At 38.3% G+C, this 106,046-nt stretch overlaps 1 protein-coding gene and 1 non-coding gene across 6 annotated transcripts; both read left to right on the top strand.

Annotated features, from left to right (window-relative positions):
• The first annotated feature begins 20,696 nt into the window (after positions 1–20,696).
• On the top strand, positions 20,697–20,769 carry TRNAE-UUC (transfer RNA glutamic acid (anticodon UUC)). Its single transcript has one exon. It is a non-coding gene; the product is annotated as a tRNA-Glu (tRNA).
• Positions 20,770–30,940: 10,171 nt separating this feature from the next.
• Positions 30,941–104,074, top strand: ZYG11B (zyg-11 family member B, cell cycle regulator). Of its 5 annotated transcripts, XM_081485279.1 has the most exons (16): positions 31,013–31,173; positions 55,174–55,261; positions 56,088–56,203; positions 56,470–56,635; positions 61,344–62,098; positions 69,168–69,308; positions 71,879–72,055; positions 72,991–73,055; positions 75,889–75,988; positions 76,203–76,253; positions 78,446–78,607; positions 78,718–78,765; positions 86,861–87,058; positions 87,184–87,236; positions 88,328–88,425; positions 99,171–104,074. In XM_081485279.1, the coding sequence occupies exons 4-16, from the start codon at positions 56,623–56,625 to the stop codon at positions 99,359–99,361; spliced, it is 2,052 nt and encodes a 683-aa protein (XP_081341405.1). In that variant the 5' UTR covers positions 31,013–31,173; positions 55,174–55,261; positions 56,088–56,203; positions 56,470–56,622; the 3' UTR covers positions 99,362–104,074. The 5 variants fall into 5 exon arrangements, with proteins under 5 accessions (XP_081341401.1, XP_081341403.1, XP_081341405.1 ...); XM_081485278.1 differs by lacking the exon at positions 56,088–56,203; XM_081485276.1 differs by lacking the exons at positions 55,174–55,261; positions 56,088–56,203.
• The last annotated feature ends 1,972 nt before the right edge of the window (positions 104,075–106,046 follow it).

Raw genomic sequence — 106,046 nt, 5'->3', positions numbered from 1 at the left:
GCCTGCGGTCATTTATCACATTCGTTAATTCGGTATTCCGTAAGCGTGCGTCACCAAGTGCTTGGTTTTAGTATTAACAGCAGCTAAGGGAGTATCGTTACTGCCTTTAAAGAACTTGCGGGTTAGTAGGAAGACCTTTGTATTTTGAGCACCTACTATGTTCTAGGTGTAGCTGGAGAAACTAGTATTCATAAGTCTGTACAAACACAATGAAAGGACTGATACATCGCTATTTTCCTCCCAGACCTACCCACTGCCCCCAACATGAATGACCGAATGACCTAAGGAATGAATGGCTATGGAAGGTGATAACTAGAACACTGTAGCTGTACTGGTTGTAGTAATAAGACTGTTGTAATAAGGCTGTTGCAGTAGTTATAATAAGACTGTTAATGCTTAAACAGTGCTGAACTTTGCTCCAGATTCTATTCTAAGGGCTTGATAATAATTCTCTTTTAATCCTCATGGCACTCACTGTGACCTTGTGGTCACATTATTATCCTCATTTCGCCAATTAAGAAGTGGAAGCGTTAGAGAGGTTAAGCAACTTGTCCAAGGTCACATAGGAAGTGAGCGTTGCTGTGCCATAAATTTTTTTTAAATAAAAGAATGAGATACAAGAGGGGCATGTCAAAGATAACGGGAAAGAGGAGAGGAACTTCAGCTGGTTTTTTATTTTTCTCCTGCTCAGAATCGTTGGTTTCATAAAGCCTAGACTGTAAGCTGTCCAAACATAGTTCCTATTCATCTTTGAGTCCCAGCCAGTCGCTGTCTAGAGCCTTCAGTGGAGTTCAAGCTGAGGTTTCCCATCACCTGTAGCTATTAATCTATCCCTAAAGCCATCAGAGAGACCACTTCCTTATTGAAGAGCAGCTTACTGCACACGGGAAATGTCTTTGAAATCCCAGTTTTGTTTTAAAAATTCATAGGACTTTTTTTTTTTAATTTGGCCACACCAGGCAGAGTGTGGACTCTTAGTTTCCCAACCAGAGATCAGACTTGTGCTGCATACACTGGGAGTGCAAAGTCTTAACCATTGGACTACCAAGGAAGTCTCAATATGATTTTATATTCAATTCCATAATACATCATTCATAGCATAGCATATCTAGTTGCTGTGCCACATTTACTAGTGGTTTCTCAAACCCCTGATCACCTTCAAAGATCTCTCGAGATAGACATGTACTGACCTTTGATTATGCGTTCACCTTCCTTCACCTGTCCTCCAAGGCCCTGCATAATCTGACTATAGCCTCATCTCCTGCCTCCCTTCCCCTATACCACACCCAGCTTTCTGTTCTCTGGATCCGTCCCAGGTTTGTGTCCCTGTTTACTATTGCTCTTAATGCTTTGACTACCCTTCTCAAATCAGAGAACTTCTCCTCTGTAGTCTCTGATGCAACAACCATACATTCCCAAAGTAGATTTAGATGCTCCCACTTCAGTTTTCCATCCTACTTGATTTATTCTGATTTAATGTAATAGGAGATGACTGGTATTGAGGGGCAGACAGATCTCAGTCAGAATCTATGTCCTATGTATACAAAATTTTGTCCTAGAGCTAATTATATTTGCGAGCCTGATTCCTTGTCTCTAAATGCAGATTCCCTGTATGACTGTCAGTAGGACTAAAATTTCATGTATGCAGTATGCTTAGCACAGTGCTTACCTCAGAATCGTTCCTATTCTAGAAATGTTTGTTAAGTCCAAAAAGACATGAAAGTCTGTGTCTCCCCATGTAATGTGAGCTCTATGTCCCTTGGGCTGGTCACAGGACCAAGAATAGAGCAGAGCTTGGTGAGGGTGATGTAGATAACCAAAGTCAGGGACTGGGTCACAAATATGTAATGTGCTGTGCTGTGCTTAGTTGCCCAGTCGTGTCCGCCTCTTTGCAACCCAATGACCATAGCCCTCCAGGCTCTTCTGTCCATGGTATTCTCCAGGCAAAAATACTGGAGTGGTTTGCCATGCCCTCCTCCAAGGGATCTTCCCAACCCAGGGACTGAACCCAGGTCTCCCACATTGCAGGTGGATTCTTTAATGTCTGAGCCACCAGGGAAGCCCAAACATGTAATACTTTTCCCTTAATCTTATTTGCGGAGTTGAACTGTATTGCAATGAGACAACCTGAGCAGCAGAGGGCGATAGACATTTGGGTAAAAGATGGAAGAGAGGCTGGGCCAAGTACAAAGACATATTTTTAAAAGACTTTTAAGGTCATCAAAAGAGCAACTAGCTTCCTTTTTTCAGTCCTGTCCTTATGTATGTAGTTTTATTCCTCTCTATTCTTATAAATGTTTGCATTTACTTTGAAAAATTATTTATTTTAATTATTCAAGTGATTCATGAATATGTGCTTACTGCACGTTAATCTCATGTTTTCCACCTAAAAACCCTTTTTGATTAGCATGATATAGCTTGTAGACTGTTGCAGAGAAATTGAAGGCCTAAGAAGTTAAGTGATTTACCTTAAAACACACAGTGAGAGGACCAAGAGAAACCAGGCCACTTGGAATCCTAGAAACCATCTCAGACCCTGTAGGAAAGAATTCAAGAGCATTATAGTGCTCACTTCCTGACTCTAAATTTAAATTCAATTAATAATATTAATTTTGAGTTTAGTTCTTTAGAGATGCTATCTCTAAAGTATCATTTATTCTTTTTATTATATTATTTTTTATTATAATTAACATTTATCACATGCTTATAATATCCCTGGTGGCTCAGACAGTAAAGAATCTGCCTGCAGTGTGGGAGACCTGAATTCGATTCCTGGGTCAGGAGAAGGAAATGGCAACCCACTCCAGTATTCTTGCCTGGAGAATCCCATGGACAGAGGAGCCTGGTGGGCTACAGTCCATGGGGTTGCAAAGAGTTGGACACGACTGAGCAATTAACACAACATGTTAGGCACTTCACACATCCTATCTTATTTTTTTAATGTTCACAGATTCCTTTTTTTAAAGTTAATTTTTATTGGAGTATAGTTGCTTTACAATGTATGAATTTCTACTGTATAGCAAAGTGAATCAGCTATACATATACATATATCCCCTCTTTTTTGAGTTTCCTTCCCATTTAGGTCACCACAGAGCACTGAGTAGAGTTCCCTGTGCTATATAATAGGTTCTCATTAGTTATCTATTTTATACATAGTATCAATAGCATATGTATATATCAATCCCAATCTCCCAAATTTCCCACCACCCTCCTTTTCCCCTTGATATCCATACATTTGTTCTCTACATCAGTGTCTCTACTTTTGCTTTACAAATAAGATCACCTATACCATTTTTGTAGAATCCACGTATTTGTGTTAATATATGGTATATGTCTTTCTCTTTCTGTCTTATTTCATTCTGTATGACAGTCTCTAGGTCCATCCGCGTCTCTGCAAATAATCCAATTTCCTCCCTTTTTATAGCTGAGTATCTAATTTATTCATTACAAAATTACACTTCATTTGTTCAACAAACATTCCCTGGATGTTTAAAAATGACTAGAGCCTAAGGGGTGCAGAATTGAAGAAAGCAAGATTTCAACAAGAGCATACGACTTTAAGAAGATGAAAAGCGCTTGTTAATAATTATATGGTGAAATGCTCCTCCTAATGATTAAAGGAAGGCAAAGTTAAAACAGTGGTATTTTTTAATCTTTAGATCAACAGAAATTGGCATTCTATATTTGTGAGGGTGCTGAGAAACCAGCATTCCCATACACTGCTGTTGGAAATAATAGATTGATACCTCCTCCTTAGAGACTAATTTGGTAATATCTATTAACATTTAAAGTGTGCTTCGATATTTTTGGACGGTGGGAGAAAATATTTGCAAACTGTCTAACAGCTGAGTGACTAAGCACACAGCACATCCCACAATAGACTTGTATCCAGAACATAGAGAGAGCACTCACAGCTCAACAATAAAAAGATAATTATTAAGAAATGGGCAATAGAAACTTCCATGGTAGTCCAGTGGCTTAGAGTTCAGTTTCCTAATTCAGGGGGCCCAGTTTCAACCCCTGTTCGGGGAACTATTAATAGATCCCACATGCCGAAACTAAGCATTCCCATGCCAAATCTGGAAGATACCACATGCCGCAACTAAGACCCAGGGCAGACAAATAACTAAATACATTTTTTTGAAGAAAGAAAATAGGCAATATCTTCGAGTACACATTTCACCAAAGACATTGGATGGGTAATGAGCACACAAAAAAACACCCAGCACAGAGAAATGCAAATAAAAATCTACAATGACATAACGCTATAAAATTACTAGAATGGCTATAATCAACAAGACAAATATACCAAGTGTTTACGAGGATATGAAAAAATACTAGAACTCTTATACATTTCTGGTCAGAATGTAAAATGCTGCAGTCACTTTGTATTTGTGTTTATTTGAATTTTATCTTGTAGTTCAGTTCAGTCGCTCAGTCGTGTCCGACTCTTTGCAAACCCATGCATTGCAGCACGCCAGGCCTCCCTGTCCATCACCAACTCCCGGAGTTTACCCAAACCCATATCCATCGAGTCAGTGATGCCATCAGCCATGTCATCCTCTGTCGTCTCCTTCTCCTCCTGCCTCCAATCCTTTCCAGCATCAGGGTCTTTTCCAATGAGTCAACTCTTTGCATGAGGTGGCCAAAGTATTGAAGTTTCAGCTTCAACATCAGTCCTTCCAATGAACACCCAGGTAAGGACACTTAAAATGAGATCTACCCTCTTAGCAAATTTTTGTATACAAATACGTTATCATTGACTATAGGTACAATGTACAGTGTTGTATAGAAGATTTCCAAGAGCTTGTTAACCTTGCTTAAGTCAAACTTTGTCCCCTTGGTTAGTAGCTCCCAGTTTCCCCTTCTTCCTAGCCCCTGGCAACCATCATTCTTCTGTTTGAGTCTATGAATTTGACAATTTTAGATAGGTCATGTAAGTGGAAATATGCAATATTTGTCTTTCTATAACTAGTTCATTTCACTTAGCATGATGTCCTGAAGTGTCATCCATGTCGTAGCATATAGCAGAATTTCCTTCTTTATTAAGGCTGAGTAGTATCCCGTGTATATTTATTTGTTGTTGTTGTTGTTTGGTCACTAAGCTGTGTCCGACTCTTTGCAACCCCATGGACTGTAGCCCGCCAGGCTCCTCTGTCCATGGGGTTTCCCAGGCAAGGATATTGGAGTGGGTTGCCATTTCCTTCTCCAGGGGATCTTATATATTATATATATATCCACTTACCTGTCAATGACATTTAGTTGTTTCTACATCTTAGTTACTTACTGTTGTGAAACGAAACTAAAATGAATCACTTATGTCAGGGAAAAAGTGGAGATGGTCAATGCAAGCACATAAGGAAAACTTAACCTTATAGAAATTTACAGCTCTCAGAAGTCAGCAGAATACGCCACCCAATCTTCAAACACCAAGTCTGTTCACACTATTTCTAGACTTTTTCCCCCTGACTCAGCTACCTTGATCCAAATAAGGAAGACCACCAGACAACCAATTAGTTGAAAAAACCAAATAAGTTCCATATTTATTCCATAAAAATTCCTTAGTCTGTGAGCAACTCAGAACTCATTGCTCCTTGTAGCCTTGAGTTTCCTGGCTTGCATGTTGAAAGCCTTGCTATAAACTCATCTTTCTGCTGTTTTGTTTTCAGTATGCGGGGTTTGAATTTGTCAAAAACCAAATTCTGTGAATAGTGAAGCAATGAACATGGGGATGCTAATATTTCTTCAAGAGTCGATTTCAGCTCTTTTGGATAAATGCCCAGGAGTGGGGACACTGGGTTAAATGGTAATTTAATGTTTAAATTTTTGAGGAATCTCCATACTGTTTTCCATAGTAGCTGCACCATTTTGCATTCCCATCAACAGTGTGCAAGGAAAAAAAAAGTGTGCAAGGATTCCAATTTCTCCATATCTTTGATATTACTTGTTGTCCTTATATATATATATATATATATATATATATATAGCTGTCCTGTCAGGTGTAAGGTAATATCTCATTGTGGTTCTTATTTGCATTTTCCTAATGATTAGAACTTTGAAACATCTTTTCATATGCCTGTCAAACATTTGCACATCTTATTTGGAGAAATGTCCATTCAAGTCCCTAGGTCATTTTTAGATCATGCTATTAGTTTTCTGCTATTGAGATATAGGATTTCCCACATATCTGGAAGGTTAGCTCTTTATCAGATATCTGGTCTGCAAACATTCTCTCCCATTCCATAGATTGCTTTTTCATTAAGCTGATTGTTTTCTTTGCTGTGCAGATGTTGTTTATTTTGATGTAGTTCTACATGTTTATTTCTGTTTTTGTTGCCTGTACTTTTGGTGTTATTAAAATGTGCTTGCAGGAAATTCCCTGATGGTCCAGTACTTAGGACTCAGTGCTTTCTCTGCCTGGCCCAGGAACTAAGAGCCCCCAAGCCATGTGGCTGGAAAAAAAAAATTATGTTACATTTTTAACCTGGAAATTTAACTTCCAAAATGTATCCTACAGCAATTCTCACATAAACAAATAAATATTTACTGCAGTTTTTGTTGTTGCTGCTGCTGTTTTTGTAATAGCAGCAACACATATCCAAGAATAAGAGCTTTAACTACAAGGTAGACATTTAAAAAAAATGAAATAGGTCTTTTCACACCAACTTTGAAAGTGTTCAAATATATTGTTAAGTGAAAAAGAAAGTTATGTGAATGACTTAATTTTTGTTTAAAAAATAACCTTCTGTATATTCATAGAAAAAAAAATACTTGAGAGAAAATACAGTGAACTGTTAATAGTTAACTATGGACTGGGAAGAAGAGACGGAGTAGTGCATAAGAAATGTCCAGTATTTATATTACATTTTAATTTTTGTAATAGTCCTATATTACTTTTGTAAGCAGGCAACAATACAAGAAAATTTTAAGGGGATGATGTCTTTACTAGACATGTTCACTTTTATGGGTCGTTTCAGAGGTTTCATACCGGTTTTATAAACGAGGTTCTGAGAAATAAAGTGATTTCAAGGTCACAGAGCCCGCCAATTCTCCCCCAGAGGTCGCTTGACAGTGAGCTGACAGGACCCACCCGAGCAGAGAGACGGGACCAATCACGTTTGCTGTGAGGTCACTTTGAAGGCCTGGGATTGGTGCTAGTGTCTTAAGCGGAGCCGGCGGTCAGCAACCCCGGCAGCTGCGCCTGGCAGAAAGCTCGTGAGGGTGGCGGGAGGCCTGGGGGTTGGTCTGGGGGTACCAGTACTCCGTGCCTCAGCATCGGATGGGCTAGTCGTAGAGATATCCTGCCCTTCTGGCTGTGGCCAGTCAGTCCCCCAAGCCCGTGCCCGCATAGTCTGCAGCCGTTCTCCCTGCATCTCTCCCACCGAGCACAGGGAAAGGCAGGTCTCAGCCCCGCTCAGACTCCTTTTCAGCAGCGGTGATCACAGTCCCCGTATGACCTGCCGGATTTGGAGCCAGCACAAGCGATCAGAGACAGGCTTCAGAAGGCAACCTCTGCTTCCCTGCCTATCCTTGAACTTCCCGCGGCTATGCTGCTGAGCTGGAAAGATCCCTGCTTTATACAGACAAAGAGGGAGGGAGGTCCAGAGAGAGGAAGGGGTTTGGCCCAGAGCACACAGTGAGTTAATGACAGAACCATGGACCCTTCCTTCAGGACAGCAAATTCGATGGTAACCTTTCCAACTTTATCTTCACCTCCTCCTAACAAACACCCTCATTCTTCTCTGTCTCTGACTTCCTCTGTGTCTCAAGCCCATAAAACATCTGAAGCAGCAAGGTTTATCAAGAATGATAAAGACTTTAGAATCCCACACTTACTGTAAGACCTTGGGCTTATCTGCCCTCATTTTCCTCCCTGCTGTGGGTATTGTTCTCTACTCTACCTTATGAGAATAAATGAGAAATTGGGAGGCAGTTTGCTGCCATCTATGGGGTCGCACAGAGTCGGACACGACTGAAGCCACTTAGCAGCAGCAGTGGTTTTCAAAGTATGATCCCTGGACCATCACCACTGGAATCACCCAGGAATTTGATAGAAATGAATACTTTCCAACCCTACAACAGATCTCCTGAATCAGAAACTTCAGGGCCCAGCAATCTGTGTCTTAACAAATTCTCCAAGTGATTTTGATGCATGCTGAAGTTTGAGAACCACTAGTATACAAAGGGTAAAACTACCCCTTGGGTTTGGAGTCGATTATCAGTTCTAAAAGTGTCTTCATTCTGCCCAGTACTATTTGGGAGTCTTCAAGCAAAGCATGTCACCTACATGCTCTTTAGTTCACTTACCTGTGAAATGGAGGTAATGGTTCTATCTACATAACAGTGTTGTTTATTCATTTGTTCAACACATTTTTTTTGAGTGACTATTATATGACAATCACTCTTCTAGGTTCTACAGATACAACAGTGGACAAAACAGAGAAAAATCTCTGACCTCACGTAATGTACATTCTAATGAGACTTTTGAGAATTAATTAATATAATTATGATCATGTATAAGGCTTAGTATAACATGGGGACATATTAAGCATTCAGCAAGTGGAAGCTATTATAAATGATGGAAAAAGCACTTGGAAGTAGTGAAATGTTCTATTAGACTAAGTTGTGAACTAAGAAATATATGATTCATGCCCATGTCATCAAAATCTTACACAGGACTTGGTGCTGAGTAGGGCTTGGTAAATATTTGATGAATATATATACAAAAGTCAGGGATTAATGATCTCTCTCTTGTCTGAATGGCTTTCCTTTATAATCCTTTAGAGTTGACAGCTCACCAATAAGTCACACCCTCCATAAACCTTCCTCTCTTCCTACATTTATTTCACTCGGTCCAGTTATTGAAGGGTAATTTTCTCCACCTTAACATGTGTTATGAGTCTGAAATGTAGTTGTTGTATGATAAATCTATATAGAGTGAGTGAATGGATGCCAGAGAAGCATAGAAATATACTGGAAATAGCACTGAAATAGGAATCAGAAGGCTTCAATTCTAATTCCTATTCTGCCTCTTCTATAGTGTTTGGTCTTAACTTAAATCTGTTTTCTTTTCAGATCCCCAGTCTCTTCGTCTGTAATATGGAACTTACAATCCCAGCTCTACCACAATGCTGAGAGGAAACAGACTAACTTTGATACCTTAGTTTTAAGAATGTCTCACACAACCATGAATGTGTGGTCTCCTTATCTTACTCCTCAAGAAGAATTGCTAAAAGCAGTAAAGGAGATAATGTATATCTCTTTGCAAACCTTAAAAACTGTAAAAATAAGATACTATTTCAAATCAAATAGTCTACAACCTATAGAATTTATAGTTTGGAAAGATTTCCTTATCCTTGCAACTGAAAGGGTGATCTGCAGCCTTGGCACCACTTTAGATCTTCGTAGGAATGCAGACTCTTGAGCCCCACCCAAACCAACTAAACCAGAATCTTCATTTTAACAACACCTGCTGCTGGCTCAGTGGTAAAGAATCTGCCTGCAATGCAGGAGACTGGGGTTTGATCGCTGTGTCGGGAGGATCCCTTGGAGGAGGAAATGGCAACCCACTCTAGTATTCTTCCTGGCATAGTCCCATGGACAGAGGAGCCTGGCAGGTTTCAAGAGTCAGACACAGTTTATCGACCAAACCACCACCACCACCATCTGGTGATTCAAATGCACAGTGATGTTTGAGAAGCACTGCTGTAAATCAGGGGCTTCCCAGTTGGCTCAGTGGTAAAGAATCTGCCTGCCAATGCAAGAAGCTCAAGAGATGCAGGTTAGATCCCTGGGTCGGGAAGATCCCCTGGAGGAGGAAATGGCACCCTAATTCAGTATTCTTGCCTGGAAAATCCTATGAACAGGGATTGTAGGGTTTGTAGGGCTATAGTCCACAGGGTCGCAAAGAGTCAGACATGACTGAGCATGCACACGTGCTGTCAATCAGACTTATAGGACATAAGCATTGAAACGATTTGAAGATCATCTTCAACTCTTTCATTTTACAGATGAGTACACTGGAGCCCTGCAATGAAAGGGACTTGTCTATCTAAAAGGCAGATCTAACTGTGTCACCCACACCTCACGTTGCAAACCAGTGGTTTCACATTGCCCACATTATTAGCTCGGCATCATCTGGCTGCTGCTGACTACTCAGCTGATACCTCCCCATACAGACTAGACAAACCAATCACTCTGACCCCTACTCCTCTGCTCTAAACTCTTTGGGCTATTTTCTCTATATGGGCTCCCCTTTCCACTTCACTCCAGGCTCTTGACACCAGCTCAGACTATGACAGCCCCCAGCTCTCATTTAGGACATTTATCTAACCTTTAGGGTTGACAATGGGCATGGTTAGCCAGCTGAGGTCTCCTCTGCCTCCTAAAGCACTGTGGTCATTATCTGTTCTTACATTACTTATTTTACCAGACGGTGAGCTCCTTAAGGATTGAAACCAGGGTTCAGGTCCCAACACAGAGTCAGGCACCTTGTAAGAGCTCAATTTATCCCAGTGTGACTAATGTTCTCTAGCATGTCTTCCAGGTCCAACTTTCTACATTTTTCCACTGTGAAACCCCAGGGAGCAGGGACTTGATATTCCTTCTCTTTCCATCTCACTCATGAGGCTGCATGTATCTGAGCACAGTAGGCACTGACTCACCACCCGGGCTGACTTGTTCAGCTGTTGGTGACAGAAGACATTCCCATGATGTGCCCCTCAGAGTGATTCACTGCAGCATGTTCAGGGAAGTCCAAGTGACACAACGGGTTGCAACACCAAGGGTAGGGAAGGGATTAGCTTTCAGAATAAATCATTTCAACTCTGGGCTGAGATCTAGTGCCTTTTAAAAATGCTCACAAGAAAAGGGAACCCTCCTACTGTGGTGAGAATGTAAGTTGGTGCAGCCACTATGGAAAACAGAATAGAATTTCCTTAGAAAACTAAAAATAAAGTTGCCATATGACGCAGCAATCCCACTCTTAGGCATGTATCTGGTGAAAACTATAATTTAAAAAGATACATGCACCCAAAACTTCATAATAGCACTATGTACAATATCCAAGACCGGGAAGCAACCTTAATGTCCATCTACAGATAAATGGATTAAGAGGATGTAGTATATTTACACAATGGAATATTACTCAATCATTAAAAAAGAATGAAATCTTGCCATTCGCAGCAACATGGATGCACTTGGAGATTGTCATACTAAATGAAGTCAGTCAGAAAGAGAGACAAATACCATATGATGTAACTTATATATGTAATCTAAAATACTATGTAAATTAACATATTTTTGAGACAGAAACAGACTGACAGACATAGAAAAACTTACAGTTACTAAAGGGGACAGGGGATGATAAAAGGATAAATTGGGAGTTTGAGATTAGCAGATACAAGCTATTATATATAAAATAGATAAACGACAAGGTCCTATTGTTTGGCACAGGGAACTATATTCAATATCTTCTAATAAACCATAATGGAAAAATATACAAAAAAAATATGTACATGTATGTATAACTGAATCACTCTTCTGTATACTAGAAACTAATAAAACATTATAAATAAACTATACTTCAATTTAAAAACTAAAATAAAAATTTAAATGTACAGAATAAAATTATGTACTTTGCAAAATTTTTTAAAAAGTGCTCACAAGATTTCAAGTTATGTCCCAAAAGTCAATTCCCGAGGCCTCCTATCTCCATATAAGAACTGATACATGGAGAAGGAAATGGCAACCCACTTTAGTATTCTTGCCTGGAGAATCCCAGGGACGGGGGACCTGGTGGGCTGCCGTCTATGGGGTTGCACAGAGTCGGACACGACTGAAGCAACTTAGCAGCAGCAGCAGCAGCAGCAAACATCCTGGCCTTCAGCTTCCCAAGTCTCCTGCCCTGCCACCAGAAGGGTGTCCATCTCACTGTGGTCATTGTGAGCCTGGTGCCACAGGCTTACAAACGGCTGACATTGTGGTTAAGTTGATGCCCCCTGGGGAGCACTGAGGATCCTACATCTGCAGTGTTAGCAGCATTTAGCAGATGGACAGGCCTCCTTTAAGAAACAGTTCCATAGTTGTGATTACTCTTTCCCCAAAGATTAAGTTCTTTCCTATTTCAGTGAATTCATGTTTTTAAAAGGCAGTACATTCATGAGGTCCAAAAAATAAGGAAAGGCTGTTGAGCCAAACTCCCACTCAGTTCCCCCAAGCCACCGAGCACCTCCCACCCCAATCGCTGGTAGCAACAAGTGTTTCCAATTTAAAAGATTAGGAAACAAAAGCCTCTGGAGTTTTATTACCAAAACAGAGTGTACTTTCCTGAATTCTGTTCCCTTTGAACTTAGTGGTTGACCCCAGCCCTCTATACCCAGCCATCCTCTGTAGGGAGGCAGGGCCTCCCAGACCACCCGATTTTCCATGGGACTCTGATGTCCTGTGTGTTAGAGTTGTTTATTTTCACCTCCCCTACTAGAATGTACACCCCTCAAAGGTGGGCCCTTGTCTCTCCTGCTGAGTTCTGTGTCCCAGGTGCTATGAACAGTGTGCGTGGTTCAGTTCAGTTCAGTCGCTCAGTCGTGTCTGACTCTCTGCGACCCCATGAATTGCAGCACGCCAGGCATCTCTGTCCATCACCAACTCCTGGAGTCTACCCAAACCCATGTTCATCGAGTCGGTGATGCCATCCAACCATCTCATCCTCTGCCGTCCCCTTCTCCTCCTGCCCCCAATCCTACCCAGCATTAGGGTCTTTTCCAATGAGTCAACCCTTCGCATGAGGTGGCCAAAGTATTGGAGTTTCAGCTTCAACATCAGACCTTCCAATGAACACCCAGGATTGATCTCCTTTAGGATGGATTGATTGGATCTCCTTGCAGTCCAAGGGACTCTCAAGAGTCTTCTCCAACACCACAGTTCAAAAGCATCAATTCTGCGGCGCTCAGCTTTCTTCACCGTCCAACTCTCACATCCATACATGACCACTGGAAAAGCCATAGCCTTGACTAGACGGACTTTTGTTGGCAAAGTAATGTCTCTGCTTTTAAATATGCTATCTAGGTTGGCCATAACCTTCCTTCCAAGGAGTAAGCGTCTTTTAATTTCATGGCTGCAGTCACCATCAGCAGTGATTCTGGAGCCCAAAAAAGTAAAGTCTGACCCTGTTTCCACTGTTTCCCCATCTATTTCCCATGGAGTGATGGGACCAGATGCCATGATCTTAGTTTTCTGAACGTTGAGCTTTAAGCCAACTTTTTCACTCTCCTCCTTCACCTTCATCAAGAGGCTCTTTAGTTCTTCTCACTTTCTGCCATAAGGGTGGTGTCATCTGCATGTCTGAGGTTATTGATATTTCTCCCGGCAATCTTGATTCCAGCTTGTGTTTCTTCCAGCCCAGCGTTTCTCATGATGTACTCTGCATATAAGTTAAATAAGCAGGGTGACAATATACAGCCTTAACGTACTCCTTTTCCTATTTGCAACCAGTCTGTTGTTCCATGTCCAGTTCTAACTGTTTCTTCCTGACCTGCATACAGGTTTCTCAAGAGACAGGTCAGATGGTCTGGTATTCCCATATCTTTCAGAATTTTCCACAGTTTATTGTGATCCGTGGTATGTATCAGTAAATAACAATGGAATGAGTGAAAAAAAAAAAAGAACTGATACAAGTAGGTGCTCAGTACATGTTGATGAATGAAAAAATGATTGAATGGGTAAATTGTTCTGGATTTCTAAAGGTAACCAAATGCTTTCAAAAAAAGCAGTTGTGGGAATTCTCTGGTGGTCCAGTGGTTAGGAGTCTGCACTTTCACTTCTGAGGGCTTGCGTTCAATCCCTGATAGGGGAACTAAGATACCACAAGCCACACGGCTCCACCAAAAAAAAGAAAGAGAAAGAAGCAATTGTGCAGGGAGAGAGTTATAACCAAATGTCACATAGCGTTAACAATGAAGTGTTTAAGTTCTTTACCTTTGCCCACAAGCCCTGTGCAATCTGACCCAGCCTGCCTTGCCAGCTTTGTCTCTTCCCCTCCCACACATACAATTTTTGCCTCATCTCAAAAGATCTGTAGCCCCTAAACATGTCATCTGCTTTCATGCTCCAGTGCCTTCACACACATGTTTTCCTATACCTAGAGTCCTTTATCTTCCTCTCTTAATTTAGGTAATTCTTATTTGTCTTTCAAAGACCTGATTAAGTGGTCCCTCTCCTGGGAAGCTTGCTCTGACTGCACAACTGGGCTAGATGCCTCTTCCATGCTCTGGTAGGTGCCTAGCTCCTTTTCATGAGTACTGATCATATTCTTTTGCTATTGTCTACCTTTTCCCCCCAAAGATTTGAGCACCCTGAGGACAGAGACTAGGTCTTATTTATTTCTGTGTCCTCAGTGTCCAGTATATGACATGACAGAAAGGAGAGACATTTATTGGGCACATTATCCAGTGGTAAGAATGGAGAGTAAGAGTTATCATTAGTCAGGACTTTGTCACCCATAGAATTCCAGGCTTAAGAAGAGCTTTGCAGGGACTTCCCTTTGTAGCGACTTCCCTCGTGGTCCAGTGGTTAAGAATCTGCCTTGCAGTGCGAGGGACACAGGTTGGATCCCTGGTTGGGGAACTTAGATCCCATATGCCATGGGGCAACTACACCAGCATGCTGCAACTACTGAAGCCAGTGTGACGCAGAACCCATGTACCACAACTAGAGAGTCCACACACCACAATGAAAGATCCTGCATGACACAACGAAAATCCTGCATGTGGCAGCTACACCCAACTTTGCCAAATAAACAAATATTAAAGAAAAAAAACAACAGGCAAACAAAAGACCCGAAGAGACCTCAACCTTAACTCCAAGTTTGTAAGTTAATTTAAGAGTACTTGTTTTAATGTTAATGTTTGGCAGAAACCAACAAAACACTGTAAAGCAACTATTTTTCAATTAAACATAAATTAAATTTAAAAAAATGAGTACTTGTTTTAAAAAAAGAAAGAAGAGCTTTGCAAAGCCTCATTTAATATTTGTTGATGAATAAATTATTTACGCACATACGAAAAGGGCTGGGACAGTGAATCGTAAATGACAGGCAAGGACGCCTGGGGAAGCAGAATTTTACCACCACCACTACCACTACCAACCCCACCCCGCCCATAAGTCCATAGTAGATGAATGAGCAGGAGGACATTGACAGATGACCCCCTACAGAAGGGCACACTGATGACAGGACCCCAACAGTCTGATTGGAATGACTATTCCAAACTAGCTGCCACTTTTTCCTTTCTCCTACCCCACCCTGACAGAGAGTTACAGAGGAGTTAATGACAAGAAAATATCATCAGGATCAGTTACCAGACCTGAGAATCAAGTTAGTTTTACAACCTAGGGAAATTCACTCCTTTAAGCTTCAGTTTCCTCATTGTAAGAAGAAATAGTAATATCTAGCTTGCAGAATTGGCAGGAGGATTTTATAATAACAGTTAATACTTATATAACATATATCATTGCAAGTCCTATTATAATACATATATATTGTTGCATATTATATATGTATGTATACATATATGAATAGTAACTCAATTAATCCTCACTAGAACTCTATAAGGTAAGCATAATTTTCATGTCAATTTTATAAATAAAGAAACTGAGACACAGAAATATTACATAACTTTGGGACTTCCCTCGTGATCCAGGGGCCAAGACTTCGCGTTCCCAATGTAGGAGGCTCAGATTCAAACTCTGGTCAGGGAATCAGATCTCACATGCCACAGCGAAGACTGAAGATCCTGTATGCTGTGCAACTAAGACCTGGCACAACCAAATAAATAAATACTTTTCTAAAAAAGAAAGAAATGTCACATAAATTTTCCAAGATCATACAGCTGGAAAGTGTGGAGCAGGGAGTGAAACCCAAGCATATTGGTTTGCTCCAGAGCTTTTAATCTTAGCAATATCTTAACAAGTACTATTCTCTGCCTCTTAAGATAATTATGTGAGAGTGAAGATGTCTGGCTCATAATAGTACTTAAGAAACATTGACAGTAAGTAAAGTAACCCACGACCTGAGATGGCATAAAATGGATTAATATTAAGAGGTACAATATTACCTGATTACTCTTTAAAAGTGTCTTATCTTTAAACTATTACATGCTCCTGTGATTGGAAGACTGTTTTCTGCTTGAACAATCTGGGCTATTTTAAGATGCCCTAAAGGTAAGCTGGCTTTGCCTTCTCCTGAGGAACTGAAACAAGTTCTTAGCACTTCAGCCAGAGAACTTTTGAAGGGCTTGAAGATCTCATGAAATTAATTCCTCCAGTCAGGCCCTGAAGGCAGAGACAAATTGAATCCAGTCAATGCTCTCAAGGAACTCACAACTAAACTGGGGAGACAAACAAAAGAGATCACCTCAATATAACACTGTTATATTGGAGGGAAGCTCGTAAAGGACATCTAACTTAATTATGGACAGAATGATCAGGGAAGACCTTTCAAGAGAAGGAGATACATGAAGTCTAGTATCAAAGGGCAAGTGAGACATTTGAAGACATCAAGAAGGGGTTTCTTGGTAGAGGGAATGCTATGAACAAATGAATGGGGGCTTGAAATAGCACTGTATATTCCAAGAACCACAGTACTGTAGTTCACTATGGCTAGAACAGAGCAGGAGTCATGGAATGGTAGTGCCAGAGAGAGGCAGAAGCCAGTTGGGGAAATGCCTCAGTTGTCAAATTAAGGGGTTTGGCCCTAATCTTACAGGTGATGTAGAGCCATTGACTCAAGTCCCAAACAAAAATATAATATGGTGTAAAAGATAATCTTGGTAGCAAAGGTGGGTTAAATTAGAGGTTTAAAACTAGAGATAGCTTTTAAGCACATGAAAAGATACTCAATATCATTAGTCATTAGAGAAATGCAAATTAAAGCCATAATGGATATCATCTCACACCCACTGGGATGCCCATAATAAGAAAAGATGAACAACAACAAGTGTTGGCAAGGATGTGGAGAATTTGGAACCCTCACACATTGCTGGTAGGATTTTAAAATGGTGCAGCTGCTTTGGAAAACAGTTTGGCATGCCATCAAAAGTTAAATATAGAGTTCCATATGACCCAGTAATTCTACTTCTAGTTATATACTCAAGAGAAATGAAGACATACATTCACATAAAAACATTTACATGCAGTTTTATAGCAGCATTATTTATAATAGCCAAAAAATGTAAACAATCCAAATATTCATCAGCTGATGAATAAACAGAATATGGTACATCCATATGGAATACATAATGGAATATTGTTCAGCCATAAAAGGGTATAAAGTCCTGATACATGCTACAATATAGATAAACCTTGAAAACATAATTCTAAGAGGGAAAAGCCAAACACAAAGGGCCACATAGCATGTAATTCCATTTATATGAAATGTTTGGGAGAAAGAAATGGCAACCCACTCCAGTACTCTTGCCTGGAAAATTCCATGGATGGAGGAGCCTGGTAAGCTACAGTTCATGGGGTCACAGAGTCGGACACAACTGAGCGACTTCACTTTCTTTCTTTCTAGAGATACTTTTGGAGAAGGACATGGCAACCCACTCCAGTATTCTTGCCTGGAGAATCCCGTGGACAGAGGGGCCTGGTGGGCTATGGGGTTGCAGGGAGTCAGACACGACTAAGCAACTAACATACACATATGAAATGTCCAGAATAACCAAGTTCATAGAGATACAGATTAATGGTTGCCAGGGGCTGTGGGTAGGAAGGAATGAGAAGTGAAAAAAAAAAAAAAAGGAATGAGAAGCGACTACTATTGAGTACACCTGTATGTGTCGCTTCAGTTGTGTCCGACTCTCTGTGACTCTATGGACTATATAGCCTGCTAGGTTCCTCTGTCCATGGGGTTCTCCAGGCAACCATACTGAAGTGGGATGCCATGTCCTCCTCCAGGGAATCTTCCCAACCCAGGGATCTAACCTGTGTCTCTTACATCTCCTGAATTGGCAGGAGGATTCTTTATCACTAGTGCCACCCTGGAAGCCCTCCTATTGAGTACAGGCCTCTGGAATTAGTGGTGATGGTGGTATAAGATTTTGAGTATACTAAAAACCACTGATTTGTATTAAAAAAGTGTAAGTTTTATGACATGTGAATTATATATATGTATAAAGACTGGTGGCAGAGTGACAAGTGAGGTTACTGAAGTGGCCTAAGCAGCAGACTTCAAATAGGGGAATCCACACCCTTGGAGGTTCATGAAGAATTTCCGGTGGCCACACAGGCATAAATAATTTCCATATCTCTAACTTTTATGTGTCCATTCTTTTCTAAAACTAATCTGCCTGATAATGTGCTTTTTATTTCTCCTCTTTCACAGAAATTTTTCTCTCATCTTCAAAGGAAAGATATGCCACTGATGAATCTTGACTATCACTATGAAAATATTGAAGCAAAGTGAAAGTCACTCAGTCATGTCTGACTCTTTGTGACCCCAAGGACTATATAGTCCATGAAACTCTCCAGGCCAGAATATTGGAGTGGGTAGCCTTTCCCTTCTCCAGGAGATCTTCCCAACCCAGGGATCGAACCCAGGTCTCCCGCATTGCAAGCAGATTCTTTACCGCCTGAGCCACAAGGGAAGCCTAAGAATACTGGAGTGGATAGCCTATCCCTTCTCCAGTGGATCTTCCTGACCCAGGAATTGAACCTGGGTCTCCTGCATTGCAGGTGGATTCTTTACCAACTGAGCTAACAGGGAAATCACAATGAAGATATCGCCCTGGGCTAAAAATGTCTGGACCATCACTGAAAGGAAAATTTGAATGTTCTGGACTTCTGATGGACAGCAAAGCAAGAGTGTTCAGTAAGCAATGATTAAACTGATAATAAAAATGTAGATGTCAAATTAAAAATGTATGAGGAGGGCCATGGTGTCTCAAAATTCTTCTAAAAGGTACCAAAAGATAAACTCTAGAATTAGCTTTACCTTAGGATCACCAGGTTGCTTAATGTTCAAAACTCCAGTTTTGTGGTACCTTCAGATAATGGAACATTATTTAGCACTAAAGAAATGAGTCAGTAAGTAAAAAGAGATGGAGGAAATGTAAATACTTAGCACTTCTATCAAGTAAAAGAAACCAACCTAAAAATGCTACATATGCTGTATGATTCTAACTATACAACATTCTGGAAAAGGCAAAACTGTGGAGACCGTAAAAAGTTAAGTGGTAGTCAGAGTTAGAGAGAGAGGGATAAATAGAGCACAGAGGATTTTTAGGGCAGTGAAACTTCATACATCTAATTATATATTTGTCCAGGTCTTTAAAAATAAACTCATTTTTGGGCATCTGCTCCTGAGATAGAGAAAACAAAAAGGGGAATAAGTTTTAGGAAAGATAGGGAGTTAATCTTTGAGCCTGAGGTTATGAGGTATCAGTGGGATATCCAAGTGAAGTCTGGATTTGACGTTAGATGTACAGGCCTGGAGCTTGGGAGGAAGATTTAGAAGAAAAATTTTGGACTCATCAGAACAGAGGGCTGGCCTCTCTCCTTGCCTGCATGAATCCATTGGAGAGTTTGTCACCATTCAATAAATAGTGTACTCTCATAGAGAGTACAAAGATAAAGAGACTATGATTCATGGATAGGACGTTTTTAGACTTCACACATGAAGGATTATGAGTTTGACAAGGTTCAGGGTGCAGCCATAGGGTACAGGGTGCAGTCAGTCTAATGACTGATATGGAAAAGGGAGTCATTAGAACCGAGGAAGTCAAGGAATAAAGAGGCCAGAGAGCAGGATGGGTCATTAAGGTGAATGTTGAAGTCACCCAAGTTACTGTAGGATTGCACCAGCCTAGTGGCTCTTTAACTTTAGTGTGGATCAGAATCAATTGGAAGCCTTGATAAAACATAGATTTCTGGGCCCCATAAGCAGAATTTCTGATTTAGTTTGTCTTGGTGGCCCAAGAATTTTCATTTATAATAAGTTCCCAGATGAGGCTGATACTGGTGGCCTGAGGACCACACTTGGACAATTACTGCAGTAGAATGAGGACTGAGGACTGAGGACTGAGTCAGGTGTCAAGGTTTTCTCTGAATGTGTTTAGTTGGTGAGAGTAATGAAGAGGGAGCGATACCAATCATAAACAGTTGCTTTAGAAATTGGCCCTGACAGTTGGACACTTCACCTGCTGGTCAGTTCTTTGTTCATCTTAGGCACATACTTCTCACTACCATCTATACCAGAAATTTAGGCGGCCTTCATCTCCCCTCTCTGGTTTAAACCTCTACCTCCTAGCACTTTGATTTCTTGTTGGACTAAAACAAGGGCATGGAATACATTTCACCTTGATGTTTGAATCAGAAATAGCTAGAAGCACCTTTACTCTGAAACCATCAACTTCAAGGGAAGAAAGAAGACTGAATTGTCAAACTGCTTTCTAACCCAGGCATTTCACTCTGCATTGGGAAGTTAAGAAAAGGAAAAGAAAACACTGCAGAGGCCATGTGTAGATTAAGTGAGTAACAGCTGGCATATTTCTCAGACTAATGCTCGTTCTCACAAAAAATGTTTTGTGCTTTCATGCAATTCTCTGAAACATATTATAAGCCTTAGAAGTTAATTGTATATATTCCATTAAAGATCAGGAAAATACAGGATGGACTCATAACTTCTAATAAGAGAGAAAGGTAGGTCCCTGGTGGTCCAGTGGTTAGGACTCTGCACTTTCACTGCCAAGGGCCAGGGTTCAATCCCTGGTTGGGGAACTAAAATCCCACAAGTCTGGCGGAGAGGCTGAAAAAAAAAAAAAAGAGAGAGAGAGAGAAAATGTAATCTTACTGATTAGTCACATAAGAAAATTCACTTTGACTTATGTACCACGATATGTGTTGGAGCACTGTTTACAATAGCCAGGACCTGGAATTTCCATCAACAGATAAATGGAAAAAGAATATGTGGTATATATAAATCGATAATGGAATATTACTCAGCCATATAAAGGAATTAAATTGGGTCATTTGTAGTGATGTGGATGGACCTAGAGTCTGTCATACTGAGTAAGTCAAAAAGAGAAAAGTAAATACTGTATACTAACCCATATATATGGAATCTGGAGAAATGGTACAGATAAACCTATCTGGAAGGCAGGAATAGAGACGCAGATGTAGAGAATGGATGTGTGGATACAGGGCAGGAAGCGGAGTGTGGGATGAATTGAGAGAGTAGTATTAACATATGCACATCACCATGTGTAAAATAGGTAGCTAGTGGGAAGCTGCTGTTTTGCAGAGGGAGCTCAGCTCCGTGCTCTGTGAGGGGTGGGTTAGGGAGGGTGAGAGGGAGGCTCAAGAGGGAGAGGGTGTATGTATACACATAGCTGATTCACTTCGTCGTTCAGCAGAAACTAACACAACATTGTAAAGCAATTATAGTCCAATTAAAAAAAAAAAAGCTCACTTTACATCATTGTACCTCTAGGACCAAGGAATTTGTTTCCTTTCTGAACAAAACCCTCTGTTCATTGTTCCTTTTTAATTAAGACAAGACAAGAGGATACTTAACTGGTTTTTAATCCACATTTCTCTTCTCTGGAGATGTATTTCTGATTCCACAGTCAGAAGTGCCGGAGTCCTGCTCCAGCTGGTCCAGGGGTTCCCTCAGGATGGACGGCGTCAGCGAAGAGAAGAGAAGACACAGCGAGACTAGGCAGGTGTGGAAGCAGCGTCCGCGTCTCTTTATTTTTCAAAGGGAGCTTTTATATCTTGAGTTGTAGAGTCATGCCAAATCAGCTTAACGGGCCGGCAGTTTTTGACCCTTATCGAAATCAGGATATTTTTGTATATATCTTATTTATAAAGGTCTTAAGTTGTTTACATTATCTTCTGGCCTGGAGGCCTGCTAACATCTTTACGACTCTTTAGTGATAAGGGTTGATTAGCCAAAACACTTGTTTTTTAAAGAATACAGGCACAGTGGATTATGACAAAGAAAGGATTCATTAACTCAAAGGTTTAAAGTAAAACCTGCTGTTTGTAATCTATCTTTTGCCTTGAGCTTAACAGAAAAGAATGCGGTCCCATCACGTCATGGTACAGCAAGCTGAAACAATGTAGCACAAAAGTCAGTTCTTTAACAAAAATCACCAGCTAAATTAACAACTGTCTTATTATTTTTATATTAAGGCTAAACCTTTATTTATATAAGTCTCTAACTATTATACCTTTATTATACAGGCTCAGGACGTTAATAGCAAAAACATAGCAAGTAAATATATACCGAATAAAAGTTTTATAGAGTAATATTTCTTATGTTTTCCAATAGGCTTTTTCCCCCTTGAAGGGTTCTGTGCCCATTGGGACCTTTTGTGCGTACAGGCTCTCAATGCTGTTTTACTGTTGAGGAGCAGTCATGCACATTAGCTCTAAAGGCACAGGCACATTTATCAAGCAAACTAAGATGTTAACAAGAGGAGTTTAGATTAAAATACTCTCTTTTATGGATAATCTTATAGAGTGCTGCTGTTCGGGGGGCATGTCGATTAGAGTTTTAGATTGATTGACCTGGTTAGGAAAGGATCAGGGAAGGCCTTCTGCCTAAGTCACAGAAATTAGGGAGCAGTCTATTATAGCAAGCATCAGAAAGATATCATCTTTAAGGTGAGCGCCGAGGCAGCTTATCGAAATCCCTGAGGCCTGAGTTGCCTTGCTCTTCAGGTCTTCTCCTCATGACCTTGTCATGGGTGGGATCTCGTGTGCTGGCTCCTGGCACAGAAGTTCTCACCAATTTCTCCACGAGTGCTTGGAGCCACCATGTAAAGAGGATTTCTCATATATTAATACACTCTAATTTTTCAGAGTGCCCTGGCCGATTAAATATCACCTACTCCTTGTCTACCCTGGAGGCATAGATATCTAGGGAAATCAAGACTCTTGCTAGGTAAGTTCTGAGCTACAATGTTAGAACTGGTAGAGGGGACTTGGGGACCACCCTTCCAGGCCATTTAACCCTTAGGACATTTTATAGATGATCATACTGAGCCCCAGAGAGAGGAAAGATTTGCCCAAGGCCTCAGCATCTCAGGGTTCCAAGGTTCCTTAAAAGTATCAAATCCCACCTCCCCAGTGTCTGGAAAGCAGGCCTTCTGACTCCTGGCACAGTGCTCCTCAGTCTCATCCTGAGGTATACTTGTGTCTCAGCAGTGCAGAAAACTATAAAATCCTGCTGTTTTTCTATTCGAATCACTCTTATTTGCCTTCTGGCATCTTACAGAAGATACTAAGAAGGAGAGGGTTCCCTGGTGGCTCAGCAGTAAAGAATCCACCTGCAATGCAGGAGACACAGGAGATGCAGTTCCGATCCCTGGGTAGGGAAGATCCCCTGGAGGAGGAAATGGCAACCCACTCTAGTATTCTTGCCTGGAGAATCCCATGGACAGAGGAGCCTTGGTGGGCTACAGTCCATAGGGTCCCAAAGAGTTGGACACTACTGAAGAGACTTCATATGCACGAACACAATATGAAGGAAGGATAGAGTGGGAGAGTGATATTCTCAGTGCCTTCCTGGACTAGTATCACCAGCATCTCCTGGGAATATGCTAGTGGCACAAAATCTTGAACCCTCACCCAGACCTAATGGATCAGAAATTCTGGGGGAGACACCTACCAATCTGCTTTAACAGGTGCTTCAATTTATTCTGATAGACACTAATATTTACAATGGATTATAGTCAAAAAAACAATTTCACATTAGAAAGACCTCCTGTTCACCAGGTCCTTCTTATCCTAGAGAGAAATTCCTATTGTCTCCAAGGCAATGAGGTAGTGGAATTGATTGTGGGGTCAGCATTAGTTCTTACACGACTGACTTGAGGGGTTTCCTATCTCTGAGCCTGTGTTTTCTCATCAATCAAATGGAACAGTCACCTTTTTTACCAGCCCCAGGGGATTGTTGGGAGGCTTGAATGTGAAGCTTGCTGATAAACTGCTTTCTAAAACACTGCTGTGACTTTGTAAGAGATTGCTAGAGTTAATATTTGGATTGCTACTTTCAGCCTGAAAAAAAAAAGCCCTTTGATACTGCCTAGCTCTACGCAGAGTAGCCAACCCACTGACTAGGGTGGACTTCTCTTAACAGAGAATGCTTATCGGAAACTTCTGCTCTAAGTCTTGGGTTCTGATGAGTGATTGGAATGGAGTTCAGCACCTCACGCTCAAGAGAAACCAGCTAAAATTTCATCATACTAAGTTTGTTTTCTCTCATATTAAATTGGTAAGGAGGAGCCTGTGCTTATTTCTAACTGGGAGTCTTTTTCATTATCCAACAGAGTAGTACAAAAGACAGTAGACCTTTAGAATGGTCCCCTCCCTTAAAGCTTCAGGGCACTGACTAGTAAAAAACAACACGAAATCCTGGTTGGGAAAAATAAGTGAGTTGTATTGAAATTCCTATTCCTCTGTTTTTGTCTTTTCCCATTTAGCTTTCTTGAACTGCTAACTTTCAGAATTAGGAGAAAATTGAACAATCATCAAATCCGTTTTAAAACTCATTATTAGAATTCCCATCTATTATATCACCAACATTTTGTCTATCAGCCCCTTTCTCTGGTGACCAAGAGTTTACTATGTCACAAATAAACAGCCCATTCCATGTGAGACAGTGCTTGCTCTTAGAATGTTCTCTTCTTTTTTGAGCTAAAAATCTACCTTGTAAAAGTTTCCTATTCTCTCTTTGCCTCCAGCTTTGCCTTCTAGAGCAAAACGGAACAAATCGATATTCTCCTCATAATAATAATAATAATAATAATAATAACAGATATTTAAAAATAAGAGAATCTTCCAAATTCTGTAAACAATTGATTTTCTAGAGAAATAAATTATCATAAACCTTGAATATCTTAGATTCAACCTTGACTATAGTAAGAGACCAAAGGCCACAAACTTCAATAGCAGGAATTTTTAAAGTATACAAGTGTTTTTGAGAGGATGAAGCACTCACTGAATTAACCATTAACTTCTGTTTACATAGATAAGAGGAAAGAATAGTCTATAATTATATGCCATTTATCATTGAATTTAAGTTAAATTTAAGTTGAATTTAGTCTGAATCTTTTCTCATGAAGTTGAATTTCTGTGTTTATAAAAGGAGTAGACTTTCCCAATAATATCAAAAGGTTTATTTTCATAGTTCCAAAGACTCTATAAATCACTCTTTATCATCCTGAGATTATGAGTTACTATAGGAAACTATTTCTGTTGTAAAGTATTATATTTGTTCACTTTAAGTCATAAACTCTGTTTGCCAAAGGAGGTTGATTATATTCGCTAAACATGATGAGTAACTATTAATCTAGTTCTGACTAAATCAACAATAATGAGAGTATACAGAATCTCTTATAATAGGGACATTATAAAGTAATTCCTTGTGGTAAAAAACTGTTTTAATTGTAAAATGAATAAGCAGCTCTAAATCAATTTTATTTATTTACTTTTAGAATAGGTAACACATTCTCATGATTAAAAAGTCAAAAGGCTAGTCTGTGAAAAGTCTTCTACCTGTCTCCTGCCATCTAGTTGTTTTCCCTAGCAGCAATCAGACAATTGATGATGTCTATTTCTGTAAAATTCTTCCAGGGATATTTTCTGCAAATATAAGCAATCATGAATACATGTTACTACCCTCACTTCTTACAGCAACACTAGTATACAATATACATTTTTAACACCTTGCTTTTTCACTTAACAGTAGATCTTGAAGATTATTTGAAGAACTTTCTTGTTCTTTTTTACGGCTGCCAGGTAAGCTTTGTAGGAATATACTACTACTGTGTTTAACCAGTATATTAAAAAACTGTGCATTAATGTTTATGAAAAAATATTTGTTTCCACTCTTTCGCTATTACAAACAAAACTTGTACATATGCTTGAGTGTATGTGTAGATTAAATTTTTAAAAGTAGAAGGAATTCCCTGGCAGTCCAGTGATTAAGGGACTTTCCCAGTGGCTCAGCAGTAAAGAATCTGCCTGCAGTGCAGGAGACATGGGTTCGATCCCTGGGTGGAGAAGATCCCCTGCAGGAAGCCATGGCAACTCACTCCAGTATTCTTGCCTGGAGAATCCCATGGACAGAAGAGCCTGGAGGGCTATGGTCATTGGGTTGCAAAGAAGCGGACAGGACTATAGCGACTGAGCACGCACGCACACACCAGTGATTAGGACTCCGCACTTCCACTGCAGGTGTCATAGGTTGGGTCCCTGGTGGGGGAAGTAAGATCCTGTATGTGGTGTCATCAAAAATAAATAATTAAAAATTTAAAAAAATTAATAATAAAAACGTCCTTGTGACTTAAACATTCTCAACAATTTTTTTTAGAGGTAGAATCGCTGGGTCCAAGGGAATAGTAATTTAAAAATTTGATAAATACCGCCACCGAGGGACTTGCCTGGTGGACCAGTGGCTAACACTCCATGCTCTCAATGAAGGGGGCCCTGGTTCGATCCCTGGTTGAAGGAACTGGGTTCCACATGTCGCAACTAAAGATTCTGCATCTGCAACTGAGACCTGGAGTTGCCAAATAAATAAATAAATATTAAAAAAAATACCACTATTGAACTGTCCTCTATAAAAGTTGTTTGAATATACACTTCTACCAGGAAAATATGAGAGTACCTGTTAAAACCACCACTACCACCACCACCTAGTCTTATGAGTCTTATAGATCCTTGTCAATATGATAGGTGAAAAATAATATTTCAAGAAAATTCTAATTTACATTTATCTTGGGCAAGAGTGAGCATTTAAGAGCCATTGCTATTAATATTTCTTTTTCTGTGACTGTTAGTTCATGTCTTTGCACTTTTTCCTCTTGGATTTTGGTTCTTATAGATTTAATCTTTTTATATAAATATAACAATCACCCATTTTCTTATGATACAAACTGAAAATACATATATATATATATATATAGTCATTTTCATCTCACTCTTCTTATGGTGGCTTTTGCATTACAGATAACTTTTTATTTCCACATAGTTGTATTTATCCATCTTTTATAGCATCTACATTTTCTTTTGTACTTTAAAAGATCTTCCTCACTTTGAGATTATAAAAACTGCCACAGTCCCTTCAAAAACTTTTTGGTTTCTTTCCCTTCCTTTTTAAAATCGTTGATATATTTTAAATTTCTCTTGGTGAATAGTGTGAGGTGTAGGTCTCAGTGAAATTTTTCTAAATGTCTGTCCAGTTATTGTAACACCAAAAATAGTGCCACTTTTTGTTTTTTACTGACTTGAAATTTTACCTTTATCATGCAAAATTATCAAGTATATTTCGATGTACTTTTGGACTTTCTGTTCTATTTCGTTGAATAGAGGTCAGTTGTGGCTCCATTCTTTGCTGATGGCAGAGTCCTGATTTTTCTATGGTGATTTTCCACCACTACCATTGGGTCCTCAGGGAAGGTGACCCTCAGATCGAACACAGACAATAAATCATTATCAGTCTAAGCTAGTACTAGTGGCCCTATTCCTTTTTAAAAATTTTATTTATTTACTTGGCTACTCTGGGTCTTAGTTTCAGCATGCGGGATCTAGTTCCCCGCCTAGGTATCGAATCCAGGCCCTCTGCATTGGGAGCTCCGAGCCTTATCCACTGGACCACCACGGAAGTCCCTCCCTTTTCTAGTTGTTGGTTTATGCATGGCCAGTAGACTTGAGAGGAACCATACTGAATGGCTACTAGGAATAATAAAAATCTATTAGACATACAAAGGGGGATGTTTACAAGTTGGCAGTTGGATATGTAAGTCTGAAATTCAGAAAAGAGGTCTGGAAATGGAGCTGTCTTTTGGGGGATTATCACTACTTAGATTGTATTTAAAGAAATGTGATAGGATAAGATTATCAAGGAGTGAGTATAAATGGAAAAGGCAAGAGGTCAAAGTATTGAGCCCTGGGGCACAGCAGTATTTAGAGGTCAGAGAAATGTGGAGAAATCAAGAGCAGCCAGTAAGGCAGAAGAAGAATCAAGGCAGTGGAGTGTCATATGGGCAAGGAGGAGGAATTGATTAGCTATGTCTACTGCTCTGGTACGTCAAGTAACAATGACCATTGATCTTTATGAGTAAATAGATGTCACTGGTGTCTCTTGACAAGAGCATTTCAGTGGAGTACTAGAGGTGAAAGCTCAGCTGGACAGGGTCCCATAGGAAATGGGAGAAAGGAAGTGAAGACAGTATAGTACCAGCCACCTTTGTGAGACATTTTGCTGTGAAAAAGAGCAGAGAAATGGGGTAATAGCTGGAGAGTCAAGCCCAGTCAAGAGGGTTTTTGTTTTGTTTTAAGATGGAGGAAATAAATTTATTTTGGTATGTCAAGGGGAAAGAAAAACCATGATGTAGAAGAGGAGAACTGCTGGATAGATGACTCAAAGGAAGTGAAACAGCAGCACAGTCGCACTGTCCTACTCAAAGTGTGATCTGTATACTAGTGATGGCCCACAAAAGTTTGTCACCAGTTTGTGACAGAAATTAAGAGTAAATATTTAGAAACTTTTATGACAATTTGAGAGAAACATTTTATGTCTATCGGATCTAATAACAGCAACAAAAGAATCTGACCTGGACTAGTCAAATTAACAACAACAGAAAAATCTGACCTGGAGCAATCAAATTCGTAGAGATGGAAAGTAACATGGTGGTTGTTATGATCCGAGGTGAGGAGGAAATGAGGAGTTACTGTTTAAAGAGTACAGAGTGTTGGTTTTGCAGGATGACAAGAACTCTGGAGCTGGATGATGGTTATGGTAGCACAATAATGTGAACGTATTTAATGCCACTGAACTGTATACTTAAGAATGGTTAGGAGGGTTAAAAAAACTATATCTGGGCTTGTATTTTCGTATGTCTGTTTTTAAAATTTGATTTTTCTAGTAATTAACTTTAATTGCATTTTATAAAAATATAGGTTTATGGCTAATTGGGGGGAGAAAACAAGCCTTTTTGCACAGATAGTATGAGAAGAATTGAGGAGGGTTTGCCCTTGGCTAAAAGGTAAATAGTTCCTTTGTAGTAAGCAAAGGAAGGCAGAGTACAAAGCAGTCAGGAGCATAGCAGAGGTATAAGTAGGTTGGAGGTCATGGCGGTGTTGGCAACCTAGAGGTGTTTTCTTTTGCTTGTTTCATTTTCACAGTAAATTGGAAATGAAACCATCAGGTATGTAAGAAGCTTTGGAAGTCTGAAGAGAGAGCTTTGAAATAGTCACCCAGTGGTGCGGGGGAGTAATGGAACTGGAGAAGTGTAGTAGGAGAGCCAAGCATTAAGGGCTTATTTGACAATAATGATATTGAGTTGTAGGTGGAGGTCAGTCAGTATGAGTTCAGATTTTTCTCCACTCTACCCCATTTTGCTGCAGGTTTAGGATAAAAGTTTCCTCAGGTGAGTACAGGGAACAGGAAGAATTAGAGAAATGAAGATGAATACCTAGGAAAGATTTTCATAACGGACGTAGAAGCTAAGCTGTTCATGAAAGGAAATGAGGATACAGGATAGTGTGAAGAACAGTGAAAAATGTATTAGATCAGTGGATTCTGAGTCTTGGTGGACTTGATCAATTTTGGAGTTGGGTATTAGAGGAAGTGAGCTAGAAAGGAAGGAGGTTTAGGTGGGAGAGTTGGTGATTAACACTGAGATTATATTAATAGATTTCAGCACAAGCTGGAATCAAGATTGCAGGGAGAAATATCAATAATCTCAGATATGCAGATGACACCACCCTTATTGCAGAAAGCAAAGAAGAACTAAAGAGTCTCTTGATGAAAGTGAAAGAGGAGAGTGAAAAAGTTGGCTTAAAACTCAACATTCAGAAAACTAAGAGCATGGCATCTGGTCCCATCACTTCATGGCAAACAGATGGGGAAGCAATGGTAACAGTGACAGGCTTTATTTTCTTGGGCTCCAAAATCACTGCAGAGGGTGACCGCAGCCATGAAATTAGAAGACGCTTGCTCCTTGGAAGAAAAGCTATGACCAACCTAGAGAGCGTATTAAAAAGCAGAGACATTACTTTGCTAACAAACGTCCCTGTAGTCAAAGCTATGGTTTTTCTAGTAGTCATGTGTGGATGTGAGAGCTGGACTATAAAGAGAGCTGAGCACTGAAGAATTGATGCTTTTGAACTGTGGTGTTGGAGAAGACTCTTGAGAGTCCCTTGGACTGCAAGGAGATCCAACCAGTCCATCCTAATAGAACTCAGTCCTGAATTTTCATTGGAAGGACTGATGCTGAAGCCGGAACTCCAAGATTTTGGCCACCTGATGGGGAAAACTGAGTCGTTTGAAAAGACCCTGATGCTGGGAAAGATTGAAGGCGGGAGGAGAAGGGGGGAGGATGAGATGGTTGGATGGCATCATCGACTCAATGGACATGCGTTTGAGTAAACTTCAGGAGTTGGTGATGGACAGGGAGGCCTGGCGTGCTGCAGTCCATGGGGTCGCAAAGAGTCGGACACGACTCGGTGACTGAACTGAACTGAACTACAGTTATTGGAAATAAGATCAAAAGTATGAGCTGGGAAATGAAAAGCTGAGGCAAGGGTGGTCCGTAGTGGAGAGGACCATGAGAAGTTAGCACATTGGAGGTTATCATCTAAAAGAACTGAAATGATCAAGAATTACGATAATGGTAATGAATAAAATGACAATGAACCAGAAGCACAGTGTTCTGTAGGTGACCGAAACGAGTGACTGCTCTAGTCTCCTGTTATGACGTATATTTAAAGGTCTTATTTTTAAAGCTCTGCTTATTTGAGGAAGCGCAGCTCCTTTAAGAGCCTGGGAGAGCGAAAAGCCACAGAACCGAAGCTGTGCGGTAGCTTTTGTCGGGACTCCTCCGCCGAGACTGCGCAGTGAGAGCGGAGGCGGGGCCAATCGTGGGCTCGCGGGCGAGGGCGGGGCCATGGAGGCGGAGTCTGAGCTCCGGGTTGGGCTGCGGCTGCGGCTGCTGCACTTCCAGCTTCTGAGGCCAGGAGGCCGAGTCCTGGGCGAAGCCCAGAGCCGCCGCTCGTCGGAGCCTCCTGGAGCCCCCGCGCAGGCTCAGCCTGGGGGCGGGCTCAGGCCCGGCCCGCCGCGGAACCCAGGACAGAGGCTGCATGCCCGAGGACCAGGCCGGCGCAGCCATGGTGAGGGAGCGAGGCCTGCCTGAGCCGCGGCCGCCCGCCAACCTGGCCCCCGCGGGCCTGCCCTCCCCAACTCTGATGCCCTGTCTGCTCCTGCCTTTACCTCCCTTCCTTGTTACCTACCCCTGACTGATCCGCTCCTTCTTCCCCGGCCACCTGCTGGGGTAACCCCCCCCCACCCCGCATCTCTCTCCACTCGGTGACACCCCCTTTTTTTTTAATCACCCCCCAGTGACAACCTCTTTCGCGTTCCCCTTTGCCTCCCCCTCCTCGTCCTTTAATCCGACCTTCCTTTTCTCCTCTGTGGTTTTGCCTTGTTCTCTCTTTTGGGATCTCTACACCTTCCTTCTGTTTCCTCCCTCCTTTTTGCTCCTGCTTTTTGCTCTCGCTACTTGCCCCCCTTTCACCATTTTATCTCCTCTCCGTATCCTTTCTCCCCTTCGTCCTCCACCATCCACATTTCCTCTCCCCCTTATTGGATGTCCTCTCTTCCGCGCTCTCACAGCTGTCCCCATTTCCTTCTACGGGATTCAAGGGTCTAAGCAGGAACAATTTGAGGGCGGTTGCTTCCCAGGAGCGGTTGGGCGGGCAGATAGGGAGTCGGAGGCTTTCTTCTTCCTTTTCTTTTTTGTCGAGGGAAGGGGGTAGATTGGAGAGAGCCTACAAGCCTGATTACCTAATGTCACTGCAAAAACTGAGTGATAGTGTGATTTGGAGACGGACGTGGGGTGCGGGCCGGCATGCATACTATGGCGTTATGAGATATCTAGTTTTTTTGATAGAAGTAACTTAAAACGTTTTAAATTGAATATTTATTTTGAGCATCTTTTAATGTGGAAGTGTAGCTTGGGAAATTTAAAAATATTTGTTTACAGGCTTTTCTGTTACTGAGAACAAATGGTTTGTTTTTATTTGGAGGCTGAGACCAGGGCATCTGGAGATGGAAAATCAGCTTGGCAGTCAGTTTGTGACAGTCTCCTTAGTTGAGACCAGGGCATCTGGAGATGGAAAATCAGCTTGGCAGTCAGTTTGTGACAGTCTCCTTAGTACCTCTATTATCTTCATTTGTTTTACCCTCTCTGCTTTTAGTTGGGAGAGCCTTACATTTGCAGATTTTCTATTTCCTTCCTGTTTGAAGCTTCAGTGGGTCTTTCATTGAATTGGGTTACACATGGTTTGCAGTTCATTTGATTAATCCTTTGCTCCCGCATATGCAGCAATCTAAATTTCGGTCTCTGGGAGGAGTAAGACATTCTAGTCAATAGTAACTCCTGGTAATTATGTTCTCCTAGGAGGTTAGTCAATTTCTGTTTTTTTCCCCTGTTTTTTGTAGAGTGGTTCAAAGTTACTTAATCTGTGAACTTTCTCTAACTCACTGACTCTGCATTTTTAGGTGGTCATTCTCCAGTGTCTGCTTGCACAACAACCCTTCACATTCACAACCCATCACACTGCTATTGTATATTAATCTGTTTCTTCCCCTGAAATGTGAGTTCGACACAGTTACCATGCCTTACTCCTGTTACTCCCAGTGCCCAGGCCAAGTAGGTGCTTGAATGATTTCACTTTATGGTCTCATTTTTCCTATCTGACAAATGTGATCTTGAACTGAAATTTGAGAAAACTAGTGGACTACTCAGAAAGAGTGAGTTTGAGATTCTTATTTTTGGTACAGAAAGGAAATTTATTAAGATGTGACCTTTTCAGAATAAAGAGCTGCCCCAACAAATACACCAAGTGGCTAGATTTTTGAAAGTGTTAGCCTTCCCACAGAGAGTGAATGTATGAGTACAGAGGGAGAAGTTATAAACTCCTTTTTGGGTGTTTAGGATCCAAGTGTGCCATTTGAGCTGGGCTTGAAAAGTGAATAGGGTTTGTATAGATCATTTTGGGTAGGGGAAGAATATTGTGAATGTGAGTAGAAAGTAATGAGGATGTATTGTAGGTAGTAAGATTACTTTTATGTGGCATAAAGAATGTAGGAATGAGGATGTGTAGTAGGAAATGAGACTAGAATTAGATATATTCGACATGGTTATGGTTTAGACTTTGTCTCCACCTAACTGGATTTTTCCTTGTTAAAATACATACACACAGTGTAAAAGTATATGTATGGGAGAGGTGAAGAGAAGGCAAAATATTAGCTTATTATGAGCTAAAAATTATTTGTAGAGGCTACTTAAAAAAAATTTCCTTGTGTAATTGGTATAATAGGCACTCAGGAACCAAATATTATTATAAAGCTTTGTGTTTCATATTTTTCAAAATGTTCCTTGTTAGGTTGTATTTTGAATAGCTGACGTGTCTAAGACAGGGGTTCTCAAGTTTATCATGAATCAGAATTACCTGGAGGGCTTGTGGTTGGTCTGCCACTTCCAGAGTTTGATTTGTTGGGTCTGGAGTGGGACCTGAGAGCTTGCATTTCTAACAAGCACCGTGTCACGCTGGTGTTCCTGATCTGTAAACCACATTTTTGAGAACCAGTGATTTAAGATGTAGTCCTTTTTATTCATCTAACAGTTTTTGGACTGCCATTGACTGTTGACATTGAGGATATTGCAAGTAATAAAATGGATGGTCTCTGCTTTTTTGTATGTTTTGTCTGTGGACAGGATAGCATCAAGCAAAAAGAGTGATTATAAATGTGAAGAGTGCTAAAAAAGGAAAAGTGGCAGGATCATGATATGGGAAAGTTAGGGATGGCTTCCCAGAGGGTCTTACTTTGAGGAGAAGCCTAAGGGACTAAATGACAGGAGTTGAGTTATGTTGTGGAAAACCTGTTTAGAAGGAATAGCGTATGTGAAGGACCTAGTACTGGCTCTTGCCTGCTTAACTGCATATCCTGGAGTTCTCAGCTCAAGGAAGTCAGGGAAACCCCAGCTGCCCTGCCTACTCATCAAAACAAAAACAAAAACACCGCTAAGTCACACACTTTTATGTAAGTCTCTTTGATAGAATACACATCAATTGTAATTTTATATTTCTTGCTATGATTTTTCAGTTAATATCTGTTGCTACCTTCAAACTTTAAAAATCATTGATACAGAAGTGACTTGACTAGCTTCCAAGGGCCAGGTGATGTTCTAGGCATTGTGGTTAAAGTGGTAAAAAAAAAAAAGACAATAAACAAATATATTATGAGAATAGTTGTAAATGCTAAGAAGAAATAAATCAGGGTAAGGTATAAAATTAAATATGTTTGTGTGTGGAACTATTTTAAATGATATGGTTAGGCAGCAGCATTAGTAGCTGCTAAGTAGCTGCTATTTACTGAACATGACTGTGTATAAGACCTGTTTTGTGTCTTATATTGTGTCTTTAACACCTACGTAGTGCCTGATGCATAATATGTGCTTAATAAATATTTGTTGAATGGATGGCTGACTTTGGGAAGGATCAGAAAGTCAGGTAGACTTTGTTGAAAAAGACCATTTGAGTTGGAGTTTTACCTTTTGGGTGTTTATTGGATAAGAGTTTGAGAAGGAAAGCCATTCTTGGCAAAGAGACCGACATGAGCATAGAAGCTGAAACGGAAGGAGGCATGATGTATGTGGGGAAATGCCTGCCGATGGGTTCGATCCCTGGTCCTGGAAGATCTCACATGCTGCAGAGCAACTAAGCCCCTGTACCGTAACTGTTAAGCCTGTACTCTAAAGCCTGGAAGCTGAAACACCGAAGCCCACAAGCCCTAGAGCCTGTGCTCTGCACAAGAGAAGCCACGGCAATGAGAAGCCTACGCACTGGCAACTAGAGAGTAGCCCCTGCTTGCTGCAACTGGAGAAAAATAAAAGCCCTTGCAGCAACAAAGACCCACATATTCAAAAAAATAATAATAAATTAATTTTAAAAAATAGATAAGAACTGACTTTTAACCTTAAATTAGGAATTCTTGCTTTTTTGTACTTTAAAATCAGTAGATCTTTTTTAAAAATTAATTTTTATTTGACTATAGTTGATTTACAATATTGTGTTAGTTTCTGCTGTACAGCAAAGTTAATCAGTTATACATACACATATATCCACTTTTTTAGATTCCTTTCCCATATAGTTCCCTATGCTATACAGTAGGTCCTTATTAGTTAACTATATATATATATGTGTGTGTGTGTGTGTGTGTGTGTGTATAGTAGTGTGTATATGTCAATCCTAATCTCCCAATTTACCCCTCCCCCTTTCCCTGATGGTAACCATCAGATTGTTTTCAGTATCTGACTCTATTTCTGTTTTATAAATAAGTTCATATATACCATTTTTTAAGATTACTTGAGTGCTATCATATGAAATTTGTCTTTCTCTGTCTTATTTCACTCAGTATGACAATCTTAGGTCCAGCCATGTTGCTGCAAATGGCATTATTTAGTTATTTTTTTTATGGTTGAGTAATATTGCTTTGTATGTGTATAATACATATTGTATGTGTATTGTACACATAAAGATATAAAAATATCTTCTTTATCCATCTGTCCATGGACATTTAGGTTGCTTCCATGTTCTAGCTATTGTAAATGGTGCTGCAGTGAACATTGGGGTGCATGTACCTTTTTGAATTATAGTTTTCTCCAGATATATGTCCAGGAGTGAGATTGTTGGATTATATGGCAACACTATTTTTAGTTTTTTAAGGAACCTCCAGTCTGTTTTCTATAATGGCTGCACCAATTTACATTCCCACCAACAGTGTAGGAGGGTTTCCTTTTCTCCACACCCTTTCCAACATTTATTGTTTGTAGATTTTTTGATGATGGCTAGTCTGACTGGTGTGAGATGATACCTCATTGTGGTTTTGATTTGCATTTCTCTAATAATCAGTGATGTTGAACATCTTTTCATGTATTTTTTTGCCATCTGTGTGTCTTGTTTGGAGAAATGTATGTTTAGATCTTCCATCCATTTTTTTGTTAGATTGTTTGATTTTTTTTTTAATATTGAGCTGCATGAGCTCTTTGTATATTTTGGAGGTTAATCCTTTGTCAGTTATTTTGTTTTGCTTTTGGTTTCCTTGGTTGTGCAAAAGCTTTTAAGTTTAATTAGGTCCTATTTGCTTATTTTTGTTTTGATTTTCATTACTCTGAGCGGTGGATAAGTAAAAATTAGTAGGTTTTTCTATTTTTTCTATTTTTTTTCTAAATGACAAAATAAAAAGAATGGTTCCAGGCTGCTGCTTACAAGCTTGTCTCCACAAATAAAACATTGAAAGTATGGATATTGCAGTAGTAGTTCTTAGTCACTTAGTTGTGTCCGACTCTTTGCAACCCCATGGACTGTAGCCCTCCAGGCTCCCCTATTGATGAGATTCTCCAGGCAAGAATACTAGAATAGGTTGCCATTTCCTTCTCCAGGAGATCTTCCTGACCCAGGGATTGAACCCGGGTCTTCTGCATTGTAGACGGATTCTTTACCATCTGAGCCACCAGGAAGTATGGTTAGTTTACTTCTAATATTGAAAATCCAAATTGGATAGAATTATCATCACATTTCTTTTTTTAATACTTAAAAATACTGAGATATCTGAGATACCATTTAAAATACTGAGATACCGTTTAAGAGTCCTGGTAAGATAAATGCACTCATTTACTCCTATTTTGTCATTGCAACTTATGTTTCCTGCTTTTCTTTCACCAACAGTTCATTATAAGAATAAAAATAATTTAAAATTACTGTGTTGTTTAGTGTATAACAATTGAGTGTCTGTAATATGATGAGCCAGTTTCCTAATTACCACTAATTCACACATGTTCAGTAGATCAATTTTTGGAATCTCTCAACCTATTCTGTTTTCAAAGGAGAATACTTTAAGTAATTTTTTCATTATATGGTAAAAACAATACACAAATCAGTGTCTATTTGTGTATAACTGAGTCACTTTGCTGTATAGCAGAGATTGGTATGCTAAGTCGTGTCCGACTCTGTGCGACCCCATAGACGGCAGCTCACCAGGCTCCGCCGTCCCTGGGATTCTCCAGGCAAGAATACTGGAGTGGGTTGTCATTTCCTTCTCCAGTGGATGAAAGGGAAAAGTGAAAGTGAAGTCGCTCAGTCGTGTCCGACTCTTTGCGACCCCATGGACTGTAGCCTACCAGGCTCCTCCGTCCATGGGATTTTCCAGGCAAGAGTACTGGAGTGGGGTGCCATTGCCTTCTCCGGCAGAGATTGGTACAACACTGTAAATCAACTATACTTCAATTAAAAAAAACTTAAAAAAATACAAAGCAAGATATCAATGTTGAATTTAATGATTGAGTCAGCTTTGAATTAGGAAATTTTGGCTTGAACACTACTTTTTTCATAGGTTCTAAAGCTAACCCTTAAAAACGCACAACCAATAAGTAGCAGAAATAGTCATTATTTGCTGTAGAATAAAAGATATTTTTAATGCTAGTAATTAATATAGGAAGATGTTAAGACAAAGTTCTTGAATGCTGGGACATTTATTTAGAGAGCATGATCTCCCACATTTCGTGAGCACACAGTATCAGATGATGTACTAATTAATCTTCACAATTCCATGAAGTTGATGTTTTCTCATGGCACAGTTAAGAAAACTGAGCCTTAAAAAAAATCAGGCAATTACGGTCATAAACCAAATAAGTGACTGGACAGGATTCAAGCACAGGTTTGTCTGACCCCTAAGTCTGTGCTATTTCAAACACCTCCCCTGGACTGTGAGATTTTCGGAATCTAAACTGAATTCAAGTATTTTAAATATTTGTACTATTGTTTCCATTTTAAAAGTAATTTAATATTGAGAGAAAATTGGTCAAAGAGTGTATAATTTTATGGTTCTTGATCTGTCTTGCCATATCCCTTTCTGCAGAGCATTTGTAGAGTGTCAGATGTTGGTGGTATTCTGTCTTTAGCATTTAGATACCTTTTTCAGGTTGAAAAGCTTGAGACACACGACAGGAATATACTTTTAGAACACAATAATTGGGGGGAAAAGCCCCAAAGGCTGGTGGAAATCATTATTCTAACAGCATCTGTTGGGCATTGAAAGTGTACATTTCAAGATATTATTGTGTACAGAGCATACTCAGTATGCATGTATGCAGTATGCATGTAAATTTGTGGATTCTTCATTCCGCATAAGAAACCTACAGTTTAGGGCCCACTAGATTACAGTGGTCTCATAGGGCTGCTGCAGCCACACAGATTGTACTGCACAACACAGGTAGCAACTGTACCTGTGGCCGGCAGTGGGTCTACAAATACCTGTATCCTGTGTACTTGGCAGCGTAAATCACATAGTGGGAGTTCAGCAAATAGTTCTGCGCAGTATACGAGGATTCTTAAGATCTAACTCTTTAATGAGCTAATCATTTTATGAGAAAAAGTCCTTGCATTTTATGTTCAGTCATACTGAGCACACATACTGTTTATTATGCCTCTAGTTTTGCTTAGACTCTTCCTTTAGCCTGGAATGCTGTCTCCTTGACTATTTAACTTTCAAGTTCCCTTAAAGCCCTACCTCCTTTGTGAAGCCTTCATTTACCCGCAGGTAGCCTTGGGTTCCTCCTTTTCTTATGCCTCCCCTGTACATTATATGTGCTTTGGGTACAGGAATTACTGTATGGTGCTAGTATTTTTAATGAGGCTGGTTGTCTCTCCAGATTATGAGCTTTCTGAGGGTAAGTACAGTATTGTGTTTTTTCAGCTTCATGTCTTAAACAGTTGGCATAATTCCTAAGGCTGAAAGAATGTGTGTACTTTGTAGAGAATTGCATAAGGTGAATGTTTACTGAGATGTGAGTCATGAAAAAGGGAGAAAAAGATGAACACTTTGTACAGGTCCTCTGAGGAGGGAAAAAGAGTTTTGATGGGTAAGAAATTTTGGATCAGATAGTTTCTCTTACTAGCATAAGTAGTAGTTTTGACCCGGGATAAACATTTCTGTAGAGAGAGTTCATCAGGAAGAGCTGGGGAAGAAGCCAGATGATTTTGAGATGAATTGCAAAGCACTATCCCTTTGTATAAACATTTGCAAATTATTTGTCTATAATTTGTGGCGGTATCCTTCCAAAGAATAGAATATTTAAATACAGATAGTAAAGAATCAGTTATTGGTAAATGTAGAGGGGTGGTTAAATTATTTAAATATTTTGTTAACTGTATATAAAGATCTTTTTTCTTTTTTCCTATCTCCAGTTCTCCCTTGTATGAACACTTTGTTTAGCTCTCAAAAGCATCTTAATGCATGTTCAATGTCATATTCTCCTTTTCTAAGGGCATTTTAAAAAAAAGTTTCAGTGCTCTTGGTTATGTAATATCAGTTATTTTCTTTTCATAGGCCTTGTAACCTTTGGCAAGTCGTTTCACCTTGCTGTGCCTCCAATTTTAAATCTCTAAAGTGAAAAGGTTGTATTAAATCCTCTCTCTGTGACCTCTTACACCTGTTAAAAACTGTAGTAAGATTCTAGCATGTTAAAGGTAAATATTTTAGTAAAGTAGGTACATTGTATTACCTGTAGTGGCAGACTGCTTTAATAGGTTTTAATTTCAGGTGAACCTGAGCTCTTGCCTCCATTAATATACTATCCCACTTTTCACAGCAGAAACCCTTCTTTCAATTATGTTAATATTCTATAGTATGTTAGTATTTTAAAGGCATTTTCATACACATCCCATTTATTCCTCAGTGCCATTTTGTGAGGTGGTCAAGATAGAGGTTTAGCAGATAAGAAAACTGAGAAGTTAGTTTCTTTACCTAAGGTCACACAGCTACTAAATAGCAGAGCTGGGACTGACTGCAAGCCCAGCGCTCTTTCCATTATTAACCCAGCTTCTCTGTTTACCATATTATATTTCAAAACTAATGCTAATAGTTAAGAGGAAAATAATGCTAAAGTATCTCTTTGAGTTAGTGATTGCTATGATCTGCTCATCTGCTAAGTGACTGCTGACCTGAATTTTTGTTTTGTTTCATGGAATAGCTTTGTTATATGAGCTAAGATGGAAGGGAAGGGGATTTATTTACTTTTGCAAGCCTTGATCTTTTGTAGATAGAAATCTAGCTTCTTGCCCTTTAACACAGAGCCCTTTGCCACACTGGCCAAGCCTTGAAGTAATACATGCAAGTAGCTTGCCTTCAGTTCAGTTCAGTTCAGTTGCTCAGTCGTGTCCGACTCTGCGACCCCATGAACTGCAGCACACCAGGCCTCCCTGTCCATCACCAACTCCCAGAGTCCACCCAAACCCATGTCCATTGAGTCGGTGATGCCATCCAACCATCCCATCCCCTGTCATCTCCTCCACCTGCCCTCAATCTTTCCCAGCATCAGAGTCTTTTCAAATGTGTCAGCTCTTTGCATTAGGTGGCCAAAGTATTGGAGTTTCAGCTTCAACATCAGTCCTTCCAATGAACACCCAGGACTGATCTCCTTTAGGATGGACTGGTTGGATCTCCTTGCAGTCCAAGGGACTCTCAAGAGTCTTCTCTAACACCACAATTCAAAAGCATCAGTTCTTCGGCGCTTTCTTTATAGTCCAACTCTCAGAGCCATACATGACTACTGGAAAAACCATAGCCTTGACTAGATGGACCTTTGTTGGCAAAGTAATATCTCTGCTTTTTAATATGCTGTTTAGGTTGGTCATACCTGAAACTTTATTTGATGTCTAGGGATCTCTGAAGAGTAGTTGGAGGTTTTTACTTGTTTTGTTTTTTTTTCTGGCCATGTTGCATGGCATGTGACCAGGGATCGAACCCATGTCCCCTGCAGTGGAAGCGTGGATTCCTAACCATTGGACTGCCAGGGAATTCCCTAGTTGGTATTTTTTTAAAAAGAAAATAACTCCCCTCAGTCCATGCCAAATAATTGAAAATATCTGTATACTTGAGTACAATATACCTGTGCCTTTACTACTACCACAAGGGGGAAAAAACTCCATAAACTATGAAGAGGTATCCCATGGAGTACTACTGAAAGGAGGAGTCAAAGACTGGTTCAATATCTTGAAGTGTCTTATATCCATGAAGTCAAATGACACTGTCTGCTTTTCAATTTTATTGCTAGACTTGAGACTTAATATTTCTCTCTGAACATATAGTCTCTTTCTCTAGGGGCAAATAAATACTTTAAACACACCTAACAATAAATTTGTGTTGACTGTTCATTTACTCATTTAGTAAACATTTAGTGCCTATCTGTTAGACATTCTTGTTGGCTCTGGGAATATAGCAGTGAACAAAACATAGTGTTTGTTTTATGGAGTTTACAATGTGTAGTAATAGCTAACAATTATTGAGCATTTATGGCTTCCTTGGTGGCTCAGATGGTAAAGAATCTGCCTGCAGTGTGGGAGACTCAGGTTTGATCCCTGGCTCGAGAAGATCCCCTGGAGAAGGAAATGGCAGCCCACTCCAGTATTCTTGCCTTGAGCATTTCATGGACAGAGGAGCCTGGCAGGCTACAGTCCATGGGGTCACAAAGAGTTGGACACGACTGAGGAGCCTGGCGGGCTACAGTCCATGGGGTCACAAAGAGTTGGACACGACTGAGGAGCCTGGCGGGCTACAGTCCATGGGGTCACAAAGAGTTGGACACGACTGAGGAGCCTGGCGGGCTACAGTCCATGGGGTCACAAAGAGTTGGACACGACTGAGTGACTATCACAAACACAGACACATTGAGTATTTAATATATGCCAGTCACTATTCTAAGTGTCTTACACCTAAAATGTATTTATGACAACAATCCTGAGGTGTGGGTACTGTTATTGTGTGTTTTTATAGATCAGGAAACTGAGGTACAGGGAGATTAAGTACTCATGCCTAAAGTTACATGGTTTTATAAGTGGTAGAGCTGGCATTTTAATCCAGGCAGTCTGACTTCCAAACCCACACTTTTCACCACAGTATTTATTATATAGTCCCTCAGAGAGAGGTCAGTAAAAAATTTATTTCTAATACTGAAATTGTCAAGTTTGTGATCTTTGTAGTCACCTGGTTATTGGTCCAATCTTTAGGAAAAAATCATCCGGGGATATAGAAAAACCACTATCAGAGCCTTTGCGTTCTGTTGGAGGATCTGTCAGTCCTAGGAACATTTCAGGTAGGAGATGAGATCTTGAACCTGATTCATGAATCAGAACCGAGACAACTACATGAAGCCAGGACTCTAACACCTAACATCACGCCATTGGTAAAAACATAGACTAAAAAATATCTGCCTTATGGAGCAGGGAAACAAAGGAGCTTACTTGTCTTGACATGGTCTCTGGATGGGAATAGTCTCTCTCGAGAATTTACAATCATGAACTTTTTGCCTTATGTGTCTGAAACTTGAACTTATATAACTTGTGCAAGATCATGGCTATTAAGTAAGAAGGGAACATTTACTGAGTAATTACTCTGCCAGGCATTGTGCTGGGGGCTTTAAAAACAGCATCTTACTTCATCCTGACAATAGCACCATGAGATAAGTACTAATATTATCCCCATTCTACAAAGGATAGGACAGAGGATCAGAAAAGCTAAATAATTTGCAGTGTAACACCACTGAATTCAAATCCAGGTTGAGTATTCTTCCTACTAAGCACAGGGTCTCTGGAAACATCATTTCATTTTTGTGCTTCAGCTTCCTTAACTGTGAAATGAAATTTGGAATATTTTTCCTTTTACTTCATAAGGTTATTATAGGTATCAAATGATATAAAGGATGTGAATTTGATTTTTTTACTGTTAGATACTGTTCCTGGTATCATCCATGAAGTGTATTTTTCCTTTTAATTAATTAATCAAGAGAGAGACCTTATTATTTAATAGTTTTGAAGTCCACAAGGTCTGTCTTGAGGAATTAAGGCAGTCTTACTATTTTTTGTATCAGATGTTTCCTGAAGTAGTTTCTTGAGGAGAAATAAAATTAATTCTGAGAGAAGTTGTCATCTAGTAGCTTACTAATTCATTCAACAAATAAGTTATCTGGTGCATTTTTTGGGACTCTAGGTCCTGAGTATAAAAGATGCCTGATCGGTGAGGGCTTCCTCTTTTGTCACTCCAGCAGCAGTGGAAGCCGCAGTCTCCTCCAGCAGGAGACTACAGTTGCAGTATGTAGTCAATTCCCAGTGTCCCCCACCTCCCCACTTGCTAGAAATCGGTAGACCACTGCTCAGAATGCTGAAATGCTTCTTTGCAGTGACCCTGGTGACATAGTAACAGAGTCAAGCTTTTACATATAGAAAACAAACCAACCAACAAATTATATAACTAAGTCATGGGGAAGTGACTGAGTATGCCTCTAGCTGAATATTGCATAGATGACTAAATACATCAAGAAAGAATGTAAGAAAGAGAATTGAAAAATTAGGAAGATTAAAAGAAAGCCATGAGAAGGTTAAGAAGAGCTAATGAGTATCAGCATGTGATTCCTCAAAGACTCCTTAGGAAGAAGTCTGTTCTTCTGTCTGATACTTGGAAGTGTTGGCAAATCTCCTACTACATATGTAGAAATGTAGCTTATTGTAATTCCTGTAATTTGGAAGAGAGATTTGTAATCAGTGCTTCAGCATTGTTGTATTGAGATGGTGGTATTTTTTTTTTTTATTGTTACTAGTTTTGTATCTTAATTATAAATTATTGTTGATTTAATCTAGTGTGTGGTTATATATATATTTGTAGTAATAGAACTTTTGACATAAAAATTTCCAGATTTAGACTTTGACAGCGTTTTGTAACTTGAATAGGAAACATACATTTTTCTTGGTGAAGCAAATGTCTATAAAATTCCCTTGTAGTGATATTGTTAATACGGTTTTGCATTGGAACTTGGGAACCAGGAGGGATGGATAGGCTATGAGGTTTTTTTGCTCCACTTATGTGGATCTTAGACAAAAAGCATTTGACAGCTACTAACTTTCCTTGAATTTGTAGCCTTGAGAGGGAGACGGCCATCTAAACAAGTAAAAGTTATATAGTGGATAATTGTAATAGAACTGTATAGAGAATGTCATGTAATTATATCAGTTGTATTTGGGATATGAGGAACAGCTTCATGGAGCAGTGGACATGTGTCCTGGCTCCTGTAGTGTCGGTAGGAATTTGATAGATGAGAAGTAGAGAAGGGTACTCTAAGGAGAGAGGACAACATGTATTAAGAAAGGGAGGCATGACCGACTACCACTGGTAACATTCCTTCTCTGAACCTCAGCTTCTTCAACAAAGATAATCTCTTTTTTCCTCACTTTATAGAATCATAACGATTGTTTTCAAAAGACTTAATATTTATTTATTTATTTAAAATTATTTTTGATTGCACTGGGTCTTCGTTGTTGCACACAGGCTTTCTCTAGTCGTGCTGAGCAGGGGTTACTCTCTAGTTGCAGCATGCGGGCTGTTCATTGCAGTGGCTTCTCTTGTTGCAGAGCACGGGCTCTAGGTGCTCAGGGGCTCAGTAATTGTGGCTCATGGGCTCTAGAGCACAAGCTTGGTAGTTGTGGCACATGGATTTAGTTGCCTTGCAGCATGTGGGATCGTCCCAGACCAGGGATTGATCTGGTGTCCTGTACATTGCAAGGTAGATTCTTAACCACTGGACTACTGAAAAGACTATAAATCGAAGAGTTAGACAGCTGTTAAATGATGAAGGTGTGGACCTACTTCTTGGCTCTTGTAGTGCGAGCTGTTAGTCTCATTATTACTTTTTTTTCCTTTTCCTCATTTGAAAGCCTTCTGTGTCTCCCCTAGGTAGTGTCATCTCAAGACCTCTCTTAACCTCCTTTCAGTCCAGTTGTTCTTTATTTTTATTGTTTTTTTCTTTTGTTGTACCTTCAAGGTTGTGCTTTGTGGCGTCTAAAGACAGGAGCAGGAGAGAAGATACATGTTTATATATCTAGCTTTAATAGCAGGAAAAATTCTTTAATTGTTTATGTGTAACTATTTAAGCTATGATCCATGTCGTTTAGCCTCAGAGCAGTGTCATAATCTATGGAACATAATCCTTCAGCCAAAAAGTCATTTAGTAATAACTCAGAGTCTTCATTTGCAAAATTTTTGGACACCTGAAATAGAACAGAGTTCACAGATATACTTCTTAAAATTCCCTTTTTATTTCCTATTTACTTCCCTTTATGTACATCATAACCGTCCCCCTGCCTTTCCCCTGAAACCCTTCTCAAGATACCCTTGCCAACCCAGTCCATCATTGTTAGATGGTAAAACCTCGGAAATGTAAGACTGCATAGGGAAAGGGTGTAGGAGCAGTGGTGAGAAGTTACATTATGACCAATTTAGGAAAAATAAAAATGTGTGTGTACATGTGTGTGGGCTTCCCTGGTAGCTCAGCTGGTATAAATATAAAATATAAAAAAGGTCTATTATAAAGTCTTATTAAAAAAGTCTAATATAAAAGGTCTATTCTTGCTAGTTTGAATACACATATTGAAAAGTATCACTATCATTGATAAAATAGACACCGATTTTTGGTTATTTTGAAATATTTGAAAAGCACAAATGTGAACACAGCTCTTTTTTCAACATTTCCACAAGTTTTTGCTCTTTTTTTCTCTCATTTTTAATAACTGATACTTTTAGGGACTTCCCTCATGGTCCAGTGACTAAGACTCTGTGCTCCCAAAGCAGGGGACCAGGTTCAATCCCTGGTCAGGGAACTAGATCCCACATGCTGCAACTAAAACCCAGTCCAGTCAAATAAATAAATAAAAATAAATATTATTTTTTTAAAAATAATAATTTGATACATTTAGAAGACCATAGAAAACATTTATTTAAGCCATGAAACACAGTAAACAAACGTCTAAAAACCAGCATCCAGCTTAAGAAATAGAGGATAACCACTGCCATTTTTTCCTCTGTGTGCCCCATTCTTCTATGCTACTTCCACCCACCCCCAAGGTATCCACTATCCTTTTTAATTTTAAATCTTTCCCTTGCTCTTCTCTATAGGTTTACTATAACATACCGTTTAGTTTAGAAGTAGCTATATAATCTTTTGAAATTTGCTCAGTCGTGCCCGGCTCTTTGCGACCCCATGGACTATACAGTCCATGGAATTCTCCAGGCCAGAATACTGGAGAAGGTAGCCGTTCCCTTCTCCAGGGGATCTTCCTAACCCAGGGATCGAACCCAGGTCTCCTGCATTGCAGGCTGATTCTTTACCAGCTGAGCCACAAGGGAATCCTATGCCTGTATAGATGTTTAATTGAAATCTTGCTGCATATACAGTTTTTATTTAGCTTAGATTAACTTTATTCTTAGCATTTTACTGTCTTTAACCAACAAGGATCTACTGTATAGCACATGGAAGTCTACTCTGTGTTATGTGCCAGCCTGGATGGGAAGGGGGTTGGGAGGAGAATGGATACATGTATATGTATGGCTGAGTCCCTTAGCTCTTCACCTGAAACTACCACAATATTGTTAATTGGCTATATCCAAATACAAAGTAAAAAGTTTAAAGTTTGAAAAAAAAAAAACTTAGCCCAAGCAAACTCAAAGGTGTTTGATTATAGCTCAAGAAAACTTGAATTCTTAACAAAAATTATTACTCTACTACTGGGAAAATTTGTTTAAGAATTCACATAACACGTATCTAAGAAGTAAAATTTTTTTCCAGAAATGAAGTTTAGAGACAAAAAATAAAAATAGTTTTGACATTGTATCCTTTTCACACATACGCATAACTGAAATTGAATAACTTTTCGTTGTTTCATCGTTTCAGAATAAAATGTGAAAAAGATACTTTAAAGACTGAGTTCTAAAAAAGAGTTATTCATAAACATATTATTATGTAATTATCTATAAAGTTGATATACCATAATTTGCTTGCCATTTCCCCCCTATTTTAGAATTTGTATATGTATTTTAGGGGGGAGGTTAGAAAAACTGTGAATAAGTCTCTTTGTGTAAATTCCTTTGTTAATATTTCTGGTTATCCCCAACCCCCCACCTTTTTAAAAATTTCTTTTTTGTTTCTGGTAAATTCTTAGATGAGGTCCTGGATCCAGGGACTGAGTGTTTTTAAGATTGTAATTAAGTCTTTTATATCCAGAGAAATTGTGACAATTTATACTTTGAGCAGCAGTATTTGAGAGGACCAATCTGGGTATACTTGATTTGAATGATTCACAATGTCAGGATTTTATCCAGTTCCAGAAAACACCATGTTAACAAAAAAAATTAAAGAGCTGTGCTGTTCTTTCAGACTGGTGTTATTTTTCCTGTTTTCCATAGGATATTTTTTCAGCCACTGTTGAGGGACCACGTCATTCTGACTGCTGTACATGTGATAGTTAATTGCAGGGCTTAGTTATCCTGTCTGATCACTCCTCTGACAATTTCTCTCTTCTGTGACTCAGCTGTCACCAGTAGGGGGTGATACTTAAACCTGTATATTCAGCTCAGTTCTTTCACAGAAGCATTTTTAGTTCCTTTTCTGTACTTGCCTAAGCAGACAGACTCTTCACAGCCATAACAAATTCCCTTGAAGAAATAAGTCTTTGCCTTGTCTTCATATCAATCTTGTCAGTGAGATCATGGGAGTATTAATTCCTATTTCATTTTTTATTTTCTAACTTTTTTTGACAATTTCAGATTTACAAAAAGTTGCGGAAATAACATGAATTCTCATATAGATATTCACCCAAATTCTCCAAATGTTAGCATTTTATCTTGTGTGCTTATCTGTGCTATTTTTACACACACACACACACACACACACACACACACACACACACACACACTTGGTTAATGACTACTTTAAATCATGGAGTTTTTTTTTACACACACACACACACACACACACTTGGTTAACGACTACTTTAAATCATGGAGTTTTTTTTTTTAAACCTCAGCTTCTCTGTCTTCCACCCGTTCCCTCGTTCATCTGACAGCACTCTATGGAATAGGAAAGATTAGAATTAAATATGTTGGTTCAAGGCCTAATTCTGCTACATTTTTTTAACTTGATGAACTTGGGTACATTGTTCTTTCTGATCTCCAGTATCCTCATATACAAAATAGTGTCTATTATACCAGCTCCACAAGTCTGCTGTGAGGGCCAAATATATGTCAAAAGGATTCTGTAGGAATGCTGATCAGTCCAGAGAACACTTGAGTATCTAGGAGAGTGCCAGGCATTATGCTAGGCACTGGGAATTCAGAAATCAGCACCTGTTTCCTGTTTGGTCACTTACTGCATCTTGTCAATTCTTCCTTCAGATTGTTTTTCACTTTGGATTTTTTTTTTCCCATTTTCTTTGCTTCTACCCTAATCCACAGCATTATCACCACTTGTGTAGTCACTGTAACAACCAGCTGGTCCCCAAGTTGTTTTTTGGCATTTATGTCAGTGCCAAACTAATAATTGTTCTGAGGTATGTACAGTATGGGGCTCAGTACACAGTACACAGTACTCAGTACACAGTTCTGAGGTACAGTATGGGGCTTCCCAGGTGGCTCAGTGGTAAAGAATCCACCTGTCAATGCTGGAGCTGTGGAAGACTCAGGTTTGATCACTGAGTGGGGAAGATCCCCTGGAGGAGGAAATGGCAACCCACTCCAGTATTGTGGGATAATCCCGTGAACAAAAGAGCCTGGTGGGCTGCCATCCATGGGGTCTCAAAGAGTTAGATAGACTGTAGCAACTGAGCACATGGTATGCGTGGATGCATGCCTGCTGTCACTTCAGTGGTGTCTGACTCTTTGTGACCCTATGGACTGTAGCCCACCAGGCTCCTCTGTCTATTGGATTCTCCAGGCAAGAATACTAGAGAAGATTGCCATTTCCTTCTCCAGGGGATCTTTCCCACTCAGAGGTCGAACCCATGTCTCTCACATATTATAGTGGAAAAGATATAGACTTCATAATACGAAGATCTAGGGTTGCATCTTTGCCCCACTTCTTACAAATAGTGTGACTCGGGGCAAATCTCTTTACCACTCTACCAATTTGAACTCTTTCTCTTTTAACAGGTAAATATCAGGGAGTGTGCTGGGTGCTAAGGATATACAAAAAGGGTTAATATGTTCCCTGAACTTGAAGAGCATCATGATCTTGTAGGGGAGAAAGATACAGTCATAAATAACTATGGTGTAACAGAAATTATAAAAGAAACTGGCTTTGGAGTCAGATATAAAGAGCAGCTTATGTAGTGATAAAAGCACAGCCTTAACAGATTGCCTGGCGTCTAATCCTGGCTCTGGCACCTATTAGCTGTATCATCTTGGTAAATTAATAACTCCTTAAGTTTCAGTGTCTTCATCTTCATAGAATAGGGGATACTGGTACAATTTTAATGAGAAGGAAATGAAATTATATATGTAATGTACTTACAATAGTTTATTGCATATAGTACATAGCATATATAAACAAATAAAGCCCTATGATTATGATATGATTATAGTATAGTGGCTTAAGAGCTTGAAAATATAGGTTTGGCCTCATTTTTTAGTTGGAGTTCCAGTTTATCAACATGCTGGCCGTGTATGTGTTTTTTTTCTTTAACGTAAACCTCAGTTTCCTCGTTAAAATGTATATAGTAATGGTGCTTGATTCATAGAACCTAGAAATTCAAAGAGCTCATGTATCTAAAGAGCTGTGAACCAGGATCTGAGACAGTGTTTCATGAAAAATGTGTGTGTGTGGGCTCTGTCACTACAATGATAGCTCTTATAATTTTTATTCTTGCTCTGCCTTCTGCTGGCTCTTTTATCTCTCACAGTAAATTAATCTTTCTGAGCCTTAGTTTACCTGTTTTGTTCAAAGCAGGTTGTTTTGAAGATTGCAAATGTATATGTAAAGTTGCTGGATTGTGCCTGTCACCACGCAGCTGTCATTCAGTACATAGTAGCTAATAGATAATGGTGCAAATTAATCTCCCAGGTGCTGAGTCAAATTAATTCTGCCCTGGAAATTAGTAAGGGCATCATAGAACTAGTGAGGTTTGACTGATTGCTGAAGGATGTGTCAGATTTTGCCACAGAGAAGGGCTCATCTAAAAAAAGTTTCAGAGATGTGAAAATGCTTGATACAGTGCTTAGGAAGAGATGGTCAATAGTAGGTTGCATTAGGGAACGTTCAGTTTAGTGTATCTAGTTAGTAACATGTTTAGAGGGAGAAGGTAACAGTAGAAAATGAGGCTGGAAAGGAAGCCTGGAGCCAGTTAGTAAAGGGTTTGAATACCTTGCTATTATAGCAAGGTATATATTTTATTCTCTAGGTCTCTTTTCTAACTTCCTACAGGAGAGGAAACTTGATTTCCTGGGAGATAGAAGGGATTTACTTGAAACCAGTGTTACAGATAGTAATTTCTTGGTAATTTTGTGTTTTATCTTAAAATTCGTGCAGTTTTTGCCTTTTACTTAATACATTTGTTCCAGTACAAAAATATTTTTATTTATTAGTTACATAACTTGGTTCCCTTTCCCCCAACCTCCTATACTCTTATCCCCTCAAATAATCTTTGAGTGTGTTTGATGTTCTAAACACACTCACCCAGGTTTCTTTCTCCTCCACCTGTATTTACAGTGCTGTGCAAAATGCAGTGCCCCTCCATCCAGAACCTAGTCCCCAGAGAGCCCCAGCAAATATTTAAGCTTTACAAAAAAACAGAAGGTAACATTTGGAAATACAATTAAACCATGTAGCCTATTCCATTTATTTATTTATTTATGAAGTTCATTTATCTATTCTGTAAAATTGTTTTCTTTAGTTAAAAAAAAAATGTGTCAAGTTAATACTGTAGTTTTAATTCCATGGCACACTCCTGCTGGGGAGCCTCTTGAAATGTGTTCCAAGCATGAGAACTGTGGTTATGGATGATATGGAACCTTTGAAGTTTTTTTAGAGGAGTGATAGAATAAAAGGTACGCAGTGAAGAGTTGGATTGGTCCAGATTGAGTAGAAGCCATTTCAATTAATTAAAAAGAACTTTCTTGTTTGTTCTTCCTAGAAATTTAGTCTATGAACTGTGTGGGTTACCTTATGATCCAAACGAAATCAGGCTTGACCTCCTCTCCCTCCTGCTTTTTTTCTAGTAGGAGCTTTGTTTTTGCCTTGCCTGGAGTGTGCCTAATTGGTGAAGGGAAAAATCTCCCTGAGCAGGAATTTTCAAGAGATGAATTGTTTAGACACCGAATTTCAGCTTCTGCTTTACCCTTTCTTTGTTTGTCCTGTGCTGCTGCTGCCTGTTTAAAAATAAAGGGAATTCCCTGGAAATCCTAGTGGTTAGGAGCTGCTTTCACTTTTCACCATAGCCTAGGTTCAGTCCCTGGGTGGGGAACTCATGCCTTGATGTGGCCAAAAATAATAATAATAAAATTAAAATTACTGATCTCTCAATACTTCTGTGTTAGCTTAAAATACTGGAATTTGGGGAATCACAGATGGCAGTATAGTTTTTGGAGTAGATCTCAGATAACCTGAGTACAGTTCTAGTTTTGTCACTGGCTATAACCTCTCTGTTGTTTTTCTTTAAATGGAGATGATTTTCCTTGTTCACATCACATAACTGCTTTCAGTATCAGGTGAGATAACATATTTAGAATTTGTATATAAAGTTGCAAGGTAGTATATTATGCTGGATAAGGACATAGGCTCTTGGAGCTACATTTCCTGGGACTGAATCCTGACTCTGACCCTTGCAAGCTATGTTTCCAGACATACTGCCATTATTCTGAGTTCTTCTGTTCCTATTTATTTCACTGAATCCTCACAACAACTTTATGAAGTAGGCATTATTATTATCTGCTTTATAAGATGAGAAAACTGAGGAGCAGGAATTTTATATAACTTGTGTAATGTCACACAGTTAGCAAATGAAAAGTTGGGATTTGCACTCTAGTTCCAAAGCCCAGGTGATTAACTATTAGGCACATGTACTTCCCAATAGAAAAGCAGCTGACTAGAACAGTCTTATTATGCTTACGAATAGGAATTAACAGAGATAAGGTGAAATTTTCTCTGAAAAGGGAAAATTTGTAGGGGTGAAAAAATTGTTTTTGTTTGTGAACATATTTTATCAGTTGGAAAAAATTTTTTAGAATGACTAATTCAGTATTCTCAATGTTCATATATTACTTCCCTGTGTTTGTTCTGTTAAAATGACTTCTAAAAATTATGTACTCAGAGAGTTCGTGTCTCATCTCTGACAGTTACCCAACTTTCATTCATTTTCTTTTGTAAAATAAATAGATTATTTTGAAATTTACCAACTGAGGTCAAAGGGTAGCTTGTTTCATCTGGGTGATGAATTATAGACATTTAGAAAGATGGTACAGTGAAGAGTAGAAAAAGCAGGAAGAATACATACTTACAACACAGGAAGTAAGACAGAAAATGCAAAATTCTATGATGCAGAAGTTGAATTTGAAGAATTACTTCCTCTGAACTTTTTCTTATGTATTCTAACTATATCTGGCTGCAGAGAAGACCAGGAATATATGATCTTTGTTACAGATGGTCCTATGCCCAGGTAAAAATAAAAGGTTTATTAACATGGAAGAAAAGAAGAACAAATTTCATGGTGGTAGCTCACAGCCTCTGTTACATTCAACCAACCATTTAACTTTTGTGAAGTCTGTTTTCTCATCCTATAAATAATATCTTTGTCGTCCACCTTACTGAGTTATTACAATATCAAATGTGTCAGTGTGAAAGCACTTTGTAAACTGTAAAATATGCAGCTTTTAATAACTTTTAATTCTAGAAGTCACATGGTATATAGAAAATTTGATTTATTCATATAAGATATAAGATTCATATTCATATAAGATCAGTTCAGTTCAGTTCAGTTGCTCAAGTCGTGTTTGACTCTTTGTGACCCCATGGAGCACAGCACGCCAGGCCTCCCTGACTATCACCAACTCCCGGAGTTTACACAAACTCATGTCCATTGAGTCGGTGATGCCATCCAACCATCTCATCCTCTGTCATCCCCTTCTCCTGCCTTCAGTCTTTCCCAGCATCAGGGTCTTTTCCAATGAGTCAGTTCTTCGCATCTTTTCATCATCTCAGGAAGAAGCTATGTACCCATTAGCATTTACTTCTCATTTTCCTACAACTCTTCCTCTCCGTTAGCTCTAGGCATCCACTAACCTTTCTGTCTGTATAGATTTGCCTATTCTGGACATTCCACATAAATGGAATTCTGCATTATATGGTCTTTTGTGACTGGCTTCTTTCACTTACTGTAATGTTTTTGAGATCCATCTGTGATTCCATAATACAATGGAATGTTCCATATTTTGTTTATCCATTCATAAGTTGATGATATTAGGCCATTTCCACTTTTCATCTATTATGAATAAAGCCTTTGTAAACAATTATATTCAAGTTTTGTGTAACTTAGGTTTTCATTTCTCTTAGGTATATACTTAGTGGATTGCAAGGTTATATGGCAATTGCTAGATTTTTTTAAAAATTTAATTTATTTATTCTTGGCTGTGTAGGCTTTTATTGCTTTATTGCTGTGTGGGCTTTTCTCTAGTTGTGGAGAGCAGGGGCTACTCTCTAGTTGAGATGCCTGGGCTTCACATTATGGTGGCTTCTCTTGTTGCAGGCTCTGCGGTGCACGGGCTTCAGTAGTTGTGGTATGTGGGCTCAGTAGTTGCGTCTCCTGGGCTCTAGTGGGCAGGCTGAATAGTTGTGGTGCATGGGCTTAGTTGCTCTGCAGCATGTGGGATCTTCCCAGATTAGAGAGTGAACCCATGTCTCCTGCATCGGCAGGAGTCTTCACCACTGAGCCACCAGGGAAGCCCCTGCTAGATTGTTTTCCAAAGTGGCTGTACCATTTTACATTTCCACTTGCAGGGTACGAGAGTTCCAGTTTCTTCACATCTTCACCAACACTTTTTTTGTCTGTCTTTTGGTTATAGCCTTAATAGTAAGTGTGAGATATTACTTCATTGTGATTTTGATTTGCATTTTTCTGATAACTAATGATGTTGAATGTCTTTCATGTGACTCTTGGTCATTTGTATTTCTTTGGAGAAATGTCCATTTAGACCTTTGCCTGTCTTTGAGTTGTCTTTTTATAATTGAGTTGTAAGAATTATTTATATAATCTAGATACAAATCCCTTAACAGATACATGATTTGCAAATGTTTTCTCCCATTTTTTGGGTTTTCTTTTCACTTTCTTGATGATGATCTTTGATGCAAAAGTTTTTTTGTTTTTACGAAGTCTAGTTTATCTGCTTTTTTCTTTGGTTGTTTGTGCTTTTGATGTCATATCTAAGAAGTCATTCACCAATTCAAAGTCAGGAAGGATTATACCAATGTTTTCTTCTAAGAACCTAATAGTTTTAACTTTTACCTTTGGGCCTTTGATCCATTTTGAGTTAATTTTTATATGTGATATGAGGTAGGACCCCGTGTTCATCCTTTTGCATGTAGATGTCCAGTTATCCCAGCACTGTTTGTTGAAAAGCCTATTCTTTTTCCCATTGAATTGTCTTGACATCCTTGTTTAAGTCAACTGACCATAAATATAAGAGTTTATTTCTGATCTTTCAATTCTATCTCATTGATTTATGTGTCTATTTTTATGCCAGTACCATACTGCTTTGTTTACTGTAGCTTTATAATAAGCTTTAAAACTGACAAGTGTGAGTCTTCCAACTTTGTTGTTCTTTTCAGAGATTGTTTCAGTTATTCTAGGTCCATTGTTTTTCCATATGAATTTTAGGTCAGTTTGTTAATGTCTGCAAAAAAAGAAGCTGAAAGTTTGGTAGGGATTGTACTGAATCTGTAGATCAGTTTAAAAATATTGTCTTCTGATCCATGAATATGGATCAGAATGGATCAGAATGAATGGATGACTTTTATCAGGTTAAGGAAGTTCTATAAACTATGTATTTTTAAAAACTTACCTTGTATTATGAATATTTTTGTATTTGAGTAAGATATCTTTGAACTATAATTTTTAATGGCTGCATATTATTCAGCCATTAAAATGTCACATGTGTAGTATCAATTTAATATGGTTAAGAGTTGTGTTCCTGAATCATATTTTTTTTTAAGATATTTTTATTTATTTATTTGGCTGCATCAGGTCTTCGTTGTGGCAGGGATCGCACCTGGGTCGCCTGCATTGGGAGCTCGGAGTCTTATCCACTGGACCACCAGAGAAGTCCCCCTAAGTCAGTTTTTAATTTGAAGTTACACTTTGTCAGTTACTATGTGTAGAATACTTAGATGTTACTTTTCTGAGCCAGTTTTCAGTTACGCAGAAATGAAAATAATGCTTCACTACTTAGTAAAGTAGGGGTGAGGAATGACTGAAATAATGGATAGTTTATGTTAAACTCTCAGCAGAGTCATACAGAAAGCACCTAATGGATGATAGCTACTATAATTATATTTTAGTTATATTACTGTTATTAGGGACCGTAAAGAGTGTTTGGAGAAGGCAATGGCACCCCACTCCAGTACTCTTGCCTGGAAAATCCCATGGATGGAGGAGCCTGGTAGGCTACAGTCCATGGGGTCGCTAAGAGTCGGACACGACTGAGCGACTTCACTTTCACTTTTCCCTTTCATGCACTGGAGAAGGAAATGGCAACCCACTCCAGTATTCTTGCCTGGAGAATCCTAGGGATGGCGGAGCCTGGTGAGCTGCCGACCATGGGGTCGCACAGAGTCGGACACGACTGAAGCGACTTAGCAGCAGTAGCAGCAGCAAAGAGTGTTTATTTCTGTAATCAAAACCCTTACACTTAAATCTTTGTGGTTATTTGACTAGTTCTGTATTCCTCAGATTGGAGTAACTGGGTTAACGTTTTTCTTTTTTGAGGGTAACACCTATAGCACATTCTTGCCTCCAAATAAACTGATCATATTTGAACTGTTAGGTTGGGATGGGGATTTTGTGGGAGGTCAAGTTGGAAAGTAAATTGGGGCTAGATTCTGGAAGGACTCGGGCATCATCAGTCTTAACAATCTAAGATTTTTTTCTTTTGTGTTCAGGCCCATGCAGCCCACTGATGTTTTGAGCAGTAGAGCGTCCTGGGATGGTAATTTAGGAAGATTAATCTGCTGTGCTATCTTCCCTAACCATCCTTGACTGATTAAGATACCTTGCTGTATGTTTACATGACTATCCAATATATCCTATACTATAGCATTTAATAGACTTTTAGTAAAAATGTGTTTAAATGTTTCTCTTCTCCTGTTTCTTGAGAACATGGATCATATGTTGTATTCCCACTGCCTAACATGGTATCTTGCACATGGTAGACACTTGAATAAAAGTACTTGTTGAGCAAGTAAATGAATCTTTTGTTCTCTGCTTTTCTGGAAACTAACTTGTTGGCTTTGGTTTTCCCTTTGTTTCTTCCTGGGATCCAAGGAGGAGGCATCTCCTTATTCCTTACTTGATATCTGCTTGAATTTCCTGACTACTCACCTTGAGAAGTTCTGCTCAGCAAGACAAGATGGAACATTATGTCTGCAGGAACCTGGAGTATTCCCACAGGAGGTGGCTGATCGGCTACTTCAGACCATGGCTTTTCATGGTAATAAATAAACAGAGGAAACAAAAATTATGCCCTTTTAATTTGCATTGGATTTTGAAGTGCTGCTGTGGCCATTTAATTATTTTCATGGAAATAACAGAAAAGCCTAATTGAGGAAAAGGAATTCATTTATTTTTGCCCACCTTGCCCCTTATGGTATAATTTAAATAAGCATTTTCTTTTCTAACCTGGAAAGTCCTTTTTTCTGTTTGTTTCTTCTATTTTGTTGTTGTGAGAAGCTGTTTGCATGGCAAACATAACTTCTCTCCCAAAATAGCCATTTGGAAGTCTGCTGGTCTAAAATACCTTACAGTGTTATTTGGCAGCAAGAAAATCAATAAATATTACAATGGAAAAACTAGTTTATGCTTTTGATCTTTGAAACAGAAAATCAGAGCTAATGTATTACTTCTGTCTTCAAAAACAAATTTTGAAAATAAATTGTGAAAGATTTATCTGTGAAATTCTGATTATGTACAATATATTGAGAATTTTGTTACCTGTGTTTAAGTTTTAAGTTGAAAGAGATTCAATCCCTTTATGTATTTAGGGTGTGTAAACTCTTACAAGTAAGAAATACAATTTTGTCCACAAGTGTAAAATAGAATAAATATGGCAATAGTGATAATTATCATTTATTAATTGCCTCTTCCATGTAATATTAATTCCAGGCATTTTATACTTTTCTTGAATTTTCTCAAAAATTTATTTTTATCCTATTTATATACAGATAAGGAAACTGAGGTTCAGAGAAGTAACTTGTTAAGAATCACACTGCTAGTAAATGATAGAGTCCTGGTTCAAATGCAAATCTGTTTTATTCCAAATCTGTTCTCTTTTCACTGCCACACAACCTTCCTACTCATACATTAGAGGTATTCTTGCTCCTGGATGGCTGATAATGGTATATACACTTTTGTTGTGACTTTAAATATATATACCACACATACATTTAAATATGTTTATAATTGTTATATTTTATTAGATATTAAATATAGGGACTATAAGGGACTTCCCAGGTGGCTCAGTGGTAAAGAACCCACCTGCCAGTGCAGGAGACGCAGGAGACTCAGTTCAGTCCCTGGGTTGGGAAGATCCTCTGAAGGAGGAAATGGCACCCACTCCAGTATTCCTGCCTGGAAAATTCCATGGACTGGGAAGCTTGGTGGCCTACAGTCCATGCCAGTCGCAAAGAATCAGAAACGACTGAGCAACTGAACACACATACACAAATATATAAATTTATTATATATACTTAAAGTCACAGCAAAATTGTATCCCATAATCTGATGTGTGTGTGTGTGTGTGTGTGTGTGTCTATATATAGAGAGAAACGAGAGAGAGCACACACAAATGCAGATAGTGCGTTAGAAGGAAGGGTGGGAGGAAGATGTCTGCATTCCTTGGTTTTCACTAAAGTTGCTCAAGTCTGTAGTCTCTTTGGATTCTTCCAACCTGCTGAAGGAATGAGGGTAAATTTCAATAGGTATTACCCACATTTAAGTTAAAGATCCCTTACAAATGAGATTTAAAAGGTTATGCTAGTGCTAGCATTTCTTTCTGGTCTCAATTTAATGATTACACTTAGCAAGTTCAGTTTAAATATTCGTACATATAACTAGTCTTGTAAATCAAAAGAATAAATGTTAACTGAAGTTTTAACTTCCCAGATTCCTTTTGAAATATAACTATTGTTGATTAATAATAGCAGCTAACATTTGTTGAATGCTTATTATATACCAGGCTCTGGTGAATGGTTTATATGAATAAAATAATGAAAGTAGTTTTTAAGTACATATAACTAAATAATTGTCTTCCAGAGTATGTCTTTGGGAAGCTATATGCTTGATCAAAATGTGTTTTCTACCAGTTTTCTTCAAACTGACTTCAAATGAGGAAAGTGAGGGTCAAGAGAAACAGTGTGCTGCCCCATTTGTGTTTCCCCCATGTGATCACCTGTCTTATTCACCACATGCGAGAATTATTAATCTCTTTGTAAAAATCATATCCACCTTCAAGCAGTCAAGAGTGGATACTGCTAATAATACTGCAAAAGAAAAACCTCTGGACTGCTAGGGAATTCCTTATGAATGCTTTCAAAATTGCTAATATAAGTCTTCTAATAGTGCAATGATTTTAGAAAATAATTTATTTAAAAAAATTTACTTATTTACTCAATTCAAAGGATTAATGATGTTGGTAGCAGTCCTTATTAAAATAAGCCTGATACTAAAGAGTTTTACTTACTTGATTCTATGATTCTCTTGTCATACTCTTTGCTCATTGTATCTGTTGTCTCAATGCTAAAAATTTTCCAGGAAATGTGTGTATAAGATCTAGGAATCAGAATAAGAATTTTACCATCTAAAAAGATAATGCCATTTAGCTGTTATTAATATAATATCTAACTATTAGCTATTAAGAATATAATGTCTAATACGAATATTGTAGTGCTATAGTCATCCATGGACAGGTCTTATGTGAACATAAGTTTTCATTTCTTTGGGATAGATGCCCAGGAGTGCTACTGTTGGGTCCTATTGTAGTTGCATGTTTAGGTTTTTAAAAACTGCCACACTGTTTACAGCATGGCTATGCCATTTTACACTGTTACCAATATAAGACTGACTCAGTTTCTCTGCATACTTGCCAGCACTTGGTATTACTACTGTTTTTTTATTTGAGCCATTTTAATAGGCGCGTAGCCATTTCTTCAAATACTTTTTCAACCCTGCCCTATTCCTCCACTCTTTCTGCAACAAATAACTGTGTTCAAATTTTTTTTAAGTCTGTTTTTTTTTTCCTATTCTTTAGATTTGGGTAATTTCTTTTTTTTTTTTAATCTTTTAGTTCACTAATTCTTTCCTTTATTCCTTTTATTCTGTTGTTGAACGCAACCATTACTGTATTCTAAAATTTTCCTTTGGTTCTTCTTTATAACTTCTGCTTCTTTTCTGAGCTTTCTGTTTTCCATTTGTTTCAAGCTTGTTTGTAATTGCACACTTAAGCATTTTTATGATGGCTCCTTTAAGACGTTCATCAAATAATTTTAACATTTCTGATTTTTCAGTGTTGACATCTATAGTCTTTTTTCACTTTGAGATCTTACTGGTCCTTTGTATGATGAGTGAGTTTTTATTGAAATCTGGACATTTTGGATATTGTGTTATGAGACTGCTGTTTTTGTTTGTGTTTCTGACACCACTCTAGCAGTGGAAGGTGGAGGCACTGCCTTGTTATTGACAGATTGGGGTAATTGTTCTTGTTCCCCACTTGACTTCTGTTGACACCTGAGACTTAGTGCTTCTCATTACTCATTACTGCTATGCAGGGGATTGACGTTCTGGTTCCCCACTAGCTCTCTACCGATAATCTCCCTAGCTGAGAGTGGTGTGAGTACTTCATTTCTCTTCTTCATTTGGCCTCCACTGACAGCATGTTGTAGGGAGGTGACCTCATTACTTACAGTGATGAAGTTTCAACTCTCCACTAGGCTTCCTTTGATACCACCCCAGCTCGAAAAGGGAGAAGCACCTCATTACTACCAGATGGACATGGAAGTCCTGGCTCCATACTCTGCCTTCTCCTAACACTTCTCTGTGGGGAAATTGTGGCAACTAGTTATAGCAGGAGTGAAAGTCTAGGTTCCCCTCTTGGCATTTGCTGGTGTGGATGAGGGTGAGGTTTTTGTTTATGTCTCTGACACCCTCATCCACATCAGCAAATGTGGTGAGATAAAGTAATCACTTTACTTCAGTCAAACACCAGAGACCTAATGAGGAACCAGCACACCAATCTCCTGCATAGCCATAATGAGGAGCACTAAGTCTCGGTGTCAACAGAAGTCAAGTGGGGGCACAAAAACATTTACCCTTGCTAGGCTGCCCCTTTCCTGGTACTTTGGCTAGAGTGAGCAGATTTTGTGGCCCTGGCATGGGAGGGGCTGTTTTTGTGTGTGCTTGTTGGTATTTCCCAACTGCCAGCTTAAGTCTGGGATATATGGTACAGGGAAAAAAACCAGGAACGCCACCATATTCTTCTTTGTGTCCCAAGATCTCTAGCTGGCCTGCTTTCTTCTCTTGACCTTTCAGTGATCTAGCCTTATTCCTTGTCTCTTCCCACTTCCATACGTAAATCTTCAGAAATCAACCATGTTCTCACGTGTATCTAGGTTTTCCCCTGTATTCTTCTCAAATTCCCCTCACCTTCTTTCTCCATCTTTGAATTTTTCCTTCATCTTTGAAGGACGTTCTCACGGATCACCTCTTCCATGGAGTCTTTTTCAGATCTCTAGGCATGGTAGATTACTTCCTTTTCTTTGCTTTCATGATACTTTTGTACTTGGATCTGGTATACCTATGGTTAGAACTGGGCATGTAGCCCCATCAAAATCCAAGGGTAGGTTGGAACAAGCTGTGCATGTGTCCAGTAATGGGAGGAGAACCAGGTATTAGTGAATATCAGTAATGCCTAACACAGTCCTGATTCTACCATGTGCTATTTCTGTCCTCTTGGAAGACCACTTTTTTGAACCCCAGTTTACTCACCTATAAATTGTAGATAATCACATTCTTACCTCACTGAATTGTTAGGTCTATTAAATGAAATACTGTTACATGGTAGTGCTTTGGAAGTATAAGGTATGCTGGAAATTTTAGCTATCCTTTAACCAATTTTTGAAGTTAAAGTACTGCTTATTTTTTCCTAGGTCTCCTGAATGATGCAACTGTAGGTATTTTTAGGGGCAACCAGATGCGCTTAAAACGAGCTTGCATTCGCAAAGCCAAGATCTCTGCTGTTGCTTTCCGGAAAGCCTTCTGCCACCACAAGTTAGTGGAACTTGATGCCACAGGTGTGAATGCTGACATCACGATTACAGACATCATCAGTGGGCTTGGCAGTAACAAATGGATCCAGCAAAATCTCCAGTGCCTCGTGCTGAACTCATTAACTCTCTCCCTCGAAGATCCTTATGAGCGGTGCTTTAGCCGACTTTCTGGTCTTCGAGCATTAAGCATCACCAATGTTCTCTTTTACAATGAAGACCTGGCTGAAGTTGCCTCATTGCCAAGATTAGAGAGCCTGGATATTTCTAACACCTCGATCACAGACATCACGGCTCTGCTGGCTTGCAAAGACCGACTCAAGTCTCTAACCATGCATCACTTGAAATGTTTAAAAATGACAACTACCCAGATACTGGATGTTGTTCGAGAACTAAGACATCTGAATCATCTTGATATTTCAGATGATAAACAGTTTACATCAGACATAGCTCTTCGATTACTAGAACAAAAGGACATCCTGCCCAACCTCGTCTCCTTGGATGTTTCTGGGAGGAAGCATGTGACAGACAAAGCTGTTGAAGCTTTTATTCAGCAACGGCCCAGCATGCAGTTTGTAGGTTTGCTGGCCACTGATGCTGGCTACTCTGAATTCCTCACAGGCGAAGGACATTTGAAGGTTAGATTTTAAAAATATATTCCTTTGTCGGGCTGACCAATGTTTAGTTTGCATAAGACTCCATTAAGGTGAATGTCTAATAATATATAGATCATATTCATGAAACATGACATTATATAGTGGAAAGGCCTTGCTTTAGAGTCTGAATTAAAATTCCAGATTATTTGCTTCATGGCCCAGAGCAAACCATGATGTAACTTTACAGTTTACATTTATTTATAAAATAGATATGACTCTTACCTGCAAAATTATTCTAAAGATTAATAATTATATATGTAAAGTGCAAGTCATGTTGTAGGCCCTGGATAAATGATAGTTCTCATGATGATAATATTTACATATTTTGAACCACTTAAACATCATATCTAAAGGATCACTTCAAAGAAACTAGGGATGCTCCTTTGTAGAAAAGAGTATCTAATGAAAGAGTAAGTTCTCTAAGAAGATCTCTATTGTAAAAAGGATAAAATCCTTTTCTTCTTAAGGTTTCTTATGCGTAATGGCTTAAATTCCATTTGGGAAACATCTACTGAACTTGGTACAACTTGAGATTGAAAGATAAAAAAGATACAGGATTTGCTTCCAAGGAGCCTGATAGTAGTAATAATGTTATGATCACAAACAACTCTAAAGCCAAGGATCAGTATAGTTGCTGTAGGAGAGCAGGAGAAACTTTTTCTCACTGGAGAATTTTGGTCTTGATGGAAGATGGTATCTGAATCAGACCTTGAAGGATAGAACTGTAACAGGTTTAAGGACAACTAGTATTTTTCTAATATACATTGTATCCTATAAATGCTTTTTATTGTATATGGTAATATCTATAGATTGATATTAATTCCACTTTATAGATGAGAAACATAGAAATTATGATTTACTGTTAGAACCAGCATTTGGATCTACACCTGTCTAATTTCAGAGCCCCATTTTTTTTCCTCTACTACTTACACCAAACCACTTAAGTTGAAGCATCATTTGATTCTGCCTGGTGCAAATGGCAATATTGCGTTCTCTTTTTATGGCTGAGTAGTACTCGTGTGTGTGTGTGTATACCACACCACATCTTCTTTATCCATTATCTATCAGTGGACACTTAGCTTGCACCCATGTCTTGGCTATTGTAAATAGTGCTGCTGTAAATTTTGGGATGCATGTAACTTTTTGAATTATAATTTTCTCCAGATATATGTCCAGGAATGGGATTCTGAATCATATGGTAACTCTATTTTTAGTTTTGTAAGGAACCTCCATACTGTTTTCCATAGTGACTGTACCAGTTTATATTCCTACCAAGAGTGCAGGAGGGTTCTTTTTTAGCAATCAATATCGATCTCAAAAAAGGAGAAGGAAAAGTTAGCTATAGGACATTTTAAAACATGTCAGTTCTTATATTATTTGTAAATTTAGACTTTAAAAAGTAGAATGTAGGAAATTATTTTGAGTCACTTTTTTATTCATTCATTCAGTAAATATTTTATTAAGTATCTCTGCATATTATGTACTGTGCTAGACATGGAGATTCAATGGTGGAGTGAAATGGTGTGGTCTTGCCCTCATGGAGCTTGTAATTTAGTGAGGGATTCAGACAGTGAAGTATCATACATATGTCATGGGTGTATGATTTAAATATATGTATTTATATATCATACATATGTATTAATATATAATATGCACACATATATATGCTTTAAACTGCATAGTGTTAAGAATCTAAAAGCTACAGAATACTGTATTTGAGTATGTTTAACACAGAGGCTCAATTTAGTTTAAGGCTTCTCTGAGGACTTGATGAATGAATGAAGACCTTATGGATGAGTAACTTGGTAGAGAAGATTCCAGGCAGCAAGAATAATACAGCAAAAGATGTGTGGTAGGAAGGAAGGAACATGGTACATCCAAGGAACTTCAAGAAGGCCACTGTGGCTAGAGTTCTAGAGTAGGAAGTTGCAGGGCGATGAGATGAGGCTGGAAAAAGTAGGTGCCAGGGCCAGAAATGGCAAAGTCACACGAGCCAGGTGCAGGGCAGCAAGTGTGAGGAACTTACATAACAGCCTGTTATTGAACAAGGTATGTTTCTAGCACAGGGCTTGTGAGTAAATTGTCTGCCTAAGAAATGGATCAATAAAGAACTGTAAAAATCAAAGGGGAAGAAATCTCTGTGTACTGAGAGTTTAGGGAGGATTTCTTGGAGGAGGTGAGCTTGATCTGTGTCCTCAAGGATGAGAGGAATGTGTCCCTGGCACACTGCACTAAGTAATCTTCTCAAGGCAAAGATCCTTCCGTAGCTATGATTCCTGAGCAGTATGATTTTTGCTGATTGTTCTTACCACCAACAGACCGTAGAGTGAATTAGCCCGAGGTTTTCAGTTGAGGCTAGTAGAACATATATGTTATACAATGCCTCTGTGAAACAAGTTTGATTTTGCAAATGGAACATCATTGCTTTGAAATTTTGACTCTAGAAAACACCTACTTTGCTGTCATCTAGTTTCCACTTCTGTAAACACAGTGATTCTCAACCTTGACTGTAATTAAAATTACCTGGAGTGTAATTATTTGAGATGATGGATATGTTAAGTAACTGTATCATGGTAATCATTTTGCAGTATTTACATGTATAACATCATCATTTTATACATTACACTTACATAATGTATTTGTCATTATGTATCTATAATATTGTGTATCTTGATAAAGCTGGAAAAAATTTTTAATTAAAAAAAATCATCTAAGTAACTTGAGCAATTAAATCAGAAGAACTGTAGGGAGGTGGGACTGAGGCATCAGTTTTTTTTAAAGCTCCTTGGATGATTTTAATATGTAGCCAAAATGGAGAATCATTGTTATAAAATAATTTTTTTTTTCAATAGAGATCATTGGAACTTTGCCCTTTATGCAACTATACATAAAGATTGATGTTTGTTTTAAATTATTTGTTTGACTACTAATTTGAGAGTTGAAAAATAATAGGTCATGTTAAGAGAAGAGAGGTGAGATTGCTCTGTCTCCTTTTTTAGAATTTTCCAGGTTAGCAAAGTTGAAAAACGGGTCTGAAATTATTGTTTTAATATTATGATGCTTTAAATTAGTTTAGGTTGACATTTTTGGTTTTACATGCCTCAGTTTTCTAGACCACACTAAAGGATGCAGGAAGTAGAGACAGTGTGACTCCCCAGTATTCCTTATAAGGCATTATCTAGTACTTTTAGTGGGTGGCTCTAAGAACAAAAGATTTGTTTTTTCCACTTTCACGTATATTATGTATTTTGATCTCTTGACTCTGTGAGGGAGGTATTGTCTTCAGTGAGAGGGAATGATTTTCTTAAGGATCACAGCTAGCTGATGAGCCTGGAATGTATTCTTTCTACTACATCTCTGCCTATATTTAAGAACCTTAGTTCTTTCTCTTACTCTCTGTTTCTAGTCCCAACACAGAGGGTTTTCTTACATAGAATTACCAACTCTGTCACCTTTGTTTCCCTACCTTATTTGCTCGTTTGTAACCATCAGTTTCTTCAATCTTCCGCTACTCCACAATTAAGATTCTTATGTTTTTTGGCTGCCTCATTCCTGAGAATCACTGGCTATATGTTAAACCCAGTATTCTCGGTCTTCATCTCATTTGGTCTAAATACCTTTTGACACAGTTGATCTTGTCTTCCTTCTTGAAATACCTTTTTTTTTTTTTAACTTTGTTTCTAGGATATCAGATTGACCTTGTTTTCTCCGTACTTTTTGGACTTTCTCTCAGTTTCCTTTATTGATTCTTCCTAAATCTCTCAGGCCCCAAACCTATATGCCTGTGTAAATTTAGGAATCATCCTAAATTTATATTTCTAACCTAGACTTCTCCCTTGAACAAAGACTTAATAAGTACTTTTTAAAGATGTCTGAGCTAGTGCTTCTGCTCTTGAGGAATTCTGATCCAATAGAGAAGAGACAGAACAGTTTAAAAATAGCTTTAATCAATTGTGAGAAATGCTGTAGTAGAGTTATGTGCTAAGTGCTACAAGAAAGTCTTTCCTTAGAATATACATTTAGTTTTAGCCATATTTTAAATATTAATAAGGTTTAACTTAGTGGTATGGAGAAAGCAATGGCAACCCACTCCAGTACTCTTGCCTGGAAAATCCCATGGACGGAGGAGCCTGGTAGGCTGCAGTCCATGGGGTCACTAAGAGTCGGACACAACTGAGCGACTTCATTTTCACTTTTCACTTTCATGCATTGGAGAAGGAAATGGCAACCCACTCCAGTGTTCTTGCCTGGAGAATCCCAGGGACAGGGGAGCCTGGTGGGCTGCCGTTTATGGAGTCGCACAGAGTCGGACACGACTGAAACGACTTAGCAGCAGCAGCAACTTAGTGGTAAAGGACATTATTTTCTGTTTTAAATAGACTGCAGAAACTAGTACATACAGATGGTTGTTTGTTTTGTTGTTGTTCTCTTTCTGATCTAGCATATGAAATTGACTGAATTGAAGATGCATATAGTTTCAGGAGCCAGATTTCTTGATTTGAGTAGGGGCTCAAGAAGTGTTAATCATTGAATAAATATACAGGCGATGAAATTTGGTTCAGATTATTTACATTCCAGTAACAAAAGTTCTGTAATTTTACATTTAAAGGTAACTTGAGGTTATATTTTATATAAGACTATAAAGCTGTTTGAGTCAACCAAATGTGGATAAATGAAGTCTGATGAAGATTATTGTTAATGTATTTTCCCTGTTATAGTCTTTTTTAGCTCTCCTAATAGTTCAGTGTCTCTCCAAATCTAAGAAAATCTAAGAAAAAGTTCAGGGTGATTCAAAAAGTAACATTAGGAATATTTTTATTGTTCAATAACTGCTTATATATGTGAATACATAGTCAAAATCAATGTTTATGTATGTATATTATACATTCTTATTGTTGTTTAGTCACTAAGTCGTGTCTGACTTTTTTGCGACCCCATGAACTGAAGCCTGTCAGATTCCTCTGTCGGTGGGATTTCTCAGGCAAGAATACTTGAGTGGGTTGCCATTTCCTTCTCTGAGGGATCTTCTCCACCCAGGGATCGAACCCACATCTCTTGTGTCTCCTGCATTGGCAGGCGGATTCTTTACCACTGAGCCTCCAAAGAAGCCTATAGTATATATAAATAGTATAAAAAACATTTTGTAAAGAAACTTCCATTGTTATTCCTGCAGTCTTACAAATGCTCAGTATATGCCTTTTTGTCACTTGGTACACACATCTGTACTGTAGTCTAATTCTTATTAGACCTTTGTAGCATATCCTATCAGTGGTTGAAATGTTAGCTGTGATACAGCCCTTCATTTTCACAAAGCTGCATATTCCTTACCCATATGAACATAGTTATTACTAAGTAGTATACTTTAAACGTGTTTATTTTTGTGTCACCTTTTATAACGGTGCTGCCAAAAAAGATAGTCTTCCACCTTAGTGAGAAGATTATACCTCTCTGAAAACTAGGGTTTGGGTGTTTTTTGTATTTTTTTTTTTTACCATTTTGAAATTATCACTCAGGTTAATAAATAGAACTTGTCAGCTACCCTGAAGCTCTTTCACATGCCCCATCCTGATCACAACTTCCTCCTTCCCCTAAAACGTAATCAATCTCTGTCCTGACTGTAATGATAATCACGTCCTTGCTCTTTTAAATAGTTTTACAGCCCAATCATTTACCTCTAGGCACCTAGTTAATCTTGCCCACTTTTCAAAATCGTGTGTCTTTTCAGTATCTTTTATAAAGTTCCCCTCCATCCCTTTCTTTTCCTTATACTTTGTGTATTAAAGAATCTGACCCTTTGGTCTGTAGACTTTCCCTCAGTCTAGGTTTTCTTGATTGTAGGTTTGTGGTGCATATTGACTGTATTTTCTGCAAACTGGTAGCTGGATGTGAGTCCTTAGTCAAACTCATGTTTAATCCCTTTGGCAGGGCGCTTAGATTTTACCTTCTTTCATTAAGGAAGTACATAATGTCTGGTTGTTTTTCTTTCTGTGATTTATTAGCAGTTGTTAACATTCAACACCTAGTTCCATGTAATTCATTGAGGATCATGGTGATACTGTAATAATTTCTTTTTTACTTATTACTGGGTTACTTTTCCGAAAAGCCACTTCTCGGTATATACATTTGGCTACCCAGTGGTATATGAACCACAGTTTAAGATAACTATATTAACTTGTATAAATGGGAAATTCCAGGGTAAACTTACTTTTGAACAGAATTTTTTAATGCTGAATGGGAGCTTGATAAATCTGGGACAATTAATATATTTATTTGATAAATATTTATTGAGTGCTTATTCTGAGCCACACACAGTGCTGCCTGTTGGGGTACAGTGAATAGATCAGTCTACTCAGGGGATTATGATAATGGCTATGAAGGTGATGTTTCAGGAAGCCCTGACTTAGATTGGTGGACCAGAGAAGGCCTCTCTAATGAAGTGTTATTTAACTTGAAATGAGAAGGATGAATAGAAATTAGGTAAAGAAAGAGAGGAAAATTTCAGTCAGAGAGGACATTATACTTAGTAGCTTTTTCCTGGGAAGGAGCTTGGCTTATTGAAAGATCGATCAGAAAGGTCATTGTAGGGTGTGTGGAGGTGGGGAGGGATAGATTGAGAGTTTGGGGTTGACATGTACACATTGCTATAAAAATAAAAAAAGGCCGCTGTCATTACTGAATTGTGAGTTAGGGCGAGAGGGTTACCTTAAGAGGCAGTAGAAGCCTAATCATGTGTAGTAAGACCTTATACTGCTGCTACTGCTAAGTCACCTCATAAATAGAGTTAAATATCTTGAGATTTATTTCAGGTACAGTATAGAAAATTTTACCCATAGACTTATTCTATGGTCTGAGCCTATCTAATATATATCTGTTTAGCATATGTATACCTTCACAGGATGACTTTTCTGGATGGGTTAGAAAATAATCATAGCCATTTGTTTCAAGCTTTACATAACTATCCTGGATGCCATCCACACAAATGATGTTTGGATAGAGACAGTTAGAGGGTTGAAAAGAATCCTAAAAGCACATCTTCTGGCTGTGTTCAAAGGTGTCTGGAGAAGCCAATGAAACTCAGATTGCAGAAGCATTGAAGAGGTACAGTGAACGGGCCTTCTTTGTCCGAGAAGCTCTATTTCACCTTTTTAGCCTGACTCATGTGATGGAAAAAACAAAGCCAGAAATTTTAAAGGTAAGAATAAGAAACTGGATATGAGAAGTGTGAAATTATCTTCCTAGATAGATGATGGTTTTGTGAAGAAAATTGGTGAAAATCTGCATTTAGTCTTTTTTTTTAAAAAAATTGATAATATATAATTCTGTTTTTAGCCATAAATGAGGATGAGAGGAGATAATTGGATAGTGTTACTGAAATTTTATAGTAATCTCATTTAAGCAATATAAATGTCTTCAAGTTCATATTTAACTATCTAAAACCAGTAATCAGTGTGATATCTTTTTACCAGCTGTAGTAGAAAATAGAGTATATGACTCAAATCAGGACACTACTTGGTATATTAGCCATGTATTGCTTCCATATATGGTTTTTAAAGAAATACAATATTGGGATTTTATAAAGCACTTTTCCATGCTATTTATGAACCTCTTACGCTTTTGTAACTAATCTGTGTTATTCCCCGATTAAGACATTTTACCCAAGACAGTTTTTGAAGGACAAAAAAGGAGGATTCTTAATTTTGTTGATTGGGTGGGGCATTTTTTTGTCAGAATGTGGCCCTCTAGCCACCTGAAGTCTGGGATATTGCTTATTTTAAAAAGCATATTTGTGAACCTCATTCCAAGAAAATTTAGATTCAGTAGGGCTGAATGAGATATAGGAATCTACATTGTAATAATCCCTCAAGATAACCCTTATACACATTTAATTTAGAAACCAGTGAGTATAGGACTATATTATATTTGATCCCTCTTTTAGTGGGCACAACAACCCCAAGAGAGAAGTTTTATCTTCTGTTTTATAAATTATGTACCTGAGGGTCTATGAGGTTGCTGCTGCTGCTGTTGCTAAGTCGCTTCAGTTGTGTCCGACTCTGTGCGACCCCATAGACGGCAGCCCACAAGGCTCCCCCATCCCTGGGGTTCTCCAGGCAAGAACACTGGAGTGGGTTGCCATTTCCTGCTCCAATGCATGAAAGTGAAAAGTGAAAGTAAAGTCGCTCAGTCGTGTCCAACTCTTAGTGACCCCCTGGACTGCAGCCTACCAGGCTCCTCCGTCCATGGGATTTTCCAGGCAAGAGTACTGGAGTGGGTTGCCATTGCCTTCTCCATCTGTGAGGTTAAGTAACAATAAATTAGTGGCAGAGCCAGAAATGACTTTACCTCCTGGTTTCTTAAATTTTTTGAGAATGGGGTGTTTGGATAGGAAGCAGTAACATTTAAGTCCTCGGATGTTGGCTGCAACATCTGCCACCTCCTGTATACAAACCAAAGGATATTGGTGCCTGGTATATGCATTATCATTTTTTGGTTTTGGTTACTGTGCACTTGAGTAACAAAGGACCAGACCCGTAGTCCTGATCTGAAATATTTACTCATTCATTCACTGAGAGAATGGTGCAGAGAGAAACGTGATTCTTTTAAGGAGTTTTTGCTGCAAAAGGAAGCAAAAGAAAAAGGTGATAGTTGGCTGAGGATGTGTGTGGGTTTTGTTTTGTTTTAGATGGGAGAAAAAAATACCTTGTTTGTATGCTGTGTGAATGATCGACTACAGAATAAAAATCTGATACAGGAGTTGGAAAGGGAGATCAGCTGAAGCAGTGTCCTTGAATAGACAAGGGAAGAATCAAGCATTTAAATGGAGGGATTATCTTTAGAGAGGAGCCCCTAGAGGTCATTTGTGGAACAGGCAGGCAGACAGCAGTTGCTTGTGTGTATGCTGGCAAGGAGGTATGTATAAAAGCCAGAATCTGAAGTTCTTTTATGATTACTTCAGTTTTCTCAGGGTAACTGGTAGTAAGATCTTCAGCCAGTATTGAGGGATGGGGAGGATTTGTTGGGGATTTGAGGAGAGAGGAAAAGGAGAGAAGTAGTTATCTAGGCCAGAGGGAAGTAAATGGATTTTATTGTATTTTAATTTTAGCAGTGTTCTTAAGGAACTGAATGTTGGGATTTGAAAGTGAAGTTTGTTGCTGGTTTCTCTATTCAAGTCAGTAAGAATTTGTTTACTGCTTGGCATAAAACAGGCCAAACTGAACTATGTCTAGGAAACACTAAGATGTTTTCTCTGAATAGAAAAGATTCATTAACATTACAGAAAAATTTCTGGACATGAACAACTTGACACCTCCCTTGACCAGGTAGGTGAATAACTATTATGTCCTAGGCTCTGCACATAAGGATAAAAAATATACTTAAGATATCTTAGAAATTATTACAGATCAACAGAGTAATGTTGCTATATGCTGCTGCTGCTGCTAAATTGCTTCAGTCGTGTCTGACTCTATACGACCCCATAGACGGCAGCCCACCAGGCTCCTCTGTCCGTGGGATTCTCCGGGCAAGAACACTGGAGTGGGTTGCCATTTTCTTCTCCAATGCATGAAAGTGAAAAGTGAAAGTGAAGTAGCTCAGTCATGTCCGACTCATCGAGACCTCATAGACTATAGCCTACCAGGCTCCTCTGTCCATGGGATTTTCCAGGCAAGAGTACTGGAGAAGGTTGCCGTTGCCTTCTCTGTTGCTATGTGAAGAGGGCTTATACGTTTTTATAAGTTGAATTAAGAGAACTCATTTCTTTTTCAGCTTGTGGTTACTGGGATGAGAAACCACCCTATGAATTTGCCAGTGCAGCTTGCTGCAAGCGCCTGTGTGTTTAATTTAACCAAGCAGGATCTTGCTGCAGGAATGCCTGTCCGACTCCTGGCCGATGTGACCCATTTGCTGCTCAAAGCCATGGAACATTTTCCCAACCACCAGCAGGCAAGCACATGGGAATTCACATTCAAATGGTCTTTTTAGTGTCTTACTACCCATCTCCTACCTCCATACAGTTCATTTTAGTAGACCAAAGCTGGAAATTCCTTTGGAGGCTGTGAAGTAATAAGTTTTGCGGTGTGACTGAGTGCAAGGCAATAGACAAGTAGAATACTAAAGAATGCATTCCTCACCTAAAAGTATTTCAGTCCAAACATTGAGGGAAATAATGCAAGCCATGTAAAACATCTTGCACCTAGACCTTGAGTTAGTGATAATTTCAGCATACAAGATTAGGCGTAGAGTTTCTGCTCTGAGCCAGGCATTGGTTCAGTACTCAAGTACTCAGTACTTACATACTGGAGTGGAGAAATAAATAAGACATGGATTTTCTGTTTCTAGCAGTATAGGTAGTCTACAAAACCTGTCCTGTTCTTTGGATGAAAACTAAAAATGCTGCTTGAATTATATTTTTAACTCTTAAAATTTAACAATGAGTTGGCAAGTTAGTAGAAAATACTCAGAGACCCCAAATCAAGTAATATTGGCAACCCAGATTGGTGAGTGGATCATTAAAGCCAGCTTCCCTCATTGAGAACAGCTGCCCAACTAGATGAGTTTTAGCCTTTGGTTTTCATGGACTCTGGAAGCCAGGTGAACAGAAGACAAAACAGGACCTATCCAAAGGCCACCAAAAGGGAGGGAGATTAGCTGGAATTATCCAATTTATCACCCTATTTCTCATCTAATAAAAAAGATTTTAAAAATGTGCAGGTAAACTTATGTGGGTCCAGTGGAAGTCAGTCTTTGAACCTTAGGTGAGCAGAATAAAGGTTCTAAGACATGTTATGTTTTATAAAGGTCTTTTTTTTAAAAAAAATAGAATCTAACAAAACAATATTTTATTCAGGATTTTTTTTTTCTCTCTCTTTGATTCTTAGTTACAGAAGAATTGCCTCCTTTCACTTTGCAGTGACCGAATTCTTCAAGATGTTCCATTCAACAGGCAAGTGGTAGCACCAGAACTTAAATACGGGACAAAATGGAATTTTAGAAATCTGTCTTGGGTCATTTCTGACCAGTTAGGATATTCCTAGTGTACAGTTAATCAAGTGGGTGGGATTGTGTATCACCTTATAGAATGCTGAATCTACTTTCTGTAATTTAATGCTTTGATAGTCATGAAAGCAGATTCTGTTTTCATACCTCTTTGCATAAGAATTTGTACTGATTATAGTTTTTAGAATGTATGCACAGTGTTGTAGGCCGAAGAAACTGAAGCATATAGAAATTTAGTATCTTGCCCATGATTTTGTGACTAGTAACTGCAAGGCTAGAAAGGATCTAGTCTAGTTTTAGCTCCAGCATTCTTTTCTCTGTATCATGCCTCTTATTATTATAGTTATTTGATATTGAATTATAGGAGAAACCTTTTAAGCAGAGATTAAGGGAGACCAAATAGCTAGATTCCAGTAAGTATAAAGGGTTTCCTTATTTTGTAAGATGTGATTTGGGAGCTAATTTTATTTTTTTTTTCATTTTACTATTTTAAAATATAATTTTTTAGTCATGGTATTTTCAAAAATAAATCTATACTTTATGATTTAATGAGAAGTGTATTTCTCAAGCAGCAGTTTTATAGTGATTTACTTTTATTTGGGTAATAGTACACTGTTATCTGACATGCTGATGGAATGAAGTATTCCATTTACTATTTGAAATAAATAATTCATTCGGACAGTAAAGAATCTGCCTGCAATGCAGGAGACCCGGGCTTAGTCCCTGGGTCACAAGGATCCCCTGGAGAAGGAGATGGCAACCCACTCCAGTATTCTTGCCTGGAGAATTCCATGAACAGAGGAGCCCAGTGGACTACAGTCCCTAGAGTCACAGAGAGTTGGACACAATTGAATGACTAACACCCTTTCACATGTATCTCATGTAGATTACTGAATTTTATTTTAAAAATGTATTAAGCATCTGCATTGATCACATGAAGTCATAGGTTGAAAAGATTTAATCTCCTAAAGAAAACTATAAACCACCCCAGAAGTTGACAGACTTTTCCTTAAATGGCTAGATATTAAATGTTCCAGGTTCATGAGCCATAGGGTCTCTGTTGGATCTACTTAATCCTCCCATTGTACCTCCAAAGCAGCCACAGACACTTTATGAAAAAAAAAAAAAATGGGTATAACTGTTCCAATAAAACTTCAGAAAACAGACAGCTAGGCCCACAGCTATAAAATCACTTGAGGTGGGCTCTTGTTTGCCCTTGATGTAGCCAGTGAGTACAGTCTGCTAGAATTGAGCTTCTTAATGGTAAGAGACAGAGATTGGTTAATCTTTGCCTCTAGTGCTTAGTACTTCAGTGGCTGTTTGATGGATGGATGAATGAATGAATTAGGAGTATAACAGAAGACAGTCATTCATAGAAGAGGATGACAGAACGCATTGGCCCCCAAGCAAGGACAGAAAGATTTCGTTGGCTTGGTGATCATTAAAGATTTCATTTTAGTGATGACATTAAGATAATAAAAATAATAACTAATGTGTGAAGCACTTACCAGACACTGTGCTAGGTGTTTTAGATATGCTTATTCAGTCCTTGCAACAGTCCTGTGAAATTGTTACTCTTGTAATCTTCATTTTACAGATGAGGAAACAAGAGGCACAGAGAAGTTTAGTAGCTTGCTCAAGGTAATAAGATAGTAAGTAGCAGAATTTAGATTTAAATCCAGACTGACTCCAGAGCTTCTACTTTTTATATCCATGTCATATTGCCTTGAAACTGAAAATTGACTGAGTTGATTGTTTTGTGGGAACTGCACAAGTAAAGGCACAGAGGAAGTCAATACTAGTAAAAATTAACTTTTATCAAAAGTTTGATATGTGCCAAGGTCTGTACTAAGTCTTAAGCTTTATGTGTGATATGATATAATCCTCACAACAGTCCTATGGAATAGACTGTATTATTTTACAGACAAGAAAATTGAAGTTCAGAGAGATGAAGAAAGTTACCCAGGGTCCCAAAGTTAGTACATGGTGAAGGTGATATTTGAATCCAGGCTGATTCCAAAGTGTATGATGTCCTTAATGACGTGACTACATTGCCTCACAGGATAAAACAATGTATTTTATTGTTATCATTAACATTAGGTAGAGCTAGAATTCCAACCCCCAAATTCAAAGAACTTCAGAATCTGCTTTTAACTTTTAATACTAGGTTATATTATTTGATATATATGGACATGTTTTGAGACTAATAAAGTTTCCATATATCATATCCTCTTTTCCTGTTTTATTTATTTTTTCTATAGCATATGTCAGTACCCAAACATGCCATATAATTTACTTATTTATTTATTATCTGTCTTCCCCACTAGAATGTAATTTCTGTGAGAGTAGAGATATTTTTCTGTTTTGTTCACTAATCTGTCTCTAGCACCCAAAACAATATCTAGCACAAAGGAGAAGCTGAATAAATGTTTTTGAGTAAAAGAATGAGTATTCCCATTGTGCTAAGTACTGGGTGGGGACCCAGAAAATACTTAAAATTATTATTATCACTACAAAATAGAAATATGTTATACCTCTAGAAGATGAATGTCAGATATTTTTTACCATATTTTCCAAACTCTCTGTTTCTTTACAGTGTTGTCAAAATTAATAATACCATCTCCAAAACACTAAGTGTACTTGTTATTCTCTATCAGTTAGGAGGAACTTTCCTTTTCTTTCTCACCTACCTAAATTGTAGCATCAGTTCCCAGGTGGAGCTCTGAAACTATTCCTGGGGCCTCCAGTGTTAATTCATGAAACTCTTTGTGTGTTTTCAGGTTTGAAGCAGCCAAGCTTGTCATGCAGTGGCTCTGCAACCATGAGGATCAAAACATGCAGAGGATGGCAGTTGCTATCATTTCCATTCTGGCTGCCAAGGTACCTGAACTCATGTTTTATAATTTTCCGTAGGAAACTGTTTCCCCTTATAGTTTAGTAAACCAGGTTAACTTATACAAGCTGCGGTCAGTATTGCAGAATTCCAGGTTGATCAGAGATTCTTGTCTGACCTTTGGAGTCTGCTACAGTGGATGATATTAAACTCACACTAGTAGATCCTTGGACATTTACCTTGTCTTCTGCTTGCTTGCAGCTTTCTACAGAACAGACAGCCCAGCTTGGTGCTGAGCTCTTCATCGTCAGGGTGAGTCTGTGCAGACCCCTAAACAGTTTTCATTGTCATTATTCTCAGGCGGTGTTTGTCAGTGCTTCACCAAGTACTGGGGCCCCCCAGGACTTGCCTATCTTCTGAGATTTTACATTTTAAAAGTTTGTTTTTGTTACTTCTAAGTGAATGTATTAATTTCTCTTCACTGGGAGCAACTTTATTCTTTAACAGGAGATGGATAGAGTCGTGAACTAGGAATCAGATGACCCGAGGTCTAACTTGTAAACTAACTGTGTGAATTTAGATAAATTACCTGGACCATTGGGGCCTAAATAAACCTTAAATCCTATCTAGTTCACATAGTTCTGTGATTTTGTTGTTTATTAAAAAAATGTGGAGTCTCTATTACAGTCATAAGACTATGCTAGATGCTTTAGGGGAAAAGATACTGTAAATACCTGATTTATGATTTTGGTTGCTTCAGTTGAGGAATTAATATAGTGAACAGTGAAAACTTAAAAGCTTTAAAGAGACTAAGCTGAAATCATGCCTTATTCCCAGTTCTATCACTCAGCAGCTGTGTGATTTCAGGCAAGTCACCTTAATTTTCTTTGAAGTAATAAAAAATGCTTTATACAGTTGTTATGAAGACTGGAAAGGAAAAAAAGATTGAAGGAATATACTAAGTTCCTACCACAAAATACAACACATATGTTAGATGAGTAGAAAAGGCTGCTGATTTTATTTATTTTTATTCTTTTCAGGGATGACATTTTAGTTTTAAATATGACTTTTTATTGCTGTGTATGAGTTTCAGTAATTTTGGCTTAGAGGTGTATTCAAAGATTATAAGGAAGTAGTCCACTTATATGCTTTGGGAGAAAATTAAGTTTAATTTGAGTAACAATTAGCAGGAATTAATAGTAGTAGTAATGGTGACGGAGAAGGCAATGGCACCCCACTCCAGTACTCTTGCCTGGACAATCCCATGGACGGAGGAGCCTGGTAGGCTACAGTCCATGGGGTCGCTAAGAGTCGGACACGACAGAGCGACTTTGCTTTCACTTTTCCCTTTCATGCACTGGAGAAGGAAATGGCAACCCACTCCAGTATTCTTGCCTGGAGAATCCCAGGGACGGTGGAGCCTGGTGGGCTGCCGTCTATGGGGTCGCACAGAGTCGGACACGACTGCAGCAACTTAGCAGCAGCAGCAGCAGCAGCAGCAGTAATGGTGATGCTAGCTAATTTTTTTTTAAGCCCTTAATTAAATTCAGGTAGCCCAATTCTAGTGCCACACTCTTGGCCACTATGCTATTAAGTAACATAATTACAACTAGATGTTTGTGTTTCTTAAAAATTTTTTCCTTCATTGTATATAACTTTAGGTAATAGTGGTTATTAATGTTACTTGTATCTGTTTTAGCAGAGCTCCCTTTACCCCCAAAAGTGTAAACTAAAAATGGAATTAAGGATGGCCCATGTAGGTCTTAAAATATTTATTTTTCAAGCTTACATTTCTTAGGTTTAAAGCTATGATAGAAATAATTTACAAATGGAATTTCAAAGCTAGTATCTTATTTAAATCCAATTTAGACTTTAATTCTCTTACTATTGTATATAGTTCACCCTTTCTTTTTTTCTTAAGGAGAACATGGGGTTAGAGAGAATTAGGTCTTTCAATTCTTACTTTCTCTTACTATGTTGGCTATGGTAAAATTACTTAATATTACTCGGACTCAATTTCCTCTTCTGAAAAATGAGGATAACAGTATTACAATATAGGATATAATTTGCTGATATGTAGTTAAGTATTGGATTCATTCCCCCTTCATTCCCTCCACCTTTTTCACCCCAGGATCTGAAGTGAGTATATGTTGTGACCTGTTCGGTAACATAGTAGATCCTACATTTTAATGATTTTGCTTTTCATTTTATTTACACACAATTAGATTATAGGTATGATCAGAATATTATAGAAGTATTTGTGAAGATTCTCTTTTTTTCTTGTGGAAGGGATCAGAATATTATAGAAGTATTTATGAAAATCCTCTATTTTTTTCTTGTGAAAGGAAAAGTCTAATCCAATAGGCTGTTTGTTGCACTTGTAAAAACCTTTAGAGGAAATGTTTGAACCCATGAAACTAATCCTCATGGACTTGTTAGTCCATGTTATTACCTCTAATTATAATAACAATTCAGTAATTAGAAATTCTATTTTCCTCTTTCAGCAACTTCTTCAAATAGTGAAGCAGAAAACCAATCAAAATTCAGTGGACACTACTTTGAAGTTTACTTTGAGTGCACTTTGGAACCTCACAGATGAATCTCCAACCACTTGCAGACACTTTATTGAAAATCAAGGGTTAGAACTCTTCATGAGGGTTCTAGAGGTTAGAATGGGAATTTAGCCTACAGCTTTGGACATTCATTTATTGATTGATTTGAGCATTTGTTTATTATATTTGGTTCTTTAGTTATAGATGTCTCTTTCTTTTTATAGTCATTCCCAACTGAATCATCCATTCAACAGAAAGTCCTAGGACTTTTGGTAAGATACAAGCATTTCCTGCTAAGTTCAAGCTATAATTGTTTTCCATCTGAGGAATTACATAGAAAAATGCTATTCTGTTTGTAAACACATAATGGTGTTAAAAATATATATCAATATAATTAAGTGAAAAAAGCAGGCTACAAAGTTACATATACATATTTATATTTTCACCATACTAAAAGGAAGAATATAAATTACATACTTTTCTTTTATTTTGTGGTATCGTACAAAGCTTCACTGTGAGCATGTTTTACTTGTATAATCAGAAAAAAAAAGATCTCATGAAAAATGTCACTAACCTACAAGTATTCTTAGAGTCTATGTCTGGTAATTGATAATTACTACTTAAACAACTGTTTAACAAATCAGATATTCCATAAGTATACTGACTGTATGTTAAAGTGAACCCTCTAGGATTTTGAGACACAGAAGAGGATCAGATATTTTATCACTTTTAATCACTACAGCAGAAAAAGTGCCTGTACAGTAAAGGCTATTTTAGAGTAGACCTCTGCTCTTGAGGAATTAGATCACAGGAGGCATAGGTTAGTAAATTGTAAAAGAAACGTAGATTAATGTTTATTTTTTAGATGCAGAAGTATGAGAGATGGATTTTTGCGAAAGCTGAGGGCTGGCATTTAAAGAGGACTATCTAGGGACTTCCCTAGCGGTCCAGTAGTTAGGACTTCGTGCTGCCAGTGGAGGGGGCATAGGTTTGATCCCTCGTCTGGGAACTGAGATCCCACATGCAGTGGGTTGTGGCCAAAAGACAAAAACAAAACCTAAAAAACTATAGTATCTATATACTATAGTTTTAGTTATATAAAGCAGAAAATATAAAATGTAAAACTATCTAAATGCCCAGTAATAGGGAAATGTTAAGTAAATTACAGTATTTGATTGTTTTATTCATGGTTCATAGGATTATTAGATACGGAATTTGGCTCAAGAGGAAAAGGGGAATTTATTATAAATATTCAGAAAGATCACATAGGGCTTTAAAATTGCTTTTAAAAAAAAATTTCATCAAGAATACATGCTTACTATACCTAGTGAAACAGTGCAAAAATGTATTTAAAAAGTATAAGGTTTTGTCCCCAACCCTCCTTTATTTTCATTTCTGTGAATTAATACATCCTGATGTGCTTCCTTCCATTATCTTTTTCCTTTACTTTGTGATTGAATTTTTTCAATAGTTTATTTTGAGATACTGATTCTAGTTTAATTTTTCATGATCAGAGAAAGTACTTTGAGTCCTTTTGAATTTATTGAGACATATGTGGCCTGGGATATGATCTTTCCTGGTCAGTGTTCCATGTGCTCTTTAGAAGAATGAATATTCTGCTTTTGTTAGAGTGTTCTATATATGTCTTTTGGTTGATATTCAAGTCTACCATAGACTTACTGAGTTTCTGCCTACTTGTTGTTAGATAGCATTTTTCATGTTCTATCAGTTTTTGCTTCCTGTACTTTGAAGCTGTTATTAGGTTCAAAAACTGAATTGTTATGCCCTCTTAATTAATTGATCCCTTTATCATTATGAAATGACCTTCTTTATCCCTGGTAATATTCTTTACTTTGAAATCTCCTTTGTCTCCTTAATATAGCCAGTCCAATATTGTTTGATCTCCTTTCTTGGTTTATTAGCTATTACTCTGATTTTCTAAGTTAATGATTATTGTAAGTTTATAGTATACAGTTTTAATCACAGTTTAAATCACTTAATACCTTTAAGTGATTTTATGATTTCATATATATTATAAAAATCTTAAAATAGTAGATTTCCATTTCTGCTCTTTCCTTTATGTCATCATTCTCATGTATTTTACTTTTATATATGTAATAAACCAATAAACATTGTTTTTTATATCAGTTATCTTTTAAGGAGATTTAAATACTTTTTAAAAACTTACATGTTTTCCCAAATAGTTACTGTTTGTGATGCTCATCTTTCTTTGGGTAGATCCAGATTTGTAACTGGTATAATTTTCCTTCTGCCGAAAAAGCATTCTTTAACATATTTCATAGTGTGGGTCTGTCTGCTACTGGTGAATTCTTCAGCTTTTGTATGTCTGCAAACATCTTTATTTAATCTTCATTTTTGAAAGTTTCCTTTTTTGCCAGCTGTAGAACTCTCAGTTGATAGTACTTTAAAGATGTTGATTACCTTTTTTCTGACTTGCCATCTTTCCAATGAGAAATCTGATGTCATCATTATCTTTATTCCTCTGTGTGTTATGATTTTGTTCCTCTGGCTACTTTTAAGATTTAGGATTAGCAACAACAATTCTGTGTAATTTGATTATTATGTGTTTTAATGTAATTTACTTCATGATTCCTGTATCTGGGATTCATTGAACTTCTTGGTTTATAGTCGTCAAGTTTGAAAAGTGTTTGGCCATTATTTCTTGAAACAAAAAATGTTTTACATCCCCTTACCCCCAACCCATTGGAGTCCTTTGGAGACTTCAATCTCATATATTCAGCTGTTTGAAATTCACAACTCACTGGTGCTTTTTAAATTTTCTTCTGTTTTCTGTGTATGTTTCAGTTTGAATTGTTTCCATTGTTATGCCTTCTAGTTTAGTAATTGTTTCTTCTTCAATATCTAGTCTGCTATTAATCCCAGCTAGTATATAGTTTTTATCGTTAGACGTCATTTTCTTCTCTAAAACTTCAATTTGGGTCTTTTTTATATCGTCTATATTTTTACATAACTTTTTGAACATATGAAATTTATTCATAATAACTGTCCTTCTCTGCTAATTTTAACATCTGTATTAGTTCTGGGTAAATTTCAAATGATTGATTATTCCCCTCATTTTGAGTTTTGTTTTCCTGTCACTTTGCATCCCTGGTAGTTTTTGATTGGATGCCAGACATTTTGAATTTTACCTTGTTGGGTGCTGGATAGTTTTATTTTCCTATAACATATTCTTGAATTTTGTTCCAGGATTAACTGACTGACTTTTAAACAGTCTGATCCTATTTGATCTTGCTTTTGTGATGTATTAGGAGAATCCAGAGCGTGCCAAGGCTAGGGCTAATTATTCTGTACTACTGAAACAAGACCTTCCTGAGTACTCAAATGCCCTGTGAAAGAGTTTTCTCAGATTGGATGGTGAAAACAGGCACTACTCCTGGCCCTTTGTGAGTGCCAGGAACTTGAAGCTTTTTAATAGCTTGTTTTCTACCTTCAAATAGTTTTCTCACAGTCATGCTCTGATCAGTACTCTGCTGAATAGGGTGCTACGCCCTGCAGCTTTCTGGAGTCTCTTCATGTACAGTTCTCTTCTCTCTGGTTCTCTGTCCTATGACTTGCCTTGATCTCCCCGGATTCCCAATTCCATCTCTTCGACTCCATGAGTCCACTGGGCTCTACTTCAATTCTATATCACTGTGCCACAGTCTGGAAACTCTCAAGGCAGCATCTCATCTTGTTTGTTATCCACCTCTAAAAGTCACTGTTCTTTATTACCTAATGTCTAGTATCTTGAAAACTATTGTTTCATGTTGTGTTTTTTCAGTTGTTTTAGAATGGAAAGTAACTCTGGCCCCTTTTATGTCATCTTGGTCAGAAGTAGGAGTCCTCATCCTCATCCTGTACAGTTTTTCACTGTACAGATTTAAGAATGAGAAATTTGTCTTTTATACTCACCGAAGATCCTGACGCTGGGAAAGATTGAAGGCAAAAGGAAAAGAGGGTTAGAGAATTGCCAGAGAATGAGATAGTTAGATAGTGTCACCAACTCAGCGGGCATGAGTTTGAGCAAATTCCGGGAGACAGTGGAGGACAGAAAAGCTTGGTGTGCTATAGTCCGTGGAATTGCAAAGATTTGGACATGACTTAGCGACTGAACAACAACAACAATGTATTTCTCATACTACTTTTTAAGAAAATTTCTCTTAGTGTAGGTATGTTGGCAATGAATTTTCATTTAGGTTTTGTTTGTGTGAGAATGTCTATTTCATTTTCAAAAGATAAATTTTGTGGTCACTATTGAAGTCCAAGTGGACATTTTTTCTGTTGGGATTTTTGGTTATAATTTTCATAAACTGGAATAATTTTTGCCATTATTTCTTCAAATATGTTTTTCTGTACCCTCTCTTACATCCTCTCTTTTTGAGACCCCGGTTACAAGTATGTTAGATTGCTTGAAAGTATCACACAGGTCACGTGACAGAAATACTCTACTGGCTTTTGGGCAGTTTTTTTTTTCTTTCCATGTTTTGGCTTGAATGTTTTCTAGTACTGTTTTTTCATTTTTCATTTTATATCTAGATATATATATTATAATTATATATATATAGTATAATATATATATTCTTTCTGGAAGTTACATTTAGGTCATTTTTATATTATCATTTTTTTTTCTCCTCAGGCTTATATTTTTCTTTCATTCTGTAATATATTTATAACATTTATAATAGCTGTTTTAAATCCTTATCTATTGGTTCTATTATCCCTGTCATTTCTGGATCTATTTTTATTGATTGATTTTTCTCCTGATTAAGGATCGTATTTTCCTGACTCTTTATATGTGTGGTAATTTTTCACTGATTGTAGCCATTGTGAATTCACTTTGTTGATTACTAGATTTTATTGTTTTCCTTTAAAGAGTCTTGGACTTTGTCCTGGTATTCAGTTAAGCTACTCACAGATCAGGTTGTTCCATTCAAAGCTTACTTACAGGCATACCTCATTTTATTCACTTCACAAACACTGTGTTATTTTCCAAATTGAAGATTTGTGGCAAGTCTGTTGGCACCATTTTTCTAACATTATTAGCTCACTTTGTGTTTCTGTGTCACATTTTGATTATTCTTGTGACATTTCAAACTTTTTCATTATTGTTATATTTGATATGGTGATCCCTGATCAGTGATGTTTGATGTTACTACTGTAACTCGTAAAGGGCTCAGATGATGGTTAGAGTCTTTTAGCAATAAAATATTTGATAATCAGATTAAGGTATGTACAGTGTGGTCTTTTTGACGTAATGCTGTTGCATCCTTATTAGACCACAATATATATAGTATAAACATAACTTGTGTGTGTACTGGAAACTAAGAAGTTTTGTGTGGCTCCCTTGATTGCAGTATTCATTTTTTTGTGATTGTCAGAAACCAAACCCACAATCTCCAAGGTATGCCTATATTTGCTTTGTTAGAGTAGCTTCAAATCAGCCTTTCCCCTACTGCTTAACCCTAGTTACCCCACTATATTCAAATGCTTTGTTTAGATGAGATCCCTTCACTTTGGCTGGTAAGAATTTAAACTATTCCTAAACCTGTGTGACTTTGGGACTTGTTCATGTATTGCTTTCTGGTGGTTCTTTCCCTAGCTTCATGGAGTTTCATTTCATATCAGTAGTCAGCCAAAGATTTTAGGAGATCCCTCTGCAGATGTCTTTTTCTTTGGAAATTTTTCCTTTTCATTACTTTGTTCTATGGATTTTTGCTGCCTTAGCCACCTTGCACACCGATCCTTATCTCTTCAACTCAGCAAAACTGTTAGATTCTCTTTAGATTCCCCTTATATGCACAGCAATCTAGAAACTGCCCTATTTGAATATCTTCTCTCGTATCTATAGAGATCACGTTCCCTGTATAGCTAGTTGTCCATTCTCTCATATATTTTGGCTAGTTTCCCAGTAACTTGTTTATTGCAACAAAGAATGGCCCATCAAAACATCTGTTTGTTTCCATCAAAACATCTTTTGATGTTTTGTTCCAGATCTTTCTTGTTGTTTTCTGTTTTAATGATGCGGTCTTTGCATTTTCGTGTATGTGTTTTAAACTTCTTAAATCAGATACTATCTTGTAGTTATATTGCGTGAGATTCTTGGGGGAGTCTAATTCACTACTGTGTATTTGATTATTTTCACTCATTTTGGATTATTTTCATTGTGAATTGTAATTTGGCATTTTCTGTGGGGCTTTGAGTTCAAGATGTGTCCTTCTCAGAGGGTCTTTGTATTTCTTTCTGCCAAGCTTGGAGGAGATGGAGGACTACCTTTGCTTATTTGTTTGTTTGTTTAATTTAATTTATTTATTTTGACCACACCACACAGCTTGTGGGATTTTAGTTCCTCAGCCAGGGATTGAACCCAGGCCCTTTGGAGTGAAAGCACAGAGTCCTAACCACTGGACTGCCAGGGAATTCCCATATTTGTTTATCTTAAAAGGCATATATTTCTTTCCTTTTTTGTCTCTGTAAAATGATACGTGCTGTGTAAAAAATATGAATATGGAAGAATATAAAAAATAAATGTGAGATGCCTTTTCTTGTTTAAATGTGTGAGATTAGAGAGGGGCATAGGAGACTTTGATTAATCATTTATGGTGATGGAAAAATACAGAATTATATAAATTCATCTAGCGGGTAAAGTTATACCTGTCTCTTCTGTCTTGCCTCTTTTCAGCGGTTGGAAAAGAGAACTTAGTCTTTACAGAGGATGCATTTGGACGTGATGCCTTTCATTTTCACTTGTCATAGAATGACTTAAGCTAGGGAGTGAATAGTTTCTTAACAACGAAAAGGCCAGGGTTTTTGGTTCCTAAGAATTGAATCAATGTGTTAGGAAGAGAATTATGATTTGATAGTAGATCAGATGAAGTTTTGAGAAAGAGGATTAATCTTCAGAATAGTGAGGTACGTTGGGTCTTATATTGTTTTGGAGAAGATCAAGCACAGCCTAAATTGTAAACCCCTCAATTGTTTCCCATGCGAATAGAGGTCTTCCTTATGTACTGCCTAGGTAAGCCATCATATCCCAACTCCAGATAAAACACCTACCTTCCACAGGCCAGCAGGCAAATTTTGACATTCAATGGAGGTCCTAGGCTATGAAGTTTTTAAGACAGAGGATTACTATATTGCTCACGTAAATGAATGCTTTCCTGTCTTCATCGTACTTAGGCTCTCCACATTACTTAGAACTACTAATCCTTTCACTCTTTTTTTAAAAAAATTTACTTATTTTTGGCTGTACTGGGTCTTCATTGTTGCGTAGGCTTTTCTCTAGTTGTGGTGAGGAGGGGCTACTCTCTAGTTGCAGTGCACTGGCTTCTCATTGTGGTGGCTTCTCTTGTTGAACATGCAGTGACTTCTCTTGTTGCAGAGCATGTGCTCTAGAGAGTGTGGGCTTCAGTAGTTGCAGCACACAGGCTCAGTAATTGTGGCTCACGGTCTCTAGAGTGCAGGGCTCAGTAGTTGTGGTGCATGGGCTTAGTTGCCCCGTGGCACGTGGAATCTTCCTGGACCAGGGATTGAACCCATGTTCCCTGCATTGGCAGACGGATTCTTAACCCCTGGGCCACCAGGGAAGTACTCCTTTCATCCTTTTGATGTACTACCTATCTCTGCTTTCTAGATACCAACCTTTCCCCTTACCTCTCCTACTGTTTTCCTCCTACCTCTCTTATGATTGCTCTCAGGTTGGAGTTTCTGCAGACCACACAGATGGTGTAAATTTGAACTACAGTCTTGCTTGAGGGCAGGCCCCGGTTTATAAATTACAAGGGAAGACTTTTCCTTTTAGGCCAGAGCCAGATCACAATAGGCTTTTTTCTTATGTCTTTATGTCAAGCCACTCTTGTATTGAGGTGTAATGCTTTGAAAATTCTTGAATTGTTTGCAAAGTCTTAGTATCTCTGGTCCTTACTTCTGACCTAACGTAGCTGTTAAACCCAGTTCTCTTGCACCCTGCCTGCCTGCCACCCCCCACTCCCCCCCCCCCCACTAGCCAGAGATAGCCTGTTAGGCTCTAGTTTGATTTCCTGTTTACATTTTATCCCAGACAAAAAAGTTACATATTTAAAGTTTGTTTGCTGTTTTTCACCCAGCACAACTAGATATTGTACAGCAGGAAATTTTTAGGTTATCTAGTTCACTATTTCACTTGAAAAGAAACTCCTTACTATTTCTTTATTTTATTGTTTGGGGTGGAGAGTAATAAAATCATCTATAATCCCACAGTGCTAACATAGCAACAGTCTTCACCTTTTGTCTATACATGTCTAAATCATTGCAGTGTCATTTAGCCATTTACTATACATATTACTTTAATTTTTATATTTTTTTCCCCAGAACAATATAGCTGAAGTACAAGAATTGCATTCTGAATTAATGTGGAAGGATTTTATAGACCACATCAGTAGTCTTCTACATAGTGTTGAAGTGGAAGTCAGTTACTTTGCAGCTGGAATTATTGCCCACTTAATATCTAGAGGTGAACAAGCTTGGACATTGAGTCGCAGCCAGAGGAATTCTCTTCTGGATGATCTGGTAGGGTAACTTGTTGTTTTCTGGAAGGATACAAACAACATTCATAATGATTAAACTATCAAAGCCTCATCATGCAATGCTAAATAAATATTATAATCCTTTCCTGTGTGTCTTGTGTCTTTCAGCATTCAGCTATTTTGAAATGGCCAACTCCAGAGTGTGAGATGGTAGCATACAGGTAATTAGCAAGATAATTAATATTAAGCCAGTAACCTAGTCATGTTGCTTGCCTAGAGGTCATTCCTATTAGATGTATGATTGTTTTCCCTTAGGCATCTATGTTTTTACTTTATTTTGCTACCTATCGTTCATCAGTCCTTCTTTCATGTTCATTGAAGACGGGTGCCAAAGTCTTGTTCTGTCCTCTTGAAATTCAAAGATGAATAGGATGTGGTGCCTCCAAACAAGAACTTTGCAGCCTAGTGAGGGAAACCAAATGTAAATCAGATATAATTCACTCTTATGCTAATTTCATAGAATACTCTAAAATCAAAGATGAAAATACTTTTTTAAAAAAGATGAAAGTACTTAAATCTGCACTGGAAAATAGTGAAAAACTTCCAGAGGAAGTAGATTGTGAGATGAGTTTTAAGTAGGGACAGAAGATTTTAGGAAGAGTATCAATGCAAGGAGGTGTAAAACAAGAGAACACATTTAAAGAACTAGAAGTAACACTTGATTTGTGTAGGGAAGCAGTTTGTAATTATTAAAGTGCATACTGGATTCTAACTTTATTTATGACAAGTGATTTGATAGATAAGTTACTAATATACCTGAAGTATTCCAGATTGCTGCGTAAATATTATCATTACAGTTTATTTTGTTGTCTACTTTATAAATGCTGATGCTGCCAGTACTTTTTATTCCAATATGTTCTACACATTTTGGGGCAGAAGACTAGTAGAAATAGGCTAAATTCTGGACCTCCTTCATGGTGTTCTATTGGTTAGTTATCAACTAACTTCTTATGTAAGTTTCCAAACCAATGTCTGCTGTTCTTCAGAACGTGTATCTTTAAGACCAAAAGGTGCTTTTGAGAAAAAGTACATTGTTCTGATCACCTTCTGTCTTCTGCACCAAGATTTTTGTTTGAATATAATCCTTTATCAGATGGCTAAGACAAAGGAACGATGTTCTATAGAGGGTCATTTATATTAGTTTAAAAATAGTAGGATGAAATTTCTGGAGTGAAAAGCTCAGGAATCATTGCTTTAGAAAATGACACAAAGTATAGGATGTAACTTTTATTCTTTTCTTTTGAACTTTTAGGTCCTTTAATCCATTTTTCCCATTACTTGGCTGTTTCACAACACCTGGAGTCCAGCTATGGGCAGTTTGGGCCATGCAACATGTCTGCAGCAAGAATCGTATGTACCAAAAGAGAACTGTGTTTGAATGTAATTCTTGTTCTTCAGCTATATTGTTCTGGGAAAAAAAGAAGCTATCAAATTAAAACGATATGTATATTCAGTGTTTAGGACATTGCTGCCAGCACTCATAGTGTGTGGAGAAGTAAAGTATTTAAATCAGGTTTCATATCATTCTTTTTTTTTTTATGATTCTTTTCTGAAGGCTGTGATGTGATGTAACTCTGTCAGTATTTATTAATATAAACTCATTCCATAGGTGATTTGAAATATTAAAAAGAAGACATGCTGCTGCTGCTGCTGCTGCTGCTAAGTCGCTTCAGTCGTGTCCGACTCTGTGCGACCCCATAGACGGCAGCCCACCAGGCTCCGCCGTCCCTGGGATTCTCCAGGCAAGAACACTGGAGTGGGTTGCCATTTCCTTCTCCAGTGCATGAAAGGGAAAAGTGAAAGTGAAGTCGCTCAGTCGTGTCCGACTTAGCGACCCCATGGACTGTAGCCTACCAGGCTCCTCCGTCCATGGGATTTTCCAGGCAAGAGTACTGGAGTGGGGTGCCATTGCCTTCTCTGAAAGAAGACATAAATATACCTTAATAGTAAAGTATAAATTTGAAAAAAATTAAAAGATAGAGGGAAGATAGAATTTAGATATGTAGGCCATTCATTGTAATTGATATACTCTCTGTGACTGGGCTGCAAGTAATCAGCTACATGGTTCTCTTTCTATATATAAGAGGGAAGAACATTATATATCCTCAAAGGGGTATAAAGCTCTTCTGCACAATTAACTACAAATTAAATTTCTTTTATAGAGCCTTAATAGGGGCTGTGTTATAAACGGCCTTATAGAAGAATGTGAGCGTCGTTTTTTTAACAATAGTTTTTTAGCAAATAGCAGTACTGTTGTGTTATATTCTTTCTTGTTGGATTCTTTGATGAACACATATCACAAAAAGAAAACTCAATAAAAGTTCTTCTTTGTCAGGTGGATAGAGGAAGATGGTTTAGGGAATGAGAAGTTACAGAGAAAACCACCTTGTACCCACCTAAACCTCCACCTGGAAACTTTTCTGCCTCCTCCTCTTAAATTCCTGGAGCAGAGTTGTTCATTCATAAACATAAGACTGCCTCATTAGCTACACTAAACTACCTCTGCTATAATTTTTTTTTTTTCCTTTCTCTGTACCTTTAGGTTCCGAGAACTCTCAGTATTTTTTTTTTTAGCAGTCTATTCCATTTCATACCCAGCCTCTAATCTCTTGGCTTCTTTCCTCATTACTTTTCACAGACTCATAGGAGAAAATAAAATGTAATAAATAAATAATAATGCATTTTCATTTAAAAGGTACCATTTTTGTGACTACTCTTAGGTGTTGGTGTTTTTTCAGGTTTGCTCTGTGAAATGAGTACCCTGAAAGAATTTATTCTATAATGCACTGTAATTTGGAGATTGTTAGATTATTTTATCTCCAACTCAGGTAGTTCAGGTTCCTGCTTTCTTGCTTCCCTGTTTATATTTAAATGGAATTTACTTCTCAGTTTGCACTAAAAAGTTTTAATGCATTAAAAAGCTTGTAGCTTTTAAAAATTAAGAGTTAGTGTAGCATAGTGATTAAGAGCACACAAGACTATTAACACCTGGATTCAAATCATGTTCCACCACTTACCATGTATGCCATCTTGAGCAAATTATTAAATCTAGACTTCAGTTTCCACATTTGTTAAATGTAAATAATAATAGTACCTGTTTCACACATTATAATGAGCATGTTCCCATATTTTGGGAAATTTTTGGCAACATGATTTACAATAATCACTTAATCTTTATTTTATGGTGTATTAGTTTCCTAAGGCAAATGTAACTAAGTACCAAAAATAGGTGGCTTAAAATAACAGGAACATTTTAACAGTGACATTTTAATGTGTCACTCTGCTCTGGAGGCTTAGAAGTCGAAGGTGTGAGTAGGGCCATGCTTTCTCTTGACAGCTCCAGGGGAGAACCTTCCTTGCCTCTTCCAGCTGCTGGTGTTTGCTGCTCCGTGTGTCTTCAGATCATTGTCTTCTGTGTGTGTGTGTCTGTTTCTGTGTCCAGATCTCCCCTTTCCATAAGAACATCAGTCATAGTGGATTAGGGCCCACCCCAGTGGTCTCACATAACTTCACTAATTACATCAGCCACACCCCTGTTTCCACATAAGGTCTCATTCTGAAGTACCGGGCATTAGGGGTTGTTAGGACTTTAACCTATTTTTTGAGGGAGATAAGTTTAACCCATAACATGTGGCTATAAATTTATTAAATTTACCTAGCTACATCCTTATTGATGAACATTTAGGTAGTCTACCTTTTAACTTAAAAATTATACTCAAATGCTTGTTTTTACAGAGATATTCATTGCATCATTTATAATAGCAAGTAATTCTAGGTAGCCTAGAGGTCCAGCAATAGGGGAATGTAAAATAATGTTGAAACATCCAGACAGTGGAATTATAAGTGAAGAAGACTTGACAGAAAAGTATATGAACAGAAACTTATGTTCTGGGTCAGGACAGAGTAACTAGTACCAGAGTAGCTCACCAGCCATAAACAATAGGAAAATGTGGGGGAAATTTGAAACAGTTTGTTCTAGACTTTAGACAAAAGATTGCAAAGGATCCTGATCCTTGAAAGGAGGGAACAAATGAGAGGGCTTTGTCCCCTGGTTCTTCTTAGCCGTGCTTCCTCCAGGGGCCTGAGGAGCATGGTGGAGACTGGAACACGGAGGCAGGGGAGAACAGCCACAGCTTGGCGGGGGCGGGGGGCGTTCCTAGTGGCCCAGGGAAAGAAGGAAGCTGGCTTGCTGTAAGAATCACAGATCCACGAGAGGAAGCCAGCCTTTTCTAGTCAACACAGATTTGCCCAAAGCCCAAAGAAAGCCCGTTTCTTTGCCGAAAGAAACGTCTCCCCTGACCACAGAGCAGAGCAGACAGCCTTCTACCTCCTGGAAGAGATGGACACAGGGCAGGCAGGGAGGGCTGTTGCAGGAGAGGACGAAAGTAGTTGTTTCTTGAATAAGAGTGTGTCCAGGGAGGTGGTATTGAAGATGGCCACAGTGGCCAGTATGGGGAGTCTGGGAGGCCAGGACCCCTCATTACCTCTGCCATAGGGCCAGTCTCCACTTGACCCTGTGGGCATGGGCAGGGCTGCCCTAAATGTCATGCCAGGCACAGACACCTTTAGGGAAGATTTCAGTGGGTCCAGGGATGAAGGCTGGTACATTGATTAGGAGAGGGCAGCCTGAGGGGGTGGTGGCAGAGCCCTCTCAGGATTATAATCAGGGTCCCCAAGGTGAAGAGATGCTGGACCACCCCAAACTGGGAGAGGCCTCTGTTTTGGCAACCCTGAGTCTACCCTTGGTGGGCAACTCACCCCTCATATACAAAGACATGTGAATGGGCCTGCATACATACACAGGGACGTGTGCTGAAGTAGATAACCACACACTGATGTGGCCTGCCCCAGCCCACACGCAGCACCACCCTCAGACTCTGGAATTCCCCTCTCAGAGACCTGCCTCCACTGTGCCTACATTTGAGGGTCTCTCCAGCAGGGCACAGGCAGGGTGACTGGACTGCTGTGGGCCTTTGGGGGGTGGAAGGGGGTTGGGGAGGCTTGGGGAGGTGGGTGGGGAGGCAGGCCTGGCTGCAGTTCCAGCGGCCCTGCTGTTTGCCATCAGATCACACTGTGTGCTGAGAGTCAGGCATAGAACAAGCTCTACAGACTCCCTGCCTTTCTTCCTGGAGGCATTTACTGGAGCAGCATAGGGGAATCAAGTACAGCTCAGCAATTTCACTGGATGGAGGAGACAAAAATCAGCGTACAGCAAGACTGAGGTGCCTGAAATTTGGGGGCAGAACAATGCAGTTACATCTAGAAAGAACTCCAGAAATCTTCATAGGAGTTTCTTGAGTCTTAGGCTTAATAATAAGCTGTACATGCCTAGGGTGAGACTCCTTGAGGCCAAATACCAAAGAGCTGCTAACTGAACATGAGCTTACACAGGGTTGGAAAATATTTGAATTCCAAACAGTGGAAAGAACATAATACCTAGGGCTTTCACTGCAGATGCCAGAAGAGATTAGCCCTAAATTAAAGGCTTCTCTAAGGCAACCCTACAAAGCTTAGAAAACAAGTCTTGAAATGATCAAGCTGCTCTGTAAAAACTGTCTGCCAGAGAAAAACTAAACACTCTTTTAAAAAAGACAACAAAGTCTACACTCAACAATATGTTTAGTTATATGATGGGTTGCTAGATGAAAGACGAAGGAGAAAAATATGATCTATAACCAGGAGAAAAATCAGATAGTTGATAGAAATGATAGTGATGATGGAATTAGCAGGGGAAAATTAAAAACAGTTTTTATAGATATGATTCAAGATTTTAAAGAAAATATGAATACTAAGACGAGGGAAAGTGAAGTATAAAAAATAAATAAAAATTGAACATGAAACATATCTGAGTGAGCGTGAGAGTAGATACACAGAAGAAAAAAGGTCAGTGAAATTGAACACAAAACAATAGAGAATATCCAAACGCAAAGAAAGCTGGTTTAAAAAAAAAAAAGGAAAATGAACACCAGAAGTATCCTGATATAAATACCAGGCAAAGACATAAGAAAAGAAAATTACTAAACAGTATATCTCATGAGCATAGATGAAGATACTCTTTTTTAAAAATATTAACAAACAGAACCTAACAGTGTATAAAAGGGAGGTTACTCCAAGAATGCAAAGTTGGCTTAAAATTTGAAAATCAATATGTTTCTTCCTATTACCAGACCAGGAAAGGAAAGCAACCTAATCATCTCTATAGATGCAGAAAGGCAGACCATTGGCCACTGCCCATGAAAGCAGGGATTTTTACTACTATTCAACTTTTCTATCCTTGCTGGGAAAAGGATCCCTTTTCCCAGGATCCCTTGCTGCAAGAAAAGGATCCTTGCAGTTCATTCTACAGAGGTGTTTTGGATTTTACCTTTTTCAGTCAGAGTGATGACCTTCCAAACAGAATGTCGTCTATTTACCTTGGAGTTGCTGTCCACAAACCGGGCAGCTCTTTGTTGGTTAGTGGAGAACTGCTTATGTGCCACTGTCCAAGTGACAATAGAATCTGTCAGCTGCTTGTGCGGTTCCAAAGTCAGTACTAGTGAGAAAGAGGCTCCCTTCTCATGAGTATTCCCTCCTTACATTCTCCAGGTAGCATGACCCTATGTAAGCCGATTCTATTGTATTATTTAACTCTTCTGGGCATGGTCATTCCCGTTAGAGTGTTTCTCTGACGTCGCTCGAAAACATTGTGGCTCTTTCAGGTTTGAAGATCATTGTTTGTCCTTCAGTCATAAGGGTAGCTTCAATTAATGTCAAATAGCAAGGTAGAAAATGCCCTTAAATGAAAATTCTTAGTCCAAAGTCCCAGTAGTCATCTCTGGTACGCTCACAGGCTTTTGCCATGACCCCTAGTCTGTCCTTCACATAGGACTATCACACAGAGAATTTGTCCCTACTAGCACTCCAGCTTCTGTTCCACACTGCATTGGCTAGGGCAGTCTTACTCCCCATTTAGCGTATCTAATTAACTGCTTGAAAGAAGGATATATGCCTTCTGTTTTATGATGTTAGGTAGGGAAAACATTCCCCAGTCAGTAAAATGTTCATCCTCATAATACAGTCAGATAAAAGAAATGTAACCACTTCACATACCAGTTCTCCTACAAACTTTTACCGTAGTTCTGTTAATCCTTATATTCCTAACTGTAGCCTCCATTAGGACTTCATCCACAGATTTTAATCTTACAGTACTAAGTAGGAGAGCATTCCCCAGCCAGACATAATCCTCATTTCCATAAAATATTCAGGTAGAAGAGGCACAACTTCTATAGAAAGTCTGTTTAAACATTCCAACTTTCATAATCCTATCAATCCTTACATTTTTATTTTCTCTCAGTCTAATTGTAGCCCACATCAGGGCTTCACCAGTGGGTTTTGGTAACTTCTCTACTTCTTGACTAAATTACTCACTCTTAGTGCAAAATTCTTTAAGTCCCCAGTAAGGAGTCAAGCCAAGGAATCCTGGCCTTTTGTCAGTCTTTGTCTTGATTAGATAAAACAATTGCTGGTCAGGTTTGGATCCATTTCTAAATGCCATTGGTAACTTTAACCTTTAGTAACCATAGCTCTGACTATACGGACCTTTGTCAGCAAGGTGATGTCTCTGCTTTTTAATATGCTGTCTAGGTTTGTCATAGCTTTTCTTACAAGGAGCAAGAGTCTTTTAATTTCATGGCTGCAGACACGGTCTGCAGTGATTTTGGAGCCCACAAAAAGAAAATCTATCAGTTTCTACTTTTTCCCCATCTGTTTGCCATGAAGTGATAGGGCTGGATGCCATGATCTTTGTTTTTTGAATGTTGAGTTTTAAGCCAGCTTTTTCACTCTCCTCTTTCACCTTCGTCAAGAGGCTCTTTAGTTCCTCTTTGCTTTCTACCATTAGAGTGGTATCATCTGTATATCTGAAGTTGTTGGTATTTCTCTTGACAGTCTTTATTCCAGCTTGTCATTCATGCAGCCCGGCATTTCACATGATGTACTCTGCATATAAGTTAAATAGCAGGGTAACAGTATTCAGCCTTGATGTACTCCTTGCCCCATTTTGAACCAATCCGTTGTTCCATGTCCGGTTCTAACTGTTGCTTCTTGACCAGCATACAGGTTTCTCAGGAGGCAGGTAAGGTGATTGTGATCCGCATAGTCTGGCTTTAGTGCAGTCAGTGAAGCAGAAGTAGATGTTTTTCTCAAAGTCCCTTGCTTTTTCTGTGATTCAAAGGATGTTAGCAATTTGATCTCTGGTTCTTCTGCCTCTTCTAAATAAATCCAGCTTGTACATCTGAAAGTTCTCGATTCACGTACTAATGAAGCCTAGCTTGAAGGATTTTGAGCATTACCTTGCTATCATGTGAAATGAATGCAGTTGTACAGTAGTTTGAACATTCTTTGGCATTGCCTTTCTTTGGGTTTGGAATGAAAACTGACTTTTTCCAGTCCTGTGGCCACCGCTGAGTTTTTCAAATTTGCTGACATATTGAGTGCAGCACTTTTAACAGCATCATCTTTTAGGATTTGAAATAGCTCAGCTGGAATTCCATCACCTCCACTAGCTTTGTTCGTAGTAATACTTCCTAAGGCCTACTCGACTTCACATTCCAGGATGTCTGGCTCTAAGTGAGTGACCATACCATCATGTTTATTCTGGTCATTAAGACCTTTTATGTATAGTTCTTCTTGTATTCTTGCTACCTCTTCTTAATCTCTTGTGCTTCTCTTAGGTCCTTGCTGTTTTTGTCCTTTATTTTGCCCATCTTTGCATGAAGTGTTCCCTAGTATTTCCAATTTTCTTGAAGAGATCTCTAGTCTTTCCCATTCTGTTGTTTTCCTCTTACTTCTTTGCACTATTCATTTACAGAAGACTCTTATTTCTCCTTGCTGTTCTGTGGAACTCTGCATTCAGTTGGGTTTATCTTTCCCTTACTCCTTTTCCTCTCACTTCTTTTCTTTTCTCAGCTATCTGTGAGGCCTCCTCAGACAACCACTTTGCCTTCTTGCATTTCTCTTTCTTTGGGATGGTTTTGGTCACCACCTCCTGTACAATGTTATGAATCTCCATCTACAGTTCTCTGGGTACTCTGTCTACCAGATCTAATGCCTTGAATCTATTCTTCTCCTCTACTGTATAATCGTAATGGATTTGATTTAGGTCATACCTGAATGGCCTAGTAGTTTTCCCTACTTTCTTCAATTTAAGCCTGAAATCTACAATAAGAATCTGATGATCTGAGCCATGGTCAGCTCCAGGTCTTGTTTTTGCTGACTGCATAGAGCTTCTCCATCTTTGGCTACAAAGAATATAATAAATCTGATTTCAGTATTGACTGTCTGGTGATGTCCATGTGTAGAGTTGTCTCTTGTGTTGATGGAAGAGGGTGTTTGCTATGACAGTACTGTGTTAGCCTAATCCCTTGAATTTATTTGTCACCTCCACTGTATTGGGTAAAATGTTTTCAAGTCATATGTCTGATAAAGTGCTTGTGTTCAAAATATATCATGTGCTCTGAAAACTTATGATAAGAAAACAAAATGAGTAAAAAAAACAGATGAATGGACAAAAGAGTTGAATAGTCTCTTCACCAAAGATTTACAGATGACAGGGGGACTTCCCTGGTGTCCTGTGGTTAAGAATCTGCTTTGCAATGCAGAGGATGCAGGTTCGATCCCTGGTTGGGAAAGGAAGAGCCTCCATGCCACAGAGCAACTAGCCTGTGTGCCGCAACTACTGAAGCCTGCGTGGCACAACTGGAGATCCGTGCACTGCAGCAATAGATCCTACATGACACAGTGAAGATCACACGTGCTACAACTAAGACCTGACGCAGCCTCATAGATAATAAAGAAATATTTTTTTAAAAAAAGATTTACAGATGGCAAATACACACGCATGAAAAGATGCTCAACATCATAAGGATATATGTATAGATCAATGCAATAGAATTGAGAGTCCAAAACTAAACCCATTCATCTATGGCCAAATGATTCTTGACAAGGGTGCCATAACAATTCAGTGGGGAAAGAACAGGTTTTTCAACCAATGGTGCTGAGAAAACTGAGTAGACATGTGTTAAAGAAGGAACTTGAATGCTTACCTCATGCCATATATGAAAATTAACTAAAAAATGGGTTATTGGCCTAAGTATAAAAACTGCATTTACATATGTATAAACACATAAAACTTTTAAAAGATGACCCAGTTTAAAAATTGGCAAAGATCTGAAAAGACATGTCTTTAGAAAAATATATAAATGGCCAATAAGATTAAAAGCAGTTCAACATTGTTAGAAAAATATCAATTAAAACTACAATGAGATACCACTTTATACCTGCTAGGAAGGCTGCCTATGATCAAAAAGATGGACAGTGGCATGTGTTGATGAAACAACTGTCTCATTCATTGATGATGAGATTGAAAAATCATATTGTCATTTCAGAAAACAATTTGGTGATTTCTTATAAAGTTAAACATACATTTAGCATTTGCCCAGCATTTTCAGTGTTTCCTCAAGATGAATGAAATGAAAAGTTCACAAAAAACTTATAATAATAGATGATTATAGCATTTTTAGTCATTGTAACAAAATGCTGGGGGTCAGGGGAGAACATCCAACAAATGTCCAGTACAGTAACATTAAAAACATGAGGTGTATTCAATACAATGGAATACTTCTCAGCTTAAAGCAAAAGAACTACAACATACAGGTAACACCTTGAATACATCTTAAAAACATCATGTTGAACAAAAGTAGACAGACACAAAAGGTTACATACTGGATGAGTCCATTTATATGAAGTTCTAGGCAAAAATCTACATCGCAGAAATTAGAACAGGGGTTGCTTGATATGAAAGGTGAAGGGGAGATTGACTGCAAAGGTTCACAAGGAAACTTTTTTTGTTGTTGAAAAGATTCTATATCCTGATTGTGTTGGTGGTTACACCAGTGAGTCTGTTGTTCTTGTTCAGTCACTAAGTTGTGTTCAACTCTACAGTCCCATGAACTGCAGCACTTCAGGCTCCTCTGTCTTCCACTATCTCCTGCTGCTGCTGCTGCTGCTAAGTCACTTAAGTCATGTCTGACTCTGTGCCACCCCATAGACGGCAGCCCACCAGGCTCCGCCGTGCCTGGGAGTTTGCTCAAATTCATGTCCAATGAGTCGGTGACATTATCCAACCATTTCATCCTCTGCCTCATATAACTATAGATTAAATTGGATGTATTTATTGCATGTAAATTAGACTTTAATAAATATGACTAAAACTAAATAAATTTAAAAGGCACATGTACAGGAAATTCCCTGGTATTCCAGTGGTTAGGACTCTGTACTTTAACTACCAAGGGTCCTGTTTCATTTCCTGATCGGGGAACTGAAATCCCACGAGCCAAATAGCACAGCCCTCTCCCCACCTCCACCCCCTCAAAAAAAGAATGTGTGCAAAAAAAAAATTTTTTTTAAGTTTTAAAAATGTTTTATTTATTTAGACTGCATTGGGTCTTTTGTTGCATGCCAGCCTTTTCTGGTTAAAGCAAGCAGGGCTGCTTGAGCTGTTGACTGAGGCTTTCCATTGCAGTGGTTTCTATTGTTGTAGAGCATGGGCTCTAGGGCGCAAGGGCTACGTTGCCTCAGGGCATGTGGAATCTTCCTAGACCAAGGATCAGAACCTGTGTCCCCTGCATTGGCAGGCAGATTATCAACCACTGGACCACCAGGGAAGTCCAAAAAAGTTTTTTTTTTTAAATAATGAACGTTGACATATACAATATGACTGCCATTAAATTTTTTTTTTAAATGTTGGAAATGAATTAAAGTACCTATCTTACCCATGTTTTGGGGTCAAAGAAATTTTCTTTTCTGGACTGCCTATCTTATGATTATGATTTATATATACATTATATAATACATATATAATGTTATGAGTATTATCTATGACCTATATGTGAGTCCTGTAGTGTAGTGTAACATCATCGCAGATACATTTATCAAGCTCTAACTTATGTTAATGGGCAGTAATAAAACAGTTTAAATTTAAGCGAATAAATAAAAATTGCTCCACAAAAAAAGGAGTTAAGTGTTTTAAGGAAACTCTTTCTCCTGTTTTCTTTCAGCCTCAAGGTACTGCAGCATGCTGATTGAGGAAGGAGGGTTGCAGCATTTATACAACATCAAAGAACACGAACAGACTGATCCCCATGTCCAACAGATTGCTGTGGCCATTCTGGACAGCTTAGAAAAACACATTGTACGCCATGGGAGGCCACCTCCCTGTAAAAAGCAGTCCCAGGCCAGACTAAATTGATAGCCATAGGTAATTGGATAATTGAGTCACAGAAATTCTTTTTGTGATAAGTTCACTTGGAATAGCTTACCCTCTGTGATGTTTTGGGGGTTTCTCTGATAAGAGTCATAAGATGAGTATGGGATTGACAATGTACAGTACCGCCCATGTGAACAGTCTCTGATTTGTCTTGTGATTTTTAACTTATTAGGCAAGAAGGATCTCTTCCTTCATCATTGCCTTTTAGGAAGATTTCCACATCTTTCAGTGTTTGAACTTACCTGTGCTTAAAATTCTACACTTTTATGATGAAGTTTGCACGAACCCTTAGGCCAGACTTTTCTGATTTTAAAGTCCCTTCCAGTCAATTTGCAGCTTCAGATAAGCTGTTAACTTGATTGCTGGCACTGCTTCAGTTGTAAATTTTATACTGCTTCTGTATAAAATGCATTTATTCTCTGTCTCTGTATCTTTTATAAGATGTCCTTCTTAGTGTGAAAGAATGGAAATCTGAGTCCTCCCCTTGTGAAAGCTACTTACTGGCTAGTGCCAGGATGGCTGGCAGAAAATACGTTAAAAACTACTAAGGGAGAATAGAGGTTAGGAACTGGGAAAAGGCCTGCTCTTGAGGTATTTTTAAACTGGGACTGGCTAATCTTCTGGAACCCACCTCTCCTAAGATATTGAGCAGTAGCTTGTTCTTCATATTAATTCTTGGGGGCGTGGACTGCTGCTTCCTATACAGACTGCAGGTTACTCTCTAGAAATATTTCCCCAAGCTACCATGGTGTAAAATATTACAGCATTCTGTGTTAGAGATTAATTAACTGTCTGAATCTCTTTATGTCATATTGTTGTGAAAAAATCGTCTCTTGCTAAAATTGACCATTCTTTTCTATTTCAAAGTCATTTTGTTCGGTGGAATAGAGACCATATATGGTGTTACCTGCTCACTTAAAATAATAATTAACAACAGTAAATTTTGCCACAAGAAGTTAATTTTCTTTTGTTTCAAAATATATGTATCTTAATGTTTTCATGTTGGGGAAAGATTTCCACATCTCACTGCCAAAAATAAATAAGAATTAGATGATTGTTAAATGTAATTATTCTAGTTGCAGTGCAGAAAAGGAAATATTTTGTGATAGGTTATTTTTTAGACAGTTGTCTTTTCTTTAGGAGAGTTGTTATAGTATAGTAAAGCATCAGTTATCAATAATGGCAGTTGGGAGGCAGCAAGTTACCAAGAGAGTTATTTTCCATTTTAAATTTTAGTTTGTGAATAAGGTTAACCTGCAGTCTTAGATAACTGCATTTTTTTCATAGATGGCCAAAATGTTTTCAATAGAGATTTTAAATGGTACATTTAAATCATTGTGATCATTCAGAAGCATTTTTATTTAGAAAGGAGCTGGCTTATTAGTATGCTGTTAACATTTTGACATACACGTTTCATACCACTATCACAATAATCATACTTGAATTATTTGGTACTCCTTCACAGAAATAAAAACTAAAAGAAAATAGGTATTTAGAATCACTAAAAACCATTTTAAATTGTGGGTTAATTCTGACTCAAGGAATTTTTATAGGTGTAAGATAAATTTTCACAGGTTAAGTATTTCAAGGGAAATGGAAAATTCTTTTTAAAATGTCCCCTTTTCCTGGATTTTAAATATATAAGGCAAAATGTAGAAAATAGGATGTCCTACAATAGCTTAGAAGTTGCTAGCTGTGTGGACCATTTCCAGGTCTTCTGGCTTGTGTAGTTAAGGAAAAGCCTATTTGAGAAGTTTGGCTTCAAGTTTCTGTTGTATCCTGTTCAAAACAAAAGTACATGCTCCTTGTAGGCTAATCCTAGGGTTTTTTTGTCTTAATAAATTGGTTTCAAATATGGCTAAAAATGTATGGAAAACAATTAACCCCTTCATTACTCAGAATAACTTGTTGATAGATGAAGACTCAAATATATTTAAATTGAAATTTACTACTTTGAGCACTTGTAATGGCCAGATACTTCTGAGTCTTAAAAGCAAAATAATTAGGCACATCCCAGATAGATAAAAATTTTAGTGCCTTTGTGATTGGGATGACTCTTAAAATTGTGTATCTAATTATGGCACAGAATTGTCTATAAGGTCTTAAATCTGACTACAATTCAGTATATATATATATATAAATTGAGGGCTTCCTTGGTGGCTCAGAGGGTAAAGAATCTGCCTACAATGCAGGAGACCCGAGTTTGATCCTTGGGTCGGGAAGATCCCCTGGAGAAGGAAATGGCAACCTATTCCTGTATTCTTGCCTGAAGAATTCCACAGACAGAGCAGCCTGGTGGGCTATAGTCTATGGGGTCGCAAAGAGTTGGACACGACTGAGCAACTTTCACTCATTCATATGTAAATTATGAGGCCTGTCTCTTAAGGTAGAATCTATTCGGCCTCCTGTTTGCATTTGTACACTAGAATGTAATGGAACTTGGTGCCTTCAAGGGTTACCTCTTCAGTGGGTTAGAGGTGCTGTTTCAAGCACAATTTAGACTAAGGTTGGACTACTCATTGCTCAAATCATTGGTGCGCTCAGATATTGCAAATTATCACTACGTCAATCCACAAACAGCAAGGTTTAAACCTACTAAAGGAAATGGAATTAGACTTTTTAGACCATAATGATGCATGTTGTTATCAATGAGTAAAACAAGAGCAGTCTAAAATTAAAGCAAAAATAATTAAAGTATATCATTCTTTCCATCAAGTAAGTTTTGCTGTTCTCTTTATACTCTAAAAAAATCATTTTGTCCTTTTGCAGTTGAAAAGAAACATAAGTCAAGTAGTAATAAGTTACTTTACTCTCTGGCCAAATACTCAGTGGCTACTGATCTTAGTTGAGAATTTTAAAAATCATATCAGACTCACAGACCCAGGAATTGACCTTAAATGTTGCTGCTTCTCACTCCTGGACAGAAATACTATTTAATGGCACTAGTCAATTTAAGTGAATGACCCAGGTGGAGATGAATCTCACAAGGCAACTGTGGAAATTTAATTTCATATCTTTGGTTTGCAAGCTTCCAAAGAATCAAGGATTCATGTTTTAAAACATTGGTCCCGAATATCCAGCCTAGGAAGTTGATCTTGCTGAGTTGGCCCTTTTTCTCCCCGGTCATTTGGCTGTATTTTAAATTATGTATTGCTCAGGATAGTATTGGGCCATCTTCTAGATCTTTGGAACACAGTTTGATGAAAACATATTTTGTTTCACTGTGTGCTCAATTAGGGTAGAATCAATTAATAAACCATGTTTTTGGGTTTGGCTTAGTGCTTTAGAATGTCTGACATTCTCCCTCCCCTTGCTCTCCACCTGTTATGAAACACTATGTAGCAGTACCCAAGGTTGAAAAAGAGCTCATGAATAGCCAGGAAAATAAACTTGCTGTATATGTTGAAACCTACTTTTCTTCTGCCTTCTAATAGTATGTTTACATTATTTGGTTATTGTGCAACTTTTATCTTGAGATAAACAGTATTAAACCGAAGGTGTAAGTTAAAGGCAGTGTCATACTGTCAGCTGATATGGGCAGTTTTATCTGTATGTTACTTTCTTGGGGACTTTATATGGCTAGGGTTTCCAAGTAGTGTTCTGAGGAAGCTTACAGAGAGGTTTGCAAACTTATGGTTTCCCTCTGAAATCCATTGTAGCATTGAATATTGAGTATTTGAACTTTACCATTTGCTTTGTTTTTGACACATTTTTCATTTTTTTGTGTTAACTCACAAACTATTTAAGTAATAATGCAAATCCAAGCTTCATCCAGTGATGAAAATAGCAGTATGATAGAAGATTTTTCTGAGTGTGCTTAAAATGAGTAATTGCTTTATCTTTTTTAGTATTTCATAGATTTTGCATGACATGTACACTCCTAATTATACATTCTTTGGTTTCCAAATCTTAACTGAAGACATTCAATGTTAACCTAAGAAAGAGCTTTCTCTGCCTGTTTTTACCCTCCCCCAATGTTTTTAATAAATTATGGGAAAATCAATGCTATTTGTCATTTTATGGATGAAGCACAAAGCTCTGCTGGAGAGCACAACCTAACTGCATAGCTAGACAGAATGGCTGTTAAGAATATTTAGAAAATCCAAATATATCAAATTATGAGAAATAATAAATAATTCCTTAATAATATGTGCTTAATCTTTGAAGTTACTTTGGAAAATTGTTCAAATTCAGCTCTTTTAAGCTTATTTTAATCAGCTTAGAAGCAAGAAGCTACTTAGCTAATGAAAGCTGTGACATACTTCATAAAAGCAAGAAATTCTTGAGAGCATTTAATAATGGGAGGACGTTATGTCAAGATTTATACTCTCAGATAACCTGTAAGAATAAAATTTTAAATCCCTGACTTTTGTAGAATTCCCACTGTCAAATTCTCACTGACTTGTGAGTGTGGAAAAAGGTATCTTTTGCTTGAATTCTGGTGGAAGAGTTCAACTCTTTTCAAAAGATATGAAAAATTCATTGGAAAATATGTATACATTTCAAAGTCTCTCAGTTATCTGGACTGAAGGTACTGTTCTCACTGTGGCCAGATGAATGGGAGTGTCCTGTACATGAATCATGCTAAATTTTAAATCAGGACATCATTAGGTATTAATGTTGTGTGTATAGATTTTTGTTTGAGGTTTTTTTTTTTTTTTTTTGCTTAAATAAATGTTACAAATTTTATGTAAAGTGTGTCTTGTCTACATTTATTCTGGACATTTGCTTTAAAATTTAAACCTAATGCAGATTCCTTGGTCATCCATTTATAACAATTGCTTTCTCAATTGGCTTTCTCAAAGGCCAGTGGTTTTACTGCAAAAATTTCCAGTGGTTTTTTTTTTTTTCAGGACCTGAAACTCCATTCATTCATTTCATTAAATTCCCATGCTAGGTGCTATTTGGGCTTCACTGGTAGCTCAGACAATAAAGAATCTGCCTGCAATGCAGGAGACGTGGGTTCAACCCCTGGGTCAGGAAGATCCCTTGGAGAAGGGAATGGCTACCCACTCCAGTATTCTTGCATGAAGAATTCCATCGACAGAGGAGCCTGGCGGGTTACAGTCCACGAGGTCACAAAGAGTAGGGCATGACTGAGCAATTAACACAAACACAGGTACTGTTCATGTGTTGGAACTTATATAATACATAAGTCCTTCAGGGAACTTATAGTTTTGTCAAGAAGAGGAAGTAGTAAATAAACATAAATATTATATAACACAGACACTCCACAGTATTTGTTGTAGAGCCACAGAAACTATACCTAATCAAGACTGGGCTCCCATCAGACAGCCAAAGAACACTTCTAAAGAGCATATCTGAGTTGATAGTCATTCACACAACTATTGAGATAATTAACTGACATTATTGTTTAAGTGCATTTAGTGAGGGAGGTTACCAAAAAACAAAGTATTGTTAGGAACCGCCCATCCTGGCCAGACACCATAGTAACCATTTGCATGAGTGATTTTGTGACAGGAGGTCCTAGTAAGGAACATGGAACTAATAAGCCACCACCAACCAGAGGAGTTTGGGAAAAGTCAAAAGGGGATACCACATGTCAGACCACCTCCCAGAATCCTCACTGGCATCCATCTTGGCTGAGCAATGTGTGCGCCACCAGGAAGGACTCAGAGTGATTGGCCAAAGACAACCTGGAAACTAATTCCATCACCATAAAACCCGAGACTATGAGCTACGTAGCAGAACGGTTCTCCCAGATTCCCTTTCCCTATTGCTCTCCACCCGGATGCCCTTTCCAATAAAATCTTCTTTGTCAGCATGTGTGTCTCCTCGGACAATTCTTTTCCGTGTGTTAGACAAGAGCCCACTCTAGGGCCCTGGAAGAGGTCCTCCTTCCTGCAACAATATAAGAAGCCCATGGCCAGGAAGAGTCCTTAGTAACTTGAGTTTCAGAAACCTCATTTTATAATTGAAGAAACTAAGTCTTAGGGAAGATTGTTGTTTTTGCTAATTCATGTCTGATTCTTTTTGACCCCATGGACTGCAGCACACCAAGCTTTCCTGTCCTTCACTCTATCCTGTAGTTTGCTCAAGAACTCATCATCATTCAATGATGCTATCCAACCATCTCATTCTGTCGTCCCCTTCTGCCCTCAGTCTTTCCCAGAATCAGGGTCTTAATGCTCTTGCCCAGAACACACAGCAAGTCAGTGACAAACTCTGCACTTCAGTTCTTACTTCCAAATTTACAATCCAATGGTTCTCTCTCAATAATTGCATGAGATTGCTTAGCTCTTAGACAGTTGCGATTAAGCATCAAATGAATGGTACAGAAAAGAATGCACCAAATGGTCAGAAGTGGAGGTTGACCGTCCTTACTGATGGTGTAGGGCAGCATGAGTGTTTAGATGCCATAAAATTGTTGATGAATGGTCACTAGAAATACTACTGCTTCACTAATACACAAACATGAGATTAGATGTATTAGAGTGATAGGGTTTTTAAAAATATTTTATTTATTTTTATTTATTTGGCTGTGCTGGGTCTTAGTTCCTTCTCTTGGGATCTTCGATCTTTGTTGGGGCAGGCAAGTTCTTTAGTGGCAGCATGGAGACTCTCAGTTATAGCATGTGAGATCTAGTTCCCTGACCAGGGGTGGAACCCGGGCCCCTGCACTGGGAGTGTGGAATCTTAGACACTG

The sequence above is a fragment of the Giraffa tippelskirchi genome, chromosome 5, assembly GCF_054371585.1.
Source record: "Giraffa tippelskirchi isolate mGirTip1 chromosome 5, T2T-mGirTip1v1.2.pri, whole genome shotgun sequence".
Classification (NCBI taxonomy): Eukaryota; Metazoa; Chordata; class Mammalia; order Artiodactyla; family Giraffidae; genus Giraffa; species Giraffa tippelskirchi.
Note: the sequence above shows the minus strand (reverse complement) of the source record. Positions and strands in the feature narration are given on the sequence as shown.

Excerpts from the sequence above, each read along its gene's own strand:
- ZYG11B (XM_081485275.1), top strand. The coding sequence starts at position 30,951 with ATGGAGGCGGAGTCTGAGCTCCGGGTTGGGCTGCGGCTGCGGCTGCTG. Across the intron at positions 72,056-72,990 it reads ATTTTCCCAACCACCAGCAG|TTACAGAAGAATTGCCTCCT; the intron begins GCAAGCACATGG and ends TTTGATTCTTAG. Across the intron at positions 76,254-78,445 it reads CTGAGCTCTTCATCGTCAGG|CAACTTCTTCAAATAGTGAA; the intron begins GTGAGTCTGTGC and ends TTCCTCTTTCAG.